This window comes from Hetaerina americana, unplaced genomic scaffold, assembly GCF_022747635.1.
Source record: "Hetaerina americana unplaced genomic scaffold, ioHetAmer1.1.p SCAF_6, whole genome shotgun sequence".
Lineage (NCBI taxonomy): Eukaryota > Metazoa > Arthropoda > Insecta > Odonata > Calopterygidae > Hetaerina > Hetaerina americana.
Window position 1 is genome coordinate 7,802,333 of NW_027287205.1, and position 144,179 is coordinate 7,946,511.

Consider the following 144,179-nt stretch of genomic DNA (forward strand, 5'->3'; position numbering starts at 1 on the left):
ACATCCCGCTTATTCTCTATAATTCCGCTTCACTATTCTCTCATTCTATTCCGATTATCTCTCCTTCTCGTCTCCTTCTTCTATTTGCAAATTGACATTTAAAGTGGGGGTCATGCAGAGAGATACAGAAGTAGAATTGAGTTAACTGGGAAACATCCATTCCTCACCCCAGCTTTTTCCCTTTCCACTCCACCCTCTAAGCAGTATATATGCCAGTGCAGAGCCGCATTAAGTTGTCAGCAGTCTGGGAACTAGTCCCAGGCCATCGACCCAACTGAATCACCGAGTTGGTCCTTAACAAGTGAATTCTGGAAGAATCTTCAGAGCCCCATACATCAATGGAATCTGCTGCAGGAAGGTATTTGTGGTCTGTAAAACTTAAGTTTTTTGGATTTGTTTATATTTTTTCTATAAGCTCTAGAAGCAAGCAAATATAAGGATGGGTCACTCTTGATACCCATCTTCAAATCCCAGCAAGATAACCGGACACCCTTTTCAGGGTATCCAAGGGTTTTCAGGGTATGGGTTTATCATTATCGTCGGGACACCCCCTATGTACCCCTAAGGGGGTTGAGCAGGGTAGGGGATATCTCAGTACTACCATACTGAGTATTTTCCCGAATTTTCAGACTGATTAGAACAGCGGTTTTGGCCCTATGACCAATATTCCTGAAATTTTCAGGGATTTTGCTCAAACACTTCTTTATTTGACGAGATAAAAATAAAGTTTAAATTTGAAAGTTTATCAGGGAATAATTAGTTATTGATTTTGCATGGCATTACCTGCAATAATATATGGGTATATCCTAGGGTAATAAGGGTATGGTAAAATCCCTAATTGAGGCACCCTTTTAAAAACTATATGATACCGGGATAAAGTGTATACTATTCCCAATTTCTAAAATTTTGATATACCAAATAGTTGGGCCAATACTTAATTTAATTTTAAGTTTTCCTAATAGGAAAGGATAAGAATTAGGAGGTGGTGTTATACAAAAAACCCTTATAACTCCGTTGTTTGAATAGATAAAAATATGGTTTAAATTTGAAATTTTATCAGGGAAAATTTAGTTATCGATTCTGCATGGAAATACTCGTAAAATTATAAGGGTTTACCCTATGAAAATAAGTGAATAGAAAAATCCCAAATTGAGGTACCCTTTTAAAAATTCTCTACGATACCAGACAAGTGTATACCATTCCCAATTTCTAAAATTTTGATATACCAAATAGGTGAGCCAATATAAAATGTTTATTAAAAGGAAATATATCTAAATAAGGATTAGGGATACAAAATTGTTGCAATTCATATATATTAAAACGAACATTGGTTTCAAGCAATTTTTATTTGGTTCTTCTCTTTAAATCAGAAAAACTTCTTTGGCATAATTATAAGCCATCACCTCCACCACTGTCATTGTAAACATTCGGGGGAGAAAAATTTTCTTCTCCCTCTCCCGAAAAAAAATTGTTGCCTCTACCTCCACCTCATATTGGGTGGTCATCCTCCCAACCTTCTCCACCTGGTAGCATTTTTCCTACTCCAAGTCCTTCAGAAATGACCCCTCCTGCAGCCGTAGGAATCTTTCCTGGATGCTAGCCTGCTAGAATAAATATATACCATCAGTAGATATTATTTACACATCAAACTTAATTAGAATTTGATATAACCAGTTAAAAAAAGCTACCACATAAGTTGAGGGAGAGGTCAACGCTTTGGGTGATGTTGAGGTGGGGTGGTGACACTGACTAGCTATTTAAATAAAGCTATCAAGGCGTCCTCTTAAACTCTGAAATTTTGGGGCTTTTAAAGGAACAAGATGTTGTGACAAAATACCGTACATACAATGTCACAGGCATTCATATTCATGCGCGACGTGCCACAGTCCACGAGGTTAAAGCCAACTTTTAAACACTCACGGTGTTTGTACCTTGACAAATTCCAAAGAAACTGCGGGAGATGCCGCAACAGTAACTTTTAACAGAGTCATCCGCTAATGTTGTATTGAAATGCACATTAGCGGATGACTCTGTTAAAAGTTACTGTTGCAGCATCTCCCTCAGTTTCTTTGGAATTCATCAAGAGGACTCTTGAGAACCTCCTTATAACTGGAGACCCTTCTGGCTCTGCTTCTGCTCTATGTGGAGGTAAAAATGCCAGGGCAGCAGCTTTTGCCTGAAGTATATGAGAGCATGGGATGACAAAGCATATTAACCCACTGGGAGCAATGGAGGAGAAACACAATTAGACCAAGGAGCCTAAGTATGGTACTTGGATGGTTCCAAGATTATTGATAGGGTTATAGCTGGGGTATATTGCAACAAACCCTGCAAGAAGCTCTGCATCATATTAGGAAGACAAGTGAATGATTACAATGCTGGCGTTAATGCCATCCAGTATGTGCACATGTCATTAAAGAGGCTGTTCAAGACCATAGACCAATACACATATTATCCAAATAACATTAAAAGGCCTTAAATCGCGGTGGTGTCAATCACATCTACTATTAAGAATGCAGAGAATGGCTCCATGATATAGGCACCTAAATGAAGGAAAGTATAACTTTTCTGGGTAACAGGTCATAAGGTATAACAGGAAATGAGAATTGACATTCCTTGGCGCTTTCCACAAAAAAACAGATGGGTGGTCAGACAAGCCAGGATCAAATACCATGGCATGAATATTGTGTTTATCAAAATCCATAAAAACATTATCTAGAAGTATTTGGCTGTTAGCAGTTACTCTGGTTGGTGTATTGACTAATGGTTTCAAATTATATGATAATAGATAAGGTTTGAAGGAGCTGTTTTTATTTATTCATCAACAAATTGCCATTAAGAACGCCAGTAAGAATGACTCTTGGCCTATTAGAATGGTTAGTCACGGAGCATAGCTAGTTATTCACTTTTTCTTGGAATCTTGAGGAACTTCCTAGCGGAAATCTGTATTCTACCAACACCAAAACATTTTTGTCTGAAAATGAGCACTTTATTGGTAGAGCATTCAAATTTTAGCTCTTCATTGAAAATCTGTGATGCCTGTGACATATTTCCAAGCACATGAGAACTTTTAACATAAACCATCACTCCACCATGATGGCGATTCTTCAGACAATTTTCATCATCCATAAAATAACCTGGAATTTTTATATTTTCTCATTTTTACATCTCATCATCATTAATCTTTCTCATCCATTGTTCACTAATGGAAATCAAATCTAGTTTTCCACTGAATGTAACTCTTTATAGTTCAGCAAGCTTATTATTTATACATACATTGAATATTTATCACTAATATTTTAAATGACAGTCATTGAACCCTCTATGTTTAAATAAAAAAAAGCAACCTCGGCAGTTGAATCAGCTACAGAATTTAACTCGGGAGCCAATTTTCGCTGAGCTAGCTGAAAAGAATACCAATCGAAAAGGACATTTTTGGGTCTAATAGCTGGGCTTCTCAAAGAATGTATTTGGCTGTAGAGGGTGGAGCACAATGGACTACCTAGTTTTGAAAAATCACTGAAGAGCGCACAGATAAGGTAGCAGAGTAGGAAGTAACTAGTGGTGTTAGCTGGGGGAAATGATGTCATTTTTAGTGGTAACTACGTAGTGGTCTGGTGAGCATCAAGGCTTTAGGAAGAGTAATAGTGTGGTAGGGACGCAGAGGGCCCTGTGGTCTAGCAATGAAGCACATTTTTACATCTCCGGCTCAGTAAATAAACAAAAGTTTCACCACTGGGCAACTGAGAACCCTCATTAACTTCACCCAGGACCTCTTAATAGCCCCAAAGTGAGTTTGGTGCGGAGTGTCCTCCATAGGCATTATTGGGCCTTAGTTTTTGAATATTCAACTGTTGCTGTGAACTCTGCATGCAATTGTGAGATGCTGGATAACTTTTTATTCCCCAAAATGGATAAGTATGGTAAGGAATATGACACAGAAGCCTTTTGGTTTCAACAGGATGGTGAAACGGCTCATACCGCCATCGTCCACACCAAATCCCGCAAGAATAATTTCCCGGCCGCCTGATCTCCTTACGAGGGGATGTTCCAAGGCTCCCTTGCTTCCTGGATTAGAGCCCATGTAATTTTATTCTTTGGGAATGTCTCAAAGCTGAAGTTTACAAAGTTCGACCACGGACCTTGTAATCTCTTAAGGAGGAAATTGCAGATGTCATCGCTGGAATAACGCAAGATATGCTGTGAAGAGTTTTCGAAAACTTTTTTTAACGACTCAGCATGTGCATCACTCACCAAACTCGTCAACTGGATGAATTAATTTTCAAAATTTAATGAAAATAAAATAGCATTGGATGCAGTTTTCAGAAATAAAAACCTTTTTTAATTATCTTCGTCAGTGTTTCTACAATTCAACCATCAAATCAGGGAGTCCATTCTGCTTTACCATGTAGATAAGATAAAGAAGAGAAAAAATCTTTACCTCTCATTCTATATGAGCCATGACCATCTTCTAAAAGCAAACTTTTCTCCTTTCAGCCATTTGGCTCCATTCATTACTGCTCTCTGCTATTCCTCATATGCTGTAACACCCATAATGCTTTCTGTGTCATCCTCTAATTACATTCTTGGCCTTCATCTTCCTTTCCATCCAGGGAGATTACCTTTTATATGCAAGTGTCCTGGTATAAAACATGACTTATTTTTTTCTGGGGCCATTAATTACCTCAAGATATCATGCCCATCCCACAATAGGGATTCCAATTTCAACTGGTCCATATGACACTGCTACGTGAACTCATCATTGTGGATAAGAAATGGACTGGCCAGAAAATGTGCCCAAGGAAAACCTTCTATGCACATTATGCCATAGCTCCAAAAACTTTCATTGCGTACCCAAGTTCATTTCTCTGAAAAAAAATCTCCCAGTGGTCACTTCATTTTTATTTCTGGGATAAAAAAATCACATTTCTTTAATTTCTCCCGGCAGATGATGGCAGTGAATTCTTCTCGGGATTTCATCCGGGTAATCTCCTCCATCTCCATCGCTGCCGACGTTTCGATGAAATCCTTTTCCATCGTCATCGGCCCTGATGACGATGGAAAAGGATTTCATCGAAACGTCGGCAGCGATGGAGATGGAGGAGATTACCCGGATGAAATCCCGAGAAGAATTCACTGTCACATTTCTTTGTTTTTCCTTGCCTTGAGAGAAACGTAGACTATGCATTAGTTTTTACAGTAACACATATCTTGAGCCATTCCAAAGGAAAACAGAGGAAGAGGGGTGTCAAACTGATTTCCTTTTATTTAAATTAATAGTTACTGAAATCCTCTCAAAATATTAATTTTTTGCCCAATTTTCTAGGCATTTTATATTTAGTATATGTAATATTAACAGCAAATCATTACGTGGTCAAATAATCCCAAATTCAAAATTATTCAGAACAATTTATTAAATAGAGATGTTACATTTCATTAAAAAAAACACTCAATGTGTAAAATGTGAGGTCAACAAAAAAAACAAATATAAATATATCCACAAGTGTTATTGCTGCATTTAAACAATGAGCTGTCATGGTCAGTCATTACAGCTGGTCATCCATCTCCTTAACTTCAATAAAAAAAGAAAATTCTTAGTTGATTTCTTAAAAAAATATTGTCGGCTTACTTAAAGGGACTTATACCCCAACAATCAAGATACATATCTAAATTGTCTGAAAATTTAATTCAACTCCTTACCATGCCCAATTTGATTGATTAAGATTCTTTCCCAGCAACCCAACTCGGTTGAAAAAAGAAAATGGAGAGAGGAAACAAAATATACTCCTTGGAAGTAAATATTCTTATTTGGAAATAAATATATCTTCATAAACATATCTAGATAAGTCAATATTCGAATATCAATGCTTTGAAAATCACAGATAATAAATACATAGAAAATGTATTTGGAAAGCATCCAAAACTGATCAATAACTTTGATGCAACAGAAATTGTTTAGTCCTTTTTTTTTGAAGCTTCACAGCAAAGCAAATAATTAATACTGCATAAACCCTAACTTGCTTCTTATCTTCCACGTTCTAGGCCAATCAAAATTAAATAAAAATCACAAAGTAATCATCATTAGAACCTACTTTGATAATATCTTTACAGGATTTGCTAAGTATCATACTTCCCATTGCATACTTCTCATTCCAATAAACTCTCTTCATAGCCTTAGTGCATTAAATACCATTAAGGAACATACAATTAGTAGGATGAGAGATGCAAAAAAGCCACAGAATATCAACGAGGTACAATTGAATCATTAGTCAATAGAAACTGTATCACAAAAAATAAACAAAAATTCATTCGTATATAAACATTGATGACCGATTCAATTATCTAACATAATGGCACAACTTTGGATGGACACTCATACCGGATGCCCTAATAAGGTCCTGGGCTTTTTAAAACAAAACTGAAATGTGTTCAGTGTTGCCGTCCAAAGGAATCAGCATTACGAGTCAAAATGCCCCCACCCCCAACCCATCCCGCACTGCCCATATGGCCCCTGATTGGCCGTCCATGGTGGACGGAGCGCTCTGGTGGCCTTGGTAGATATGACCCACCCATTCCGTGGGACGGCGGAGAAGAATGGGGGCCGGGAGAGGCACCGAGGCGATCAAAGAGGGTTGCTTTCGGCACAAAGGGTGGGACCTTGTCCCACAAGCTGCACAGCAGATTGCCAACACTGGGCTCTATTTCCTGTAAATATCAAGGAGAGACAGGCGGAGGAGATGGATCAGTCAGTTACAACGCCTGGTACAAGTCAAGAGAGTGACTTCATCCTACTTACATAAACCACTAGTTTAACATCATGAACAGGGAGCATCATTGGCTAGAGGTTAATAGGATCACATATTGGAAAGATTTGATCGTGAAATTTATTAGTTCAAACACTTTGAAAGATTTAACTTTTGTCCACTTTAACTGTAATTATTAACCTGTTCAAAGTTTCTCATGAGATGATGCATACTACTACCATTTGAAGTCATTTCAGGAGCAAAATTATCTGTATTTGCTAACGCTGTTGCACATCCATTTTCAGACGGAAGGAAAGCAAAAGTTGGAAAAGGAATTCAATGAAACCATACCAATCCTTCTTTTCCCCAGGTAATTTAATTTTTGATGATCCTCGAGAATAACTGATCCAAGTTTTGATGATACAAACACAAGGGAAGAGTTCCATAATGTTTACACTTACAAATCCTACAGTCTCACTTCTTGCTTTTTGATCCTAATGCAAGGCACTTAAATGCTTTTCAAATGAACAATACCAATTCAATTACAGCGTGTTGCTGTTATTATCATTACAGATTATCTGCTGATTATAAACTTGCACATTTTTTATGGTCCCTGACTATTAAACACCACTTTGGAATGAGCTTCTGCAATAAATGAACAATTAATTCATTACCAGATACCCTAATTTTTGTCCTCGATCCTTTCCGTGAAAATAAAATTACTAAAATAAGCATTCGCAACCCTATTTTCACCATTAACTTATATTGTGATGTGCTTTACACATACCTGCCCATCGCGACTACTCTGCACTTTGCGATTCTCGTTAAAGGGATTGAGAAGATGACGGCAGGCCTGGAATGGGATGTTTGCTCGCTTGAGCCACTCAACAGGTCTGGGTGCTCCAAGGTTTGGCGCCGTAAGCTCTGGACACCTCTCTCCTTCGACTGTTCCTTCCCCTCGCAAGCGGGCAAATCCTTGGAAGTGGCCACTGCCTTGCACACTGAAAATTAGCAGCACTATCTTCCCTTCCTGCAAGAGATAACATCAAATCAGTAGGGCAAATAATGTTCAATGCAGTGACCTGCAAATCTTCGAGATTCCATTCACTTGGCAAATTGTATCATTTGATATGAAATTTGAAAATTTGATTAATTGGATTTGAAAATCATCTGCTTCCATTACCATTTGGTATTTAATCAATTCTGCCCACATTTACTTACAAACATTTAAAGATTACATACAGAGCATTAATGCAGTAAGTGCATACTTACATACAATATACATGGCATGTATTATACTTGATTTCCACTTGCGAAAAGACTGTAATTGAATGCAAATTTTCCAATATTTTTTTCATATGGTACCAAAATATAGAACATTCAATACATTTTCAAATTCAAGTAATTTCAATTTGAGGGAAACCATTATCATTAGAATTATTTCGGTAATTTCTTCTTCCTTATCTAGGATATTTTACAATATGAGAAGTAAATCATAAAACCAACAGCAGCCAAGTGGAAAAGATAAGGTTTTACATCTTTCTCCAAGTTTAAGTAGAACAAAAAGATTACAGTTCATCTTGAATGATAGGTCTAACAGAAGATAGAATATTCAGTCAATTTGTATTTCAATAGGCACACATAACTAAAGAATTAAATACTAAGAAAAGCAAGTGGGAACTCTTAAACTGTTCTGAACATATTAGCCAACATTTCATTTGCATTACTCTACAACTTCTGTGCTCTGCTTTCATTTTTTGCCCGACAGCATGGCTGCATTGATACCGTTCCATTGATATCTATCGATATACAGTAAAACCCATTATTTGCACTCTTTTAGGGACCACAGGAAAAAGTGTAAAAAGCAGGAAAAGGAGAATTTTTACTTTTACATGCTTAACTACTGAAGTCGTTGCCTATAGCATCATCATTACCACAAATAACTTCAACAGGAATTTCTTTATCGCAATCAACATAAAATCCTACCCTCTCAAGCAGTTATATAATGTGGAATCCTTGACTTGCTTCCAAGCCCATTACGCGTGATGTATTGCATCCAGTACATTCAATATGATCGCCTTTATATCCCTACCACCCACAACCATGCAGGGTTATCAATTTCTGTACAAAAATTCTTCAATGATGCACCTTAAAATGAGTCAATTACACCTAAATCCAGTGGTTGGAGCTCACTAGTAGAGTTTGCAGGACAACATTGCATCTGTGCATTTCTCAAGCGTAAGTACATCGGGTGGACGGGCTGGACACAGATTGATGAAGAGCTGAGTTTTCCAGTTCTGAGGGCCCATTTCGGCATCCAGCGCATTTCGGCCATCCTCAAATATTTTGGAGGTCATTCATCCCTTGGAATTTGCTGTACATCTAGGGGGCAACGTTTTTACATACTTCACCTACGATGAACCCAGGACTTTTTGATTAATTAACCAACCACTAGTGGCCGAAGTTTCTCACTTCCATGCGCATCTTTGATTAATAAGATAGTACGTCTTTGTTTGCTCAGCACCCCTCCATGATATTGTTTCCCTCTGAAGCACAGTGCTTTTGCTGGAAAAACATTTAAAAAATAATCCTGTCTTATGCTTCAACAAATGCTTGCACATAAGATACTAACATGACCAATATTACAGTATGCCACGAATGCTTGGGATCCATATGATAAGGGTTAAATGAATTAGTTAAAGGGTGGGGAATGGCAGTTATGCATTACATGATGAACAGATGCGGAGGAAACGATTGTTTCTAAATTAATACACTTTTTGTGATGAGAATCTTCAAGCAAAAGAAAAGAAGTTAATAGATAGGTAGACATGAATTGGGTGTACGTGGGATACGACATGGAAATATCTTCGAGCAAGGTTAGAAAAAGACCCTTTATGAGAGAAAATGATAATTCATAATAAATTAAAAGGAGAAAGCCATGGACAAACATTAGAAAGTATGAAAGTATTCTTTCATGAAATAAGGTACACACTATATTCACTCACTGAATTTGAACAGTTTATGAACATGAACCTCCACATAGTTGAGTTTGAAACCATTGATTTCAAGTATTCCTTTGCTAATAAGGGTCAATTGGCACAGTTAAACCTGTCCAAATCAATTTAAAACTGTTTAAAAACAGAATCAAGTAGCACCATAATTAAAACGCTTAAATGAATTTCAAAATGCATTTCAACCTTGCCAGCTGGTGGTAAGTTTATCTGCAAATGGTTCAGGATATTTTTTTTTAATAGTCAAGGAAATATCTTTGAACCAATCAATGAGGAAATATATCTTTGAACCTCCATCAATGAGGACCTTGATACTGCAGTATTTAACTGACTATCCCAGGCAAGGGCAAAACTGATTCCTCTTTTGGGACTTATCTGGCAAGAGCAGGTGAGGTCAGAGGAACTTAATTTGTGGTAGGTTCTTTTTATAATTTACTGAGTGATGGCGCATTGAATGTGAATGAAGAGGCCTCTTGAGGGAGGGTGATGAGCAAGGGGTGTTTCACTGGGATATTTACCACAAAATCCCAGTTGGCTCTGAGACTTTATTGCCACTGGTAATTGGCAAATAAGAAAAATTCACAGCTTTAATTATGTGAGACAAATGCCTTGCCCTCATTTTAGTGGGAAAAATGCATGGATGACTCCTCCACTATTTGGGCAATGGTTAGCCATACTGGATGTGCACATGGGAGGCCAGAGTAGGAAAACTGTCCTTTTCGTCGAACAGGTGCACAACACACAAGGTGGAGTGAGTATTATTGAGGAATGTAATGTATGGAACAATGTAATATTCTTTCCCCTTAATTGTAAGAGTCAGTCTCAGCCTCTTACTTAGGGAGCTATTTCTGCAGTATGAAAGCATTACCACAGAATGTTGGCCAAGTTTTTGCTGGGCAAGATGGAGAGTTACAGCAAAGTGAAACATTCTCCAAACAATGCCGCAGCTGTCGTCTGATGTCTAGGAGAAAATTTTGGAACGAAGCATAGCCAACAGTTTCAGAAGGGCAAAATTTGCTCTAGATCGTGAAGGTGGGGCCCAGTCAGAGTGACTTTTGGTTAGGTTTGTCTGAAACTACAGGCATCAAATTCACTTTTGATGATCATGTTGAAGTTGATAACAATTTGATGTGTAACCACGAGGGCCACAATGGTACAATGGCCCACGAGGGAACAATTTGATGTGTAACCACGAACTGTAGGGCCAGGAATTTCCACGGCAGAAGTGGAGGAAGATGTGGAAGTAGTGTCCCCAAAATCTGCTGGTGTGAGCACAGCATTGGCATAATAGAGAAGTGCATAAGGTATTCCAAGGAGAGCTCTAAATTTACGGATTAATTTTGGGAAGCGGAAATGGCAACAGTAAAGAAGATGAGAAAAAAATGCCAAAGAAAAGAGTTTGTCTTATTACAAGAAATATCATCATTAGAAAAATAAAACCATTTAAAAAGTTATTGTTCACAATATTTGCTACCTCACCCTGCCAGGGCCACTACTTTTAACTCGGTGGTCATTAAGTATTTAACAACAATAAAGGACAAGTGAAGTATTGTTCACGCCAATTATCTTTGCACAAAACATTTTGACCATTCATTTGAGATGACAATGGAAGATAATGACTTTCCACTCACATTAATTCATTTTGACATTAATCATCATTAACTCAGTAGTTTCCTAGCAAGTTTTTTAACTTGATTATACTTGTATATAGTTTAACTGCAATCAGTTACTAATGGTAAGCTTGGCATTGAATGAGCTGTAACTTAACCATACTTACTCAACTCTTACAGAACATATTTTTCCCGTGGCATGGTCATTGGTGAGTTTCATAGCAGTATTTACTTAAATTGTACAGTAAATTTTTAGGTCTCTTTCTGACCGGCTTGGTATATAGTTTTCCATAACTTATGAATGACAGATCAGTCCTCAAGTCCTTATTTGTTCATGAGTTGGCATAATCAATGCATTTTATTGTACCCTTAGCTCGCATTGTGCGATACAATATTTTTACTCTCGTTTAGAAATACCTTTGTACCTTAATGTTATCAAAGATGACCAACCAGTAATTGCTTACCTGGATAAAATTTAATCACCATGCGCAACCTCTGGAGTTATGCAATGCCTACATCACCTCAAACCAAAGAATTGGCAAAAATTTGGTATCATGAATTTCATTGATGAGAGGTTTTACTGCATTTGACAATTATGATAAATAAATTTCAATTATGATAAATACAAGTTAAACACTGCATAAATTGTAAAGAAATCCAAAATTAAAAGCAATTACTTTTAGAGGCTTCAGCAGCTTCCGTTCAGTAGTTGGTGTGAATGCCCAAACACCTCGGCCAAGGGATGCCTCAATGGCCTTCTGACTGTTGGCTTTTATCACAAAGTACCTCACAGCTGTGGATATTGTATTTCCTGAGGCCATATCTTTTGAAAAAATAAATAGAACTAAATTAATTGAACCATATACCAAAAATATAAACACGACAAATGGAAGAAATAAGATAATTTTCATTCATGTGACATGAAAACACCGGGGAAACAAAAGCAAAAAACTGAGAAAATTAGGAGATAGCCCCATTGCCCTTGGATTTTTTAACAAAGTTATTTTAGGGTCATTTCAAGCAAATATGAGCATTGTTTGAAATTAATTATTGTTCCAAATTCATGGAAGATAATGACTTTACACTGACAATGATTCCTTCGGATATAAAGCCTTAAGTAGTTTCTTAAGAAGAATTTTAGCTTGATTATATATGTATAATTTAATCTTAATACACAGCAGGCATTTACAACCCAATAAGTTGTCATTATTCTGATAAATATTTTTAATTCATGAAATTGTACTTCTAGGAGGGGTGTAGATTTATTTTAAAAATCCAAAGAAAATATTAAGGAATTATTGTTAATAGATATTTGCATTTTTATAGATATTAAGTTCATAGATCATCATCAAAGATTAGCCTATGCACCTTTGCTAATACATTCCTGCAAAAATAGGTTCACTACAGTTCAGTTACACATGACAAAACATCAATCATTACCGAAAAAATTCCTGAGAGTAGGAGATAAGAAAACCTGAGGCAAAGGTAATTAATCAGAGTGGGTTCCAAGAACTGGAGAGCAACAAATTCAAAGTCTGCGGAAAAGTACAAAAATTCTTTTAATATGCTCTTCAAATATTTCCACCAAGTGAAGCCTAAAACCATCGTATAGAAGTATATCAAAGGACATACATTACTGAAATAATGCAAGAAAAAATTTGGGAACTAAAATTTAAATCTGGCAGTAGGAAACTCAGAAATTCAAATTCTGTTTTTGAATGTTAAAAAGCTATCTCCTACAGGATTCTGTCAAAATGAATCAAAAGCATATAACTCACCTTCCTTCTCTGAAGAGCCATCAAATGCACTGTTGGTCCTTATCCTAGATATCCGACCACGATCGCCATCTTCATTCTGGCCTCTTTCATCACTTCCATGATTGTCATCTGAGAGAACAGCACGAACTGGACCTTGAGAACAATATTCGCAAAGCTAGGACAATGTATGAGGGGCAGTCAAATGAAAAACTAACAGACAAACACACTAGACCAGTCCGCGCACCAACGAGGACACAACCCAATAACTGCATGCACCGGTGAGTTGCCACAATGGAGCTCACCTACCAGAGCGATGGAAGTATTGATACGTAACAACAGTGTTTCCACCTTTTGCACGGACTGCGTGTTATGGAAGGTGCTTGGTTTTCATTTGACAGCCCCTTATAATCTAGGGCTATATTCTGCATCATTCAATTATCCCTTGATGTTATCAAAAAAGGTTCACTGTTAGTTAAGTTTCATCTCTCACTAGACTGCTGTTAAAGTTTTAGCTCTATCTACTGCGTAGTTTCAATTTCATAGTCAATTTAAGCAATAAACTTTTGTTTATTTAGAAAACAACGAGTTATGAAAATCGAAGGAGTAAATATTTCTATTTAACATGTTTAACACTGAAAGAGATCAATGCCGAGTGAGATGAAGTTCATGATGCATCTGCTCCTGAGTTTGTGACTGTTTACAGTACGGCAAATTAGCTTAAACGTGCCCCTACATCCATAAATGATTAACATTGTTTGGGACGTCCAGTGGAAGTGACTTCCCCCAAAATAATTGACATGATTCAAGATATGGTTTTGAGTGATTGACGAATCTAAGTTGGTGAAATAGTTGAGGCCATCGGCAAATCACAAAGCACAGTGTTTTCAATTTTGCATGAAAAATTGGATCTGAAATAAATCTTGGCAAGATGGATACTGCATTTATTCTCAGTGGAGAATGAATTCAATAGTGTGGTTGATTTAAAGGTTGGTTGGGTGTTTTTCCTTTGCAATTCTGTTGAGTTTCTGTCTAGACATGTAACTGTGGACAAAACATGAATACACTACTACACACCACAGACAAAGGAACAGTCGAAACGGTGGATTTCTTAAGGCCACAAGACTCCAAGGGAGACTAAGATGGTGATATCCGCCACGAAGGTGATGGCTGCAGTTTTTTGGGATGCATAAAGTATATTCTACATCAATTGATTGCAAAAAGAACAAATGATAAACGAAGAATATTATCCATCATTATTACACCAATCAAGCGAAGAAATCAAGAAAAAACTTTCCCATTTGGCAAAGAAAAGAATTCTCTTCCACCAAGACAATGCATGGGTGCACACCTGCGCAGTTTCGACAGCAAAAACTATTGAAATAAAGTTTGAATTATTACAACATCCACCATATTCACCAGATTTGGCTCCCCAGTGACTTTTTTCTCCAATTTTGAAAAAAATTGCTAAGCAGAAAATAATTCATATTGAATGAGGAGGTCAACGCCCAGATACATGCATACTTGTGTATTTTGACGAATTCCTGAAATCCTTGGGCGGCTTCGTAAAATTTGAGAAATGCTGGGACAAATGTATTCAGCTAAAGGGAGATAGATTATGCCGAAAAATAAAAAAATTCTATCCCAAATAATTTGTCTTTATATTTTTCTAGGGACTTCTTGAATGATCCATACAGATAAATAGCATTCAAATTAACTCTTAAGAAGTCTTTATTTTATATTGGTCTGAGGACTTGTGTGGGTTTTTCCAATTAGCTTGCTGCTAGAGTTGAAAGCATGAGAAAGAGTTATGAGAAAGTTTACGGAGAAGTGAAAAAATTTAATGCCAGACATGGGGTGGGAGACCAAAATATGTCATCAGGAATTATGAAAACTTTGTTCAACCAAGTCAAATAACGGTTACAGATGAAAAAAACTTGAGTGTTAACTTTAACTGGAAAATTTTAATAAAAAGGTTTACTGAAACTGAAACTAAAATTTTGCATATCCTTTGATAAACAATGCATTCAGTGTTTTATCAAATAATAAGTGCAAAGGGAACCGAGCACACAGGCATCTAAGTAGTGCATGGAAAAGAATGAAGAACATACCAATACTAAATTGAGATTCCGGAGGCACAGGTTTTGGTCTCTGTCCAATTCCTGGAGGCTGCTGGATACCCAGCGCTTGCTCTTCTAAAACCAGGACGCCCACAAGAGATCTTAATACTGATTCATCCACCTTTCAAAGGAACAAATTAAAACAATCTAAAAATGATGGCAAGTATAAATTATAAATTTTTAAAATTTTAAATCTGAAATACTATCCCATTCGTTTGAAAGGCATTTCTCAGACTAAATATCATTTATGACCTAGGCTGGTCACCCCAAGAAACACCATAATTACAAACCTGACTTCATACAATAAACACAGTAATCAACCTGAAGGTCGGTTCAGTAGGTGATGGTAGAGATCACCCAGTACTAAGCCCTATTCGGCGTGTGAAATTCACACATCAGGGTAGGGGGGCCAGTTCCTTTCCCTGTGCCGGTTATGGTTTCCCAGGAAGACCTGGTACCCAAAAAATCACTTTAGCTTGGGTGGAGCTGCAGGTGCCCAGAGTGCCTTGCCCGGGAATCGAACCCGGGACCCTCCGGTCAGCAGTCCAACGCTCTACCCACTGGACTACCGCGACCCACTTCAATATGAAGAGCAAAATATACAAGGCCACTGTTTTCGAACCACAGACTACAATATTTCATGTACAACAGAGCTATTATACTTTCAACAGAAATGTTATATGAAGACAAAATAATATAGACAATAAAATTTTGATATTTCCTACCAGATACATCAATAAAATAACCTTTGTAAAGTTTTGACAGCCTTATTCTCAACACAATTCCTCACAACAATGGCCTTAATGATAATGCCTCATGCTATCTTGTACAATGATATTGCAAAACAAATAGCTTGCATTAGAAAGATCTATTAATTGTTTGCAGCATTGAAATTCATTATAGGAGTAGAGATTATGACTGCCATTCTATCATATTTAACTTAATGTCTGAAAAAAATCTCAATATCTTTGCCCTCTTTTTGGTGTCGGAGAATAGTAAGTCAAACATGATCTTTTATTAAACGCAACATATCAAAAAACATGTCCGGTCTCCCCGCCACTATTACATCATTGCTTTGAACGACCCTCAAGTGGGTAATTAGGGGTAAGTTAGACAAAGGAGAGGGGGTTGAAAACTCTGGTGTCAGCATTTAACTATTGAAATACAACAGAAGTTTTAAAGTTCGACATCCCTTTTGAAATAGCACCTGTTGAATTAGAAGTGCTCTCAAAACAGCGGCAAAATTGGAATCAGCATACCACACAAAAATATCACCACAGCCTGGATTTAGATTAAGTCCACTGTGTTTTCAACACATGGTGATGAACATCCAACCACCAACCAATCAAAGGTTATTTGGCAGCACCAAATGACACGAGGTCAGGCCAATAAATATGCGAACTTGTGCAATCTGTCGGCCATAACGTGGACTATCCCCGCCCACTAGCGGCGCTAGTCGCCCTAAACCCAATTGAGCCATCTGTGCTTGGCGGATCGTCGAGCTGTGCGTACGGTGCCAGTTATGTTAGTTTCTGTGGTCCTTGTTTTCTTTACTGTTTGTCGAAAATGGACATTGACGAAATCATGGAGCAACGAATCAAAATCAAGTTTTTTGGTGAAGTGCCGTAAAATGTATCAAGAAATTACTGAAATGTTGACGGCTCTTTGCGGTGATGATGCTCTGAAGAAAACATCCATTTTCAAGTGGATTAAGCATTTTAAAGATGGCAGACAAGGCACCACACCACGGATGATGCAAGGCCGGGACGACCTTCAACCACCTGCGTTGGCGACAACATTGATCGTGTGTGGTCCCTTGTCCTCAACTGTAAATGCCGAATTATACCTTACAGCTCTCAAGCATTTGAGAGATTGCGTGCATCTTGTGCGACCAAATTTGTCTCAAGGCGATGGACGGATCCTTCACCATGATCCAGCACTGATTGTTCGCCAGTTTCTAGCGAAAAATACAATTTCAATCCTTGATCATCCTCCTTCATTCGCCAGATCTCGCCCCTTGCGACTTTTTCATTTTCCCAAAATGCAAAAAAGTGAAATGGGGACATCACTGGGAAGATGTGGACACAATAAAGCAATATTGATAGAAATGAGCTCTTACGGCTAGTAATATATAATAAATGGGAAACTCCAATAGCCGTAAACAGTTTACCTTTCTAAACAAAGTAAAATTGAAATTAATTGGCTAGCGCCACAAGTCAAGAAGGGGTAAAAGGTAAAAAGGAGAGGAGAGGAACGTATTCACCTTTCTTATCCTCTCCTTTTTACCTTTTACCCCTTCTTGACTTGTGGCGCTAGCCAATTAATTTCAATTTTACTTTGTTTAGAAAGGTAAACTGTTTACGGCTATTGGAGTTTCCCATTTATTATATATTATACAATAAAGCAAGAAACGATGGGAAACTAGAAAAGCCTAACTGCCGAGGACTTACTTCCGAGGGTGCTTTTAACAGTGGAAAAGAAGAAGATGGAATGAGTGCTTGGCAACGAATGGAGAGCACTTTGAAGGGGACAAAATCGATGTATAGACTAAATTTTGAAAAATGAAGTTTTTATGGCATAATTTCGCATATTTATTGGACAGACCTCGTATTTTCCAAAAGCAACAACATCTTCAATGGAAATTAAAAGCTTGGAAGAGGGGGCTTTGAATTCATATCCACAAACCTGCGACCAAGGCCTCGTGGGGGCCCTGAGTCTCCTCAGCAGGAGGGAATGGAACTTTTGACGGAGTTGCAGGGCCAGATGTGCAGCCTCGGCATCAACGCGGAATACAACCCAATCATCTATTTTGAGGATTGTTGACGATCCATCACTCCGCTCCTCTGCTTCACTGTCACTCTCCATCTCCGCCACTCCATCGCCAGTATACACTGTGGGCGTTGATTTTCTCATTACTTCTGCATCATTTGAGAACCCTGCACAACTTGACTTCAAGAAGAGTTATTTATGACACTACATGGCAACTCTTTTCCGATCATTTTTGTGCTACCTACCCCCCCAACAGTTCACAAGATAATCATTATCTATACTGACTAAAACAAAGTTTGAAACGAAAAAGATTAAATTACAGATGGGTCTAATACTACGAAAAGTGAAGATTCAGGCGTGATATTGTGGAATCGAGACACAATAAAAACTTTGTTGCAATTTTCCACAGTTAAAACTTTATTTCCGACCATGGTTTTGATACACTGTAGACCTGATGATGATACAGTGTATCGAAACCATGGTCGGAAATAAAGTTTTAAATGTGGAAAATTGCAACAAAGTTTTTATTATTGGGTCTAATACTATTTTTATCCATTCAAGAATGCCTAGCTAAAATATCGAATCTTGCCTCAAATATGAAAAGCACATTATTATGTCCCGTGCATCAATCCTGTCATCCACCTTACCATCAGCCTCTGACAGAGCATCGGGTGGCAATCTCGATGAGCCGGCAAAGAGAGCAATGGTGATGGGGCTGACCAGGGTGCAGCCACGTGCCAGGCGAAGACGACCCATCTGACTCATCTCGTCATACAGCAGCCAATCCGATGGAAGTTCTGCCACGGCAGATTTATGAGATGCGGCCACAGTGGTCCGTGGAGATTTTGGGAGAGCTCGCAGTGTTGAGGACTGATGGAAAATCACTTTGCTTTCTTTCCTGCAAGTTGGAAATCAAGGCAGTAACGCATGGGGATTAACTAATTGACTGGATTTTAATTTTCATTTAAGGTTTTGATTCCAGATAATGAAAAACAAATAATAACAAGGTGACAATCCTAATTGTACATGAAAAGTCATCTCAAAAGCTAGAATAATGTGTTTAAGTGGAATAAAACCACCGTACAGCCTAGTGACAAAGTAAAGCAAGTGTGTATATACATGAGTAAAGTATGCATATGATTAGATGGTCTTTGGCAACTCAAAACACAAGGTTCAAACAATAAGGAATATGCATTTATTTAAAAAAATAAAAATATGCGACAGAATTATTACAAATTTAAACTAGCTGAACTATGTGCATATATTTACTGCAATGATATTATTATTAATAACTGGACATTTTTTATTGAAAGTTCAAAAATTCACATTTCATACTAAAATAGGTTTTTAACATGGCCTTTCTTAACTGTGACTGGGATTCATATTGATAAAAAAAAATAATTTATGAATATTCAGAACCTAAAATTACATTTCATGTAAAAAATATGTTTTTCTGGAAACTTACTGAGTCCTCAGTTGGCAGTGCTCACGATCCACACGTATGAGATTTGGATACAGGCCAGCACACAGTGCAGCCTTTACAACAGCCCACTGCTCAGAGTTAGTATTCAAGTCACGTATGTCACCTCCACCTCTGGCTCGGACAAAACCTGAAGCACGCAACTGTCCAAGAAGACGACTGCGCAAAGCAACCACCATTTCCATTGTAGATGAAGATATTGAGTTTTTCTCACAGAAAACTTGATCCCGGCCCAGACTCTTGGCTTGTTGCCAAACCTGATAAAAAGTTATTATTTACAAAATTGGAGGAAAAAGACTTTTTAACGCTATTTAAAAAAAAACCAGAATTCAGTTTTAAAATTCAATCACTGCAGAATAAAACAAGAATGCAAAAAATCCACACAATAACAGCATTTTTCATAAATTGGTTGCCATCACCATAGAACCAAGACATTGGAATAAAAATGAGATGGTCTTTCTGAATTATTCACCAAATAATAAAGCAATAAGAATACAATAACTTTTTATTATTTGCTTGGTGTCCAGGTATTTAGCAAAGTTGGGACTTATGGTTCCCACTCAGGAAACAGGCTTAATGCTCCTTCACCCTTTCCTTCAACATTCTCCCGGTTTCGTCCCTTCTGGACACCCAAGCACAAGAGAAACTTCATACCTGAAGTTTTACATGAGGGAAAGAAGGGGCCTCGGCTTGATGCCCTTGAGTAATTAGAAATAAGGATGGTTTCAACTCAAAATGCAAAATATTTGACGACACATTTTTCACCTCCGAGTCACTCCTACTCAGTCTCCCACGATACCACCATCCTCCTCCAACAGTCACAGCCAGGTGCCTGCAACCCAAGCACTACGGTTCCTCCTCCCCCCTTCTGAGACATTCCAACCAGGTGTATAAGCTTAAATTCGCTGTTTACTCACAGATGGCGATAGTAAGCTATCAAGTTACTATGGACGTGTAATTCTTTTGTTTTTTATGAAATTGACATCTGTTGACAAAATAACCAGTGCACATTATCAGCAATTTCATACAACAACCTAAATTTTTCGTACGGTAGTGATGTCAAGTTTCTTGCCCAAAAAAGAGGCAATTGCAGGCTCTTTCTGACAAAGATGACAAGCAATCGTAAAAAAATGCTTGCCGAGCAATTGAGACCGAATCACTTTGGATGAAAGATGCTGTGTGTTTGGTGGGACCAGCAGGGTGTCATCTACTGTGAGCTGTTGAAACCTGGTGAAACTGTCAATGCCCTTTGTTACCACCAACAATTGATTAAATTGCACCATGCTCTGCGTGAAAAGAGACAGAAATAAGAGCGAAGACATGAGAGGCTGATTTTCCTCCATGACAACTCACCATGCCATAAATCAATTATGGTCCATTACTATTTGGAAACACTCAGCACTTTGATACTTACGCAGACATCCGAAAACGGCTTGACAAATGGTTTGCATCGAAAAAGAAGGAACTTTTTAGGCATGGTATCCAAAATTGCCCTAAAGATGGGAAAAATGAGTAGCTGGTAAGGGAAATATTTTAAATAAATAATTTTTTCACTTTCTATGGGAACACATGTGTTTTTCTGGCTAAAAAACAGCAGATTTAAGCTTATACACCAGATATATCAACCTTTGCCCCCCCCCCTCCCCTCCCCCTTCCCAGCACGCACCAATGACCATCCCCATCCACAACCCCCCACCCCATCCACCTAGGATATACATTAAACATAATATATTCAACAGATTCAGGCAAGATGTAGTTGAAGTTCCTCATTATGAGAAAAACAAAATTAATTTACACATTTCCACAGATTTATTGGTAGAATCAACAATAAATCTGTGAAAAAGTGCAAATTTGTTTCTAATAATTAAATACAATGCCTGTATGAACACCTGATGATGACGCTGTACATTGAAACCTAGGTTGCTCAAATAAATATTTTATGAGGAAGTACAAAGTGTACTGCTGAATAAATTAACTCTGTATTTTTTCACAAAAAACTTAATAATACTGCCAGTTTTGATCTGATGTGATGTCCCCTACGCATCGAAATGGGTAGCGATATAATAAGTTTTTCTGTGGCATAATAACAAGTTTATTTACTCAGTGATCATGAAATTTCACGACGTAGTGCCTCAAACTGCCAAATACACAAAGAGTACTCTTGGAGTCAGAACTGCAAATGTTGAGGCTGGAATATGCCAAATTAACTGTGATGAAGGGATTATAAGCACTATCTCCTATGTGGAATATGAATTGCCCACAAAATACAATTTCCAGCATCAGCTCTAAATTGCTTGCCCTGCCTGACATGCTCACTTTCCCCTCTGTTCCTCTATTGTTCCTCTATGTTAAGGTAAGCATTGAATCCAACTAGTCCAAAAATGAGATTTCACAAGTAGTCCCAGTTTTATGAATTCATTAATATAAAGATTAAATTTCTAATACCTGAAATGCCCTCAACAAAACCATATGGTCACTAAAGGATCCAGCGGCAAGCTTCTTCCTGCTTGAATCACTTGCCCTTTTTTGAGATGGTTGGCTTGGAATCATGAATGGGTCCCTGTAACAAGAACAGATCACTTAAGTCTACAAGTGGATGAACAAAAAAAAAACAAGTTTAAAGATAAATAATACTTTGATTATTTCAACGTCACTAGTTTTGGAGAAGAAATGCTCTACTGAAGAATGATTCAGTGTAACCCAAGGGGCTGTTGTATTTAGTATAACATCAAGCGTTGATAAGAAATGCTATACTCTTTGAGGTCACCATGGTAGTCTCAGGATGCTTAACCCAGGTTGGATTGATAATTATTATTTTGGATTAACAATCAGTTTACATTAAATTTACACTTGGTTCAATTTATAAACCCAACTTAAAGTAATACTTGATTATCCAGGCTGTTTTCAAACTTTTAACATCGATAAGAGCACATCCAGACGGCTACCCAGCAATAACCTGAGCATTAAATAGTTTTCAAATCATCCTCCTCTACATCATTTCTCACTTTATCACTTTCCTTTGCTCCAGTTTGAATGTTAATGTTTTAACATGTATTTTAACATTCCTGTTTGATAGTTTAAAAGGTAATGCATGCGATGGTGTTAACTTTTGAAGGAACATCCACAACAACATGTTAACCGAACCTGTGAGCCATGCAGGTGACTATGGTGAGGACTGGGTCCAGGCACTTCAAGACGATTGAGTAGAGGAGCATTTTGCCGAGGTGAGGCTCCAAGGGGAGGTCTGGAAGGTGGTGCCCCAACTCTGTCAAATCCTCCCATGAATCCAGGGCATCCATCATCTACAAAAACAAGGCATCACTTCAGTTTGTCAGATAATTCATAACATAAAAACGATCAAGGATTATTTATTACATTCATAAGGACAACTATGAAAGTATTTTTTGCTTTGAATCGCTTTTCCGAGTTAATCCAACACACCCATTCTACTCTTGCACATTCTAAAATGGCCAATACTTAAAACTATTACTCAGTATTCCAACTGGAATTTACAGTAATTGAAAGCACTGAAACATCCACTCCAATTCCTACTGTGTGTATAAATAACATGTATCATAATTCATTTGCCAATGCAATTATAATTAGCGCCTTGTCAAAATGAATGAGTGGAATTACTTTGAGAAATGACCTCTTGCTCCACATATCGCAAAACAGTCACCAGAAGACAAGAGGGTCTATCAACACCTTGCAATTTTAAGCATAAAAACTAATGATTTATGGATAAGATTCAAAATTTGATCAAACAAGAATTTCAAAGTGAAATCCTTACCATCTTTGAATCTTAAATGATCCTTTTTTTCATTATATTTTCAATTTTGATTCTTTTTTCTGAATTTTACCTCTATTGAATTTCCAAAAAAGCTTTACATTATTATGACGCTATTAGTAGTTTTTACCTTTTCTCTAATAATGAAAACTACAATTTTTTCAAGAAATTAATAAAAATTAATTTGTTTTATTTAAACAAACTTAGTCATTCTTGTAATATTTATCACTACTATTACCCATTTTCACTTTTAGTCACAATGTAATGCTAGAATTTGTGTTTTCCCAGCAAATTCTACCGCCAAATCATGCTCCTGGCACAATTAATGCAGACTTAAACACATGGTTTATGATGCCAGATGTACAATCTGTATAATCATTTGAGTGAGCCCTTAGGTGACATTTTTTATGAAACTTCACTATTTAACAAACCCAAAGAACTACTCCAACGAACTTGTTCCAAGAGCATTCATAAAGGGAAATTTTACAACTTGGTGATGGAAACAAATGAAATTCCTCAAGACTTCCATAATTTTCACATCTGTTTAAATTCTAAACCTATTTTGGCAGTCTCAGCTCTACTGATGAATTAAGGTATTCCTAATCTGCAATTGTCATCAAGTTATTTTCAGCATACAGGTCATGTTCTTTGGATATAGAAAATACTTCCTAGGCATATACCAATTGCCAAACATGCCAAGAATCTTCATGGCCAATTGAACATGAGGACCTTAAAGTGAGATATTTAAGGAGGCAAAAATTTCATCCTTTTCTAATTCTACTTGTTTTCAAAATATATTATGTATGGTTGAATTGTCTACGTTCTAATGGTGGTCAGGCTACCTCCAAGGATATCCTAATTTAAAACCAATTTTGGAAATTTCCCACACCTTCATTAAATTTCTTATAATGTTTCTACCAGGAAGAAAAATCATTGGTGCAGTTTATGTAAAATAACGATACTGCTTTTATCCAGTGAAAACCATCACAACCTAAACATAGAAAAGTATCAACTTATGCCAAGGCTTGAGAAGTACAAGTAATATTATCTAAAATATTAAATATATTTCATAATTAATTGAAATGGTAAACATATTCCTTGAGTGATTACCTAACTGTTCTCTTTATTATGAAAATCAGCTATTGTCACATAGGATGGACACCATCAATTATATATTATGAGAGACAATAACATGGACATTTGAAACATTTTAAATGATCAATGTACTTAATGCATTTCTATTCCTAATACACCCATGTCAGATAACATACCTTCAACATCTGGACAGAATGCCTTGTTACAAGAAATGGAGGAGGTTCAATAGCTTTGGCCAGAAAATCTGCAATTGCAATATTTGAGGGAGCCAAAAATTTTGCATTTAGGCAGAGTTCCTGCAAAAGTAAGAAAATATAATAATAATACATTTTATTTGTCCAGCGATCAAGTTGTTACAACTGTTATACATAGGATATAGGACACGCCAGGGTAAAGTAACAAAATACATACAATGGATACAAGACACATACCAGGCATAATCACGAAATTCAGAAATTGAATAAAACATTTTTAACTTTAAGAACTTAAGCAGATTGACTTTAACTGCAGCAACACTTTTTTGGGCCTTAATCGCAGCTGGGAGTTAATCATAAAGCTGAAGGCCCATAAAATTTGGGCCAGCACCTGCATTTTTTTATATATTGAAACAGGATTTTATTGACCATTTTAATGGATGGGTAACTGTAACAGGGTAAATATTAAAGGCTTTCACCACGTGAGGAAAAATTACATTTGAAATAACATTTGAGGTTAATCAATTGCAAGACTCAAGTAATGTACGTGGTTGTTCAATAACTCCTCAGAAAATCCAAGAGATGGTACTTGGAGTATCACAAAAGATTTGCTTTCAGTCAGCCTCATCTCTCACTAGACTGCTGTTCAAGTTTCAGCTATATACATGAAATTGCAAAATGAAAAAAATGAGTTAGGTGTGATGATTAAACACTTCCATTTAAAAGGCTCAACAACTAAAGAGATCAAAGCACAGTTGGAAAAAGTTCATGGCACACCTGCTCCTCCTTCTGAAATCCTACTTCTTGGACAGTTTAAACCAGTCGGAGAACCGCTGGGAACGTAATATCATCTTTAAAAGTAAACAAAAATCCCAAAATAAGGACTTATTGAACAACCCACGTAGAACGAAATTATCAGCTGTCTGGGTTGAATTTGCAACTAATTTTTTTAATCAAATGGTAAACAAATACGAGCAGAAAGAAAAACCTGAGAAATCCACAATGGGTTTAAATGCCAGAAATATTCTTTTGAGAATAAAATCATTTGACAGATGTCACCACTATAAAACCTATGTAAAAAACTTCCATTTTGTATGCCATGCATGCACTCATTGTAAGTGAAATTTTTATGAGAGACTATCAAATTTATAACCTCAGTTTGCTCAGGTTGACAGAGTGGGGGAATTACAACCAACATTCATTACTCAACGTGACAGGGAGATATTCACCTTCATTTATTAATGAGTACATGTGCTTAAAAAATATTACGTATCAAGAATAATACCCACCTGAAGAGGCACTCTAAGGATTTCTGGCGTTTGATAAGCCTGCATTGCTTGATAGCGAATTCGAGAGAAGAGGTGATAGCAGTAGCCAGGCCGCGTTCTGCCTGCTCTCCCCCTCCGTTGCTGGCAACAGGCTTTCGAGGCCCATGAGGTATGAAGTGTGTTTACTCCACTCAGTGCATCAAATGATCTCTTGATTAGCGGGGGAAAATGGAGAAAAATATAACTCCAGTATTTTAGGCAGAGGAAATTGGATCTTTTTACTATAATGCCTTTGTTTATTCAGATGGTAAAAACACTTTCAGTTTGTTGAAAATATCCATGATATAAATTGAAATTCATGAGTAGAAATATTTGCAATTTTTTTTCCGTATCCAATCAACAACCGAATAAATTTAATTTTTATCAATTATTCTTTAACACATAAAAAAGTTACCTCTTTAACCTTTCCTGAATCAATGACATACATGACATCATCAATGGTAATACTGGTTTCTGCAATATTCGTTGAAAGAATTATCTTTCTGATAGAAGCAGGAGATGGATGAAAAACTCTCCTCTGATCAATGGTCTGAGAAAGGAAAATTTTAGTCTTCAACACTGTCTTGTAATGCCATGCTAAGTAAAACTATTTACAACTTTGCTTTAAAGTTCTAAATGCACAATAACAAGATTTCTAAGACCTCCAAGACGTAACTGACAAATCACCACACCAGTATATGCCTAACATATCAATCATTCATAATATACATGCCATACTAATCACTTAAGTTGATAAATACATTGGATTAAATAGTACATACCTGCATATTAGAATGCAAAATAAATAAGTTAAATTTCATTATTTCAGAAATTTTCTTATCTTCCTGATATATTTTATCTCTTAAAGAAACTATTTCATCATATCCTGGTAGAAAAATCAACACTGCCCCTGTAAAAAGAGATTACAAAGCACTATGATTGTAATTATTCTGGAAATAAAAAAGCTGACCCACATCACATCACTCTTGATATACACAAAAATTGCTATACACTTCATATTCAACTCTAAATGGCTTTCTACATTCATTGGGCACCTTTTGAACAGACCTGGTACACCAAATGATTTTGACAAACTGATCCATTTCCTCTAAACTCACAATTTAAAATATTCAATTACTAATTGATTGTTGATTTAGGTTAACAATCTGGTCAGATACTAATGTGGATGACAAACATGCAATAGATGTAAATCATTACAAACTATTGGGCATGTAATGATGATGGATAATTTACATTCAAGTATTTAATTACCTAAATTACTTCAAAGAAAACTGGAATACAGCGGAACCTCAGACAATGAGCATAATTCCTTCCATTGTAAAGCAAAATTTGCCTTCAGTGAAACAACTTTTTGCATATAGTTATTGTAAAATACAATAAGGCATTCCATGCCATAAAAAATAAATTATGTAGTATGCTTATTCAAAGAAAATTATACATACATTGCTGAGAATCATGTGCCACATTCATCTTTTCTTTGACCACAGCATGAAGCACCCGGAAATGCAAACTCAATTTGTAAAAGCAAAGAAGAATCAAAATACAGAGTGCAGCAACATAACTTCCTATTTTAAATGCAATAAAGGCAATTTTATGAAACAGAATCTTTTTATTATTTTTTTGATGCAGGTACATATTTGTAGCTTCATTTTGCACAGTTTTGAAAATCATATCAGGTAGGTGACGCCCCCAATCGTCCATACACTGAATAAGCCTATTTCTGGCATTTGCCATGGCCTTTACCAGCATAGCAGCAGGTATGCTGGAAATTTCTGCCCCGATGTTGCCCTACAGGTCTTGCACAAACCTTGGATGGTTGACATAAACATGGGATTTCAAAATCCCCACAAAAAATCGCAAGGGGCCAAATCGGGGGAGCGGGCTGGCCACTCTAAATCGCCCCTTATTAAGATGAGGTGCTCCAGAAAGTGTTCCCTCAATACAGCCATTGATGCCCTTCAAGTGTGAGCCGTTGCTTCGTCCTGCTGGAATCAAACGTCCCCTAAGTCCAGTTCAACAAGTCGTGGGAAAAAAAATTCCTCCAACATGTTTACATACCAGTCTGTATAAACTGTCAATGTGACCTCATTTTCTTCAAAAAACCAGGGACCAACAACACCGACTGAGGAAATTGAACACCACACCGTGACTTTAGGTGGAAGCAAAGGCATATGATGCAATTCTCTGGGATTGGTGCCAGCCCAGTAGTGCATGTTCTGTTTGTTGACATATCCCCTCACATGAAAATGTGCTTCATCCCTGAAAAACACAATTGCGTCATCAGGAACGTTTTCGAGAAGAGCCTGCATTCTTCTGCATGCACTTCACATGCATTCCTCCAAGAATTGAAGTCTCATTCAAGGAGTTCTTGCACAATCGCCAACTTGTAAGGATGGTAATGAGGGTCATAATAAAGTATTCGCCTCGCTGAACGATCAGAAAGTCCAAGGTCTGATGCATGTTTGCACACAGAATGTCGTGGGGATTGCAAGATGGTACCAGTCCCTGCCTCAATGTTCTTAGGTGATTTGATGGGCCGAGGGACTCCAGGTCTTCTTCTTATCTCACTCACGGTTTGTCTGAATGTAGTGACCCATGCAACAATTTCCAGTCTGGACCCGACCGGGCTACATTGACGTGATTTTGGAAGGCCTGCTGGGTTGAAGTCACAGAACATCCGTTCAAAAAGTAGGCCTTGATGGCGATCGCATGCTCCTTCTGGCGACTGATCGGGGAGGGGAAAAAGCTTTAGAACCCTGGCTGTCAAATGAGACCACTCTTACCTAGCTATGACCACTACAGCCTGATTGGCACACATTTAAAAAAAGGAAGGTATATTTCCGCACCCTGTAAATAGTTTATTATTTATGCTAGGTACCTAATTCCTTTTTACTAGAGAAATTTTTTTTTGCTGATGCTTCAAAATTTTGTAAAAATGCAAGAATTATCATTGAATAAATTTCTGGGGTACATAACCACTGCCTTATTACAGCGATGCCTTTTACGCATAGTACGATGTAACAGTTGACCTCCAAATTATATTTTGCCTGCTCTTCTGGACTTAACACTTCTTGAAGGCTTGTGGAAGTTTCTAAATGGTAAACAAGCAGGGGTTTAATTTTTAGATCTTACATTGGCACAAAATAGCAGCATGAGACAACCTTTCGTTGCTTGCAGCCAGGAAATGCACTCTCTACTACTGTTACATGCACAAATATAGGTTTACTTTGGCATCTTCTTCCAGAAGAACCCCATCTTGTCACAATTAAATCCCTATTGCGGCACGTAACTCCTTGAATCTACGAGCTTCTTGCAGTCACCTGTGAAGTTCTCCGCTGCCTTTGAGTCAAGAGCTCACCTCCTCACCATGACTCCCATTGGGGTGGATGCCAGCTCTTCTCACAAACTTCTTGAACCACGCACGGCTCCCCTTATTACTACTTCAGCCATTTATGATCCTGACATCATCTTAACAAGGTCAGCAAAAAATACTTTTCCCTTCTCATAAATGATATTCTGGTAAATATTTTCTCATTCCAGATGCTTTTCAATTATCCATATGAGATGCAACCTTTCAGCATCATTGAGAATATGTGCATGTTGCGTGGATATTCTTGTCACTCTCTTTGAAGTATATCTTCTTAATTTTGTCCTTGTTCTTGAAGTAAATGCGAATCGTTGATGTCGACGGACTGTTATATGTGCACTAGATCAGTCACACTCACACCTTGTTCCCAATTTTACTTCTCATTTCTACATTTATTTTTATTCCCCTATGGCTTTCTTCTTGTGGATTTTTATTCACGGGCATTTGTGCAAAAACTATGCACAAATAATAAGCCTTGAGCACAAGTTTGGAAAAATTTGTCATCACCAGTGACATTAAGATGCTTGTGGAACAAGTGCTCAACACAAACTGAAGTAGCAAGTGTGCAAACATTCCAGGAATTCCTGCCTCAATGTCATTAGTTGTGCAAGTAATTGTTTGGACCAATGTTTCTGCTCATTTGCTATGCGAGGTGCTCATCAAACGAGGTTCCACTGTGGTCGATGAAGTGGTCTACGAGTTAATAGTGCAAAGCAAATGATTTCGGGAAAAATTATTTTGGAAATAAAAAGAGACGTTTCAGGTGTGATATGGTGGAATATCATGATTAATTTTGAAAATTTATGAAAAATTGGCAATTTTCCACAAAATAAAATTTATTAATGCGACCAGTTTCAATGTAACTATATCATTGTCAGGTCTAATGATAACGTAGTTACATTGAAACCATTAAATTTTATTTTGTGGAAAATAGCCATTTTTTTAATTAATTTATTTTGGAATTGTTCTTTATATCTATTAATACGTTTATAAATATATTCCTGGAGTTTGAAATCATGCATATAAAACAACTTCGATACACATACATTATATAGAGTTATGCAATGTAATGCTATGCAAAAAGTACAAATAGACAGGTATTTTCTGGTATTCATCTGGATGTCATTGGGAAAATTATCATTGTATGTTCAGAGATTCACTTTCAATTTTTCTTCCAGAATATTTTAACAGGCCAGCAGTTTATGATAAACACTAAAAATCTTAAGTAAACCCTTAATTTTTGTCATTCTGACCTGATTTTGCATATCTGAACTCCGTGGCATTGGCTTGTACATTTCATTTATTAAAAAAAACTTTCTAATGAACCACAATAATTAATGCAGACTGATTTCCTCATGCACTTGGTTAGGATACATGCAGCCAACATAAATTATCAATATTGAAAGGGCATGAAAAAATATAATTTCATAATTTGATTTTGTTAAGAAAAATTTAACTCAGTTTTATAATACATGAGAAAAGATATGCAAACTTAAGCAAATTCTTTTGTTATTCTTTAGTATATGAGTGAAGTCATCCACTCATGAATCTTAACAAAAACATACTAAAAATATTCTTACGATTACATTAACAATATTAGAACAATGTTGAGGTCAGGAAAATTAGCAAATGTAAAGCAAGAGATATACAGAAGAAAGATCGAAGTTTTCGGTCTATGCGAGGTGAGATGGAAGGATAGCGGGGATTGCTGGAGTGATAATTATAGAATAATATACAGCTGCGGGGACCAGAGCCAACGAGGGGTTGCCATAGTATTAAATGAAGAGGTAGGAAGAAGCACAGTCAACATGGAGCAGGTAACGGATACATTCTTGATAGTACAGATAAAAGCAGAACCGACGAACTTGGTTATTATTCAGGTATACATTCCACCGAGCAACCATACGGAAGAAGAGATAGATAGGATATACGATCAATTAGAGGACAAAATCTCGTGTGTTCCTGCAGGGAAACATTTGATAGTGATGGGGGATTGGAATGCGACGGTAGGCGAAGGAAGAGATGGTGATGAGGTGGGGGACTACAGTTTAGGCACGAGGAATGACCGCGGGGAGAAAGCAGTTGAGTTCCGCGGGAGACAGGGGTTAGTCATCACCAACACTTGGTTTAGACACCACAAAAGGTGCAGATATACATGGAAAATGCCAGGTGACTCAGAAAGGTATCAGCTAGATTATATCCTGGTTAGACACAGGTTTAGGAACAGTGTGATAAATTCGCACAGCTTCCCGGGAGCGGATGTGGACTCTGATCATAATTTGGTACTCCTTAAGTGTAGTATCAGATTCAAAAATATAAGTTAGGTACAGTGAATTAGGAAATGGAATGTAGGAGCATTAACTGAAATGACAAGGAAGGAGTATCAGTAGGCTGCGGAGAAAATTATGGATGAGCGAAAGGAGCTGAGTACTCGAGGAAAAATTGGAATATATCAAAAAAGGGATGTGGAAAGTCATGAAAGAAACTACAGGAACTGTTAATGGGAAAAGGTCACGGAAACCATGGGTTATGGATGAGATAATTCGTCCGTAGGGACATTGGAAGAAATAAGGATAGGAATGAAAACTGATGGACAACACATAAAATCAGTCAGGTTTGCTGATGATCAAGCTTTAGTCTGTCAGTCAGCCAAGGGGTTGCAAGCATTGCCGAGTGAATTGGAAACTCAGTTCGATAGATATGGAATGAGAATAAATGTAAATAAAACAAAGGTAATTCGGTATTTCAGGACGAAAAAGGCTAAGATAAACACTAAAATAGAAAGACAAAAACTAGAGCAGGTGGAGCAGTTTGCCTATTTCCGAAGTGTTGTGGACCAAAATGGTCAAAGTCGTAGGGACATAAGAAGAAGAAGGTCGAAGGGAATGATTTTGGGACATTACGTAAGGATATTAAGAAAAGGCTCATTAAAACTTTGAAATGAAGTGTAGCTATGTACAGCACCAAAAAATGGTCATTGAAGCAGGATAACAGGCATAAATTGGAGGCCTTTGAAATGGGGGTGTCAAGAAGGATGGAAAGTTTTAAGTAGACAGAGAGGAAAAGAAATGAGGAGGTGCTGGGCATGGTGGGAGAGGAAATGGAATTGTGCGGAGAAATCCAAAGAAGGCAGGAAAGATGGATGCAGAGTGTTTTGATTGACAATTGGATGTTGTAAGACTGTGATAGAGGGGAGATTGTTAAGCAAACAGAGGAATGGGAAGGAATAGGAAATGGATGTTGGATGGAATGAAGGACGGTAATAACTATTCAGAGTAAAAGAGAGGCTTTAGGGTAGAATAGGATGTTGGGTTGTGATTGTTAGGAGAGACAAAAGGAGTGTCGTCGGAAGCTGTGTCCATCCAAAACCTATCTTAAATGGTAAATTACCTTATAATAATAAAAAAGGATTCATGAAAAACTACCATGCAATATTTTTTTTAAGTTTGAGTAACCTACATATATTCAAAATAACGGTGCAATATGTATTAAATGAAAATAAAATCTATTTTGGTACATTTGAACCATATCTATATAATGAATTAATGCATTTTCCTTAATTGAACACACATCAGAATAGATTATGCGCACAACTTGTCCTCACCATTATCATGATTAGAGTGAATTTTTAGCAGAAGAGTCAATATCAGGTCAATGTTAACTTTTTCATCATTAAATCCTTGGTGATAAACATCAAGTAAATCCTTATCCTCTTGGCTCATGTCCACAGAAGTACTATCAGGAGACTCCAAGGACATTATTTCAGGGGGATTCCTGTAATTATAATAAATGTACACTAGTAACATACATAATTGCATTCTTCACATCAATTATTGTATATCCCGGTCCATATGATGCACCCTGACCTTTCACGTCAGAATTTACAAAAAATACTTGGATCAGGCAGAAAAGATCACATTATTTTGATATTAACACCTAATACGAAGAAAATTGAATTGCTATCAACGAAAAATTGGCAGCTACACCCACATCAACATTTATTCATCCTAGAATCCCAAAAATTCATCATCACTGGGCCAAAATGCCTTTCAGCAGCCTCATTTCTGTGTTCTGAGGCGTAATCCACAAATTTGATGTGAAAATTTAATTCTACATGACAATCTTCTCTTTTAAGATTCCATGAGGTTATTATCATTCTAACTTTTATGTAATACTTAGTTTCTGCTAATATTTTGGTATTATCAAAATTTGCATTAAAAGCAACAGTTTTCTATGGCGTTGATGAGATAGCTGAGTCATCTTTTCTCTTTCGCACAATTAACCAACTGAGAATGTGAACTCAATTTAAAAAAAAAATTGCCAGAGCACAAGTTTGGAAAAAAGTGTGATGATAAGTGACACTAGGATGCTGATGGAACAAGAGCTAAACATACAGTTAAGCAGCAGAAGCATAATCATTCAGGGAATTCCCTTCTCTTCGTCACTCGGTATGCAAAAAGTCACTCACTAAGCGAATCATATTCGGGAAAAATATTTTTGCTCATTATGTAAATTACTCGCTATGCAAGGTGCTTGTTAAGCAAGGTTCCACCATATATCGTTGCCCAAATTCAAGACCTTTCTCGGATAGCTGTAATGAAGAAATTCCCAATAATTGTTTTATCCTGGTACTTAACAAGAATCCCTCCGTCCATAACACTTAATATTTTGTCCCAAAGAGGAGTATATATTCCAAAAAATATGGTAGGCATATTATTCAATAAATTACTGGTGATTTCTGACATTGCTGTAAATAATGTACATTCTTTGAATTGCATCACACAAGCTTTATGAGAAAATTAAAACTGTTACCTGGTAGTAATCAATAACTGACATGAATAATTAACAATTGATGTACATACATGCATGCATTATTGTCATATTAATAGAACGGAAAGAACTAATCAAGAGATCCCCCCTTCGGTACGAATGAAGAGGACCAAACAATCTATATTCTTTAAGAATACATTTTCCAACTTACATGCAAGCCTCAAGAAGTTCTATCACTTCTGTCTGTTTCATATGCCTTGCCCAATCCAAAGCGTCCCAACCATTTGGAGCTTTTATGTTCAAGTTAGCACCTAGGTTTAGCAGCTGTTCCACAGTGTTCAAATTTCCCCTACTGGCTGCCACCATTAGAGATGTGACAGAAGTCACAGAATGCTGTAATATAAAAGAGAGTTTAATATGAATATTTTTTATAAAATGATAGTTCATATAGTGTGTTCATAAAATGTTTTAGTGAGGCTGCGCATTTCCAATGAAATAATTGCACAAGAAAAACTCAAAATGGCTAAAATGAAAGAGGCATACATGATGGCATGAAAATTGTATCACAGAAACTGCATATTAGAATTAGGTAGCAATCTGAAACTGATTATTCTTGAGGCAATGAATGCATGGAATGCAACATCACTCCAAGGCTTGACATTGTTAAAATAAACCAAATGACAGTTTTTGTTGGTGGTCTAACACAGCAACAGAAGTACTGTACCTCAGTTGTTCCAGATTAAAATTGCTTAGCTTGATACATATTAGTAGACTAGTTAGCGTTAAACAAGAAATCAACTATTAACAAACCTGGTAGTCCACATATACATTTTCCGATAACACAAGATGTAGAAGCTTGGTAAATGCATCTTCGGATCCATTAATCCACGCATCACACATGCATCGATCCATCTCTTCCATCAGCCAAGGCTCCACCTCAACTTTATCAGGTGTACTCTCTGTAGAAGTGCACTGGGTGAAGAGACAGAAAATCACCTATTAAAAAATTTATTCACCTAATTATTCAACATTCAAATTCCCATTGACGAAATCCATTTTAATTGTTCTAAAAGTGTATCATTTCTTTTCCTTATGAACTTCTCAAGAACTTCATTGAATTCTTATGAAATTCAGAACATTTGCTTGGAAGGCTTCCATGGAGTGTAGAGATTGAAGATTTAAATCTTCTGGGATTTCTTTCACATGGATTCATTTTCTAAGATGACTGCAACACTGGCATTCCAGTCAGTGCATTAAGATCAGAAGTCAAGTCACTTCTCCCCTGAAAACACCAACTGCAATGCAGGTGAAACTGTCCTCCTTGAAAATGGATCCATGCCGAAGAAAGCCTGGAAGTACCCATATTAAAAGGACTTGGTAGTATAATCTGTAAATCTGTGGAAAAGTACCAAGTCCTTTTAATGTGTACATGACATACTTCCACGAAGTGAAGCCTGAAACAGTAGAAAAGCCTGGAAGAATTGAATATATATTATATATAATCACTAATCCTGTATGCAAATGGTAGGCTGCAGTGGCTACCACCATGAGGGGCCAAAAATAGAGAGAAATTTGAGTTTGCTGATTGCCAAACGGGACTTTAAAAAATGTTACTAAAAAGCAATAATATATTCAATCATAGTTATCCACTGTTTGATAATTACATTTTCATGGGTTTTCCCCAGAAGAATTTATGAATAAAATCAGAGTTAAAATTGATCCATTACAATACAGAAGGCAAAAGAAATGTTATGACCTTGTTTTTTCTACATAAACGTTTTTTAAATTGCTTAAAATAACCACAGCAGTTGAATCACCTCAGTGGCATGTTATTTTATTTAATTTTTATTACTATTGCTCTAATGATTTGAAAGAAAATAAAAATATTGAAAACCAAGCTTAATTTGGATATTCTGCCAGTAAATTACACAAATACAGGAAACCTATATGAGATGCTGCAATAAACATTTTTCAGCATTATGCCAATTTCAATTAATTTTTAGCACCTGAATGTGCAAATTTTTCTTGCTTATATTTTTATTTCATTATAACCCGTATATATTCCGCTTAAGAAACCTGAAAATAGACTTCTAAAATAATTTTCAACTCAACCAGAATTTTATGTAAACTTCATGTTTACATATTTATTCATTGGTCCATTCATGAACGTATAATAGAGGCTTCACCAAACATGAAGTCGAGTGAAATTTCAAGAAGTCTCATCTGGAGCCATTTCTTTACTTTTTAGAGAGCTGGCCTAGTGGTATTTATTGTGTCCTTTAATGATGAAGCGTTGGCAGGAAGGAAAACTTATTAAACTGCATTCACTTTTTAATAATAAAGGCTTTAAGATGAAGAGTTGACAGCTTGAGATGAGTTCAGATAGCTGATGTTGAATAACTAAATAGATCCAATGTATTCCAAAGAAACTGCGGGAGATGCTGCAACAGTAACTTTTAACAGAGTTATCCGCCAATATGCATTTCAATGCAATCATTTCAGGATTTAAAAATCATTCACCCTGACCGGGATTCGAACCTGGATCCCTCAGTGTCCGGTCGTGTGCTTTAGCCAGTTAAGCTATCGAGGCGTCCTCTTACACTCTGAAATTTTGGGAGCTTTTAAAGGAACAAGATGTCGTGACAAAATACCATAGATACAGTGTCACAGGCATACATAGCGGTGCCCCACACACCACAGTCCACGAGGTTAAAGCCAACTTTTAAACACTTAGGCTGTTTATACCTTAGACAAATCCCAAAGAAACTACGGGAGATGCCTGAACAGTAACTTTTAACAGAGTCATCCCCTAATATAAAGCACTCGACCGGACATTGAGGGATCCGGGTACGAATCCCGGTCAAGGCAAATGATTTTTACACTCTGAAAGTATTGCAGATCAGATGTAGTTTATTCTGCATTTACTGAAAACATTTCGTATGTTTGGCATCAAACCTGCATCAAGCCCAACAATTCCCGGTACTAGACTCAGGATTCACAGTTCACAGACTGTGAGAGAGTGCCTTATCAACAACTTAATTGTAGCTGTACTTTATACGTAGCATGGCAAATGAAAAAGTGACAGAAATGAGTCAACTGTATCTATTTCAGGACAAAAAGTGAGTTGTAGAGGAAAAGGTCGGGTAAACTGTGAGAATTACTCAGCAAAATTGAGAATTGTGAGCATTTGGGAAGCTTGTAATGGTATCACATTTTTATTTCACAGTACATTTAATAAGTTTCTTTCAAAGCTGAGAATCATAGGTAAAAGTCATACATAAGAAGAATTAATCAGAATGTCCAACGCTGAATTCATTTCTACCCTCCAGGAGGACATAATCGCAGATATTTTGCGGGCGACTTTGAGGTGAAATAATTCCAAGAAAAGGAGCCAACAGGAGATTCTGTCATCAAATATTGATGACAGAATCAAGGGTAATTCAAGAGAAATGCCAAATTTATGGATCCATGCCCACCAGGCCTCACGTCAACAATATCTAGTCCTCATTATTTTCCTCTGTTAAGTTGGTACAACCTTAGTCAGCACAAAAGCTAAATATTTCAACTCAAAAGTAAACATTTCTCAGATATTATTACTTTTATCCACCAAAGCACAAGGGAAAACATAAGCCCTCATGCCACAATGAGCAAGGTAGACATCTTCATACCCCTCTAAAATTCAAACTGAAATAATAAACCTTATAGTATCACGCTTCACTTCTTGCAAGTTTCAAACGAGAGAGTCAAATGAGTGAAATTTACGCTCTTACATGCTCTAGTACCAAAAAATGCCCCCATGAATGATTTAATTTATCATCTTAGGGATATAATTTTGAGTAATAAATAATAATATCAACATCCAAACCTTATTCCCTTGCCCCAGAATAGGAGTTGCATTGGACTTCTGTTCGTTACTTGAAATGCTGGTGTTCTTCAGGCCTTCTGAGATGGTTTCTGTCCATTTCTCCAGCTTCTCTCTCTGCTCTCGTCTCTTTTCCACCAAACTCTTGGTTGTGCCATTCAGGTATCCTGTGCTGTGATAAAAATACCATCGAGTGTACCCATTTAACCACTCTGCCTTTAAACATGTGTATTTGATGGAATTTGATTTTCAAAATCTGTCAAAAACTGTACCTGCAATACGATGCATGGCCAAGAATGAGACTTTCTAATTTTACAGTAAAATAAATTGTCATGAAGTATACACATTAGTTATGAGCCCATTCAGTCATTTAGGTCTCAGTTCATATGGCTTTTTGGACTAGAATTTGAACCAGAATAAAGAAAAACATTAGTTCTGGAATGAGTATTATTACTTGATTAAGATGTTTTTACCCACCAAAACTTAGCGAGAGTCCTAGTAATATCCATCAAAGAGTATCAAAAATGGCATCTAATATTTGCAGATGAGCACATTAATATACATGTACTATGAAGCTGTTAATGCATACAGTATACTCAAGATTAACCAAAATGCCATTAAAAAATTAACTCGGCAAAATAATATCATAATTTGAAATTGAAGGAGGATTTACACATAAAAATATCAACTTAAAACCGAAACACAAAAACCAGTCTCACACACATACTGAGTTTCATCTACTCAGTATTCCAATTCACTAATTTATTTGTCATATTAAACCAGGATACAACATCAAGTACATTACAAACTCACACAATAAGAATTAAGAGTTGGTTTGTAAGTTGAAAATTTTCTCAATTTAAACTCCTATGCCAAATAGTGAAAGGATTTTTAACAATTTCTCAGTGATGTGGGCAACCCAAGGTTATGGCTTATCATTACTAATTGTTTTAGATAAATGATAGCGTCTCCAAAATTTCTCCAGGTAGAATGAGCACAAGGTTGTGCTGGCAACTAATAACTTGTCTTGATTGATAGCAAAAATATTACATTCAATATACCACAAAATAAATCTCTCTAATGCAATGCTACATTTTTTGTGGGCAGAGGGGGATGAATAAAAACACTATTATATTGGGAAATATGTTATTAATGTTAACAATGTGTCATTGTTTCCCACTCCATGTATAGTAAATATTAATTTTGGAAGAAGTTGATGCAGTTCCTTCAATCTATTCGATCGATAGTACAAGTATTATTATTAGGTAATCTACCGGTTAACGTAGGTTTTGGATGGACACAACCATCAAATAAATATTTTGTTACTCCTAACAAAAATCAACCCAAACTCCTACTCTATATCAGGTCCCTCTTCATCTCCGTGTACTTTCTTCCTCCCTTCCTCCCGTCCAACATCCCTATCCTGTTCCTACCCTTTCCTGTTTGCCTAACATTCTCCCCTCTATTACAGTCTTCAACATCCCACAGCCGATCAGTTTGCCCTTCATCCATTCATCCTGTCTCCTTATGATTTCTCCCAACAATCCCCTCTCTTCGCCAACCATACCTAGCACTTCCTTATTTTTTTCTTTTCGTTACATTTCACCTTCTCAATCCATCTCCACACCCACATTTCAATAGCCCCCAATCTATGTCCATCCCCCTGCATCAGTGACCATGTTTCCATTCTGTTCATAACTACGCTCCATATCAAAGTTTTCACGAGTCTTTTCTTAATATCCTTACTCAAGATCCCCGTCATCAACTCCCTCCTCCTTGTGAAAGCCTCTTTGCCTAGCGCATTTCTTCTCCTTATGTCCCTACTACTTTGACCGGGTCGGTCCAAAACACTTCCGAGAAACGTAAACTGATCTACCTGCTCTAGTTTTTGCCCTCCTATTTTAATGTTTAGCTTTGCCTTTTTCTTTCTAGAAAATCGCATAACCTTTGTTTTATTAATATTGATTCTCATCCCATACCTGTCGCACTGAATTTCCAATTCACTCAGCAATGCTTGCAGCCCCTTGGCTGACTGACAAACTAAAGCTTGGTCATCAGCGAACCTAACTGATTTTACGAATTCCCCGCTCACTTTCATTCCTACCTCCAGTTCTTCCCATGCCTCTTTAATCATTTTTCTGCATGCAGGTTGAACAGCAACGGTGATAATGGGCAACACTGCCTTACACCTCTTCCTAACACTGCCCAACCGGACTCCCCGTTCCCCACTCGCACCTGAGCAGTCTGAGACATGTACAGGTTGCGGATTAGCCTTCTTTCCCTCCAATCTATTCCTATTTTCTGCAATATACTCATTAGTTTTCCCCAATTCACTCTATCAAATGGCTTCCTGAAATCCACAAAACAGGCAAACACGTCCTGATTGTACTCTATATTCCTCTAGATCAGTGATTTCATTACTCAATGGCATTGGGCGTGCCTCTCCCCTTCCTAGACCTAAAGTGATCATCGCTTAAGTAATCATTTGCCCTACTCTCCATCCTTTTGTTGATGATCCCGAGAACAACTTTAACTGTGAGAGAAATCAAAATTATTGTTCTGCAGTCTTCACATGATGTAGCTTTTACCTTTTTCGGAATAGCAACTAACACTGACCTCAAAAAGTCTTCAGGCCAGATTCCATCCTCATAGATGCTATGAATTAGTCCATAGAGACTCCTCCTCCCACATTTTCCTAAACCTTTCAGAAGTTCCGCAGGAATGTTGTCTACCCCCACGGCCTTATTTGATTTCATCTCCCTTAATTCCCTTTCTATTTCATCGCCGAGTATGCCTGGACCTAAGCTATCTTCATCTACATCACATTCACTTTATATGTCTAAGCTTGTAGACTAAGTTCTTTACCATACAGTTATTTTATATATTCCTTCCATCTATCTTGGATCTTTTGTTTCAACTATTATCTTACCCAACTTATCTCTAACTGTTACTGCAGATCTTTTCTTTTACTTCCCGATAGTGTTTCAGCCTTCTCATACAGTGCACCAATTCCACCCTTCTTCTGCAAACTGTCCATATCCTCGGCATGCATCTTCCACCATGCTTTATTTGTTACCGTCTCAATTTATTATTTAACTCTTCATACTTCCTTCTGCTTAACTTTGAGTTTACACTCTTCCATTTCCTTTTCTAATCTATCTTTGTAATCACCTAAACTGTGATCCATGGTTTCCTCGTCCCTTTCCCATTAACAGTTCCTGTAGTTTCTTTTATGACTTTCCACATCCCTTTTTTGATATATTCCAATTTTTCCTCGAGTACTCAGCTCCTTTCACTCATGCATAATTTTCTCCACAGCCTACTGATACTCTTTCCTTGTCATTTCAGTTAATGTCCTACATTCCATTTCCTAATTCACTGTACCTAACTTATATTTTTGAATCTGATACTACACTTAATGAGTACCAAATTATGATCAGAGTCCGCATCTGCTCCCGGGAAGCTGTGGGAATTTATCACACTGTTCCTAAACCTGTGTCTAACCAGGATATAATCTAGCTGATACCTTTCTGAGTCACCTGGCATTTTCCATGTATATCTGCACCTTTTGTGGTGTCTAAACCAAGTGTTGGTGATGACTAACCCCTGTCTCCTGCAGAACTCAACTGCTTTCTCCCCGCGGTCATTCCTCGTGCCTAAACCGTAGTCCCCCACCTCATCACCATCTCTTCCTTCGCCTACCGTCGCATTCCAATCCCCCATCACTATCAAATGTTTCCCTGCAGGAACACACGCGATCATGTCCTCTAACTGATTGTACATTCTATTGACTTTTTCCTCCATATGATTGCTTAGTAGCATGTATAGCTGAACAATGACCAAGTTCGTCGATTCTGCTTTTATCTCTACTGCAATATTCTATCCGTTGCTTGCTCTATGTTGACTTCGCTTCTTCCTATCATTTTAATCAATATTATGGCAACTCCTCGTCGGCCCTTGTCTCCTCGTATATTACTCAAGCAATCCCTGGTATCCTTCCATCTCACCTCACATTGACCTAAAATATCTATATTCCTTCATTCCATATCTCGCCATATATTTTCTAATTTTCTTGTGCTCAACATTGTGCTAGCATTCCAATTTCCTATTCTAACTAATTCGAACTTCTTCTTCTGCATCTTTGTTCTGCTGCTGTCGGTTTTGCTTTGCGAGGGTTTCGTGAGATGACAACCGTGGAAGCCTTGCCTCTGGGTACAACACATGGCTGATTGGGCCCAGTCCCACAGTTGCCAGGACTCTATTCTCTGCAGTATCCATCATTTAAATATTGGGAATGATAACTGAGGTGTTTCCCGTTGCCTTCCTCAATAGTGTTTTTAACATGACACCATCACTCTGTGGTCACTCAACTGGGGTCAGACGCCTTTGCAGCTGCCTCACTGAGGAACAGACACTGCATGGTCTACCTTTCGTCTGGCTCCTAACCTTCAGCCTATCTGGCATGGGTGACCCTACCAGGAGCAATTACTATAACTCCCGCCAGCACAGCTCTAGGGGTCATCGGAACGTACAAGCCCTTCCACCATGTCAAGATTGTAGTCCATAGGAGGGGAGTACAAGTATATCTCCCCAATTGAGCTACCTCTTTTAAATGTCGTATAAGTCAGTAATATTACGGCGAGATCTGCATTAACTAATGCAACGGATGAAAACGGAGAATATTTGTATTAAAACAGTAGTATATTAATTACCTTTCATAAATAAACTTGAATTATAAACTAAAACTAATATGCATTATTTTTTTCCAACTACAGACACATTAAGTGAGAACAGATGATTATCAGGCTTAAAAAATTAGTTTATCTTCATAATTTTTACACTTTAAAATAAATGAAATACATTTCTTCCTGTAAATATGAAAGGTTGCGACTCACATTCCTGAAAATGGCAATGGGGTTGCAACCTGCTAGCAAAGTATAAAATAGTTTTACATGGCTAAATGTCATTTCCGCATGATGGATCTGCCATCTATCATCAGGTAAGTGAAAGACTTGATATCAACTGTTTATATGTAAGATGCCAATGTGCGGTAAGAACCTAAGAGGGACAAATTTTAATAATTTTTTAAGGAAGGGAATAATAATAATAATAATGATTATGTTGTATATTAGTGGCCTTCTTATTCTGTGAAGAAATGCTACCCAAAATCATATACTCTAATGAATGGATTAAGGCTTTATGTACATAATGGCATATATTTTCTCCATAGCTATTGCACTGTCTTGAAATTCAAATATGAAATTTGGTGGAATTGATTAGTAAATTTCATTTATTTCAGAAAATTGAAGTAAAAAATTGATACGGAGAGGTTCTCTTCTAATAGCCTTTCTGCAAATGCAATACCTTGAAAAGCTATGCATCTAAAATGTACCAGAAATCACTTTTTGTCAAAATCATAGTTTGTATAAAAGGGTGATTAGGAAAAATAAAAGTTTTTGTTCACTTTTGCAAATTATGAGATCTCAATATGTATCTATTGGAACTAAAACCAAAACTGAAGCTAAGAACCAAAGTGGCACCCAAACCAAAATATACTGTAACCAACCAATCACGTACATATTAGTGATGGCAGTAGCACATGGCCAAGGTGCACAAAGAGGAACCTTCAATGCTACTCTCTCTCATCTCTACCAGGGGGAAAGAAACACTAGGATAGGACAACATCACTATGCAATGAAATGGGACTATGACTCAATCATCTTTAAAAATCAGCTTTTTTCCCATTGATCCATTAAAGTTGAATTAAATTGACACAGGATTATCTTTCAGAACATTATGACTAGATAATAAGACCAACAGCCAAAAGCCAGCCTAGTCAACGATATGCAAGTACAAAACTTACCTCTTTAGAATATCTTCCAGGAAGAACTCCTCGACAGGATATTGATTACCATTAACTGAAACAGTGAAAATTTTATGTCAATTAAATTTTAAAACGTAAAATTCAAACTAACAACAGCCACAAGACCACCAGTGGAAAATTACCTATAAAAATTACTCCGTAAAATATAATTCTTTGGTTAATTTTTACCATGCACAATACATCACTGGAGGCTACAATATTGTAGACAAAATGCAAAATTTAAATTTAAGAAAGTAATTTTGACAAAAACATGAATTTTAGTGAAAGCTATTTCACCACATTTAATAATATATATAACCACAAAAAATATATTTTTGGGTAACATACACTACAATAATATCAAACTAATCCAGATTTGATTTGCATCCATGATTATTGAAATGACCTGTTGGGAGAGTATGAATATAAGGGGTATTATGCAAGGGTGGGGCATAAAAAGGAAAAATTAGATTATGAGAAACAGCGGGGAGAATGTGTTTTACAGCCCTTTGACATTTTGATGATTGTGGCAGGAGAATGGAAAGTAAAATGAGGGAAAATTTACCATCCTGTCACATAACTAGACATTTAGAGTAGTTACACTCGTAGATTAAAATAAAAGAGCATTTGGCAGCGAAGCAGCTGTGGAGTTTTAGACTTCATTCTGCAGATACTTCAAATTATTTCCTAAATAAGTGTCCTTAACTGAGACATGTGTTGGAAAGGTATCCAAATGCATTGTATTTCATACATGTAGTATTTTAAAATTAGGGTTCCATGTGATCCCACTGACACCCCATTTGTAGAGTTCCAAGATTTGCTGGAAAATTTATTTTTGCAAAATCAACTACTATTTGAAATTTAAAAAATAGCTTTGTTTTAAATTTAAAGGAAATTGTAAATATTAAAGAAGATCAGGAGGAACTGTAGATATGAGAGAAAGTAAGTGAGAAATCCATAAAATCAGTTAGATTTGTTGATGATCAAGCTTTTTGCCAGTCAACCAAGAGGTTACAATCATTGTTCAGAGTATTAAAATATCATTGCAATTAAATGGGATGGAGATCAACATAAAAAATATAAAGGTTATGAGGTATTTGAGAAGGATGGGTAATATTTATTTTAAATCTTAAAATTGGAGGCTAAAACTAGGGTAAGTACAATAATTCACAAGTGCTTTGAACCAACATGGTCTAAGTATTATGGGCATTAGGGGGAGAATTGCATTAGGCAAAGAAGGTTTCACAAGGAAGAGGAAATTGAAGACAGGGGCGTTGAGGATGTTAAGAGAAGGCTCGCCAAAACTTATGCGGGCTTTGAGGATATGTTTCAGGGATATATCCTTAAAGACCTCTTCCCCATTCTGACTAACCACAAAACAATGTCAAATATATTATCTACATATCCCTTGGTCACTTTCAAAGCAACCATCAATTTATCTGACGCATTGAAAACCACAAATCCACACCAGTACCCAGCAAAAGACTCAAATGTAAAACATTTCCCATCTTCACAACTCCTTGCCTCTCTTTTCAACTTACTGATTCTCCCTCATCCAACGGTACATCCTCAAGCACATCCTGGAATTGAATTTACCCACTAATCTACCATATAGCTCTCCTTCTATTTGGAAAAATGCGGTACACCCCTCTACCCCCACACAAAAAATCACTGTGCCTCTTACAAACCTTCTACTGCATTAGCCTCAGTACCAGTTCCCAGACGTGCCTCCCTCTGCAATGCTTTCATTTATGACTGTTACAATGCATCAATAATTACCTCCCTTCCCCCTCAGATACCCTGCTAATGCCCAATACTTTCAAGGCATTTGGCTGATGAGAGTGTGCTCAAACCCAGGTCTGAACTATGCCCACTGCGGGATGTACCCTCACCCCTGACAATGCCGATTTGTGAACATTTTTCATGTATATCCATGTCTTTGCAAATTTTATATTATTCTTTATGTATTATAATATTGGTCAATATTTTATTGGCAAAACTCAAATTATGCTTTTATAATATTTTTTTTATTGGCATTAATTTTACATAAAACTTGATTTTACATACTTTTTCATTGGTCCCCTTAAAATATGTTGTTTCACTGTATAAAAATTTGCATTATTCTTTGGTTATAACCTGACATTGAACATTAGAAATTAGAGTATCCAGATAAGAAGGGCATGTGCACATTTATTGAATAGCTAAAAATGTGTGAAAGATTATGAAAACAATTATCAAGTTCACCACAACATAATGCACAAAGAGTGTGTATTGAACTATAAAGACATGAGCCAATATAGAAGAACAATTAACACTGACACACTCTGGTGAAAAATACATCACATGATGTAGCAAGACTTAATGGGAAAACTAACTATGGACCAAAATCCTTAAGAACAAATATTCTTATTTATTGCCAATATTCAGAAAAATGTTTCCCATGTTTTATGGCATAAATCATTGCTTATATTGTGGTGAGCAGTACTTAAATGTTACAACAGAACATTATCACTTAAATTAATACAGAATAAAGAAATTCAGATAAGAAGTAACAGACACCTACCTTTTAAGACAGGGCATCCTCCAAAATATTTGACGAACAATTGAGAATCAATGGTGGCTGACATGAGTATCAGTCTTAGATTTTGAAACCTTGAGAGAGATTCCCGCAAAACAATTAGGAGAAAGTCCGAGAATCTATCCCTCTCATGCACTTCATCCACTATTACATGTGTCACCGTGGCAAGGGCTGAATCACCACCCATTAACGTTCTCAGTAAAACTCCATTTGTGCAGTACGTCAGCACTGTCTTTGGAGACACTCTGCGAAGAATGATAAAAACAATGCCAGAATGTAATTCAAATCCAACAATTTAATGTACATACCAACACTGCCACAGTAATCAATTCTAAGACCCATGACGATGGGTGAAGACCGAGCTTATCTTGTACTGAGCCCGATTGTATGCAAAATTCACACAGAGTAGGAGACTCGGTTATTTACGTGTCATCTGTTGTTTACAACCCACTTCCAGCATCCTGAAATTCGCACAGCTATTAAGCTGAAGTTATTCAAAGTCATTACACAGGCTTGATCTTAAGGTTCTTTGAGAAATATCTGGTCAGTAACCAAATTCCCTATCCCCTAGCCATCCACATACACCTTTGCATGTACAGTTTACTTGCACATGCATAAAATGAGCATCTTAACTCTTTAGTAAAAGACTTTTAAAGACTTTGAAGCACAAGTTTTTAACCAAAATTGTTAAAGAATATCTTTTCTATTACCTGCTTTATTCCCTCATTCATTACAAAATGACCGTCAGAAGCACTCCAGGTGGCATGTGGAAGTAACATTACCCCTCAACATGCATGCACAGGTTTGAGGTCCTTATATTCATCCAGTGTATTTTGAGAAGCGGAAGTATGGAGAGGTGTTCTAGTGCTACAGGGTTCGTCCGGAAAATAAGTGTACTGACTCCTGGGCTGGGCGCGCCACTCCAGGCGCGCCCAGCACCGCTCTGACGGGCTGCGATTGGAGGGGGGTATGTTGGCAAGCGACGCTGAAAAAGGCAGTCGGCTCTGAGCTGTGGTGTAATAATAATAATAATAATCTTTATTTGCCCAGAAGACACTGACACAGTGTAATAGATACATCAGATAAGTGTATAGGACACGTCATATGTACATATAGATGTTAAACAATGATGAAATTCAGAAAAGCATGACACAATAATAATTTTTTGCATAAAATATATTCCATATTCAGTATGGTTATTTTTTCTCCATGAATTCCATTACAGAATAAAACTGTTCTTTCCTTAAAAATGATATTAATTTCTTTTTGAACAGGACTGGATCCTTTACGTACTTAAAATCGTAAGGGAGCCTGTTCAGTGCAAGGAGGCCCATTGATTTAGGCCCCAAGGATGTATTTAAAGTCCTGCAATAAGTTTGATGCAGGTCTCTGCAGGCTCTGGTTTGGTGACAATGAACGTTGTCATTTGTCATATAATTGGATATATTATGGTGTAGTGAGGAGCTCTGTTAACGCGAACCTCCACGCTTGACCCACGTCACGGAACGCGATGCCGAAGCAGCGTTATTCCATCAAATTTGCGATAAAGCTTGGGAAATCGTCTACCGAAACTGTCGGTATGATTAACCAGGCTTACGGGGAGTCAGCCATGTCCAGAAACATGATCTTTTGGTGGCACAAGATGTTCGTGGAGGGCAGAGAAGAGGTCGACGACGAGTCTTCGAGAGGTTCCCGATGATGCCTTCGCGGGAGCGTTCCAGGAATGGGAACGCCGCTGGAACAAGTGTATCGACTCACAAGGGTCCTATTTTGAGGAATATTAGATTAAGATATGTAAAAGTGTAATAAATTTTTTTTCCTGAGCTCAGTACACTTATTTTCCGGACGAACCCTGTATGTAAACACGACTTTTCTGAAATCCTGGACTTGACAGCTGCCTTCACCTCATCGTCCGAGGTGTAAGATGACCCTTGAGGTGTCTCTTGAGTTGAGGAAAACAAATAAAAATCGAAAGGCGCAAGATCGGGGGAATAAGGAGGGTTTTGTTTGTTCTCGTCTGTGAGATGGTGTGGTACCCATTGTGCTCCGATTTTACGGTATCCCAACTGTCCAATGATGAAGCCGGCAGCCGGATGAAGCGGTTCCTTCAATATTCCAATATGGTTTGCAATACACTTTCGTGTGATTCGCCAGTCATTTGGAATCAAATCTTTGACGAGTTTGCGATGTTTATCGTCTGTGGCAGTGATCGGACGTTTCGTGTTTCATTAACAATTATGGCTTTTCCAGGCTCGCAACCACGAAGTTTTACTACCCATCGATTAACAGTAGACCTATCAACAGCATCGTCACGATAAACAGCCTTTAAACGATGATGAATCTCAGTTGGAGTCACTTTTTCAGCAGTTTAAAATTTGATAGCAGCATGCTGTTTAACTTGCGTTGACATAGCACTAGAACACGTCTCTATACTTCCGCCTCTCAAAATACACTGGATGAATAAAACGACCTCAAACCTGCGCATGCGTGTTGAGGGAGAATGTTACTTCCACATGCCACAAGGAGTGCTTTTGAAGTTTATTTTGCATATGGTCTACAACCATGAGTGCATTAGTTTTCAGTCTACACTCGTAATACAGTAAAGGTAAATAAATATCGTAAACATAATATCATAAATCATTTAAATACTATCCTCCTGCACTCCAATATATGATTGTGTAAACACCTGTTTCTTGATTCCTTGAAGACATGACAACAAATGCAATCCAAAAAAACGAATCCAAAAACTTAAAAAAACTGATTAGAATGAAACTAACATGGATATGTTTTATTTCCCAAGGTGTCCCGTGAGTGCATGGTCTTCCAGTTGCTTGCAAGAGGTTGTGTAGGAGAAAGTCTTAAAGGAAGTACTTATACCACCCAAAAATTCCAAGTCATACGTTTCCATCAAAATGATCCCTCATGAGAAATGAAAACAAATTCTCTCATGGCTACATTCATTTGGCTGATTGACTCAATTAACTAGAATCAACCACGCATAAAAATCTGAAACTTTCAAAATACAATGAAGTAGAATTTAAGACCTGCAAACGAAATCATGTTGCTACAACTCAACAAGTCAGCTTTAACACTCCTCAGTGTTTTAGGAAGGGAAACAAATTGTATGTACAAATATATAGCAACTGTGGACAGTGATATTTAACTATGCCACAGAACTGCAACTATTTCACCCCTTAGAACAAAATACTATCACATTTTTTCTTTAGTTAATCTCTCTTTTATTTAAATGTAAATCTGACTGGTTACTTATCATATGTATGTACATCCAAATAAAATTGTTTAAAAATCTGTATAACCATATAAAAAATGAGATGAGAATTTCACTATTCAAGAGGAATCTATTTGCATATATGGTTGATGAGTGTTATTATAGTGTCTATGAATATTTATGTAAAGCTTAAAAGCATATCAGTTTCCTATTATAACTGCATTTTGTACTTCTATTTGGGAATAATATGATTTATGTCCCATCAAAGTGTCCTATAATCCTGTAATATTTTCTCAATACTGTACACTGTGTCTGCTGGACAAATAGATATATTATTATTACAATCACTTGGATATTCTAATGAATTGCATTAGGCCGTTAAAGTTGTTGGTGATCAAGAGCACACAAAAACAGTAGGTGAAAATACACATGTCAATTCACCAGGTGGGAATTCTAATCTGGACTAATTTGAGCCAAATCCAAATGGATCTTAGGTACAAATATTTTTAAATCCACAATGTTAGAGCAGAATGTACACAATCTTTTAGGGAAATAATAAAATTTAGATGGTTGGCCACACGCTTAGCCCTTGGACAGGATCAGGACTTCATTTTTCCCTTCATTTCCTCCCCTTCCCTCTTTCCTACGGTAAACACTGTTAATTCCCAGCCATATGATATTTACAGCACCCCGAGGGCCTCAAGAGAGTGGGGGACACTTCCCTGACCTGCTTTCTAGCCTGACTTGGTACCCAACAGATTGACCAATCCTCTCATCCCTTTCAGCTGCCACTCGGTCACTCAGCGTAATGGCTGACAGTCTTCTCGGCTGGGTGCATATAATTCGGCATGGTCTTCCAGTGCGGTTGTAATGCTCCATTATGAACTGAGGTACCTATAATTGAAATTTTATAAATAAGGACACCAAAAAGTGAAAGGAGACTACAGACTTTAAACACACCTATTGAAGGGATAGTAAAATGAATAAACAATAAAAGTAAAATACATATGAAATAAAAACTACTCCTTAATTCATTACATACTTCATCACACACATAAATATTTTGATATTCCCATAGATTACACCCATAGACTCTGTATGCAAATACCTATTGGAAATGTGTAGATTGGAGGCTTTTAAAATGTGGGCATGGAGAAGGATGGAGAAGATTAAATGGACAGAAAAGAAAACAACTGAGGGGGGAGAAGACCAAATGAGGCAAGAAAGATGGATGAAGAGCATTTTGGTGGGTAATGGGATGTTGAAGAATGTGATAAAGGGAAGAATGCTAGGTAAATGAGGAAGGGACATGAATAAGATAAGAATGTTGGACAGGATGAAAGGAGAAAGGAAGTATACAGAGATGAAGAGGGACTTGTTGTAGAATAGGATTCTGGGTTGTGTTTCTTCAGGAGAGACAAGTAATTTCATTAGGGGAGACAAGAGTTAATTCATTAGGAGAGACAAGAGTAATTTCATTAGGAGAGACAAGAGTAATTTCATTAGGTGAGACAAGTAATCAGGGTCTGATAATGGTACCTGGCTCATTTCAGGAACCAAGGAGACAGATATATTCCTGTTCTATTGTTTTGAGTTTGAGTGTTATGTCCAGAGGTGTATTTGCTGGATTGGGAGCATCAGGGAGGAATTCTGGCATTAGGCACTGTGGTTATTGATTCTAATATTGAGGGGTGTGGTGCACTGTCCAATATAGAAGTCAGGGCATAGTTGGCACATCAGAAGGTAAACTACATTACTGGAGTTCCATACCAGGACACAGAATCTGCAATCATCCTGACTCCCTGGATATATTTCCCTCAAACCTACACCATTCCCTCCAACGAGGTTATCCTGAATCCCTCCTAAACAAAAGAATCCAAAGATAAGCTTAATTTTACAAACCATCCTCCACCACAGTAACCCACCCTCTTTCATTTTGTACCACATACTTCCCTGGTATAGAGTCTCTGAGAACCATCCTAAAAAACATCCACCCTATCCTCAAGAACCACAACGTCACCAACAACCTTTTTCCCAAATGTCCCTCTGTTACCTTCAAACACCCTGCCAACTTATCAGATCTCCTCAAATAAACCAACCCACTAATTAAATCCCCACCCCATCCCAAAGCCACTCCCTTGCTCAGCATAATACTGATATGCAAAACATGTCCTATTTTCAGAACCTGAATCCTATCCTTCTCCCATCCGCTTCTAAACTCTCTCCGACAACTTCCCTCCTCCTCGTGCACCTCCAGTATGTCTATATAGCCATAAACGCAGTAATCAACCCGCAGGTCGGTTGGGTTGGTGATGATAGATTAGAGTTCACCCACTACTAAGCCCGACGGTGTATGGAATTCACACATCAGGGTAGCAGGGCCAGTTCCTTTCCCTGTGCCGGTTATGGTTTCCCAGGAAGATATAGTGCCCAAAAAATCACATAGCTTGGGTGGAGCTGAGGGTTCCCGGAGAGGTTTGCCCAGGAATCAAACCCTGGCCCTCCGGTCAGTAGACACACACAAACCCTTAAGAAAATTCATCCAAAGTTGACAATACTGTACAGGGACTCTGCAGCTTCAATGTCTTTAAAAAGTGGACAGCTGAATCAATGTGGTGGCACATCCCTCGAAGATGACCCAGGTGAAGGACGGCCAAAAACCACAACCACACCAGAACCTATTGAAAAGGTGCATGATACCATTTTCGGCGATTGGCGAGTGAAGATGTATCAGATAGCTAAGCCCATGCGGATATTGGAAGAAAGTGTGCAAAACATCTTGCACAAAGAATTATTAGGGATGTGAAATCTCTGTGCAAGGTGGGTGCCGCATTTGCAGAATTCTGATCAAAAGCAATTGCGCCAACAATTTTTGCAGCCATGTTTGGACTGATTCAAAAGTGAAGCAACTGATTTCGTGCAGTGATTTGTCACCATGGATGAGACATGGGTCCACCACTGGGTCGTTAATTTTTCAACTGAAAATGGCAGTCTTTCATTTTCAGGTCAAGAACTTTTCACCTTACCCTCATATAAGTTCCATGACCTTGATTGAAATATTATTATTATTATTAAAAATACACATGTGCTGATAGACATTGTCGGGTGGCACACAAGTCCCAAAATAATCGCAAAAGATGTTTCATAAAACCAGGCTTCAAAACACAAATCTCTTTAACAAAACAAGTGAATCCCCATCCCATTTACAACCATTAATCAGCAGGAAAAAAAAGATAAATTAAAAAAAAAATTAAGCTACTACATATAATACAATACCACACACATCAAACAGATTATTACATATATACCTTACATCTATTCTTAAAAGTATACACTCTGTTAGGAAAGGGCTCGAATATTTTTGCAGGTAAGGTGTTCCACTCAACAATTGTTCTATTTAGAAAAGAAAATTTTTTTTTATTTGTTCTCTGTGCCCTCCATTTTACCTTAAATTTGTGATCATTTCTGCCTATAAAATTTGGGTTCCCCGCCTCTTTCCTAAGATCTGCCCAAGCTTTCTCTCCCGCTTCAAAATTCGGAACATTCCACAAAGTCTGCTTACTTTCCTTCTAGTTTCTAGAGGTTCCCAGCCCAGCGTTTCTAGCATGTCAGACACACTCTCCATCCTCCTATACTTCCCCAGTACGTATCGGGCAGCCTTCCTTTGCACCTTTTCCAGTTTTTGAATATGACCTTCTTCATGAGGGTCCCATACGAGAGAAGCGGACTCTAAAATTGGTCTTACTAGGGTCTGATAAGCCTTCTCCTTGGTTGCTCTAACGCTCCCTTTGAGGTTTCTCATCACTCAATGAAGAGATGGGAGGGAAATAGTTCTGAAATCCCTCAGTTCCTCCTTGTCTCCATTTTGAAATACTGGACTCATTTGAGCTGTTTTCCAATCACTGGGAACCTTGTGATCTACTAGCAATTTTCTAAATGTGATTTTTAGATATGGTGCAATTCACAATACTAGTTCCTTAAATATATGAGAGGGTATTGATCAGGCCCAGAGGATTAATCAGGTTTAATATTTTGAGCACAAATTTTATCCCATTATCTTAGATGTCAATTTTGGGCATCAGGTCCGATTTGGTAAGCTATCGGAGACATTCGGTGAGACATTGGTGAAGACGTTTCGAAAGAGGGAATTGAATAAGTTAGCCTTTCCCAAACTACTGGTTACTCCTTTGCCTTTATCATTTGTGAGTGAATTAACTGTCGACTTATTTCCCTTAACCTCTCTGACATACTACCAATATGCTTCCTGATTCTCTTTCAAATTTTCTGCTAACCTTTTCCTTTTGAATTTCCCAACAGTTTCTGAAATTACTTCATGGCATTCGCCCGAGATATCTTTTAATCATAAGTACCTAATCTCATTCCATACATTACTAGAGCTATCATCCCAAATATTTTTCATCTTGGCATTGAAATTACCATTGATATGGCAATGCTTTTCTAACATCCGCATTTTACCATCTAGGTTTGTGTTATCTTTCATAAATTTATTGGAAATGAACTTGTTAACGACTGAGCGGGTAATCTTGAGGAAGTAATTCCATGTATCTTAAGTATTTTGATTATTACTATCTTTCTTAAAATTTGCATAAATTTCCACACCTTGTAATGATGACAATGATACAAATAAGATGTACTATCAATAAGTTTTTTAATTCATAAACCCTTACATGAATCAGCCCAATTTGTGGGGATCGAGATGGTGCGGGGGCTAACGTACTGGCTTCCCACCCTGAGGGCGCGGGTTCAAATCCCGGCGGTGTTGAATCTTTTTCTGAGGTATCTCGATCCCTACTTGAGGTGCTTTGTGGAGGGCACTTTGAGTGAGTACGCTGTCCGTCGGATGGGACGTTAAAACTGCGGACCCCTTGGCGCCTTTCGTAAAGAGTAGGCTAATGCCGACGCCGGGTTTCTCTCCACCCTTCATCCTTTCCTGTCCATCTCCTATGGCGCAAATGACCTTAGCTGTCGGTCGCCTCCCCTAAAAACTACTACTACTACTACTACCCAATTTGTTAAAGTCATTATTTCAGTGTTAAATGGCTCAAGAGAAATCTTCAAGTACCATAGCTTTGAAGACAACACGCTATTCAAACTTTGAACAGTGGTTACCTCTATCTCCATAATAGCTTTTACCAATACAAAAATTGGACAACTGTAAATCCAGGGATATTCCATTGTACAGCTCTGCCTCGATTAAAAAATTCAAAAGCCAGTAACACTGCTCAAAGAGGAGGCAAGGATCTCTAATTAATCCTTGTGGTGGAAATAGCCATTTAAGAGTGTGTTCAAATATACTAGGGTGGTGACTATTAACTCTCGTAACTCCCCTTCCAGCATGATATAATGCCTCTTCGTTTGGAAACTTGCCTTATCCTATCTATAAAATTTCATTTTTGCAAGTTATTATAAGAAGCATTGACTATAAATAGAAACCCAAGATGTGTAAATAACTATTTAAAAGTATTACTGTACCATTACTTATATAATTTATATATTTTGGGCTATTGCTCAATCGGTAATTACATGTATCTACAATTTATAATGAAAATAAGGAATCCTCAGTAATTTACAACATTGATCTTAGCTTCCTATCATTTAAAAAGTAGCTTAAATATATTTAATAAGCACAATATAATATAGCCCTTCACATATATGAAGAATTGTAGAGACTAACCTGTGTGGTCTTTCCTGAGCCTGTTTCTCCAGAAATAATAATTACTTGATTGTTGTTGATGCTGTGCATGATTTCTCCCTTAAGATTCCAAATAGGAAGAGACTTTCTAAAATTAAGTAACTCCAGGGAAACTGACAAACAGGGAACTTGAGGAACACCATTCGTTAGGCGACCAGTCGTTTTGTTGAAATCTCTCGCTAGAAATGAGTTGCAGGATAATTACACAATGCAGTACACTAATGGTGACAGAGACTATTACTTATACTTCATACCTTGAATAATTTCACCAACATGCATTGATTATATAAAATTATATGTTCAGTAAGTCTCTACAAATGTTTACTTAAATGGAAACAGCTTGAATTTGCCCATAGTTTAAGTAAAGAAAGAAAAATAAAAGTTTCAGGCAACACTTGGTGGAAATTCTTCACATTGAACTTTAATTAAACCATTTGGAAAAGCCAAGGGGTTGAATTTAAAGTGTGTTATCATAGCCTTCATTAAGTAAATTAAATGAAACCCTTAATTACCTGCTGATAAAATTATTAATTTAATAAACTAAGTCCATTAGACATTGCCAAATAATTTTTGACATGATTTTAATAAAAGGCATTGATATTATTCCAATTTGCCTGATGGAGAGTCATTTTGCCAAGCAAAGAAAAGGTAAACTTTATTATGAAACTGTTTTTCCTTACTCAAGAAATTGAAATATTGATACTAATCATTCTTAATACCTACCTTCTGTATTAATTAGCCTATCTCTCTCAGTGAGAGGTAATAGTTCTTGCCGTTCTTTATTGGTAAGAGGATATTTGTGGAGCAGCAAATATATATTTTGGCGCGAGGTATGCAGTAATTGAAAAACTGCATCAGCTTGAACAATTGTTGAACCCTCTCTTTTATAAACAGTGAGATACCGGTTTGCACCTTTCCTAAGTTGCAAGTAGTAAACAAGTGAATGTCCCTTCTATAGAATATCTTCCATCAACTAGTTTCTTAAATAACCATTTCGTAAACAACTTACCCCCTACTCTTAGATTTCAATCCCAAATGAAGAGCCACTTGATGTATATATGCCCGTTCTTCAGAAGTCAGGGAGGAAGGAAACTCCAACTCTAAAATTGGAATGGGTCAGACATTCACATGCACGTCCAACTAAAATATCAAAATTATGCTTAAGAGTTCAAAGCACACAATTAAGTCCTTACCTTTTTGGTCGTCAGTCATATTGAATTTTTTTAAGGAGAGGTCTACCGCTATCTTCACATCTTCTCCTACAATTAGTACTTTATTGCCCCTCGGCATGATTTTTAAGTTGTATTTATCTAATATTGGAAGCAATTACATCCCTCCTGAAGAAAGTGAAACTACACTCCAATGCAGGGCCAAGTTAAACTTACTAGATGGATGTATTCTAAAATACTAATATGCTCTCAGTTTATTTGATACTGCTATACTTTATACAACAATGAGGACAAGAGAATTTCCATTAAACTGTTGGCAATTCACAACAATTATCAACAAGACAAACCTTTATACTAACTTTTCGTAGTTTCATGAAACGCGCACCATTAATTTCCAAGCGGCTCTTCAACTCAAGTTGCACTATAAGGCTAAGCCATACCGTTCTTTCCTATAAAAAAATTTGAACTTCACTGCAATAACAGACATGTCTCTTTCCATTCCGATCACTTCCGTACTACAGCTGTCTGAAAACCAGTGCTACCAACCGAACGTAACATATTGAGGGGGCGGGATTTAGGATTAAGAGTCGCCCACCCCTGTGTTAAGACCTTTGTTTTCTTTAGCAAACCCGCTCGAAAAGAACGATTACCGATGAAATTACGTCATAGTAACATCCTTAGTTGATAGATAATACTGGCCTTGCATTACTGTGCCGTGGCATACATACTACTATTCATTATCATTATATTCTACGCAGCTTCGTAAGTCAAAGCCTCGTCATAAGGCAATTACTTAGGTGATCTTCGCAGGAAAGACACACATCTGCATTGGTCTTTATATATTTTAAGGTTAAGTCTGTCGGCTTCTTTTACTTTGGAAACTTTCTCGCAGATGATCGGAAGAAGATCTAAAAAAGGGCCTACTAGTGACACCCAAATGTTGTACGAGTGGCTTAAGTTGTGACAGCTAGCGAGCTACCGACAAATATCCACTTGGCCGTGGTTCCATACAGTATTTAATAGCGGCATCAAGTTGGCTAGTGTGTTGCATTTGGTGGATCGCGGTAATTCTTAGGTATCATCCTTTCACGAAAAGTTGATTAAAAAATCGTTGTCTACCTATGACTCTTATTAATGGAAAGCTAGCCTATCCTTTTCCTTAATGAATAACGGAGAAATAGGACTAGCATTTATCGGTTGATTGATCGTGCAAGGTTATATGCATATTTCATTTTCTCGTCTATTGAACAGTTTTGACTGATGAAAATGGCATTGCCATCTATACAGCATTGCACTTCTTCACTCTGCCTTCCCTTCCTTAAATAGTTTTCGTCCATCACTACCTGCATTATTTTGAATAATTATTTTTAGTTTATGTTTCTCATTACTCTTCATGTGTAATTAATTTCTTCATTTCAATAACTTAATAATATGCATACTATGTGAAATAATTGTTACATGTATATTTCCCCTAATTCATTGGGTTTTTTTTCAGGTTTTCACACCCCCCTTCTCCTCGTGGGTGTTTTCCTGCATGGGTTTCTACTAGGTAGACTGCCTCTTACTGATGTACATTCAGAAATGCTTCACTCACATTATTAAGATTTTGGACAACTTTTTCTGTGAGCTCAATGAATTTATGTCAATCAAATGGTAAAATGAGAAGGCAATCTCGTGATGTAATTGGCCAATAATGAATGAATTATCTAATTGCATCTCTTTGAAAGACCTTTGTGGTTACCTTACTCACAGAGACATGGTGAACAACAACAAACAACATCACTTTCCTCTACTTTAAGCCTCTTCACAAAAGCACAAACTTGAACTGATTTAGGGAATCAAAGGGAAGTTTTTTCAGGTAAAATAAATTTCTAAAAGTATGATTACCAGTTAAACTCAGCGTTTAAATCATTACATTAGAAGAATGCATACATTTTTAATTGAGGATATTAGAGCAGGCAGACGGCTGCCTGTTCTGATGTGGCCATGCAGGGAGAATGTCAACGGTGGGGATATTGCAGCATACTGAGCTGAAGGTTGATGGATGGTAGCACTGCCAATGAAAGATGAACTGTACCAGTGAATGTGGTTGGGCGTGAGATGGCATGGGATCCTTTCCACTGCCCACTATACAGGGGAGCCACATGAACAGTATTTTTGCTCGAAGTAGTGGCGGAGGATGCAATGTATTATGTTTTTGGTCATGATTTTGGCAAGGGCAGTGAAATTCACTATGTACCTCAAGGGTGGGTAAGGTCACCCAGAAGGGAATTCAGAGCAGAGGGATGGGTGGGGGTAATTATGGTGCAACTGCACTGCTGAAATATTGAATAGCCATTAACCATAAATAGAGAATTGCAGCATTGAAATATACAATCACTTTCAAAATGGACACATTTATTACAATATTTTTGGTTTTATATATTAATTTGTCATAAGTTTAAGACACTTTCAAAAGATAAAAAACAAAGAAAAGAAAAAATCACGGCAGTGTCATTCATCAAAATCATGATCATTGCCAAAGTGTGCATATATACTTATCACATCATTGTAAATTCCCTCAAGGGAAGGGGAAAGAAACCATCAATCAACCATTAGGCCAGGATTCTTTTTCTAATAATTGCTGTGCCCGAGAATTAGATTTTACTCAGTTATTCTCAACTTCATCATAATACAAAGACCCGCTATTGTTTCCCCTTGAAATGGCCCATAGGACTCTCTTACCCGTCTTTGAAAAAAACTATAAATGCACTTCCAACACAATACGTTCCAATAATAAAACAATAACAATGAAACAATCATTTGACAATTCACTTAGAATTGACCATCTTTTCCCAGCGTTCTTCAGGAAGTAGCAGTGCAACTAAAAACATCCTACATAAAAAATTCAACAGGAGGATATCAAAGCATTAAGTTCACATTTAAAGCAAAAATAAAATATGTAATGTATTACATGAAAAAAATAATTTCCGTACAGAAAAAATAACACTGTATTGTGTACTAACAGAAAATAGGTATGATTAATAGCACACACTTAGTTGTAGTTACTAAGGGGAGGCAACTGACAGTGAAGGTCTTTTGGTCCATTAGCAATAAGATGGATAATTTGAAAGGGGTAAAAATTGCAGGGAATTGGGTAAGGGTTGAGAGAAATCTGTCACTGGCACTATCCTAATTTTAAGGATAGGTGCCAAGGGGTTGACAATTAAATGTCCCATCCATCAGATAGCATACTCAGCTCGAAGAGCTCCCCAAGTGGATATCAAGATACCACTGAAAATAACAACAAACTCCAGGATTCGAACCCAGGCCCTTGGAGAGGGAAGCCAGTACATTAGCCACTGCACCATCTTGATCCTCCATTAAAAATATGCAATTCCTCCTTTGAAACATTTTTACAACCAGCATTGTCTTTATGTTTGGGACAGTGAGTATCCTGGTGGTATTTAAATAAAGAGTTGATTCATTTTTTTCAAAAATATAACACAATGTTCAAAAACTTTACATTTCTGCACCTTCAAGTCTCTCAGTCAACACACACATTACACATTCCTTCAAACGAAATTACTTTTATTTGGTCGGGAGAGGTCCATCAAGGGAAACTGCAGCGTCAGCTGGAGAAGGTGAAGGAAATCCTTGAGTAATGGCTTGTTCACCATCTTCTTGGAACTCTCCACCTTTAGAGTTAATCTGTGAATCACTCAAAGACCAATACCTAGATGAATGTAAATTCTCAACTAAAGATGAGACAAATAAAACAGCACTGCTCAACATACCTGAAAAGAGAAGGTAATAAGAAATTGAACAACCCATGTTAAAGAAGAATACAATGTCATAGTATTTTCACCCACAATATTAATTGAGAGAAAATTTGTGATCCACTTGTATCTGGCAATGATGTGAAATCACCTGGACTGTGATCCAAAGCATGGAAAGCTAGCTATTTGCATGAGTCAAAAGAACCATGAGACAAGTTTGAACTAATATTGAGTGATTACAATTCAACAATTTCAGAGTAAAAAAATCATTTGACTTGACTCAGATGGTTAAGGTAGAAGGGAGTTCTTAATTTTGAAGGATATAACGTAGAAATTATAGAAAAGAAGATTCCTCCAAACACACTAATTCATGGATAATAGAGGGAGTGGCCAAGTTGTGCAACCCTTTTATTGACAAACAAAATTATCAACGGGTGGAGGCCCGATGACATTTTGCAGGTATTTTATTTACTTTTCCACAGACAATGAGTTGCAATGTTAACATAATTATTGCAGTTTTTTGTTGTGAGTATGAACCTTCAGTGACATTTCCAGTGTTCTAGTAGCTCAAAAGAATCTAGTTTTAGGGAATTTTAAAATAATGTGTAGTGATAGGTTAGTATATTCTAAATTTAGTGAAAGGTTCTCAATGACTTCAAACACAATACTTTTGGCTAATTATATGAGGTCACAGAGCAGATAAATGAATACAAACACATTTATTGCACTCAAAACTAGCCAATTTTATATCATTTGGAGCACAAATAATTATGCAAAAATAATTTGCCATTCCAAAGTCCAAAATATACAAAATATTCATACAAAATTTACACCAATATCTGAAAATAATTACTACCCTAAGGATAAACAAAACTTGACAGAGTGCCAGTGATAACAATCAAACATGGTCATAAGAACAAAGAATATATTACCACATTTATACATAAACACACTCATATTTGCAAACACAGGCTAACAATTTATATACCAGTAAAATAAGGTGAAATTTAGTTCATTTAATAACTTCCCTTATAGGGAAAAATAGTTGATTGTATCATTTTTAAAAGTGCCAGTGTCTCTTGCAATTATAATTTCTGCTGGAAATATATTCAAGCTTACTGCTACCACAAAAGATGCACCTTCAATGCCATTGTTTAGAAGTACGTCACACAAAACACTCCTCAAGGTAAAACAAATTGACTCATAATTCAACAAGCAGATGTTTTCATTCTTTGTAAAAAAACAGGATAGTACTGTTCTTCCTGGGAAACCATAACTGGTACAGGGATAGGAACTGGCCTCCCTACCCTCATGTGTGAATTTTACATGCCAAATAGGGCTTAGTACTGGGTGAGCTCTACCATCACTGAAAAAACCAACCCTCGGGTTGATTACTGTGTTTATGTTTTATATTATATTTCAATATTTGACGTGTATGTAATCATAGACATTTAAAAGTTGAATATTATTTGCTTAATTTTCAATTTTATCTTACTATAATATATTCACAATACTATTATTTATACATATTCAATGCAATCTTAGCTTATGTTCATATCAATTTATTAAATTTTTATCTTAATATTATGATCACTGTAGTAATATCTTTCAAATTTTATTTTATCTATATTCATACAATTTAATATTCTTATTATTTATTTATTTACTTATTTTCTTTAACTATGATTTTGTCCATAATTTAACCTGCAATTTATTTGAAATATAACGTATAATTTGTCTTTTTGTACCCATGAGATGTATCACCTTTTCATAGCTATTTAGTACTGACACATTAGTCATTTCTCAGTAGGTTTCGCAGGTTTTTCACACATTCCTTCCTGTGTAAGTTTTTTTCCTGTAGTGGGCAAAATCGATAAGGATATCAGTTCACAATCCTTATGATTTTCCCACAAATGTATACATCTTTCCACACAATACCTAATATTATTTTTCCCAAATATAGAATAAATTTTAAATATTTTTAAAAAAATAATTTTATTTTGTATTTTCCTATGATAACTGTGAAAATTGTCTACACTCTGTTTTAATGATTGTTTACATGCATAGAATGTTTGCATAAAAAGTATTGCAGCAAATTTTTCTTGACGCGTGTGTGTGAAGTGCTGTATTCAGAGTGTGTGCATGATTGCAGATCATGTTGGCACTGATAAGATGACAGTGCACACCATTATCACTGAAAATTTGGCTGCGCGAAATATCTGCGCTACACTCGCCATGAAAGTCTTGACGGAGGCTTCACAAGCAGAGATCAGTGTCTGCTTGTGAAGACCTTCTGGAACAGCATCGTGATGATTCCCCAACCCCCTTACAGTCCCAACTTGGCTCCAGCAGACTATTTCCCATTCCCAAAAGTGAAATCCTCCCTTACAGGACACCAGAATGGGACCACTTAAGTGCCATCAAAGACGCTTGCACTCGTACCCTTCTGGAATCCACCTGCCAGAGAACCTTGGTGGAAAAGCTGCTGGCAAAAGTATGTCAACACTCAAGGGATGTACTTAGGAAAAATTTTGAGGTATTGTAGTAATCTGAAATAAATCTATTTTTCCCGATATTATACAAAACATGTATATATGCATGTAAATGACAAGGGGTTAGGTGGAAAAAGAGACTATCTTTCCTCAATCTTACATCAAAAGAGGTGTTTTACTACTTTTATATTCCAGAGGTTTGTGGAGGTGATCACAAAGGATTTATGGAAATTTGCAATATTGCGGTAAAATAAACTGAATGAGGCACTTCTAGTTTGTAGGGTTCTAGAAGATGGATGTAAATCACATAAATTTAGCACATATTATAAGTTCTTTCTGGGAGAACAGGAAATAGAGATAAGTACGTTGTTGTCCTAGTTTTTATATTTTAAGCACTAAAAATATACCTCAATAAGGAAAATTATGGCCATCACGATGAAGTATTTGCAGCTGCAAATGGTCACAGGTTGTGCACCATTGGACCATTTCACCACATTTTATTTATTTATTTATTTATTTATTCAGTATAAGTCCGAAAACAGCACATTTTGGCCTTTACATCGAACTATTAACAACGATAACAATGTCACATTTACAAACACCCAAGCCCTAGATGGAGGGAAACTCACCCAGGCGGGAATCGAACCCGCGACCCTTGGAATGGCAGACGAGGACGTTACCCCGCCGCCACCGGGGCCGGCAACATCATCACAATGAAGGGTAGCAATAGGCGATAAATGTTATCTAGGAAATTTAATGTAATTTCTTCTGCTCAAAATAGCTAAGCATGCAGGTAAAAGTATCCGAGTGTAATATACTACTCACCAACACAAACATAAACCCCACCAACAATGGCACAAAGACGAGCCAGGAAAGTGCACAGGGAGGATTCTCTCTCCTGGGTTATTTTGACGCGCAGTGCTCCCATGTCATACTTGAAGTATATGCCAGGGATCCCATGCGAACCCTTGGCATGGTCCACTGGCCTCTCATGGGCTCGAGCTGAGTATTGATAGGTTGACATCCGTGGCACCATCATAGTACTCACCTCAGTGCCAACAACTTCTAAAAAATACTGATATAGCATTGCACCTGTGAAAAGAATCAATCATTTACTAATGGCCGAAGAGCAGTCAACCAAATAAACTCACCTTTTAATATCAAACTGAGCACACGCTTGATATGATGACGCTAATGGATGCATGATGGAACAAAGCATGATCAAAAACACACGAATAACTGAAATATACATGGCTAATATGGTCATGATATAAACAGATATCACAGGGTCCAAAGCTTAAATCTGGACATATTTCAATTTGAATTTCTCACCATCGTAGTACCACTGGAAGTCACGATCTGCATTCTTGTAATCTATAGGCATCTAGTAAACAGTCATAACCTTGCTTCAGAGAAGTCTGGGGAAGGTTTTGCTAACCCGGCAAGGCAATCTCATTCAAGAAAACGCGTGCTTGTCCAGATTTAAGCGCCGCACCCTGTATGAGGTCTGTTCAAAAAGTATCGCGAATTTTGAATTTCCGCAGGTTATGTATCTTCGATTTTTGATTTTTTTGTGGCGTAGTGATGATTAAAGATGAAATGATACTCATTTAGGATCTCTCACTGATGAGGCCCCCTAGGGAATGAGGTTTGATTGACATTCTTGCTAAAACATTTCAGATACATTGATCAGCAAAAATATCATCATTCAGTCAAAACTTGAAATCCATCTTAACATTACAAAGTAATTATTATTACGTAATCTACCAGTTAAGGTAGGTTTTTGGATGGACATAATTACTAATTAAAAATAATTTGTGACCCCTAGCAAAACACAATATCCTACTCTACATCAGGTCCCTTTTCAGCTCTGAGTACTTTCTTCCTCCCTTCATCCCGTCCAACATCCCTATCCTGTTCTTTCCCTTTCCTCGTTTGCCTAACATTCTCCCCTCCATTACAGTCTTCAACATCCCGCTGCTGGTCAATACCCCCTTCATCCACTTTTCCTGCCTCCATAGGATTTCTCCCAACAAACCCCTCTCTTTGCCCACCTTACCAAGTACTTCCTCATTTGTTTTCTTCTCTGTCCATTTCACCTTCTCCATTCTTCTCCAAACCCACATTTCAAAAGCCTCCAGTCTACGTCTATCCACCTGCTTGAATGCCCACGTTTCCGCGCCGTACATAGATATGCTCCATATAAAAGTTTTTACGAGTCTTTTCTTAACATCCTTACACAAAGTCCCCGTCATCAACTCCCTCCTCCTTGTAAAAGCCTCTTTCCCTAGCGCAATTCTTCTCCTTACGTCCTTACTACTTTGACCGTGTTGGTCCAAAACACTACCGAGATACGTAAACTGTTCTACCTGCTCTAGTTTTTGCCCTCCTATTTTAATGTTAAGCTTGGCCTTTTTCTTTCTAGAAAATCGCATAACCTTTGTTTTATTAATATTGATTCTCATCCCATACCTGTCGCACTGAATTTCCAATTCACTCAGCAATGCTTGCAGCCCCTTGGCTGACTGACAAACTAAAGCTTGGTCATCAGCAAACCTAACTGATTTTACGAATTCCCCGCCCACTTTCATTCCTATCTCGAGTTCTTCCCATGCCTCTTTGATCATTTCCTCTGCATACAGGTTGAACAGCAACGGTGATAATGGGCAACCCTGCCCTACACCCCTTCCTAACACTGCCCATCCTGACTTCCCGTTTCCCACCCGCACCTGAGCAGTCTGAGACATGTACAGGTTGCGGATTAGCCTCCTTTCCCTCCAATCTATTCCTATTTTCTGCAATATACTCATTAGTTTTTCCCAATTCACTCAATCAAACGCTTTTTCGAAATCTACGAAACAGGCAAATACCTCCTGGTTGTGTTCTATATTCCTCTCGATTAATAATTTCATTACTGCAATGGCATCACGCATACCTCCCCGCTTCCTAAACCCAAACTGATCATCCCTTAAGTAATCATTTGCCCTACACTCTCGTTTTGTTTATGATCCTATTACAGAGTAAATTACTGCAAAAATCTAAAAGCAATGTTTCCTAGATTTTGATGAAAGAATAGAGATACATAATAGTTTAAATAATTTCAAGTAAACCACCATACGAATGTCCCCCTCATGAAGTCCTATAGTTTTATGGCCAATCTAATGTAATCTATTCTATTTCTACATGGTACAAAAACAAAATTGTTCTTACTGCTAGAAGTGACTTTCTCATCTCCTTCCAGGGGATGAATGATCCCTGGGCTTGGGTCTCCAAAGGAGAACCTCTCAATGCGGTGAGAGAAGTTATTCACATTGTGACCAAGTGATATTGCAGAGAGGTGAAAGTGGCCCTGTGGAAGTGAAAGTGTCTTCCCAGCTGTCACATGAAGATTTCCAGCCACCTTGTTAAGCATTAGGGTCCCATGGAATCGGCAAGCATCTGGAGGGTAGTCTGGTATGTCCTCTCTAAGGAGAAATGGAAGGATTGAAATTAAAGTTAAACTCGGACTGAAACAAATTGGTTCACTGATATTCCGTACACAACCAGCATATGGGCAAACAAATAAACCTGACAGCTTATTTGTTTGCCTATTGATGTTTCGACGGCAAGGTTGTAGTAGTAGTTTTTTTTATCGACACCTAATGGAAGGGAAGGCTTTCAATCACTGAAAGAGAAAAGCAGTCATCAAAAGATTGGTGGTGGGAAGCAGTGTGGGTAGGGATGGGATAATTAAGGAAGAGAGAGATTTGGTGGAATAGCGGTGGTTATTCATGCAGAGGGAAAGGTTGGCGGGGCATTCACCCACGTAGAAGGCAGGGCAGAAGTTACAGGAGAGGCGGTATATGTTTTTCGATGTCCAGGTGGCATCGGGTTAGGAATTGGTAGTAAGGGAGGTGGCGGGTCTTAGAAGATGGCAGTATTTACAGCATGGATGGTTGCATGCTGCAGAAAGGGGGGGAGAAGAGACAGGGGGGACTGCAGGTGGACTTGTCGACTTGAAGTTGTCTCGCAAGTTTGACGTGAGTTAAAACGAAATGGAGGGACAATGTGGGAATATAAGTGATGTGGACTGACTGTCGTTGATAATTGGGAGGAGTTCACCCATTATGTTTAATTTTGTGGGCTCTGGGGAAGAAAGTGGTGATAAGGTTAGGGCATTTTGGGAAGTATGGTTTGGGGATAGGAGAGTATTGGGTTGACGGTTTGAGGATTTTACTGTTCAGTAGTTTTTCAGGGTACTCATGTTTTCTGAGCGAGTCATGTAGCTGGTCCATGTATTTCTATTGGGAAGCGGTGTTGTTGCAGAGATGGAAGCCATGGGCTGCGAGTGAGAAAATGATGGAGTGTTTTGTATGTGGCGGGTGGCAGCTCTTGGAATAAAGGTATTGTTGATTATTGGTCGGTTTAATGTGGACTCAGGTGTTAAATTTATTTTCTGAAGGTGAATGTTGATATCTATGAAAGTAATATTCAAATCAGATATATATGAAGTGAAAGATACAGAGGAGTAGGAGTTGAGAGAGGAAATGAAGGAGGCTAAAGTTTCGTATCCGTGGGACCAAAGGAGGAAAATGTCATCAATGTAGAGGGCCTAGAAGAGTGGTTCGCTGGATGAGAAAGGTATGTTCGAGCTTTCCCATGAAAAGATTGGTGTATGCAGGAGCCATAAGCCAATTTCCTTCGATATGAAGGGATAGGATGTTGGGGCAGGGGGGCATAGCAAGAAAGGTCTTTTAATTGGCGTAATGCCTCAGCATCATATTCTTTTCTGTTTAGCATAGAGGTGAGAATCCACGAGAGGGTGCATATCTGGGTGCTCCAATCATTTAAACCTCCTGGGATGAATCAAGCCTATTGAATCCATCCAATGGCTGCCTACATATCCCCTCCCTCCCCTTGTATGCTTCCTATTCATCCCTTACCTCTCCTTACCTCACCGTTCCTACAAACATACCTTCTTCGTTCTTCCCCCGAGAACAGCATTCTGATGATGTCAGTGCTGCCGATACATCAAAACGTGCTGTCGTATGTGAGTGTCCTCTCTTTGTGTTTCTGTGCTTTAAAAATCTATATCTATGTTTTTATATATTTGTGCGTTGCCAAAGGGCATTCAATTTTGAAGATATTTATACATATCAACAACACAGTATTCAACCGAAAGGTCGGTTTAGTAGGTGATGGTAGAGTTCACCCAGTACTAAGCCAAACGGCATGTGAAATTCACACATCAGGGTAGGGGGGCCAGTTCTTTTCCCTGCGTCGGTTATGGTTTCCCAGGAAGATCTGGTACCCAAAAAATCACTTAGCTTGGGTGGAGCTGTGGATGCCTAGAGAGGCTTGCCCAGGAATCGAACCTGGGCCATACGCTCAGCAGCCCAACGCTCTACTCCTGATGAATAACTGATCGTAGCATTTTTCCACTTGATAAAATTTTTAAAAAATTATCAAGGGGAAAAGTGCCACGATCAGTTATTTATTATGTTTGACTTCTACCACATCACGCCTGAAGCTACTCAATTTGCTCTACCCCTGGTTTACTGCGACCCTTTTATATAAATGTATAAAATTATAATAACATAGACTAATCAAAAGAATTGTTGAACATAAAAATTGTGAAAGCTTGAATCTCATTTCACCCAAAATGTTAAAAGTCAACGAAGGACATAAGGGAGAGGGAAGAATACATAAAATGAATTTCTTGTGATCAAGCATGCATGGTTGCCTGTCAAGTCATACAGTGACATAGGAGGAACAAACAGCTCTGTCTGGTCCCTTTAATTCAAGCATCTTCATCGATTGATGTCACCATATTATAATTAATTCAATCAAAATCCATTTGATTAAACTGAGCGCCATCTTTTTCTGAGCACAACAGGGTCACCCATATCATGAATAATCCTCAATACCATTTTATTTAATCGAAACTACCCAATGAAATATCACTAAATTATATCAAATGGAGAGCTAACCATGGAAAATCAAGTCCTTACCTTGGAGGCATATCTCCAAAGAGTGAGAGATAAGTAGATCGCCAGAGGACGTCCTGCAAAGCGTGGGACTCCTCTCGAAGGTTTGTGTTCACTTTTTTGATGGCATCAAAATGCAACCTCTGCTGTTCGGACAGGGCAAACCATGTGTCTTCCTCCTCCAGATGACCAAACTGAAGAATATTTTGGTTAGTCGAATCAAGTATGTCGGCCCCCAGGTCTGAAACAGAGATATAGCCAATGAGAAAATACATCTCATGTCATTGGAAACGTACTACTGATATGGCAATAAATGATCTTCCAGCTTTTTTATCACTTTCTTTATGCATTTACTTCTGGATACCACAGGAAACGTAACTACATATGTAATACATAAATTTTGAAAAAAAAACTTTTACATGGATTTTATATTAAAGTCATGAAGTAAATCGCATTTGGACTAAACTGCTTATTCAGGGCTTAAAATATGTAAAAGAGAAAAAAATTTATAAGACATCCTCTGAGCATTCTTTGGTTTTGGGGTTTACACATGCAATGGAAGGACAACAATTTTAACATCACTCCTTCAGAAACAGCTTAGGTACAAAGTGAAGGTTGCAGTTACGCAAGGAAACAGAAGCTAATATAATTATATATACATCCTATACTTACTCGCACATGGCATAGCTACTGTTATATCAACATTAACTTTGAGTTTAGCATCAAACTCAGTGTCAGGGAGGAATCTAAATTTGAAACGAGCATCAAGGTAGAATGTCACCTCCCAGTAGATAATCCATGTGATTGCTATCCAAGCCAGTAGAGTCACTGGAAAAGAATTATAACCAACGCTATAAGTAAAAATGCTTGCTCATAAATATTAGAGATCAAATAATGAGTAACTGAGTCATTTACAAGTTCCTCCTATTGGTGATGCTTCAATATAAGTATCCGAAACTTTAGGAAAAGCATCTAAATCCTTAATTGTCTTCCATGAAACTACTTTCCCTCTACTTCTTAACATGATTACAAAACTATTGATGTATTAAGTATATTTTAAGTTATAAATATATTCCATAAGTTTAATAGTTCTAAAATGTCTTCTGGTATTCGGAGAATACTTCATCCATAAGCCTGGAATGAAAAAGACGATTAAAATATACAATGAAGTATGTGAAATGCTAAAACATTGCGAAGTAAATTTCCATCATAATAATATATTCATTGGTATAAGGAATTGAAATAGTAAGTACTCTCTGTAACTTGATGAAAATCTCAACTGGTGTATCAACTCCAATTGTGGGATCATTAGCAATATATTAAAGGCCCTACTGAGGCCTTGCAATCAAAATTACCACGGTGGGTTTTGTTCGGCAGAAACTATCTCCTACTGCCATATCACCACCGGAAAGCAAAACTGTCCCGACAATTTAATTATGACAGAATAAAATACTTTCCATCAACTGTGATGAACACGAATTTTCTAGAACTTCTTCTTTCTGGGGTGAAATTTTGATGAACGTTTCCTGAAACCTTAGCAAAATTTTCACCTATGGAAGTAATTCGTCAAAACAGGAAAGGGAAAATTAATATAAAATGAAACAAATTACTAAAACTAAGGTTAATAAGTTTTTGGTGTAACATTGGCTGAGCCGCGGGTAATAAATCGACATTCATAGCAAAACAAATCACACATCGTGGCACAAGATTAAGCAACAGAAAGTAAATTTCGTTTACATGCAATACAAACACTATGTGACGATGGTTTATGGCACTTCGGCGGTGTATTTCGAACGAAAATTATGAACTCCGTTTGGAACACCGAAGCAAGATTAGAATATTCCTTTTATTCCGTCTACCGGCACATATTAACAGTCAGCAATAGCTGTTAACGGCATAAGTAGAAACGTTAAATTTATATCATTGAATCATAGATCTGTAGATGTAGGCTATACCATAAAGAACGTGATTCTGCGTTCGAATACATTCGAATTCGGCAAATGAATAATAATTATTTTAAAATCTATGAGAAATGAACGGACTCACCAGTTAGACATATTCACGGACATTAAGTATTAACCAGCAAAACATCATTGCATTTTATTTCAGAATTTCATAAATGGATTTTTCAATGTAATGGTGAAATTGCTTACATAACAAAAGTCGAGGTATATTTATTTCATCAACTAATTACAAAATAAGTAATAGGTATGGAAGAATAAGTTCCGCAGAAGCACCGTTGACTGTTTTCAACTCTGTGGTAGCCGTGGTGCTACCACTGCACCCTCTCTTAGCTGATGCATCAACTAAATGGTGCGAAGAAGTAAGAAATGGACCATAAAAGTTATTAAAATTCATTGTCAAAAAAGCAGAAAACATGCATTATAGCATCTTATTTCGGTAAATAATGAACAACAATACTAATTACTGAATGAAGAAACTGTTTAGCAATTCACGAAACGTCTACTAATCCGCTTGGTGCTGCTGCCTGACGGGAGAAAATGTCATACGTCCTAATTTGGACAAGTTAAGAATTAAGTTTGAAGAATTTTGTTAAATTGTGAAGTTATTACTATCTGAAGTTATGAAATTTCTTGGTCTCTACGTACTCTGTGTGACTGTGAAAATTAGCCCTGCGTCCAACGTTATAACCCGAACCGGATTGGGAATTCTGGGAAGTTAATAGTCTGTGATGGATGGCAGCTGAAAACTATCAAATATCAATCGTCATTCTCTGAGTTTGTCGGTTAGTTGCTCTTTGGTCTATTCTATTATTTGATACACTATGCTTTTAAAGTCCTTACCCGTTCTGTCATTTGTCCTTTAGATGGGGTCACACCAACTCATTCATGTGTATGTCGTAACGTCTCACTGCTATTTGTCATGTTTCATTTTTGGTTTTATTTCGCCCAAAATTTGTTTTTATCCACCTCCAACTGAAGAATTTGTTGACATTGAAAATTGAGCATGCTATCTGCTGAAAAGCTTTGATCGCAGTGTTTATTTTGCGAAGTCGTTCTCTATAGGATCTATGTAAATTTATGAGGAGTTAACCTAGTCAGGAGAAAACTTACTCATTAATCTAAAATGCCACACATTTTGGGGTTCTTTGTTATGATTGAATAAGTTAATGTTTCAAAAGGGGTGAATCTCATGTGATTTTTTTCCTTTTTAGGATATCGCTCCTTGTTTGGCGGAACGTTCCCTTTGGTGTGTATTAGTTCATTTCAAGTAGTTAAATGTTGCTATTTAAAGTGCTAATATGATTAAATTTCACTGGACGGTGATGTTTTCAATTAGAGGCAGGAAAATTGTGTTTTCAGCTTACTGCTGTTTGACTTATTTGCACAATTAACCAATACGTTTTCACTTTTCATTAGTTGTGAATTGTTACACTTGAATTATGACATTTCGTTCTGGAATAGCTCCACTACCGTAAAAATGTTGTTTGAAATGAGAAATATTCAGTTATATCGACAAAAAGATTCAACATTATATAGACATTCAACCTTGATACCATTCAAATCCAGTGAATGATAAGCTTTTTTTAATGAGCCGGAATATCAAAGTAAATAAATGTAATTTGGCGGTGATAATGATTGAGAAAATTTACCTTTAATATAAGAAAGAAATTTGAGGTAAATTCAATGGACCATCATTGTTGCAATACTTTATTGTCGGTGACAGTTATACAAGACTTATATTGAAAGATAATACCATGTTAGTGAAGTAATAAGAGTGTCTTGCTGCAGTTTGCAGCTGTATTTTCCAGGTCGCGCCATTGGGTACCGATGGGCAGAGGGAAAATATGTGTCTTTTCCATGGGCAGCTGCAATGCATTTTTACCTTAATGGTTTACAATGGGCCAGAAGCTAAGTGGACTTCGAGGCCTCTTTCGTTTCATGGAAGGAAGGAGAATTGAGGGACTGACCGAAGGTGATGTCACCGCTAGTTCCCGAAATCGGGTGACACGGAGCGACTCCTCAGACACTTTCGACACCCAAGAATCGCTCTCCATGGATTGCCAGAGTTCCACGGACGATACCGAGAGCAACGTATCATCATCGGAGGGTGCTTGCAGGAAGTTGAGCCGTCCCATCACCTCTTGCCCTTGCCCCAACTTATCCGTCTCCTCAGAAGTGGAGGCCAGTGGGTACGGTGCCATTGGCGCAATGAGGCCAAGGAAGGAAGGGGGCAACGGCGAGACCCGGACTGGCAAGCGGAACGCCCCGAGGGTGAAGACGAAACCATCCAAGGACGCACCCGGCACAAGTGGCGGATCGAGCACGCGGAAGAAGAGGGCCACCCACTGGGCCTATCGCCTAAATGGTAAGCTGAAAGGAGGCGTGATCAAAACCCACGGGGAGGTGGAGATCCCGGAGCCAAACATGGGTGCCGAGGCGTGCATCTGCACGGGATATAGGAGGACGGAAGAGCACCTCCTAGGCCCAGGCATCGTCTTCGAGGCGGAGGACGCGACGGGTCGTCGAGAATTGGCCCAGAGGCATGCCGGACCATCCAGAGTGAGGGAGCCAGACATCACCGGTGGTGCCCCCGAAGTCGTGCAGCGCAGTGGTTCGGAGATCTTGCAGTCGGCAGCTGGTGCTATGATAGACTTCCTCCCCATTGAAGACTGTGATGAGTTGGCAAGGTTGGAACGTGCCAGGGAAATAGCGGAGGGGGTTGACCCGCCCCCAGGATTCAGGCCGAGGAGTAAAACCCCGGGCACCACTCAGGTAGCGACGAAACCCCTCTTGCCCCCTCCCAACATTTTCCCCCTCAACGCCAGCAACCTCGTGAACCAGAGGACTGCAGATTCAGGCCCAGAGGTCGTGGACATACACACACTGACTGCGTTGTTTCAAACGAGGCTAGGAGTGCCTGGAGGGAGCCTGAATTCCGTTGCGAGTTCAATCGTGGATGACTCACCCGCAGGAGTTGGAAACGTTGTTCACACGCAGGTAAGTCTAGTTGTCATTGCACACAAAGGTGTGATTGGTATTGATTTTTCTTTGGCAATTCTAATTTTTTTATTTTCAATGTTTTCATCGGCCACTAGGTGAAGGGATTTTTCATATCATGGTAATGCAGGGTAATTTTTTATGTTGAATTTCGTGAAAATCTGCGGGAAAGTGCAAATTTGTCTCAGAATGACGAACTTCCATTACATCTCGCCGGAATCTGTTGAATAGATTGAATTTCGTCTCTTAATGTTATTGAATGCTTCATTGCATAAGAAAATAAATTTTCATACAATACGAGGGTCATCCGGAAAGTAGTACCCGTTCGTGAAATAAAGACACAAAAGTAAATATTAACAAACATAAAAAAATTTATTTGAAAGAGGATACTTTAAACTACTTCTCAACATAATCTCCAAGCAAATTAAGGCATTTGTCATAACGTGTGACAAGTTTCTGTATTCCTGCTGCATAGTCCTTCGCCGCCAGCTCATTGAGATACGCGAGGGACCCATCTTGCACAAATTTTTGCATAATGCAGATGGTGTTTAACAATTTCATGAACAATTGTTCGAGAAACATTGGGAAAATGCTCACAGATGTCATCAATTGTGACGCGCCGATCGTTCCTCACGAATTCGTCAACTGAGCTCACCAGTTGGTCTGTAATGACAGACGGTCTCTCCGAACGCTCATCGTCGTGTGTGTTCCCCCTCCCCATGTTGAAGTTGCGACACCACCGCCGAACAGACGACTCGTCCATTACATTGTCTCCATACACCTCCTTTAATTGGCGATGAATATCACATGGGCGAACGTTTCTTGCATTGAGGAATTTAATCACTGCCCTCACTTCACAACTGGCGGCGTTCTCAATTTTTTTAAACATTGTAAACAATCACAGAAACAACACAGGCAATGCTAGCGTCACGCAACTTGGCTCAGAGAAGGCAGACAAGCCACTGAAGCTATCTGACCTCGTCCAGCGGCTACTTGCGTCGTCAGCACTTCATGCGGCACGAACGGGTACTACTTTCCGGATGACCCTCGTAGATACTTATATTCAAAGTCATTGCAAACAAGGTTTTCACAAAGTAATGATTCTTGAAGAGGGGCTTCACTACCCAAATTAAACCAGTATTTGTGATCACAACTTTCATATCATAAGCATGTTTTTAAAGCCATCAGTTGAAGTGAGCAAACTCCCAATTAGATTTGTTTTACTTTGTAAGGACATAAAATTAATTGCTTTCTGTAATGATTCTGGTGTGGCCATCATGATTTAAGATACTCTGGTCATGCTCGCATTACACATCCAATGGGTTTGATAGAAACTTAAAATTAACTAAGTAGAGGACACTCCTATTAACATGTCAAGTGCACTGCTTCTAATGAGAATGAAACAAGTGATCCAAAAGAACAAAGTGAACAAATTTGAGATAAAATATGCAAATATAGCAATAGTCAATGAATACTTACAATGTAAGCAAATACCTGCAAGTCTATTCAATGAGATCATGCGTTAAACTTTTTGTCGCCTAACCAGAGTTTTCAGGTTGACAGCACAAGAAGTGGCGTTGCATGTGTGCTTAATATAATACATTGACAAGGTTCAAAGCAATGGAAACCACAAGAGACAAAGGAAACTGCATGTGGAAGTGAATGTCATAAGCTGTGAAAGGGTATTTAATGTGCATTTAAATCTCTAGCCGTAAAATTTAAATGATCAATTGCTATCCCCCAAAGCAATTCCCTCTTGTCTTTGTGTGTTTGCACCAATGCCACCAATCAGTGGACAGTACAGGAATGACCTTAGGGTTAGAATAAGTTACTTATTCCCACTCGGAAGGTATGACTCTCTGACATTTGGATGTGTAATGCATGAATGGAGTCATTTAATAGTGAGAGGGATGATATTATTTTGCTTTGTTTGCTCTTTCTGGTTACGATTGTTAATTTCATTTATTCTAATACTATTTGATATGCAAAAGTGACCCGTGGCTGGTCATAAGGCTCATTTTCTTTACTTAGTGGAATTTGAAATGATGTGTTAGCTAGAATTAAAGGTGATCAGGCTGGTATATGTCACTGTGGGACTTGGCCCAATGAAGGGTGTGCCATGCCTGGTGATGGGAGAGGCAAGGCTTCCATGTTCATCTCGCGAAATCCTAGCAAAAATGGAAGAGACAGCAGCATCGTAGAAGGGAAGAAATCAGTTATGATGGAGACATGTAATGTGGGATGATGATGACGATGAGGACAGAGAGATTTGCAAATATAAAGAAATAAATGGGGAGAGGAAATATAGATGTTTTAGGGCTCTGCGAAGTAAAATGGAATAATATCAGGGATTGCTGGAATCAGAGTTGTAGAGTAATATTGCACAGTAGGGAGGGTAAGGGAGCCAAGTGAGGGATTGCAGTATGTGGAATAAAGAGGTAGAAAGAAGCATAGAGCAAGCAGGTGATAAAATATTATTTATAGAAATAAAAGCTGAACCAACTTCAATGTTCAGATCTATGTACCACCTAGCAATCATTGGGAGAAAGAAGTTGAGAGGGTATGAGATTGAGTAGAGGAAATAATTGCTGGTGTTTCTGGAAGGAAATATTTGATAGTGAGTGTGGATTGGAACGTGATAGTAGGCAAAGGAAGAGATGGTAGTGAGATGGGGGACATTGGTTCAGGGGCAACGAATGAACACGAGGCGAAAGGAATATAGTTCTATTATTATTTTTGGTATTTCGCTGGTTAAGGTAGATTTTGGATTGACGTATTCTATGCAGTGGAATAATGTTACATTTCATTTTCTCTCCTAACAAGCTCACCCAAACATCCTACTCTACAACAAGGCCCTCTTCAATTCTTCATACTTCCTTCCTTCATTCCATCGAACATCCTACTTCTGCCCCTTCCTTATTTGCCTATCATACTCCCCTCTATCACTGTCCTCAACATCCCTCTGCCAATCAGTATGCTTTGCTTCTATTTTTTCCTGTCTCCTCTGGATTTCTCCTAACGAACCCATCTCCTCCCCACTATACCCTGCACTTCCCCGTTTGTTTTTATTTCTGTCCATATAGGAACAATTACACTAATTCAGTTACAGTTTAAGATGTGGAAATTTTACAAAGGAAGGGTGAAATGATTTTGGATGCGACTAAAGTGGCACTTAGTATCATCTCTTAAGAGGATTGATGTGAGGGCAAGTTATTACTTGATGGGATTGATTAGTTTGGGTCCTGGAAGGGAGGAGGTATGCATGATGGAATCACAGTAATGAGGTCACTAATAGGAATGAACACAAGTACAATCAAGATGTACTTAGCTGTTCTGTAGATTTCAAAAAGGCATTTGATAGCATTAATTGGGTAAAATTCATGAAGGACTTGTAGAAAATAGGAGTAGATTAGAGACTTATCTGCAGCTTGTGCATGTCTCAGACTGCTCAGGTGTACGGAACCATTTTAAATTGCAGACTTAAATTGCAGACTTTAAATTGCCAAACAATATAAATAATCCAAAACATCCTGAATTGGGTTAATGGGTTGTTCTACAGTTCTATGGAGATTCTTTTTTGTTGTTTATAATTTTCTCTTGAATTGATAAGCTAAAGAAGATTAGAAAAAGAATTGGTGTGGTGTAATATGGTGTGCCTCAGAAAATATTATCTCCGATTGATTTCAATTCCCAATCGACTGAATCTCTCACCAGGTGGATTACATCCATTGCTTGGTGCCTGACCTGCTTAGAATCACAGCCTGTTCATTTTACTGGGGCAAGATGGACAGGTATGAGGCTGAGAGATTATTGGAGAGTCGTCCCGAGGGAACATTTCTTCTGCGAGATTCAGCCCAAGAGGAGCATCTCTTTTCAGTGAGCTTTCGCAAGTATGGACGATCACTTCATGCTCGCGTTGAGCAATGGAATCACAGGTTCAGCTTTGATTCCCATGACCCCGGTGTCTTCGCCTCTCCCACTGTCACCGGCCTCGTGGAACACTACAAGGACCCCGCGTGTTGCATGTTCTTTGAGCCCATGCTAACGCTTCCCCTGCACCGCTCTTTTCCTTTTCCCCTTCAACATCTCTGCCGTGCTGTTGTCTGCTCGAGGACTTCTTACGATGCAATTGCATCTTTACGACTGCCCAAAGCGTTGAAGGCATATCTTAAAGAGTATCATTATAAGCAGCGTGTTCGTGTGAGAAGGTTTGACTCGGAGCACTGACGATTTCTTTTCTCTTCTTTGTGAGATTGAATGCCATCCTACCTTGTGCAGTTTGACTTTGGCACAACTTAACCCCGAGGGTAAGATCCGAGGCTCTATGGATGTAATGGTATGTGCTATTTGCAGAGGGTGAGGTATTAGGTCATTCACTCTAGTGTGATGCTGTTAAAAAATAGGTTTAACGTTAACATCTTAGTTCTGTTTTGTTGCTCTTCAATTTCATAATCTTTTAATGCAGTTGCTATTTCTGAACATTTGATCCGATGAATGGATGAGCGAATGATCTTGGACGATGCAGTTTTCCTGAATTACTGTTGTGTATTGACTTACATTTTCTTTGAGTTGATTTAAATTAATGTGGATATTTATATATTCTCAGTTGAATAGTTCTTACTATGTTTCATAAATGGTTCTTGGTGGTCAAATTTTGGACTTGTATAGCTTTGAATGGCCGTTCAATCAAAGAATCTCTTGTGTATACATGGATTGAAAGGAAATTATTTTTGTAAAATGTAACTTTAGTACTCCAAACTGCCTTATTTTGTGTCTTGACATTATTGAAAATTTTTTAAATTGAGGCATTGCGTTTCCCAATGACTAACTAACGTGAAATTTCTTGTTGCCTATGTCTTCTCTTTGTAATTATTTTAGTGATTTCACTTCAGTTAAAATTATACAGCATAATAGTCGATTAAAAGTATTTTTATTGCTCCAGACTATAGTAATTGCCGTATCACAACCAAAGGGCCCTTCTCACTCTGTTAATTTTCAACAAGAGTCTCTCAAGGACACTATCTAATGGCATTAGGCAATTTAACGTCCAAAATTCTAATTGTTTCACTAGAATTTCAGTTATTCTTGATAATCAATTGCTCGGCCACATTAAATGTTTGGTATAAAAATTATACATATCGGTACTACCACAGATGATGAATGTTACAACCCAATTTTTAAATCTTGTGTGGTAGTCGCTTTGTCGAGGCACAAGGTTTTGGTGTTACTTAGGTAATAATGGAAGATGTTAGTAACAATTATAATTAATATAATGTACAAAATTGCACCATATTTTAATTTTCAAATGTACCTTTGCCTGAATAACCTAACATTTTGCATATTTATGATTAAATATGCTGCATGTTTGGTTCAGGGTTTGTAAATGAATAGTACGCTGTTAATTACACTACTGCATTACCTTTTCATGTGACTTCAATTACTTATTTTTATAATTTGAAAACAATGGCCATCATGTAACTCCCCAAAGTTTGTCCACTGATGCTCAAACATGCCCCTGAAGTTAAAATTTGGGTTTGCGTGTGTGTACATATATATATAAATATTCATATACACACACACACACGTATGTACGTGTATATAGATGCTGCCTCAAGCACTCACTATGCGTACAATGTGTGCACATATATTTTGCACAGCTGGCTGAATTAGTGCAACCGACAAATTGACACCATTAATGCCATGAAATACTGCCAGTGCGATAGATACGTACAAAAATTGGCTTTTTAATATTCATAGTAAGGTATCTGATGCAGCAAAAATGAAATATGGAGTAAATCTATTATTGAGGCATTGGATTAATGCCTATGCTTTCACCGAATACAGCTGCTGTCTTTTAATCTATCATGAGCAGTGAGTTGGTCGTTACACTCATCTGTATTAATTTTCATATCTCACGTGTCAATTTTTTTGAACTTCTATAATATCTAATAACAAATGGATAAAGGTAAATAAGGCAGTGCCAATCTATTGCATCCTCTGTTTTCACTAAATGTTTTAAAAATTTGTTTTTCTTTTTGATAGGAAAGTTTCACCACTGTGACTTTTGATGGATTTGGTGGATTTTTTATGGTTATAATTTCTTCCAATAATAACTCGTTATTTTTTCCTATTTTTCAATACTCAAATATGAAGAGTTCCCTTAACAGAGTTCAGATTTTGCCAGTAAAACGTATGATATTTCATTTCACTCATGAGACTAACTTCATATCCAGCAGGATGTTATTGTGAGCACGATTGATAGCATTTGGTATTCATAAATTTAAGTGTTGAAGTTAAAACAAAAATATGCTTTCATAAGCTTGTTCTAAATTCTAGTAGCAAATTAAAAATTTTCTATAGACTTAAGGATGTTAAATTATTAAAGATTGGGCTCAATTCTAAATTAATTTTCTATTAATTCATGTTTCTATTAAGCTTTCAAAATTAAGAAGATGAATATTGTGAGGAAAATGTTACGGAATAGGCGTTGGGTTGATGGGTCGTGTTTGAGTTGAGAGAGAGAGTTAAGTTGATTTGCATAATGATATTGTGACCTTGCGGAAACATTTGTGGACCATGGTGTGTAGTCATGTGTTTGTCATAAAATTAGGCATTGAAATGCAAAGAGAAATACAGTAGATCTCTCAAATGTTTCGATTTTTTCATTCCTATTACTTCTGATCATGAACATTTTTCATCATCACCTATCAAGTTAAAGAAACACATTTCTGACAAAAGTCTTTAAACCTACATGAATTCATTTGAATTTTTCGCGTTGATGCTATAACTGCACAGATAGGCATTACTCTCTTTGTGGAGTATAAACTATTATCTATTTGAAAGAGTAGGTCACGTATCAAAAACTTGATTCTGTTTTAATGAACCTGTTCTTAAACCTATTTTAATGCACCAAAACCCAATAGTATGAAGTGATGACAGAGGTAGTAAAAGTTTTTTTTAATATCCTCACAAAGACAAGAGGTACAATTTGTAGAAATTGATCCACCGGTTATTTCATGAAGAAAAGTGGTATTAAACTAAATATTGTTAAATGCTGTGACACTTTTGACCAGATCATAGTTTAATATAACATCTTTTATTGTATTAAACTATGGTATCCCAGAATTGGGAAAATGATAGTAAGGTTTAGAGAGTTCAATTTGCCTTAGGATTGAAGAAATGTGTGTCACAAAAAGTCTTAAGTTTTCAAGACCAGGAGGCGAATATTCGTCACTCAACAAAATTATTCTTTGCTCTGGCGTGCTAGAAAGCCTCTTCATATCACTCGCCTAACTTTTTTCTGTGATACATCTTTGGTCTCATTTCATTAAATGAAAAATTATTGGCTTTCTGTGAAGAATGACCTAATCAAATTTGCGAGATCTACTGCAAATCAAAGAATGCTCCAGTGCGGATGAATGTTGTTAGGGTTAGGATGACCATTGTTAAAATAGGCTAAATCCATTTATGGCACTTTTTCTCAAAATTTGGTTAATTTATGAGCACATAAAAAAACTTCAAATATTATGGTTGAACTTGCTCAAACATTTTGCCATCCTATCGATAGATTTCACCAATAGTGATTGAAGAAATGGTTAATAAATGAATAACTAGGAATCAATACTCTTCCGTACTCTCTCAACTCTCCTTTTAAATTTGACTCTTTGATTTCAATACATGAGGACATTTTGAAATTGAGTTCATTTTTTTAAGTCAAGTACATGGGCTAGGGAGTATTTTAAAATTGCCTAATTGTTCCATTTACTTAATATGGTCAGGGCATGTTTTTCAACTATTATGAAGCATCATGAAGAGGTACACATTCTGTAAATTCTTATCTTCTGTGTGAATTTTAGAGCAAACACTCACGACAATTGTTTGTAAAAATGTTCTGCCAGTCATCTAATATTTGAATCATGAAGCCTAAATTGTTTCAATAAGACTTCCATGTGGCTTGGTCACATTTTATGTGGCCAGCAAGTATGATTTCTAACTGATGATCTAGCAAGAAGGTGAATTTTTGATTGGTGTTGTGACTCATTCTAACCCTGTTTCAATTTGAGAGAGTCAAGGAATTTGTTGTAAGAACATAGTGAACTATTCTTCAGTTGTATTTTGGTGGAGTCAATTCATTGGACTCTTTTAAGAGTCTCTGTATAGTCATTGTATTTAGAGTTTCCATTATCATAATTTATTCCATGGCTTCAAAACTGTTTTCATTGGATTGCTAATATGAGCAACTAATATTCCTTTTTTTTTGTTCTTTGATACAATGAAAATGCTATTTTCCATACGTTACTGCGTCATGCTAAAGAACTGCCTGCATGTTGAATTTGTCTGTTGCTAGAGTAAAAGAGATGGAAATAATTCTTCCTCATTTTTGGTGCTGTTGTGATAACTTTAGGCTTATTGATTATGCTCATTTTTGTGAGGGCTTCCAAAGTCAGACGTATAATATTGCTAAAAGTGAGTGGGTTGTACGCATATGCAATAAATATTCGATGCAGAAGAGTCATTGGGATTCCCAAATCACCACATTACTCTGAATGTCGGATTGGTTTTTTTCCACCAGGGAGCATAACAGTAACAGTAGAAAATTTTCTGTGAAAGAAAGCCAAGCATAAAATATACGAGTCTATATAAATATTTCTACAATTAATCCAATTGTTTGGATGCCATGCTTAGTGTAAGATAACCTTGATTATGATTGCACAAACATTCAGGCCTGCTCATAAAGTATGCTTAAATCGCAAAATTCAGAGTTACGTAACTTGCAGTTTATGCCTCAATCATTTGCAAAGCTCAAAAGTTATTTGTAAATTATATGGTTCAAGATATCACCATATATTTAAGCAATGAAATTTAACAAATGCATTTTTCTGTAAAAAAAACTTATTTTGAGTGTAAAAATATACGTGCAAAATTCACTATTTACTGCTTCAGATTCTTCACTGTCAAATTTTTGCGGGTCTTTCTTAGACCATTTGTATGACGCACCGTGGCAGTTTTCAGTCTAATTGCTATGTCATTCTAGTGCTTTCAAAAGTATTGGTCGGCCAACTTAAGGCTTTAGCATTGCATTCGCTAAGGTTTGATTTTTTTGTTAGTTATGAAGTATAAAATGCAAATTTTTATTACTATCTTTTTGCGTTCATTTAGGTGTGAATCTTAACTATGAATGGCTTATTAGCTCTTGACTATTAAATTGCAATATCGCATGTCTTTCAACCTTTCATGGGCAGGTTCAAGAGTTTGGCTCAATCCAGACCACTGGCCCCAAGTTCAGACACCACCGTTGCTATTATAAGACTTGGCCCATAAGAAACAGCCCTCAAACCCATACCATCTTATATGCATTGCTGTGTTCGATTTAGAGAAAAACTAGGTATATTCACAAGTCGTAATGTTTTCACAAAGATGGAAGAGGCGCTTAAGATCTATTCGGTGCAGTTAAATTAGCTTTGAATGGCACTGTAATTATTTATGATGTTGTTATAGAGTTCATAACTGAGGCCTTTTTATGTTCATTGTGTAGGTTGAATTAAGGTAACTATTTAAAAAGGTAGCTTTAAAAGTAAAACGCACTTTGTGACTAGATTGGCTCCAAATGAGAGAGTAGGGAGAAATAATGAGTGAGCAGAGAACCAGTGAAAGTAGATGCCCACGTGCTAACATTATTTGCAATTTTACGCTCCTGGGTTCCTGCTGTCAGATCACTCCCATCCCTGAATATTGTTTGGATTGGTGCTTGAAACATCTTTTTCTTATGAATGCTCGGAATTGTTGAATGGTGTTGTTTCCCTCTGTATGATACTCTGGGCCAAAATCTGTAGTGTTGTGGACAACCAGAATCAAAAGTGAAAAGGTATTGTGTTCATTGTGCATGGGATGAAACTTCAGAAGAGCCATGCATAAAATATCAGCATAAGGACAAATGTCTGCCGTGGTTGATGTCAGTATTTCACTAACTTTGTTAACTTTTCTATGTAAAGCCGTATAATATTGTTTTATTTTTCATTGTCTTTTTTGAATTCATTAAAAATTCTTGTTGTGTGTGTAAACCTTTATGAGTATCAATGGTCATAAAGTACTGTTATCAAATGTTATTCATACCGATGTGAAATGGTTATCCCTTCAGCGTGAAGACAAAATTCGTACACAAAATTGAATAATGAGATTTATATGCTTGTACTTATGTTAAATATGCAATGCAAAAGTGATCGTATGAATTTTTGTAAGTGGTATTACATTGCTGAGGGCATTTATCACGTAGGATGATTTTGCTGTGATAAAGCATATTTTGCCATATCTGCATTTCTTAAAAAATGTTTACTGCTTCATTTTTGAGGCACTAAGTGCATCATTCAAATGCATATTATTGGGAAAAATAAAGAAAATATTTAGCCATGTTAAAGGTTTTGTTGAAAATTTGAAACATTGGTAGCAACTTTCTGATGGTTATCCATTTATTTGACTGTTCTCTTTGACCTTGAAGAGTAATGAAGGTAAGACTATTAGTAAAGATTACTAGAGCCTTCAGTGCATAAATATTAAGCCTAATTGTGTGTCTATTCAAAATACAATACAGATATCTGTGATAAAATTATTAATGTTATCAACATTGTAAGAGGCCATCAGGCATATTGTGATGTGATCATGTTTTGGCCTTAGATGTAGTTCTTCCAGGTGATTCTTTTTGATTCTCCTGGATCATTATAATGAGCAAAGTAAACGTATCAGGTGTGAAATGATTGTTGGCTATAGACGTATATATGACCAAAGCACATTTAAAAGTGTACATATAAATAGAAAGTGTTCTGGATTGGAGTAAAAGAAAAACTCCAAATATTTTTGTATAACCCTTTTTCTTGTTTTCCCTTCTGTAATAATTGGAATCACTGTAGCAGAAGTCAGCATTTCATAGCTAGCCGCCCCCAAACAGTGTAATTTATACTCTGCCATTCCACGGTATATGGGCTGAGTTCATGTATTGTTTGTAGGCTGGTGGCATTTTGTTAGATTTAATGTCCAGTATATTGGTGGGGTGAAAGATATGACATTGTTCTTATTTTCCTAATAAAGCACAAATTCATCTGAACTTGGGCAAAGTTCATGCTATAAAATACACATTCAGGCATTTTAGCATTTTTTTCACTCTGCTAGCTTAAAGTGAAAATAGACAGAAATATTGGCGAAATCTTAAAAGGTCCATATTATTCATGGCAGCCACAGTGATGTTGAATTATTATTTTTTTTTTGAAATGTATGAATGGATATTTAGATAATATCTAATTTGAAATTTAAGTAGGTATTTTGGTTTAATTTGCCATCTAATTCAGAAAGATGTAACTTCATGTAAAATCTTTGGGTAGTACTAGACAATGTTTGTTTATAGAGTCTTAAAATTTAATTGGTTACCTACTGGTATTCTCATTTGATGTTGATATCCTCATTCTGTTCGTAAAGCATCTCTTAACTTTTATTAACATATGAATTTATAACGCATTCTCATTTACAATTATAAGCTGTGACTTACTCATGTTATAGCTTGCAACCAAAGTAAAGAAATGCTGACACATGCTATATTGTATGTTATATACTGCTGTAAAATTTAAACTAGCTTGGTAATGTACATTTTATTTCTTAAATTATATATAATTGAATAAAAGTGTCAAGAAATGTATTTGAAAATTCCAAATATATGTTGACAAGTGAAGTATTTTTTAATTTGGAAAATCAGCTGACCTGCTGTTAAATAAAAGAACTACACGGAAAACTTATTTCTTGTCATTTTAATAATAGTTTTGATTGGATGTATCTTGGCTATTTAATTTGGAGCGTGAATCGCAATATACCCTGTGCACTAATATACAAGTGGCTACTGACCCTACATTGGATTTCAAGACTTATGATCATGTGTTTCGCAGTAGGCTGAATGGTGTTGCCCAGCTTGGCAATTCTAGAATGATGTGCCGTTTCCCAGATGTGGTTTCGACTACTTTCGTTCCCATGTGTCTAAATTGGTTGGAACTTGAGTGAAAGAAGTGATAAAGCAATATTAAATTATCGCTCAACATCCAAATTGCCGTTGACTAATTATTTGGAATAGAATGTGGTTGTTATTCAATGACTTTTGCAAATTATATTTCCTGTAATAGTGTTGAGCTGATGATAAATTTTCATCCCATTAATTACTGTAAGGCTAAGAGTGATAACTTCTGTGCATGTTAGACATCATTTTGTAGTGATTGAAATTTAAATACCGTATTTTCCCATCGATAACGCCTGCGTTATCTTTAAGAAAATGTTCAAATTCATTTTATACATATGCGCATGTATGTACAGATGCGCGGTATCTATACACCTTCAAGATAACTATGAAACCCTGGGAACGCGGTATCTATGCCAATTCATGATAATCACAGTTCTGTGTGCGCGTTATCGATGGGAAAATGCGGTATATTTTAGTAGACTCTATTAACATTTAAAGAGAAAAGATGTCATAGAACCCAAAACAATTACTACTCTAGCAATGTACTTAATTCACCTCATTTTTTCGGGCTATCTTGATAGGCAGTGTTAGATAATAAGCTTGACCTTGGTTGGCATTTAAAGGAAGCCAGAGCTGAGTAAGAATTCGTTAAAAAGACAAATAAAAATTATGGACTACAATGAGAACCATTCCATTTTTACAATTATTGCCCTGAAAGCTCATGTTAACTATGCCTCCCATTTTGTAGGCAATAGTAATAATTGGTATTTTAAATGCCATGTTAGTATTTTTTATTAGATGCGGGGAACCTAAATTGTTACAAATCGCAAAGCCATCCACATATTAAGATGACTACTCTCCTTCTCCACCATGTCTAGGACTTCATTGTCCATCTTACTTTTTCTGTACTTACCCACACCCACGTTAATACAAAAAGCTTATTATACGAGGGTGGTCCCAGAAGTACCGGACCCAACAAAGAAAACAAAAATTTTGGAAAAAAATGTATTTATTTTTCAACCTAATCTCCTTTCAGCTCTGTACACTTTTCCCAGTGATGTTCAATAAGTTCAATACCCTTTTTATAATAAGAACTGTCTTGTTTCCTCAAAATAGCCATTAACTGCCGACATCACATCTTCACGGTTGGAAAATCTTTGACCAGAGAGCCATTTTTTCAAGTTTGCGAACAGATAGTAATCCGAGTAGTTTTGTTGTTAGTTTTTCCTTTTTCAAGATAGTCAATGAAAATTATCCCACGTGCATTCCAAAAAACCGATGCCATGACCTAGCCTGCAGATGAAACTGTCTTTGCCTTCTTTTGAGGCGGTTCTTCTTTTTGAATCCATTGTTTAGATTGTTCTTTTGTCTCGGACGTGAAGTAATGGAGCCATGTTTCATCCATGCTTATGAAATGGCGCAAAAATTCTGCTTTGTTGCTGTGAAACTTTGCTAAACACTCCATTGAAACATTTTCATAACACTGGTTTTGCTCAACCGATGCGATGCTCCTCTTGATAGCTCGTATGGCCTCGTTTAACCTCTGCTACCTAATATTTTACTGTTGTAAATGAAGGAGCTGACTCAGCCACAGTAGAATCCAATTCAGCTTTTAAATTGGTTGGGCTGAGGGCTTTCAAATAAAAGTATTGTATCACATAACGATGACCAATTATCTCCATTTTCATAAATTCACGGAAAATCTTCACAATTGATGGCTGCCAAACAAATACTAAACAACATAGCATCTTCAAACTTGAAACATGACCTTACAGATTGCGTACTTTCTAATACAATGATATTTTTCAAACAACTACCACCATCTATAGATCAGGCCAGGTATTATGGGGCCACCCTCGTATTATCTGAATGAATGTTTCTACCGTACAAAACTCTGCTTAAAATAAGTTTCCACTAATCTATCCTAAGCATAATTATTCAACATCCCTGACCTTCAACTCCATCGTTGTAAAAGCATGAATGCAATTCTTCTTATGTCCCCACTACCTAGACCATTTTGGTCTAAAGAACTTCCTAGATAAGTTATTGGTTCCACTTGCTGTTGTTTTTGCCTTCATATTATTAAGTTTGGCTTCGCCTTCCTCTTTCCTGGAAGCCTTATAAAATTTGTCTTTTTTACATTGATTCTCACCCCATAGATGTCTCGCTGATTTTTTAATACATTCAGCAATGGCGGTACGTAACCCTTTGGCTGAAGAGCTAACCAGAGCTTGATCATCAGCAAACCTGGTTTTATGAATTCCCAACTGGCTTTCACTTCTATCTCGAGTTCTCCCCATGCCTCTTTTATTATTTACTCTGTGTTTACATTGAAAATCAGAACGCATGAAAATCTTACTTGCCACTCTTCCATAGGCACTGCTAATCCAATCTGGTCCCAGCCTAGTCCAGTCATGCTGATATCTTCATTGACCATCCTCCAGAAAGGACACCCACTAATGTCTTCTCCATTGGTCCTGTCATTTAGATTAGGCTGACACATCTTTGTATGGAATATCCTCTAGACCTAATAATGTAATTCAGACTAATATGGTAAAATTATCACGGTAAATGTTTGACAAGAATGAATTTATTAACCCTCTAACAGTACATTCCACTTTCAGCTAGTTTATGAAAAATGCCGTCTAGCCAAAAAGCACAAATTTCTACACAATACTGGATCAAACAGAGTTGAGAACATCACTTATATTTGATCCAGTATCTCTCTCTCGTCATGAAGCATCACTGAATGTAAACCTAATTTAAAATGGGAAACAGCAGGAGACTCGAGTGGATCTTGTCAGGGAAAATGACAAAATACATTGTGAAATTTTGAAAACTAAATTTCAAAGAAGACCAAGTCAGTAGCCAAAACATTTTCATGCACATGGCTCAAATGTAAGCATGGGCATTTTCTCTCATACCCTTAAATAGAATCTTAATTATCATCATTAATATACTATCTAAAGGAGTTCTGAAAGTAATTGAAATTTCTTCCAGATAACTGTTGGATGTATGATTTTATTTACTTAAAATCCAATGCAAAAACAATCAACTGGTCATCACAATAGCATCCCAGAAACATTGCATCTATATCCCTGTGATTGTAAAGAGGTATGAAAATTTCTAAAAATAATTCTCCATGGATGGATGGCATAATTGGAAAATTGAAATGCAAGGATTATAAAACAGCCCCTAATTTATTTAATTTAAGGGGTGGACTTTTTTCTGATCAATTGAAAATTAGTAATATTATATCAGTATTAAAAATTGAAGGTATAAAAACTAATATAGTTTAGTACAGACCAATATTTCTTTCATCTCAATTCGCATAACTATTTGAGTTATTTTTTATTTTAGATTACTAGGGTTTCTAGATTATTTGAATATATTTTCTTACTCACAATGGTATTACTGGAAAGGCAGATCCACTGAGTCAGCACTGATAAATGCTTTCAATTCCATAACCCATTCCCAGGAAAACCAGCATTTAGTTCTGTTTTCTTAATTTTACTCATGCCGTTGACCTCATTGGCAATTCTCTCTTTTTTAGTAAAGCTTATAGAAAGGGTGTCCAATGCATAGTTGTAATGGCTAAGATCTTATTTACTTGGAAATCACAGGTAGTCCAACTAACATTGAAACAGGAAAACTATATAAATGAGATTCCCATCCTATTAACAAATTCCTTTGAAGAAAAGCTCTCAATTTTCTTTTAAATAGATAAATGTTTGTGCTGGATTTCAGGTCCTCGTTTAGCTTATTAAACATAAGGAGACCCATAGATTTAGGGCCTAGTGCGGTGGTTCTAGTTCTTACGTAAGTTCGGTGCAGATCATTTTTAGACCTGGTCCCATAGTGGTGAATACCACAATTTGTGTCATACATTGAAAGGTTTACAAAGGTGTACACCAGTAATACATAGATATAAATACATGGCAAAGGTAGAATGTTCCATAAATTGAACATTCTACCTTTGCCATGTATTTATATCTATGTATTACTGGTGTACACCTTTGTAAACCTTTCAATGTATGACACAAATTGTGGTATTCACCACTATGGGACCAGGTCTAAAAATGATCTGCACCGAACTTACGTAAGAACTAGAACCACCGCACTAGGCCCTAAATCTATGGATCTCCTTATGTTTAATAAGCTAAACGAGGACCTGAAATCCAGCACAAACATTTATCTATTTAAAAGAAAATTGAGAGCTTTTCTTCAAAGGAATTTGTTCTATTCTATTAGGAATTTCATGGAACATGAAACTTAGAATAGGCATATGTATTTACATTGTGTATTATTGTATATATTGACGTGTCCTATACTATGTGTACAATTTTTTTTGTATGATGGTCTCTGGACAAATAAAAATTATTATTATTATTATTATTAGCATGAGAGTTCCACAGGGTGATATATTGGGAACTATTTTATTGTTGTTATTCAAAAATGACCTACCATTAGCAAACATAACAGTTTTAGGTGTAACTTTGTGGGATTGCTTCATAATAAGGGTTAAAAAAAGAGACTTTGCACTTCCACATAAAGATTTAATACTTCACGACTAAGGTCACCTTATGATGATGCGTGTGGCGTAGCTGGAAATTGTATTAGTGCGGCCGCTGCTAGGAATACTAATAAATCACACAGAACGTTTGAATAAACAGGGGATTTATTCCATGTGCTATACATAACAGACCAAGGTCAACGTGGTTAGATATATACTATGGGCATGTTGTGCACCAGAGGGATGAACGCTCGGCTGGAGTTGTGATGTGACTAGCCTTCCGCATGGCTCATGGTGCCTGCCACGTGGGTCGTACCTAGGGTGGCATCTCGTGGCACACCCCTGAATTCCACAAACAAATGACGAGTGAAATCCACTACATCATTGAGAGAAGAAGGCATGAACCGCCACATCACCCCCCCCTTGGCAGATGCTGAGCATACTCTTGCAAAGAGATAGAAATTGCAATTGGCACTTCACAAAGTAATTTGAAAACACACAAAAAAAGGAAACAAAAGTTACTTAACAAATGCCAGGTATATAATACCACACTCAAAAAAAAAGAAATACTGCTATACCATAACACAGTTGCAACTACAAAGGAAAATCAGATGACATACAGGAGAAGAAAAAAATCAAATGTCCCTAAGCCACAGAGTCTGCTGAATGCTTGGGAAAATGCACTCTTCTCTGTGATCGTCTAGGTTGAGGTAATATGGGAGGCTGCTGAGGAATGGTAGGATTGATTGCCCTAGGTATGGGAGCGGTAGGGCAATGTGGCCCTAACCATGGAGTTTCATCAAACTGGGCACAAGAAACGTCATCACTAACAACATATGCTGGTTTGACGCAGTCAATTACCACAGATACCTCTCTACCCTGGATTTTCAGCTTAAATGTCTTGGGACCACACTGGATTACTGGAAATGGCCCATCGTAAGGAGGATTCAATGATGGATGGAGCCTATCATTTCTCAAAAATACATGGGAAACAATTTCCAGATCTTTAAACATGAAAATGTTGCGGGTTCCGTGTCGAGAGACTGGCTGTGGCTGGAGTTGGCAAAGGCCCTGCTGCAAGGTGGAGACATAATATGCAGTAGCAGTAATGGCACTAATGGGAGGGGAAAAGAATTCTCCAGGAAGCCACAGTGTTTGGCCATAAATGACCTCTGCAGGCTTTGCCGGAATACCTTCTTTAAATGTGGCCCTCATACCCATGAGAACCATGGGCAGGACATCGGTCCATTGGTTTCCACCATGGCAACGGATAGCTGCCTTCAACTGGTGGTGAAGGCATTCCACCATGCCATTGGCTGCAGGGTGATAGGCTGATGTCTACAGGTGCTTTGCCCTCGTCAACTGCATTAGCTGCCGGAACAAGTCACTATGAAATTGCCGCCCCTGGTCAGTGGTGATGCAAACCACCAAATAGTTTGAGTTCCCAAATGTGAAATCCACTCCTGGAAAAGGGTCCTTGCGGCAGTTTCTGCAGTGCTCACCGTTTTTCTCAATTTTTAGGGCTTAGTTAATCACGCGGACCTAACGGGAATATGGCCAAAAATACAGATGCCGTCAACCACGTGGCCATACTGGTGCCACCATTTTGTTAGGAGAAGCCACAGCTCTGGTTCGCCCAACTCAAGGGGAATTTTTGCCTCGTGGGCATAACTGAGGATACTGACAAGTTTTGGGTGGTTGTGGTGATCTTCAACACCCGTTACGCGCAAGAGGTCGAGGACATAATCGTCAACCCTCCCTTAACGGACAGGTACAAGGGGTTGCGGGAAGAATCGGTCCGGCGGGTTTCAACGTCCAAGGATCAAGCAACTCCTCAGGAATGAAGACATTGGTGAGTGAAAGTGTAGTTTCTTTTTTACCCTCTACCAACAGTATATAAAAATGACGAGAGCATTAAATCCATAATATTTGCTGATGATTCAAACTTATAAATTCTGATTCAAGTAGTCCAAGGCTTCTTGCTAAAATGTAAAAGGTTTCAGACAGTATCTGGAACTAATGTTGAGACAAAAACTTAAATAACAAAAGGACATAAATCCTTGCATTTAATCATGTTATGCTGCACCAGGCTATTCACTTAAATCTTAACTATGAAAGAATCATTTTTGCATCCAATACTGTTTTAGGTCAATATGTTCAACAACCCAATGTGTGGAATATTCACATTAATAATTTGTTCTGAACTTCACACAGTGATGTACACTATTCGGCTCTCATATTACTCTCTCAAGATATATTTAACTATAATATTAATCTAATTTACTATCCAGTTCATCAAATGGAAGTGTTTTGGGGTTTACCTATATGCATTCTGCACAAAGTTTTCTTGGTTTAAAAAAGTTATCAAATGGTGCTTCTTAAAGGCCACCATGCCAGCCCTCAATGAAAAACTGAAACGTTCTTACCATTCCACCTATGCATCTATTAGCCATGTCTATCATCATCAAAAGTAATATCCATCTCTTTCATCTTAGTAATGGTGTTTTGTTTATATTCAACAAGAAATTATCACCATATCCACTAATGTTACCACAATTCAGCAATTTCATATAAAAGCCCAATTAAATGGGAGGCAGAATTAATGGCACATTACCACACTCGCTGAAAACAAGCGATCAATTACGATCAAGCAATCTAGTTTCCATTTGAAATTCAAGAACCTCCATATTTTGAAGTTCTATTTTTAACTTTATTTGAATTTTTGAATGACAAACGGGGATCGAGATGGTGCAGTGGCAATTGTACTGGCTTCCTACCCAGAGGGCCCGGGTTCAAATCCCGGCGGTGTTGAATATTTTTCAGAGTTCTCTCGATCCCTACTTGAGGTGCTTTGAGGAGGGCACTTTGAGTGAGTACTCCGTCCGTCGGATGGGACGTTAAGCTGCGGAACCCTTGGTGCATCTCGCAGAGGGTATGCTAATGCCGGGTTTTCTCTCCACCCTTCATCCTTTCCTGTCCATCCCCTATGGCACAAATGACCTCAGCTGTCGGTCGCCTCCCTTGAATACTACTTGAATGACAAACAAATGTATTGCATTGTTTTTATTACATACTGTCATGTAAATTTTCTTTTTTAAGCATTAATTGTAGTGTTGCGATGAATTTTGTACTTTTCTTTGTTTGACAACTTATACGCTTACATGGTATGAATGTCTAGTGAACAATAAATATATTACCATCATTTGTGGTCCTGCACATGAGAATATTTCGGCTACAAATTGAAAGTTAAGAAATTCATTTTCTACTTGTAGTGCAGTGCATTTTGAAATGAAAGCACATTTTTTAAAATATTTTTTTTTGGGTATTTGGGAAAAAGTAAAGATTCTCTGACTAGTGGCTCCTGCCAAATTCTACTTTCCAATTGCACTTAAGAAGTTAAGAATAGTGAAGTGGTGTTCGACAGGTTAGGCTGATAACTTTGGACAAGATTATGGCTGGGAGCATTTATATAGTTCTCATAGCAACATTCTACAATCATATAGTCATTAAACGGTTAAAAGATGAGTAGAATGTTGGTCAATATGATATATATAGCAATTATTTCTTACAATTTTTCACTTTGTTCAATATTCTTGCCAACTGGAGTCTACTTTTTGCCAACTACTTTTTTTGGATTTTCACATTGTAAAATAAATAGAATGGTTGGTGGAGTCACTTCGTGGAAGCGACTCATACGAGAAAAGAAAATACTTTGTCCTTCCACTTCCATTTTATTAAACACGACTCAGGTTTCGACTTACAAAGTCATTGGATGATGAATTTGTAAGTCGAAATTTGGATCGTGTATAATAAAATATGCGCTGACGAGCGAAGTATTTTCTTGTCCAATGGGAAAATACGTTAACATTAGTGTTATATTGTGAAGAATGGCATGCGAAATGAATTTACCTCATCCAACCCATTATTTAAGTTTCATGCATAAATACTCCAAATCATTGGATGTGCAGTATGATACATGTAATTCATAGCCAAGAGTTTTGTAACTGAAAATTTTACAGTTTAAGAGTTAAGAAGGGTTTGAATTAAATATGAATAAGATTATGCATAACTTCTTAATGATGGATGGATTAGCCTGCCGTTAAATCAAATTTAGCAAGGAGAATTCTTTTCCCTAGACTAATTTCACAACATAAAAACGTCAATAAAAATCGTTTTCACAGCCAAACAATACAATTTTATTCATTTGATCTGTACTGTAGAATTACAAAATTTACCTTCATAACAAATAATTAAATTAAGTTTAAATAACACTCAATATGTTGATCATCTTACATAGTTAAAAAAATTATTTCTCATGATCTACTATGGTAAAAAATTTACAAATGTTTTTATCAAATTGTGAGATTCATCAACATTGCGTGTTCAACAAAATAGCGGTTCCCTATAGGTACTACACGGTATTGCAGTAAGTAAACATTTACTAGGAAAGATTATTTCGAAAAATGTCACAATACCATACAGAAATGAAATTATTCCCAATTCTATCAATACAGGTACTTATATAAATGCTTCCAAAGTACGTCTCTTCCAATTCTTAAAATAGAAGTCTATTTCTATCTACACTTTTCAACTAAACGGAACAAAATATATATATAGATATTCTAAAAATTATGTTATTTTATACCAAAAATACATTTCTTATCATGAAGCACATATGTAACCAAATGAAGTAAATATGATTACAAACAACGAGATGTTACGATCATTTACACAACTTTGGTAAATTCAATTCATAGCAACAGGAACTTATGCTGATTCCACAAACACAGATCTTGATAGCCATGTGAACGCCAACATATATAACGACACCAACATGTACTGCCAGCTACGAAATTGACTGGCGGACATATGAGACTGCATTCAAAAAAACTGCATGATTGAAGTAAAGAAGTAGGAAAAATAGTACCATCATTCCCGAATCTGCATAACGTTTAAGGCAAACACCCGTAACTGATCTCCATTCGAAACAACCATGGACAAAAGTTCAGGTTATACATAAGATGGCAAATATTATCAATAAGCAAAAATATTGCAAAGGATACTAATCACAATCTGTTCCCATCTCTCCACCATGTAGAGTTCCGTGACCATCAAATATCTAAAGTACCAATACCATATAAAATTCCACGTTTTCTTTATCATTTTGCAGTGCAATCTTTTAACCAACCGGCAATGGCGTCAAAATTCCTCACTATAAGTAAAACTCGAGGCATATATTTTTACACAAGGCACTAGTTTAGGTTTAGAGCAATCTATGCCCCGTAGCTTGATACTTACGTCGCGGATTAATCAATTTTGTTACCTGGAAAACCCAATTATCTGCTTTCACGCTTTGATACCATCATGCGTGAAATACTTTAAGCCTATAAAGCTTGTTCTTAATCACAGTGTGAAGTATTATTTACTCGAAGCCGGCAAATCCACGTTAACACAAAGTATCTAATCTAAGGATATTCGCTGCTTGCGTTACTGAGTTCCTAGCACCGTGATTACCGTTATTAAAAAATTTCCAGCTTTACTGCTCGACCGCTTGTGCCGCTTTTAAGCGGTTGTCATATTCACCAGGACCAATACTTCGGTTGTGAACCAGCCAGTGTTTCATAATAGGATTCTGCGGAGGTACCAGTGATCAGTTGTTTCTTCGCATTGTGGTATATTAGGCATACCTATTAAACTGAGGTATGTATTCTTCGTGTTTTGTGTCATGTTTATAAATGTCCAATAAGGTTACATCTTTTAAATATACAGTGGGAGAGAACATGTTGAAAATGCCCGAATTACTAGTGGGTAATCTCTCCCGGTCTCAGGAAGTTTAATTTTAGAAACAATTTCATAAGCATTCTGTTTAACAGTTGACTTCAGGGAAAAACTGCATTACGATTTGATACTCTTTGCATTCTTCAATAACAATCTCTGTGCTTGGAACTTGTTGTTGGTATCCTCTATTCAGTATTTCCAAACGTTTTGGAAATATTTTTTTCATGGGTTATTATGTAAAAGGGAGGGCGAAGCTTGGAAGCCTGATGCGGTAACATTTTCATATTTCGACATAACTATACTTCACTGCGCAGGTATTACTGAGATCTACTCAGATTGTCTTTGTTGGGAGTGACTTCGTACCTGGACGTTTAGCCGAGTTGCCAGCTTTAATGCTTGCCTTGTTTCCGTTTTTCTCTTGTTTATGAGGAAAACAAAACGAAACTGTATTATTACGTAGATTCAACTAATTGATCATGTCGTTTATCAGTACAGGTAATATTTTCGTAAATAAGATTTCTTTAGTACGACTTGCTCGGCAGATGTTGTCGTCAATTAGAAAATTTGAAACTGGAGGCTTCACTATGTCGCACTGATTACTTGGAAAAGTACAGGTATATACGGCAATGCATTACCAGTGGTTGATTTAGGATTAGTGAGACATTGGTTTTTTATATGTATCGTCGTAATTTGGATGTTGAAATTGAGTTTCAGCGGTCGTTGATGCGAAAGCGTATGCACTTGTATTTTGACCTCTAGACTATATCCTCGAAATTTCACTGATGACGCCAGCTCATTTAATTTCAAGTAGATAATAGGCTTAATTCATACCATTCCTGTTGTCGACGTATTGAATACACTGACGAAGTAATATACCCCGTATGAATTTTCAACCCATGACATCATGAAGTCTATATTTATAATTCTGAATATTTAATGAAGCAAGTGCAACATTTGTAACTCATCTTTCTGGTATACTAAAATGAAGGTGTGGTAAATATTGTCTAGCAATTTCAATTGGGGTGTTTGAAATTAAAATGCGGGTAACATTTAGAAACCCATGGTACTGAATGAAATTGAAAGCTAAGCGATTTTCCAGAAACTGCAGAGGTACTGATAATTAAACCTATTACTGTAATGTGTGCCCACGTTCAGTTTTTTAGTATTGGTCTGGGTACTTCCCCTTTTGGTGATTATTAAAAATCTATTTCACTTGCTTAACACGATACGAAGTATCTCTGTGTGAAAAATGTTGCATAGCACCATCACTTCAAATAGAATAAGAATACCCATGTAACACTGTTGAACACTATTGTGATTATTTGACAGTAATATATATATATATATATATATATATATATATATATATATATATATATATATATATATATATATATATATATATATATATATATATATATATATATATATATATATATATATATATATGGTAGTACATTGTGCTATAACCTGCTGACGAATATAGTTTGAAATATCTCTGGTTATTCTTAATTTCTGTTTAGGCCCCAATTGCCCTTCAATAACCTGACCGTTAATTAACCACCCCTAGGTTGACCTTATTTTGTTGGATTAACTTCTCATTTACACCCTCTTTCCTTTACCATTCGCAGTCGTCTGTGGCAGCGCTTATAGAATTTATTTATTAATAATACTCCATTTAAAAATTACATATGCTTAAATATTTTATTAAGAATCGTCCATGCGATTTTATCGTCTCTGGTGCATAGCGATAATTTTACTCACGTTCATAAATATGAATATGGAGTCACAAGTACGGTACCAAAGGAGTAGCCATGTGGAACGAATGGTGTTAGATTTTTTCGACGGCTGTAAGGTTGATAAAAAATTATTGGCATCTTTCTTCCAGGAATAGTTTCGGATGAAAATGGTCTGATACCAAAAACCCGAAATTCAACGAAATGACGGGCTGTATATGGGTACTTATATGCCGAGATTTATCTTAAAGGAATGTTATTTACTAAATTTTATGTAGCAATATGAGATAAATTGCACCGCGCGACGATAAAGTTGAATGGCATAGAAACACGTCTTGTGGTATAGTTTTCAAATAGGTACGGAATAGTTGACTAATGGCAAAGAAACTACATGTAGACGAGAGGAAAGATCAGCACACATATTTAAGTGAACCATTCTTTAGTGAGTGCAATGATGACCATCGGGCACTTTTCATATTAGAATCAAAGAGCAAAAGGCAAATACAGTTTCATATTCTTTAACACCGTACACCTTTGGTTAAATTATCCTCTCATCCAAACCCTGCAGGCTTTTTAAATGTGATTAAATTGGAATACGTGCATTTACTGTGTAATTATTTAACTAAGTACCGTACCTATTGACAGAAATGGTACTTCTACTTCATTATCATGATAATCGGATTGGATAAGTTAACCATAAATCACTGAATTACGCCAGGGGAATAAGCGTTAGTGCCATAATAGCGCCGTGAATTTCATATATCTGTGCGGACCCAATGTAAAGATAAACCAAATCATTGCAATAGTATAGTAATTAGTGATGAAGTTTCTGTGTAAGTTTATAGAGATAATTTATTTACTAATCTTGTTTGTTTACGAAATTATCTTCTTGAATTCACCGGGCTCAAAATGCGCTCACTAGAGAGTCATTTGTGAATAATAGTTTGGCAACTGTGCTAGATTTTCGCACTCTACCATTGGCGGAGAGCGTGTATGAAAGGTTGAATCGCTGACATCACTCTTAACCAAAGATATATGAGGATAAGGTCTAGAAACATAGGGGCGCGCCGGTCGGGTAGGTACACCGTTTGTGTTTTGTTTCGTTCATAGTGAAGTTACTTTGCGTCGCAAACGGCATAAGTTCGTGTGAAATTAGTGTTTGTGTTTTCTCCTGTGTAATACAATTTACCGTAGTCGTAGCTTCGGCAACTGATGAAATCAGTGTGGTTGCGATGTAATTAGTCCGTATTTTACATTTAGCGCACCTGTATCAGAAGCCTAGATTGACACAGCCGCAATTAAACCGGAAACAGCCACTAGAGCCATGTCGGAAGAAAGTTTAGTGAACACTATGCCCATTATATGTAATAATCGGCTCCCCCGTCGTGTTAAACTCACCGATCAACAGTTGGAGAAATTAACTTTGGAAGAGCTGATTCAAAATTGGCAAGAACAGGAGTCCTACATCGATATTTTGGAATCTCAAGCATCAAGTCAAGAAAGCGAAATAGCAAGCCTGCGCGAGTCCGAGGAACGAATGCGTCAGCAACACCTTGAGTCTACACACAGGGAAAAAGTCCTCGTTAGACGTCTGGCTACAAAGGAACAGGAAATGCAAGAGTATGCCAGCCAAATAGCAGAATTCAAAGCTGGGCAGACGGCTGGCGCTTCTGCCCTTCGATCTGCGTTGCTGGATCCAGCGGTCAACATACTCATGCAATCGCTGCGTGGAGAACTGCATTCCACGAGAACAAGACTGGAAGAAACTCAAAATGAATTGAGTGCTTGGAAGTTTACTCCTGATAGTAATACTGGAAAGCGATTGATGGCAAAGTGCAGATTGCTGTATCAGGAAAATGAGGAGCTTGGCCGAATGATTTCAAGTGGTCGACTTGCTAAACTAGAGGGCGAACTAGCTCTACAAAAGAGATTCAGTGATGAAGTTAAAAAGTCCCAATCGGAGCTTGATGAATTTTTGCAAGAACTGGATGAAGATGTGGATGGTATGCAGAGCACAATTTGTTACCTGCAGCAGGAGTTAAAGAAATCAAAAGAAGCGTTTTTGAATTTGCAGCAGCAGAAAAATAGTCAGACCTCAGAAACATGCAATGGATGCATGATTACTAATAAAACTCCAAACTTAAAAGACGTAGCAATTTCTACACCTGATGAAATTAAATCTGAGCCCGAGTACTCATCTAAACCACCTTCACCCCTCCCGAAAGATGAACCGGTTGCAGAGACTATAGAAGATGACAAAGGTAGTGACATGGGGAATGAAACAAAGGAGGAGGATGTCCCGGAAACACGAGATGTTAAAGGTACACCTTCCGATCAGGTTGAAGACATCGCAACATTAAATCTTGAATTTTCGTCTGGTGGTAAAATTGACCCAGAAGAGAAAGTGGCCAATTTAGAGGAAATGATTACTGATTCTGAGACAACCGAGGCCGACGAAGTCATTGAAAATGACAACAATGGAGGAGAGGAGATTAAAGAAGATACAGATGACCAGGACTCACAAGGTGAATTAATGATTGAAGTTGGCTCGGAGCCGAGAGACACTGAGGACGATGAGGAAGTTTATGAAAAGGCAAAGGATGAACAGACAGTAGATCCTAATATTGACAAAACTGCTCGTCAGCATGAAGAGGACGGAGAAGATGAAGATAATCATCCTCTGCGAAGGAAGAGAGCTGCCCCCCAAGAGTTCGCAAATTCAAGTGACGAAGACAGTGACGACACACCCCTAATAAAAAAAGTGAGACGTAATCATGATCATGTTACAAGATCAAAAGTTTGAATTTCGCCATGCTTTAAAATGGCGAATAAAAGGCCAAGTGTATTTGTTGTTCTTCAGTTGGGCGATTTCAGTTTTTGTTTAGGAGTATAAACAGTTGTCGTGATATTTTTGAAAATACTTTTTTTAGTAAGTTAATGTCAGTTTTTAATGTGTTATTTAGCTAGGTATGCGTTTAATTAATGCAACTAACTGTGGGAGATGCTGCGATAGTTACTTCAATGGAGCCAGCCGCTGATAAGCATAGATATGGATCAATTTCTCAATGTATAAATCATTCCTCTTGGCCAAGACTCGAACTGAGGGTTTAGTTAAATGTGGCCGTACCTTAATTTTAATCATATTAGGATTTTTATAAAATGAATGACATTTCCTGGGCAATTGGAATCCAGGAGTCTTAACCAATTGTTGTGGCATTTAGGGAAATTATCTTATTTCGTTTATGTTATAATTTAGTTGGCTATACAGTTTTGGATGTTGGTGGAAATGTGAAATTGGATTATGTAAACATGGATTGAAATGGCATTTGCAAACTGGAAGGAATTGATGCATTGAACTCTTCTTAGAAACTTAAAGAGAAGACAGTTGATATTTACATACATCATACACAAATAGACTCTAGATCATCATTTCTATTGTGCTGATCAGCTTATCTTGATGAATACAAGTTGTTACAGGATTTTCAGTTACCATAACATTGTTTGTGCAGCTGATAAGTGAAAACAGGTATGTATCAGCCATGAATTAAGCTTTTGAATAGCTTTTCAAGTGAGGGTTGAATAAGCCTGCCATCAAAGCAAAATTAACAACAGATAGAGCAGCGAATTCTTTTTCCTTGGTAAATTTCACCTTAAAAAAATCAAAATAATTGCCACAGCCAAACTATGCAATTATTTTATTCATTTAATTTTTACTGTAGAAGTACAAAATTCCAATTCCTAAGAAATAATTAACTGAAGGGACTTTAACTAACTAATCCCAACATCCGATATGTTGATCACCTAATAAAGCAGTAATCAACCCTAAGATCAGTTTGGCCAGTGATGGCAGAGTTCAACCAGTACTAAACCTGCAGGCATGTGAAATTCACGCAAAACCTCTACAAAAAAGTGTATTCAAAACCATTACTCTGTGTTTTTTTGAGTAATTTGAAAGTAATAACGAATCTTCTCCATAGGTTTGATCATGGGCGACCATGTAGGCTTAACAGATGCTGAAGCAAAGGCTTGTTGCAGTGACCCAGATCCGGTGACCAAGGTTAGAGTGAAATTATATGCTAAGCATTTTTATTTGTGCTTTTTATGTTTTGCAATTTTGAAATAGATGCTTATTTCATTTCCCTCCATTGTACTCTTGATCAGATGGCATATGAAGACAAAGTAGTTCCCTGGCCCTATTATTGATGTAACTTTTAAACCAGTTTAATAGTTGTTAAGCGGTTGATGTATTTCGAATGAGTTAACTTAGTGAATTTACCCTGCATTCATGACCATTGTGTAACTCAAACAGTTGACGTGATGGGCATGTTTTTCCTCTAGACTTATTCAACTGGCGTAAAATGAAAACTATTTGTGGCCAATACATATCTTTTTGGTTCCCTGCCAGTATAATTGAAGGTACTACGCTTCATTGTCTATGTAACAACTACATTGAAAAGTATAAGATACTCTCTCAGTGTTACTTGGTGGAAATCTTTCACTCTAGGCATTAATAAAGGAAGACTTACTTGGCAGATTCCATAGCAATTTTTATTTTTTGCAAGCATGGATAAATCCTGGCTGGATAAGTAAATGGCCAGTTAGTTAAAAAACTTGGAAAATAACATTTCAGGCCTATCAAAAAATTAAAAGTATTCATTTAGTTTGCTAATATTTTTTAGTATAATAGGAAGGGCAATTTACTATTGGCTGTTAATTGAAAACTATTTTTGTATCTTTACTTTCTTAATTATGCTCTTATAAAAGTTTAAAAATTCACCTTTGAAGAAAGTGAGACTGGATTGAGTTCGTTGAGTTAATGTGAGACGCATTAAGGGGAATTCTTCTGTAGGTGTTGTATTTGACTGCAAAGTTTTAAATATTAATTTGAAAGATAAAGGCAATGCATCTAAATAAGTCTTTCATGTCTTGTTTTCAGGATTTTTTGTTTCAACAAACTATGTACCGCATCAAAGATCCTAAAAAATCCCTGGATTTTTACACTAGAGTTCTGGGAATGACACTTCTTCAGAAACTAGATTTTCCATCCATGAAATTTTCACTATATTTCATGGGTTATGAGAAAAAATCTGATATTCCCATGGATCCCAAGCAACAGATAGAATGGGCTCTCTCGAGGAAGGCTACGGTTGAATTAACACAGTAAGGAAATTTTGTTTCTATGTCATGCCACCCATTTCTCTTTTGCTATTGTTTTGTGAATGCTCTCACATTTTCAAATGTTGTAATAAACTTGGAATAGTACCAGTGGTAGTTATTTTGAAATAATAATTTTAAATAACTGCCCTTTTACTCAACTGAATATAGGGGTTAAAGTCAGTTCTCGTGATGAGGGTAAAAAAAGAAACATTGCACTTCCACTTGCAAGTTTAAATATTTCATGTCCATGGTTTCGATGCTGTGCGTCATCAGCAGGTGCAGCATCGAAACCATGGCCTTGAAATATTAAGTCTTTATATTGGAAGTATAATGTTAATTTCTTTACCCTCGTCATGGGGGAATTCCATTAAGTTAAACCTGAAACTGTTATCTTTGTCAGTTCTTGTAGGTAAGAAATTTGGATTGAAAGTTATTGTAAGCTCATATATTGATGGTTAAATCTACAAATTTTAACTTTTTGCAATGTACAGATGGTCTTTAAAATTTACTTCAAACTGAATGAACTATGGCAAATAAGTCACTTTCCTAAATTCTCTACGTTGACCAAAATGATTAAACTGCATACTTTTAATGGGGAGTTTGAAATGGAATTGTTGTGACAGAATCGACTAGCATTGAATTTTTTTGATTCACGTCATGTTCAAGGATAATTGTTTTTGTGTCACAATGCCTCCTCACTTTATGTCATTTGTTGTTTTTACTTATTCTTTTTCCATTTCATCCTCTGAATTAGCCACTGTGGTTTTTTTGTTGAAAGTGAGATTAGTGACAAACACTAACAGAAATATGACTTTAAGTGTTTTTTCTCTTTTTCCTTCCTAATCAATCAGCAACTGGGGAACTGAAAGTGATCCCGATGCACGTTACCACAATGGAAACTCAGATCCACGAGGATTTGGTATGTCCATAGAATTAATAGCATTTCAGTTAATGACTTAAATTATTTCTCCATGTTGTAGGGTTGCTAATAGTATTATCAATAATACCTAATTTTCAAGTCTGACTGCGGTGTTCTTTCTCTAAAAAAATATGCTTTTAGACTAGTTGGTGTTTATTTAAATCAACAAAGTATGTCCATCAATAAATACCTGAGAAAATTTATGGTCGCCATACATGCTAGAGTATATAGTATGTCATTTTTAGACAGCCTTGGGCCATTGCCATTGTAAAAGCTGGAGTGCTTGCCTTGAGTGTCAGCTAAAGATAAGATAATACAAGGGTAGGTGACATACAAAATACAAATACAAAAGCCACCACCACCACCAATACAAAAGTATCGGTGACAATTATTTCCTGACGTGTGTGCCAAGTGCTGATGGCAGACCGTTGGTTAAGTGCACACCATTATCCCTGAAAATCTGGTAATGCAAAAGATCAAGATGCATAGAATGCATCCAGTATGCATACTGGATGCATAAGGAATGCATTTGATAGCGTTGTAATTCAATTTTCTTAATGGAAATTACTCGAGATAATTTAATGCATGTACTGAAAAATCATCCCAGCGTAGTCTACAAAGAAGGGTAGTAGTTGGGAAAGAGGGGTAATGCCTAATAGCATTTCTGTAGTATCCAGGTATATAGATGAATATTAATTAAGAATGCTAAGGTTTTACCTGAATAGTATCCTTAAGTCTAATGCCACAAAGAATTGTAGAGATATCAATTTAAATGCAGTTACATTGTTGTACCTCGCAATCTAGAAAAAAACAAACACATTGTTTTCTTCATTAAATGTAAAACACAATGTTTGTTTTTTTCCACCGCTATTTCTAAGAACGGTGGAGTGTTACATTGTGTTTTTCATTTAATGATCACTTAATTAATTTAAGCTTTCACAAATTTTAGCCAGTAACCTTCCAATACATAGCCTCCCCCTCCCCTAGACCACTAATAGGCTACTGCACCTAAACTCAACTTACCCCTCTTCCTTACTCCCCCTACCTTACCCCCCCTCTCCTCTCCCTTACACCCCTCTTGGAGCCAGACTACATAAGTTGAAAAATGTTGATGCATCTTACCTGATGATGATGTGCAGCATCGAAACCATGGTCGTGAAATATTAAGTCCTTTTGGTGGAAATATTAAGTTTCTTTTTTCCCTCGTAATGAAGGAATTCCACCGAGTTTAACCTGAAACTGTTGTTTGTGTACATCGTTGGAAAGGTTGAGCATTTAGCTTTTTTTCTGCATAGTCGCCTTGGCAATCAGTCACTTGTTACGTCCTCGTAATCAGCTTTTTAATACCAGCATCGTACCTTTCTCCTGCTGCATCGCAAAGCCAACTGAGAACTGCTTCTCTGATATTAATTCATCACCATTTAGTGGAAGTGTACAGTGAGAAGTGTATGGACATGAAATACATGTGGAAGTGGTGCAGGGAGTTTTGTGATGGCCAGGAAAATGGCCTCGATGAGTAGCGGTTGGGGTGGCCGAGTTGGCTGGAATCAACGGTGGATCCAATTGACGAGATGGTGCGCAATAACCGGAGAATTACCCTTCATGAGATGGAGGAAGGCCTTAATGAAGAGAGTGGCTACTTCTCCGTGCAGAATATTGTTGGAGGTCCTCGGTTACAACAAGGTGTCTCACCAAAGGAGTGTGTTTGCATCATGACAATGCACGTCAACACCAACATGCACGTGTCACATCAAACGACCACCCTACTCCATGAATGCGGCTAAGATATCATCGACCACCCTTCTTACAGCCTGGACGTAGCCTTCAGCGACTACCACTTGTATCCCGCTCTCAAAAACACCTTGGAGGGCAGAAAATCAGGTCAGACGAGGAAGTGCAAGAAGTAATCGTCAGTTGGCTTCGTGACGCGGCGGGAGAAAGGCATGACGCTGGTATTAAAAAGCTGGTTACAAGGATGCAAAAAGTGATTGGCCATCAAGGAGACTATGTAGAAAATAGCTAAATGCTCAGCCTTTCCTACGATGTACACAATGTGAAAAATAAATTTGAGTTTTCATTAAAAAAAAGAGACCTTACTTTTCGAAATGCCCTCGTACATGAGGATCAATTGATGTGCAGAAAATATTTATGCGGATATCTCTGTTATTTCTTATTTATAATTACTGATAAACGACATCCCCACATACTGGTTGTGTAGATCTGGAGTGCCAGAGGAAGAAAGTATCAATTAGGGGAAACAAGTCATGCAATTTGAGGTTTGCCACTGTGACACTGGAAGTAGAAGTGGAATGAACTGTGCCGATGACAGCTGAATGCACATGAAGGAAACATATCTATTCATTCAATTGACATTGTCGGTGTCAAGTGAAATTTGTGCGGTGTGTAACCCTGAAGTTATTACATCTTTACATTCCAGGGAAAGAAAAAGTTCTCGAGTCTGCTAGTTCTGGCATTTATTTCTTGGGTTTTATATTGAAAATCTTAACAGCTAATGTATGTTGTTGGAATAGGGAAAATTGTCAATACATCAAATGAAACAAACGGCTCTGAATTTATTTATTAAGTTCAGTTATAAATCATCTTCGTTCTAATGATCAACAACCTGGCTCTAGAAGCATTTCCGTTGCGCTTTTAGATTTGCTGTAACAGATTTGAATGGATCGGACCACTCTGATCTTCTTAATTTTTCTAATGAGACCTTTTACCACCAAATCCAAAGTATTTGCATATTCTAAATGTGGTCTCATGAGAGAATGTTAACAACGTTCCTTGACCTTAGATTCTCACATGCTAACATGCGTATAATGAATCCAAATTTTTTACTTGCGTTCCTGCGGATTTTTTTGTGTGCGTGGACCCCATAAAAGTATTCCATAAACGTACAATCGGCCAACATCCCAATCTTATTTTTCAATTTGTGATTATAATTGTTTTACAAAAATCAAGGAAAGAAGGGGTCCGATTACATAGTTGTAGTATTTATGGGAGGTGGCCGACAGCTGAGGTCATTTGTGCCGTAGGGGATGGACAGGAAAAGATGAAGGGTGGAGAGAAACCCGGCGTCGGCATTAGCCTACTCTTTACGAAAGGTGCCAAGGTGTCGGTAGCTTAACGTCCCATCCGACGGACGGCGTACTCACTCAAAGTGCCCTCCACAAAACACCTCAAGTAGGGATCAGGATACCTCTGAAAAATATTCAACACCGCCGGGATTTGAACCCAAACCTTCCGGGTGGGAAGCCAGTACGTTAGCCCCCGCACCAATCCCGATCCCCTCTGATCACATTTCCGTTAGGAATAAAATTCATTGGATTTACTGATATTTGAAAATCTTATAATATTTTCCTTTTATTTATATCTATAAAAAATTTACTGCTTTTAATAATTTATTTGTTTTAGAAATTGTTTTTAACTGGGTTAACTCTGCCGTCTACAGTATCTATGACTTTTTAATTTCATACATTGCTTATGCTTGATGAAATGTCAACTTAATAATATTTTATGAACCCTGTGCATTTGTTTTTTGTTACTAATAATTAGGACAAAATATTATTGTTTTGAAAGAGTACTGTTAATATTTGTTTTAGTCATGCTATGCAATTTGTTTCATTAAGAAAATATTTTCATGTCATGCGATATTTTTAATTCCTTTATTTGGCCAAAGATTTATTCAACCCCCAATGAGTAATTAAGTTTTCTTCATTGTGGTTACAGGTCACATTGGTATCATGGTGCCTGATGTGGAGAAGGCATGTGAAAGGTTTGAGAGTCTTGGAGTGGAGTTTGTTAAGAAACCAAATGATGGTACGTAATTATTGTAGTTGTTCACTTTTTGTTTTATCCAGTTAAAATTAAATGTAAGACATTTTTAAAATTTGGATAATACAGGTATGAATAAAATCTTTATTATGTAATACAATAAGTGATGAAGATAATAACTAATACTATTAGCATAGTTCTACCATGCCATTACTCGATGTTACAATAACTCATTCTTTAGCTCTGTGTAATATCTACCTTTTTCAGTTTATGTCCATCAACCTAAATGTTAACATGGTTTTTTTTTGTAACACCTTAGTTATATTGTGATTTATTCTCACTCCTACACCCATACCATTGATTCTGCAAGATACCTTGTAATGATGGTAGTCCTTAGGCTGAGTGACTAACCAGCAGCTGATGTTCCATAAATCTAAATGATTTGAAGAGGTCCCCCACTACTTTCACTGTGATATATCCTATTACTACGAGGGTCATCCGGAAAGTAGTACCCGTTCGTGAAATAAAGAGACAAAAGTAAATATTAACAAACATAAAAAATTTTATTTGAAAGAGGATACTTTAAACTACTTCTCAACATAATCTCCAAGCAAATTAAGGCATTTGTCAGAACGTGTGACAAGTTTCTGTATTCCTGCTGCATAGTCCTTCGCCGCCAGCTCATTAAGATACGCGAGGGACCCATCTTGCACAAATTTTTGCATAATGCAGATGGTGTTTAACAATTTCATGAACAATTGTTCGAGAAACATTGGGAAAATGCTCACAGATGTCATCAATTGTGACGCGCCGATCGTTCCTCACGAATTCGTCAACTGAGCTCACCAGTTGGTCTGTAATGACAGACGGTCTCCCCGAACGCTCATCGTCGTGTGTGTTCCCCCTCCCCATGTTGAAGTTGCGACACCACCGCCGAACAGACGACTCGTCCATTACATTGTCTCCATACACCTCCTTTAATTGGCGATGAATATCACATGGGCGAACGTTTCTTGCATTGAGGAATTTAATCACTGCCCTCACTTCACAACTGGCGGCGTTCTCAATTTTTTTAAACATTGTAAACAATCACAGAAACAACACAGGCAATGCTAGCGTCACGCAACTTGGCTCAGAGAAGGCAGACAAGCCACTGAAGCTATCTGACCTCGTCCAGCGGCTACTCGCGTCGTCAGCACTTCATGCGGCACGAACGGGTACTACTTTCCGGATGACCCTCGTATTTCCCTTCTCAATTCCTTAGCAAATAAAGCTCCCAAAGAACTATAATCTTGATGAGGTGGAAGGCCCAGTGCATTTTGATGACTCCTAGAGCTGAGCTGGTGTAAGCAGTGATAATTGCTCCTGCTAGAGTCGCCCATGTCAGATAGGTCGAATGGTTGGAGCCAGACGAAAGGTAGTCCGGGCAGTGTCTGTTCCTCAGTGAGGTGGTTGCAAAGGCATCTGACCACACTGGGCCATCCAATGAGTTCTGGTATTACTTTGAAAACACTATTGAGGAAGGCAATGGGAAACCACCTCAATTATTATCCCATGAACCGATGATGGATAGAATAATGGAATGAGTACTGGCAGCTATGGGACTTGTCCCCTTGCGCTGTCACTCCTGCCGAACAGCAGGAAAGGCAAAGCTTCAGGGCCTGCCATCTCATGAAACCTTGTGGAGCCGTATTGACAGCAGCAGTACAAACAGACATGTAAGAGGACTGAACCAGTTGCAGGGACTTAGAACATTAGGATGATACTGAGAACAGGGAATCAGAAACTATAAAGTGAGAGATGCAGGGAAGAAATACAGATATTTTATGGCTAGGCGAGATGGAAGGGTAGCAGGGATTACAGGAGTGGTAGTTATTGAGTAAAATATAGGAGAATGGAAAAGAGCCAGCTAGGGTTGGCGAGCATATTGAGCACAAAGCTAGGAAGAAGGGCAGTAAACGTAGAGGAAGGAAGGGATGATATTAATAATAAACAATTAAAAGCTGAACCAATGACCTTAGTCAATGTTCAGGTCCACTTACCACCTAGCAATCGTAGGGAGAAAGAAGTTGAGAGGGTATACAATTGAGTAAAGGAAATAATTGGATGTGTTTCTGTAAGGAAACATTTAATAGTGATGGGAATTTGAACGAGATGGTAGGCAACGGAAGAGACGGCATTGGAATATAGGATGAAATGGTTTAGGGGCGTGGAATGACTGCGAGGAGAAAGGAATAGAATTCTGTAGGAGACTAATTAAATTATTTAATTATTACAAATGGTTGGCTTAAACAACACAACAGGCATAGGTATGCATAAAAGATTCTGGGGTATTTTCAATCGGAATGATAAAAAGGATGAATGACAGGATCTATAGAAAATTGAGTGAGGAATGAGAGTGGTTCAATAGAAGAAAAATTCTATCATAAAAAAAGGAATATCAAAAGCCACAAAATGCAAAGGAAAAGGACAAGGAAACCATGGATTGCATGCCATGATAATGAGAAAGACGGATGACAGAAAGAAATGGGAAAATGCAGACACAGGCAGAAGATATTACCCAGATTTGAATAATAAACTGAGGTAGGTTCCTAATAGGGTGAAAAGTAGTTTCAAACATTTCGTATCCTCGTTTTGAATCTCTCACCTTAGGGAGGAAGATGCAGTACGAAGATATAGAATGTTTACCAAAGAAAGGTGAAATTGGTTCCTCTACAGGAAGGTGTGAAAGTGCAAGAAAGAAGGGGACATACGAGCAATCAATCAAAAATGCCAGGAAAATTATTAATTTATCAGATAAGATTGAAAAGAGATGTAAAGCCAATGTAAATATCAAAGACATCTTAAAGAGGGAAAGAGTCTTTTATAATTGTGATGCCACTCATGTTCATTGACTAATGTGTATGCTTGTACGTGTTGTCCTATATATCTAGCGTCACAATTTCAAGCATCAACTCTGTATTCCAGAATTCATTTTTTACTTCATTTGTAGTAAAACCGATGGTTATATTCATGCTTGAAACTTCACCCATTTTGATTAATTGTGAATCATGATAGTTAATTGAATAGTATTTCCTTTGACCAGTGAGGTAGTTTGTTGTTTGGATGGGTTTTACATTGTTTTATTTGAAGTACTCATCATAATTTTCTCTCTCTGTCTCTAGGAAAAATGAAAGGAATTGCATTCATCAAGGACCCAGATGGCTACTGGATAGAAATATTCAATGCAGCCCTCATGAGCAAAATACTGTGATACAATTGTGCTATTTCATTCACATGGAAAGAAAAATAATCCTGGAACTGGACATTTGTGTGTTCTTCGATACCCTGAAAGTTATTCTATTTTTATAATGTAATGTTGATAGAATATTTTTGAAGTGATGATTTTGTTGGTAATATTTTGCAACAAGCCATATGCAAAGCCATAATTTCAGTGGAAAGTTGTGAAAGTGTTATTTTGTCCTTGAAGTGTTTTATCTTGCCCAGTGGTTTTTATTTATTGTTAATGTCTTAAAAGTTAGATCAAAGGTTTCTCCCACAGTAAGAAGTTTTCTATGATTGTTATAAAAAGTGTTAAAATTACAATTGTAAGAGTAACTTCTGCCCAAGTACTCCAATATATTTGTAGTTCTTTCACATTAAAATGCATTTTATCGGTATCATATGAAAAAAATTAATTGACCATCCATTCCTTCAGCAGAGCAATTAAGGTGATCCTTTGGGCATTTGGATTTTGATTTTTATGAAAGATGGAGATATTATCTTGACAAGGCTTCTAAACCAATTGGCTTTTTGAATCTGTTGTTTGGATACGTATTGTATGAATAAATAGTATTGACAAGTTCAGGGTTTCTCAGATTTGAGAATTGTCCAAATAAAGCAGATCTGCTGATAGTTGTTGTACATGTATTGCATCTATTACAAATATTTCTTCCCCCCCCCTCTTGTTTTAACTAAGAGGTCGTAGAGCTCATTATTTCTTGCTGGTCAAACTTCCTTCTCTGTTTTGTGATTAAATGGAGAATGAACTATTGAGTTGAGAAAATAGTTTGAAAAGAAGTGTTCATATTGCAGTACCAAGACTAATATGCATTGAACCAATCTCCATCGCTGATATAGAGCACAGCTCTTATTAATGCTGCTGGGGCTTTGGTGATTTATAGCATGCATTATCGTCTTGTGAAAACAATTTCCTTGGCAAATATGTCCCATGATACTGGAACAAAGCTGTCACCTCTAGGAGACAGATGAGGTCCTGGAAGCAGTAAGCAATATAAATCCTATGCCAGTATGACGTTCTAAATCCATATACATTCGAAAATCATGAAAGCTGAAGAGAAATTTTTGCATTATTTCCTAATACTTTTTGAGTCTTACCCTGAACTCCCTACCATGCGCAATGTGGCAACTTGGAGGCTTATATGTAATGGTCCTATGTGGTAAGAAGCATTGTACGAATAATAGCTCATATCTTATTTGATTTTGTAGCAAGGAGCCACTGGGTGGAAGAGATATTTCAGGAGTTGCTTTTAAAGGGGATAGGAGGGAGTCTGGATGACTATGTCAGAGTAGAGAGGCATGAAGTCTTGGAAGGAATTTGTTTGGAGAATTGGTTTTAGTGCAGATGTGGTTCCTGCATGTGCAAAGAGAATTAGGATAGATTGTTTTGTGTGCTGAGGATGACAATTATTAAAGTGAAGATGCAGTTGTTTGATATGGATTGCGATGTGAATATTGTTGAGGAGAGAGAATGGGGCATCTAGAAAGTGGAGGTAAAGGAAACGGAGGATGTTTTATTGTTGGAAGAAATAAGAGCTTTAAGTGAGTCCATATCATGTCACCAAATATAAGAAATGTAACTCACAGGGTGGGGCAGAATGGACTCCTTAGTTCTAAAAAAATCACTGAAGAGCACGCCGTTGAATTAGCGGATTGGAAGTAGTGGCGTTAGCTGTGAGAAATAACGCCATTTTAGAAGTCGCCAAGCAGTTGTCTGGTCTGCATTGAGGCGTTGTCAAAGAAACATTCTTTAAGGACAATGATAGTATGGTGGTGATGCAGAAAGCACTGTGGTCTAGCGATGAACTGCATTTTTGCCTCTCTGGCTCAGTAAATAAGCAAAAGTTTTGCTACTGGACGACTAACAACCCTCGTGAACTTCACCGAAGACCTCTTGGTAGCCCTTAAGTGACAGTTTGGTGTGCTGTGTCCTCCATAGGCATTATTGGGCCTTATGTTTTTGAATCTTTAGGTTCAACTGTTACTGTGAACTCTGTTCGCTGAGATGCTGGGGAACTTTTTACTTCCCAAAATGGAAGAGTATGGTGAGGACCATGACACAAGCGTTTTGGTTTCAAGAGGATGATGCCACGGCTCATACCGCCCATTGTTCATGCCAAATCCTGAAAGAACAATTTCCCGGCTGCCCAATCTCCTTATGAGGGGATGTTCCATGGCTCCCTCGCTCCCCAGATGTGAGCCCATGTGATTTTTTTCTTGGGGATATCTCAAAGCTGAGGTTTACTAAGTTCGACCAAGGACATTGGAAACCATAAGGAGGCCATTACGGAGGTCATCACTGGAATAATGCAAGATATGCTGAGAAGGGCAGCGGGATGTTGAAGACTGTAATTGAGGGGAGAATGTTAGGCAAACAAGGAAAGGGAAGGAACAGGATACGGATGTTGGATGGGATGAAGGGAGGAAGAAAGTACTCAGAGCTGAAGAGGGACCTGATGTAGAGTAGGATGTTGTGTTTTGCTAGGGGCCGCAAATTATTTAATTAATAATTACGTCCATCCAAAAATTTACCTTAACCGGTAGATTACCTAATAATAATAATAATGCTGAGAAGAGTTTTTGAAAACTTTTTGAACAATTTAACATGTGCATCGCTCACCAAGGTCGTCACCTGGATGAAATAATTTTCAAAACTTGATAAAAAAATAACTATCTCATTAGTTTCAGCCTCAACTTTGTGGAAGTTCATTGTAATAAATGAAAAAGAAAAACTTTGTTCCAATCCTGAGGATGACGCCGAAGTGTCGAAACTAGTCGTACCTGAAATAAAGTGGTGGATTGGAACAAAGTTTTTCTTTTTCATTTATTAAAAAAAATAACATTGGATGTGGTTTCCAGAAATAACCTTCTTTAGCTATCTTGGTCGATTTTGTTACAATTCACGCGTCAAATCAGGGAGTCCATTCTCCCCACCGTATATACGACGTCTAGCCAATAAATACAAATTCCCCAGGGAAGTGTTATCGGACCTCTTTTACTCCTACTTTACGAGGTCTGTCCAATAAATACGCGAACTGAGTCCATAAAAACTATTTCACAAAATTTAGTCTACATCGATTTTGTCCCCTTCAAAGTGCTCTCCATTCGTTACTGTACACTAGTTCCCTCTTCTTATCCACTGTTTAAAGCACCCTTGAAAGTCCTCGGCAGTTAGGCTTTTTAGTTATCTCGTCGTTTCTAGCTTTGTGTCCACATCTTCCCAATGATGTCCCCTCATCACATTTTTGCATTTTGGGAATATGAAAAAGTCGCAGGGGGCGAGATCTGGCGAATAAGGAGGATGATCAAGGTGATTGAATTTAATACCCGAAACTGGCGAACAATCAATGCCGAATGTGCAGGTGCATTGTCATGGTGAAGGATGATCCATCCATCATGTTCGGTTAAAATAGTGTGCACTGTTGATTTTCGTGAATTCAGTTCATCAGCTATCATTCGGACAGTTTTTCGACCAGTAGTAGGACAAAAACTTGTTCAAGGAGGCTGAGCTGGATTGTAAAAACGTAGTGACTGTTGTTAAATGTGAAGAATTTTGTCTTTGAATAAAATTTGTTAGTTTTGAAAGGAAATCTGTGCTAGGGAATTGAGGAGTGATGCGTTTGGAAAGAAAATGTTGGAGATACCATGAAGGATCGCTGTCTGGAAGGAGTTTACATCAAAATTAGTCATAATCATGTCTGTATTTGGGGAAAGGAAAGTGAATTCATTTTCTCAAGAAAAGGGTGTTTTATGCCTGACGACATAAGTAGACTAGATATGCTGTTGGAATTGGTAGTTTAGGAGAGTGGAAATCCATTCTTTTGGGGTGTCATGGAAGCTACGCATATATATATATATATATATATATATATATATATATATATATATATATATATATATATATATATATATATATATATATATATATATATATATATATATATAATATTTTTTCACTCTATGCTGCCCCTAAAATTGAACCCCCACGTTTCACACCCAGTTGGAAGTTTCTGCTTATGACCAAATATATGCTTCACATGATATTAATGTTAATTTGATGGGAATTAGAACCAGTATTCAAAACATTTTTCACTATGCAGTATTCGGATAACCTATGATAACCGCGTTATTAGATATTTACTCTAACATAGGTACTTGGTGTTATTTTACAATCGATAAAAGTTGTTGATTGCCTATTTAATTTAGCTGAAGGAATTAATTCAGGAAGCAATGACTGCACTAATGTAATAATTTATTATGACGATCAAGGGAATCAACTAAATAATTATCAACGATTGAAAGCGGGTATATTTTTGTTCTCCAAGGGACGACGGCAAAAATATCAATTTCGTATCGACCGCCAACGTAAGTAGGAAAAGGCGAGTGTGGTTCAAACGAAGTCCGAGCAGGCGGCGTTCCTATCGCAACTTATTATCTGCCTTCGCGGAACCGGCGGCCGGGGCGCCATAGTTCGGTTCTCCTTCCCTCCAGTTGAAAGAGGAGAGTGCGGTGGGGCTGGTCGAAGTGAGTCGAAGGCTCATGTTCCGTCCTTAAGAAAGCGGGGATGTGCCCCGGTCAGCTGGTCAACATAAGTACCCATGTCATTGGGATCCCGGCTCCTGAGGTGCTGTCGAATATATTGAGTCCGGTCACCCCTTGCCCATTTGTGAGTAAACAAATTGACCTCCTTTGCTAGTTTACAATCTTATGCGGGGCATTTCACTTTGTTTACGCTGCCCGTTGTTAGGTACTGTTTTTCCTTCGTGGAGTTGAATTGTAGAAGGCCATATTATTCTCATATAGGCTGGGAAGGGAAGAGGATTTGTCTTAGTTTTACGATGAATGCTCTTAGGCAAGTGGCTGGGAGACGGTTTCTGGCCGGCCCATGGTGCGTCAGATATTTTGAATTGATTTTAGTCCTTGTTAGTAGTCTCTGCTATGGCATAACTTAGTGTTTGTAATAATTGTGTAATAATTGTTTCTGTTGTTCCGTTCCCAATTATGTTGCGAGGACCTTGGCTGTTCAAGAAGTCGTTTTCCGACTGATTTGAAACCTTAGCCGGCTTGCCCATGTGCTCTCGCAGGATGTCTCAAATGTCGCGGTTTCGGTTGTTATCGCCTCTGGGCATCAAACGGGTTGCTGTGATGCGCTGGTTTACATCCAATTAATTACATGTTGCTGGCAACTCTGTGCTCATTACATTTTCGATCAGCCTTTGCTTACCGTCAAATAATCATGTTGTTCTGTTAAAAAAAAACATTTCCCATTTAAGAAACGACTTAGTCTTTTCGGGATCAAGAGGCGAATTCGTGCCCACCAGCTGGAACCAGCCGGCAAAATATGGTTTAAAATTTAATCGTCGGGTCACCTAAAATCTAGATTGTCATCCATTACAAGAAACTAATTCTGTATGTTCAATCTCATTGAAGGCGTCAGCATTATTTAATCTTGAATTTTCAGTTCTGACAAACTAAGTCTTTCTTTCTGGTTGGCACTACAAATAATGAGTGTGGATATCTTCCTGGAATATTAAAATGTACGAGAATGATTAATGAAAGGCTTGTATATTCTGGTGACAAATCCTAGAAATTTGACGTTTTTGAGGTGATTTGTTGCAGCGTTGCCATTTCTTCTTTTGCTTCTGGATAATCTTTTATTTTGTTTTAACTTTCTTAAGAATAGGGTTGTTTCAAATTGACAAGTTTCCTCCCATCGGCCTTTGTTCGAGCGAAATGTTTTCTTACTCTTAACATTAAATGTTGCATAGGACAGAATGCAACATTCTTGACACAGAGTGTAAATGTTTTGCGATTGTTTCTTGATAAGTGAACTGCACGAGAATATTTACTAGTTTATATCCGTATTTGATTAAGGCTCCAAGATTTCTTAGAAAAATATTTTGTTGATGCCAAGTTGCAGTGAGTATTTGGTTGCCTTAGTAACAAAATTGTTGTCATTATAGATCATAGGCGTAAAATATGTTTATATCGTGAGTGATTCGAAAAGAGTTTGATCTTCTTGAAAGTATAAGAAGTTTGCTGTACCATTAAGACAATGCTGCTGCAAATAATTACAGCCTTCCTTATTCGATAAATTGTAAACTTAGTTTTCAACTAAGGCCCATATTGATTCAGGGACTATTAGATGAGATTATTCTTCCATTGATTTACTGTGTTATTTCATCCCGTGAAATGTGTTGTTGAAAACTTAAATTGTATATCTAAAGAAGAATGATCAAAGGCAACTTATAAATATGTTCACTTTTTTATAAATAATTAAACTGTAAATAGTACCCTTGCGTCTGTTCAACTTAAATTGTGTAATTTGAACTACATGTCATTTGTAAATCAATCCAAAACCAGCTCTAAATTATCATATCTAATATATGATATGATATATAGATGGCATATCTAATGATAAAGCGTATGCAATGCTTTTATGGCTTGTTGGTTGCCTTGATGTGATCACTTATCCTTTTTCGAATGCGTTAAATGGTGACTTCGAGCAAACTTATGCATATATCGTTATCTCATCGTAAAATATAAAAAAATCTCTATGTACGAGATTTGGTGCTGCTGCTTACGCTGTCCCGTTTTTTCTAATCTCTTTTTATGTGGATATTTACTTGATTTCTCGTACTAACACTGCCAGCTTATCATACATACTTAGCGGAACGGTAATCATCTTGCGCATCTATTGTGATTCGATACCGTCCGCTGTTTCTTTTTCATTCTGTGACTGTCCTTAGCACATTTTATCTAAAATATATATATCGTGATTATCCCCCATTTTTTCCAGGATATTCTCCCGTTTATTCCTTTACTCCTAGCTAACTTTTGGGCTACTTGTTCAGACATTTATTTAATTATTCATTCCCTCAGATGGAACTTAATCCTTCTCGCATAGTCACATTTCGTCGTTTCCCACATTTTTATTTCTTTCCCATTTCCACCAACATCCCTACGTCTGGCATCCGCTAAACGGTGTGATGGGTGATTCCATAAGCTAAACACCCGTCGCCCATGAATGAAACGATAATTACATCACTCCTGCCGACCACTCGACGCCGATTAACGGATCATCCATTTTTTTAGACTAATTTTTAAGCCGTAATTCGGAACACGAGGTTTCAAAGACGGTCGGGTTACCGTGTTTGCCAAAGGTCGCACAGGTTTGTTCCTTGGGAAGTGTCTGAAGGGTGCTCCAAGGGCAGTGTACCCTCAGGTGAGAAGGGCGCTCCGAATAACCGCAACCACCCCTTGGTAGATACAGTTGCCACTGTGGGAGGTCGGCGCCTTCAGAGTTCGTTTGCTTCAGTTACGGGAAGGAAGTCAATGCGGAAGAGGTGTGTGCATTTTTCTCGAATGAAACGAAGGACTACAAAGGTACATGATCCCGGGATCGAACCAATTATGAACCAGGGAAACTAATATTAGCTTGGCGCTTCCATCCAGATTATGGTGAATACAATTTCCATTCGGTTATTTAGGTTTTGCGGCCGGTTCTGATTTATTCCATAGAGCGTTGCTCGTTGTTTGGTATAGGATAGACTTGGAGGCGGACCACGTGGCGTTTCGAACTTATATTCGCCATTTAAACTCTTAGAATTCCTAAGCAACAACCGTCGCTTGGTTCTCTGCAGCCATCGAAGGGTTTCGGTCGCAGCCGCTAGGTGCTCTATAGTACTTCTGTGGATTTGTCGTTTTTCCTTCCCAGAAGTTCTTTTGGTCCACTGCCCTCGTTTAATTTTGAGTATAACACTTGACCTTCTCGCTTTTGTGATACGTACCCAAGGCACACCGAGGGTGAAAGAAATACGGACAAGTTCCCCTTGCGCCGGGGGGTGGAACCCGAGTCCTAGAAGCGGTGACCCACCGAACCAATTTGATCTCCCCGGGGGGTGTAAGGCTCTAAACGAAGTAATTTCATTTCAAGTACATGGCGTGGCAGCATACGTAGCTTGCTGATTTGCATAGCGTTTTTCATTCATCAGAAAATTTTACTGCTTCACCGTGTAGTTTATTACTGAACACTTTCGGTACAGTTAAAAGAAAGAAATACCAGAGTTCTGAATGAAATAGTATTTGACACGTTATTTTCTTGTTCGTTTATTCTGTTGTTCCAATAAATATAACGTGCCAAATACCTACGACCCACATTCTCAATCCACAATCAAAAAATATGGAAACTTTTATTTTTATAGCATGGAAAGAAAATAATTTTTTAGTCGAGGCAATGTAAATTTGAAGACTTTCATCATAGATATTTTGATAAATGGAATCAAAAGTAATCTAATAAGCCTTAGTTGTGAATTTTAATTGAAATACAGCACACAAACAGGAATAATTATTATTTTCTTTCTATGAATGATGCTATCTTTTAAAATAAAATGTGTTTTGAATGTTCCTCTCGAATTCCGAAGGATAACACTTGACGAAGATGAAAACTATGAATAAAGGAAGAAATTAATTATTTTCCCGTCCTTTGTCTTAAGTACACTTCTGTGAGTACATGAGATGCAGATATACACAATCCTGCAGAAAAAAAAGCTTCTTTCTTTAAGCGGATAAGGTTCTACGACAATAGAATGCTCTTTTTAAGGATGCGAGTGATATACGTATCTCAAGAGAGATACATCTCTATATCAATCTGATATCGGAATTATCAACATTTTATTTTATGAGGAAAAAACCTACCTGAGTGCGTCATTTTTCGATTTACGCCGTCCGTCAGATAGACCGTCGATTTCTATGCCCCACGCTCGATATACGTAGGTACTAGCACCTTAAGTTTAAACGAATGATAAATAAAGTTTGACTCCTGGCCCTCTGCTTAGGAACACTGGTAAATTAGTCAGAATATCAATCTGATCGTCATAATCCGCTATTGAAGTTGGTTAGTCACGATTTTGTGTTTCCTCTGAGAAGGATTTAGCAATAACAATGCATAATCCATCGATTTCTTTATGATAAAGTTATCATATTTTGTCTTATTGTCTACTTTTCAAAACTAAACATACGAATTTGCATTCGTATGTGCCTTAGATTTCTAGTCGTCGATGCAGCGAACTTCAAGAGATGGCGTGGAGACGGGGACAAATCCAGAACTGGATCCTGGAGTATTTCTCGTATCTATGTCATTTACTCTTTTTTTTCAAGGTGTAGCGATCGTTTATACAGTACAAAGATTTCTCCGCTACATTTTGCATGCATTTTGTCCAGCCAAAATCAACAAGAGGTAGGGCAGAGTATATCAGTAGCGATCCTTAGATCGATTTACTAAATGTATCGAAACGAAATGTATTTATTCGCATCAAGTGAATGGTCTGAAACTTGACGAGTGTAATTCATATTATCATATGCTTCCCACGAAAATTCCAGTTAAACATTTGAATGATGGCTCCCCTGAGTACAGATATGGATTCTTAATGGGTACAGGTTGTTAGTTTCGATTAACTACGAAATCATACTGAGGTCATTTACGCCAGTAGGGATGGAGGGGAGTGGGTAGAGAGAAACCCGGCGTCTGCATTAGGTGACATATTGACGCGTGTGCGGTCACGATTCTAACTTTTATCGAAAGGTTCCAAGGGGTCCGCAGTTTAACGTCCCATCCGACGGACGGCGTACTCACTCAAAGTGCTCTCCACAAAGCACCTTAAGTAGGGATTGGGATACCACTGAAAAATATGTCGCCGCCGGGATTCGAACCTCGGCCCTCGGGGCCCTGTGCGGCGAGCTCAGAGTGGGAAGCCAGCACGTTAGCCACCACACCATCCCGATCCCCCTTTTTAGGTAGTGTACTGCTTTATAGATATTTTGGAAACCACCTCAAACATTTTGTCCCCAATATTTCCGTTGTTACACGAGTTTCTAGAGCCATGACGGGCAATGTTCAATTTGAACTTCCGCGAAATGCTCAACCTAGTAATGTTGTCCGTCAAACTACGCAAACTATTCTTTTTCGCTCATGCTTTTCTTGTTTTCTTCTTCTGTAGTTTGCGCTAAATGAAGGTTTCTCTCATCGCATGAGAAGCATTACCGTTATCTCAATAGTTTCAGCCTCAACTTTGTGGAAGTTCATTTTAATAAATGAAAAAGAAACACTTTGTTCTAATCCACCACTTTATTACAGGTACGACTAGTTTCGACGCTACGGCGTCATCCTCAGGTACCTGAGGATGACGCCGTAGCGTCGAAACTAGTCGTACCTGAAATAAAGTGGTGGATTGGAACAAAGTGTTTCTTTTTCATGTATTAGCATTACCGTTTAAAATTTGTGATTAAATTAGAGAGGTCATCTCGAGTGGCCCACCAATATCCCGTGCAGCGAGTGATGTGACCACATCCGCTAGATGAAGTTTTTTAATATATTCTATATTCCCCGCGGCCAAGTTTTTATGAAAAAATATGACTTTGAAACATCTCTCTTTTTAACAAAATTTTAATCGTAAATATCTTATCACGCTTTTTCTCATTTTAATGTAATTTTTTGGAATCATAACTACACGCTAAGTTACATTTCTCTATGAATATTAAAATATTCAAATGTGATCCGCTTATCAGCGGTGGATGCGGACTCAAGACTACTGCCTATCTTGAATTCCTTTGCAATGGAAACCGCCGGGGAAAAAATTCCAAGAGTCGACCCAAAATACATTTTCGATTCAACCCTTTAACTCGTTAAGTGGTTTCTCGGAATTTGCTTGATGGCGTGGCTTTGAATGATAACGAGACCGAAAGAAACGGCCAGCGACGCCTTAGCTCTGATTCTACCATTTTGCGTTTCTTTTTTGTGTGGTGACGCATAGCCAGAGGTGGACAGAGAGAGAGAGAGGCAAAATAGCCCCGGGGGCCGCAAGGGAGGACGCGAAGAGGGTGTTGGGGCTACGGCGCATCGCAGTGCTTAATGTTTCAGACGGCAAATGGGCCACCGATAAAAAAGAAGAATTGCTAATTGCATGTCCAAAATGTCGAGATTATGTATTTACGTGTATTTTTTATCTTACGTAAGCAATGCCTCACATTGCCCAATTGAGTCGCCATAACGCATTTCGCCACATTGTACATTTGTCTTACGCGCTAGAAGCCTATTTAGGTCTCAATTGTTAAGGGAATCCCTTAATTTAAAATCTTTTGCAATTTAATCATTGTAACCTACTTGATTTGCGTATAAGAATTCCTGATAGTAGTAGTAGTGTTAGATAGGTTGGTGTCATTACGATGAATTCTAATAATTTCTAATCGGGTTATCCATACGTGCATTGCGTTTGCATGCGGTTTTGTTCCCTTTTACGGATGTTGACCTAAGACCCCCGCAAACTAACCCAACCCAACCCTAAAATCCCCTTTCGGCGGATTGCGGGGCATTATGTAGATGTATTTTTGTTGGAATCAATTTTAGCGAACTGTATTCGAAGGGAGGAGAAGCTGTTTTAGCTTCGCAAGGGTCGGTGTCTTTGAATTTGATCTTGGGGCATTTCATTTGTGCTTCATCAGTGTGGAGGCAGGTATGCGTTGCACATCATGTTGGGTCCAAGGTGTCCAACTCGCGCTTTGAGTGTAGTATCGAGCATTCAGGAGACCTCGAACTGATGAATTAACTTGAGTAAATCATTGAATTTCAACGGCAAACAGTACTTCTTCAGATCGCTTGTAAGACCTATTATCGCTTTGGAAGAGCCAGTCCCAAATTAGTTTTACAAGTGTTTCGAAATTGATTAGAATCTCTTGGGGTACTTAAAAACTGTACGTGCATTTCATATTTGTCTAAGAAACACGCATGGACGGGGCATGTATGGGTGTGACATTTCTTCACATCATTAATCATTAGTACATGACCTAAGGTGACACATTGACGCGTGTGCGGTCACGATTCTAACTTTTTAAAGGTACTTGCAACTTTTCTACCGTCTAAAACGTTTTCATGAAAATCGCAGGAGATTAATTTTTAAAGCATATTTTCGAAATTCAATGGGAAGAATGGCGAATTACAATCATTTAGTATAAAATGTTGCAGTCCATGCCTTTGACCGCAGGCCCTTCAACGTCAATGGGCCTGACGCTGGGTTGGACTCGCAAACCGCGGCTCGAGGTCGATTGTTCCTCCCCCAGGGAGCTGGCTGGCTCTGCCCATGGCGCGGATGCTTCCAGGCTTTCTTCTTCCGTAGGGAGTGCTGCGTCTTCACGGAAGTTCCTGAAATCCGTGAATCAGTGAGGGATCTCGCGATAAGGACCAATGTCAGCACAAGAGGGTGGGCGGGATGGGCGACTTTCCTGGCATGAAGAGATTATATCTCTCACCAAGCGCTCACTGTTATTTCGCCTCTCCTCCCTTCTAAATTCACTCCCTCACACTGTCGACCCCTTTAACCTATCATGCAAAAACTTCACCACCCAAGCTTTATCCCACCTTTCAGTAAATTAAAATTTTCCTCGGTCCATGCTTGGTTCTCGTTGTTATTGTTATGCTGTTATTGTCTTTTGTCCTCTTTTATGTTTGTTATATTTTTCACTGTAAATTGGCGCCACTGCTGTATGTGAACAATGTTTTAAAATAAATAAAATTACATCTAAACAATGCCCCGCAAGCCACCGCTTGGGTGTGTGGCGGGGGGTGTTAGGATAAAGCACACACCCGTAAAAGAGGATGAAACCACATGCAAACCGAACACATTGATGCAAGCCTACACCCGCTGAGGCGTATATATATTCATGTAAAAACCATTTTAATTTACACGAATGCAAATACATGTACTATCATGAGAGAAAAACAAAATGTGTACTTGTCCACCGATTCAAATCTGTGTAAAAGTGCAAATTTTGTTTTTCTCATAATGACGAACTTCTTCTACATCTCGCCTGAATCTGCTGAACATATACTGTCAACTAATACACACATGCGCCTACATATGTAAGTAGCAAACAATCTATCCAATAGCGTGGCAAATTAGAGTTGAAAAGTAAGAAGGGGAAATTCTACTGCCACGTGGTCTACCCCCACACACAGAGAGAGAGAGACGAGGGATGGAAGGAGAAACTTGAAAACAAACAAACGAACAAAAGTGCATGCTTTGGAGTAGAACTAATTATTCCCTTGACTCTGTGGCTGTCAAGTGGGATTTTTGCTATCTACAACGCTACAGTTGCTATCCCACATTGTCCGTGGGTTTATGACACGAAGGCCGTGATTCCGATATGGAAATTAAAACTGTTGTTGAAATCGCCGGGGTTATCTTGATGGTTGACATACGTCTCTGGGCGCCGGCGCCTGATCGATCAGAAAAATGAACAGTGTTTGGTATAGATAGAGTATCCGCGCTGATATTATTTCTTGGCAGCATGCATTTTCAGAGCAGCTTCGACCCGGTGACAGGGGTGGGCAATGAGGCGAAGTCTATGAATCACTGTTAATTTATGACCTTTAAATGAATAAGTAGATGCTCGTTTTATTTATCTGTCTTTCGCTAGAGATGGATATGTTTGATTACAATTAATACTCACATATACGTGTGCTCAGGTTTCGGGTATACGGTTTCAGGTTTCACTTTGTGGAGGTATTTAATGTCCAAAATAAAAATAAAATGTACGTTTCTACAGACTCAAGTCTGTGGTCAAGTTCTAAGTTTTTTCAATGAGATGAAAATTGTAGTAATCAAAATGGCCAGTCGGTAAGTAAGTTGTGTCGTGTGTTGCTGTATTAAATCATTGACTGCTTTAATTGATTACATAAGAGCCGGCTCGCTCTACACTCACTCTAAGAGCACTCACTCTATTTAAATTGTTGTCATTCGTCAATTGAGGGAAATAAGGTGCCAACTAGATCGCGAGCTACTCTCTAGAGACTTAGACAATATCTCGGCATTGTGCAATAAATGGGGATTAACTCTTAATATAGATAAATGCGCAGTTTTGAAATTTTGGAATAAAGGAAGCGAGGAACAGGATATAAACTACAAAATAGAGGGTTCAGTATTGACTGCGGCAAATCAAGTTAAATATTTGGGGGTTGTTCTAACACCACGCCTTTCATGGGAAGCACATATCAGGACAATATGCGGATCAGCTTTAAAGAAACTTGGCTTCATTAAACGGGTGGTGGGGAAATGTGATGAAAAAGTTAAAGAGAGGTGTTATTTTGCTCTAGTTAGACCTCATTTGGAATATGCCGCAAGTATTTGGGATCCGTGGGAGAAAATTTGGCAAAAATAATTAGATAAAGTCCAGAGAAAATCCGCTAGATTCGTTAAAAATTGTTATGATAAGAACACAAGTGTGACAGGTCTCTTAGGGGATTTAGGCTGGGAACCACTTGAAGTGCGGAGAGAACGAGCTAGGCTTAGACTTTTAGAAAGGTTCAGAACAAACGAGTTTAACTATGACACTGAAGGAATTATAATGTCCCCACACTACTTAGGTAGATCAGACCACAAAGATAAACTAAGGGAGATAGATTCCAGGACAGATAGGTACAAATACTCATTCTTTCCCCGAACAATCAGAAATCATAGTAGTAAGAAACCGAAGTCACTTTAGAAATATTAAAAACGTTGAATTTACAAGTCGGAACAAAATTAAACACTATAGAGATGTTAGGTATACTTTCAGGTGCATGTGTATGTTAGTTGGTAGTTTGAGTGTTTGCATGTGTGTGGGGTGTAAGTGTTCATGCATGAATGTATGCCATGTTTTTTTTATATATGATTTTGTGGTTATTGCATGCGGTTTTTTTTTCTCTTTCTTTTCTAAATTACGGGTGGTGTCCTAACACCCCCCGCCACACGCCCTTGCGGCGGCTTGCGGGGTATTAAGTAGATGTAGATGTGTGTCGTCACTATTCTCTCATAGGCGGAGTGCTGCAAATCTGAAGGAATGGAATTGAGAGCACTTTATTGAGGTTGTATTTTATCTCCCCTGAAAATGCGGTGAGTTAATTTCCTCATGCTAACCGGAAGTAAAAACGCGCAGACCTTATTCAATGAATGAGACATTACTTTTTTGTCGGTTGGCATAATCCTATAAATGTAGGAAAGTTCTCTTATGACAGAAAAATCTCAGTTCAAATTAAAGAAGGCTGGTTTGCCCTTCAACCGACTACGTTCCTTAGCCAGTTTAACCGTCAACTGACTAAGAACGACCCTGTCCAATAAATACGCGAACTAAGGCCATAAAAAACTTTATCTTGCAAAATTTAGTCTACATCGATTTTATCCCCTTTAAAGTAACCTTCATTCGTTGCTATGCACTAATTCCATCTTATTTTCTACTGTTTAAAGCACCCTTGAAAGTCTTCGGCAGTTAAACTTTTTAGTTCTCTCGTCGTTTCTAACTTTATTGCCATCATATCATGCCAGTGATGTCCCCTCATCACGCATATTCGGTCGACGATTATTCAGTGTCAGTTTGAGGATTTTCTGCACCGTTTCTGGAGTCTTCACCTTATTTGGTGGAACACTGCGATGCTCGCCTTGGCAGCTCGTAGAGCCTCGTTTACACTCTGCTACCCAATATGCTACTGTTTAAACGAAGGAGCAAACTGGTTCGCTGATGACCAGGCTTTGGTTTGTCAGTCAGCCAAGGGGTTGCGAGAATTGCTGAGTGAATTGGAAATTCAATGCGACAGGTATGGGATGAGAATCAATATTAATAAAACAAAGGCTATGCGATTTTCTAGAAAGAAAAAGGCTAAGCTTAACATTAAAGTAGGAGGGCAAAAACTAGAGCAGGCAAAACAGTTTACGTATCTCGGTAGTGTTTTGGACCAACACGGTCAAAGTAGTAAGGACGTAAGGAGAAGAATTGCGCTGGGCAAAGAGGCTTTCACAAGGAGGAGGGAGTTGATGACAGGGACATTGAGTAAGGATATTAAGAAAAGACTCGTAAAAACTTTTATATGGAGCGTAGCTATGTACGGTGCGGAAACGTGGTCATTGAAGCAGGAGGATAGACGTAGACTGGAGGCTTTTGAAATGTGGATTTGGAGAAGAATGGAGAAGGTGAAATGGACAGAGAAGAAAACAAATGAGGAAGTACTGGGTATGGTGGGTGAAGAGAGGGGTTTGTTGAGAGAAATCCAATGGAGGCAGAAAAAGTGGCTGAAGGGGGTATTGACCGGCAGCGGGATGTTGAGACTGTAATAGAGGGGAGAATGTTAGGCAAACGAGGAAAGGGAAGGAACAGGGTAGGGATGTTGGATGGGATGAAGAGAGAAAGGAAGTACTCAGAGATGAAGAGGGGTCTGATGTAGAGTAGGATGATGTGTTTTGCTAGGAGTCACAGAATATTTATATAGGAGCTATATCCATCCAAAAACCTACCTTAACCGTTAGATTACCTAATAATAATATTAATATGTATGTATATAATAAGTTCAATAATATACTTTGATCGCAAAAAATGTGTAAATACCAATAAGTAAAGTAATTTGCATTTAAGGGAAACGAGGACCAAGGAAAAGGTTTGCTTTTTGTCTATAATTGTGCCATTTAGATGAATATTCCTAAGAAACGTTTCGCACTGATTTACATGCCGCTATTGGTAATTAAAGTGCATGAACCTTGAAGTTAAACGGAATGTTAAGAAATTCAATCAACACAATTATTAATAAAATAATTGATAACATTTTTCTTTTACTGTGATGTGGGCGAATGAAATTTCTGTTAAGTCCGTCTAAACTTTGTGAGTAGGGGATTTTTGTCCAAACACAAAAAATGCGCAGCTGAAGAGAAATGTGGATATATTCCTTGAGTGACGAGAGGGGGGGGGGAATTAAGCTGCTCTTGTTACGAAGTGACTGGAAGGAAATGGAAAAAGTTTCTTTGAAACATAATCTTGCTCATTTATTTCGTCCTCCTGGAAAATTTTATTTCATAAATAAATATGGTCATTGAAGCAGGAGGACAGACGTAGACTGGAGGCTTTTGAAATGTGGGGGTGGAGATGGATGGAGAAAGTGAAATGGACCGAGATTAAAACAAATGAGGAAGTACTATGTATGGTGGGCGAATAGAGGGGTTTGTTGAGAGAAATCCAATGGAGGCAGGAAAAGTGGATGAAGGGGGTATTGACCGGCAGTGGAATGTTGAAGACTGTAATAGAGGGGAGAATGTTAGACAAACGAGGAAAGGGCGGGAACAGGATAGTGATGTTGGACGGGATGAAGAGAGGAAGAAGGTACTCAGAGATGAGGAGGGACCTGATGTAGAGTAGGATACTGGATTGTATTTTATTAGGAGTCACAAAATATTTATTTGGTAGTTGTGTCCATCCAACACCTACGTTAACCGGTAGATTACCTAATAATAATAATTCTGCAATACTCACGTATTATTCCATATTTGCAGCCACGCATGTAATAAAAATGTTCCTAAGTAGTCATTTTTTGGGTCTCCAAAGTTTCGTTGATGGATCTCAATAATTCCTTTGTGTCTTGCGACATCATGCAAATGGACCTCGAGTCTTCACACTACTCTTCGCCCTTCTCTTCGGAACTGACATAATGATGTCTTTTGGCCAGAATCCTCTTCGTCAATGCTGCGGAAAACTCCATAAGTGCTACTCTTCGCCCAATTTCTTCGCTAAATTCTTAAATGGTTCTGAGGAAGCATTTATCTATTTCAAATTCCTTCTTCTCTTTTGATTTCTGTGGAACTCTTACTCTCCTTACTGTCTGAAATTGAAATTGTTAGACCTAAATCATGCTCAAAGCTGAATTCGTGATTGCTATCGGTTTTTCTCTTTATTCTCCGCCATTTATTCTTCCGCCTCCTTTCGTATCGACTCTTTCAGCTTATCTCTTCACCATCACACTTGTGTCATCCCACTATTTGTCCGTCTCCTCTCCTTCGCCCCGTATCCGCCCCTACGAGCATCAGATTAGGATCGCTGACCTGGAGGTGCTTTGAGACCTTGGGAATAGTCTTTTTGATCATCCGCTGGGACTTCGCTTTATTTTTCTTAACTTTACTTCATAATCAGGCTACCCGCAATACGGGGTTGCGATGCGGGACTATCTTGAGTGAGGCTTTCTGCTCTTGACCAACTTCTTCGTGTTAAAATCTTTTTTGATTAATGGAACTGTTAGCGCTCTCCTAAAATATATTTTTTCACTTAATTCTAAAGTTTTCTCAAAAGTGAATGGGAAAAATTATTGGAAACAGTTTAGGTTACATAATATGGTCACTCCCGGGCAAACTTCGATTCCCGGGCAAACCTCAGATTTTCCTGGAAAACCGGCATAGGAAAAGACACTGGCCCTGATGCCCTCATTGCCCTGATGTGTGAGATTCACGCGCAGTCGGTCCGAGTAGTGGGTGTGAACTCTACCATCCCCTACCAAACTGACCTTGGGGTTAATAACTGCGTTTTATGATTTTTTAAATATGACCGCTATATGTGAAATATTAAGAAGAAGAAAGCGCAGATTGGAAATTTCTGGTGTGAAATATCGATTGGGACGGATGGAATAAGCGGGGGAGGGAGAAAGCATACAGCGTTTCCAAATAATTTACAAAGATGTGATAATGAGTGATGTAAAGATACACTTTGGGTCTGCTCTGTGAAAAAATATGGCTACTCCTTTGCAAATAAATAGACTCTTATTTAGCCGTCAATGTATTTCATTCGAACCCACAGTCAATACGAATAAACAATTTATTTTTGGCCAATGATGTATTTCATGAGCTCTTTTTTTTTGAAGGTGTAAATAGGTAGAATGAAAAAACTATTCATATAAACTCTTATTGAAACAACCATTCTTGATGTGGAGGTTTTTTAATGCACTGTGTAAATATTTTTATATGAAATGCTATGCTCCAAAACAGGAAGTAGCCCGAACTCCAAATAGCATGGTACTTGACAGGCGATGGGAAAGCTTGAAGAGCTGCCACAAACCAATCTCGGCATTGATACGTAACCAATGGTGATAATAAAGATATGGATTCCGTCAGAAAAAGGAGAATTAGAATAGAGTTATATATTGGAGACGGGGACTCAAGTGGAAAATAATTGTCATTGCTTAAATGTATCCTTTATTTTTGTATGGTTTCCAAATGTGGTGTTTGAGACAGGAGAGAGTGGAGGTAGGAAGCTTTTGATGTAGAATTAAGTATAAATAAAGGAGGAAAGGATCAGTTGGGTGGATGGAAAAATTGATGCAAACAAGTGTTTGGCATTGCCAGTCGTGGTTGGATACAGTTTAGTGAAGGCAGAAATAGTGAGAGGAAAAAACATTATTAGACAGAGTTGAATACTCTTGACACAAGAGAGTTATTGATGTCACTTGGGAAATGAGAGTAAAACGAAGCACTATATGAATCGAAGGTGGATTAAGGGTTTAAGTATACAGGAGGGGGGGGGAGGGTATACTATAGAGTGGAAAAGGTTCTTCTTAATGTGTGCGTGAATAATTAAGAAATACAAGTGTACGTGAATTTCAGAGAACATTAAAGCATTAAAAAACAGGTATGAATGAGCAAAAATCACAGCGAAAGCAAGCAACGTACAAATTTGGGATTCGGTGTTTACTCTCTCCATATTAGTTGTTTGTGGTCGAGAATTTTAGGTTTGAAAATCCTGCATTCTTTTCCTTAATCTGACCACCATGGCTGATCTCTAGTCAGAATAGAGGTGTCTTAATTTTTAGATGAAAAATAGGCATTCTAATTTAAGCTTGTTTTATATACTAATACCAAATTACCTTCAGAAGCACTCTTGGTGGCATGTGGAAGTAACATGCCCTCTCAAAACGCATGCGCAGGTTTGAGGTCGTTACATTCGTCCAGTGTATTTTGAGAAGCGGACGTATGGAGACGTGTTCTAGTGCTATGCCAACGCGAGTCAAACAGCGTGACTTAAAAAGTGACTCCTACTGAGATTCAACGTTGTTTAAAGGCTATTTATGGTGACGATGCTGTTGATAGGTCTACTGTAAATCAATGGGTGGTAAAATTTCGTGGTTGCGAGCCTGGAAAAGCCAAAATTTTTGGTGAAACACGCAGCGAACGTCCAATACCTGCCACAGACAATAAACATCGCAAACTCGTCGAAGATTTGATTCAAAATGACCGGCGAATCACTCAAAAGCGTATCGCAAAAGCGTATCGCAAACCATATTGGAATATCAAAGGAACGTGTCGGATTCATTATTGAACAAATGGGATCGCGCGCAACTGGAGAGGCTCTGCGAAACCTGAAATTCGAACTGATTCCAGACCCTCCTTATTCCCCCCGATCTTGCGCCTTGCGATTGTTATTTTTTCCTCAACTCAAGAGACACCTCACGGGTAATCATTACACCTTGGACGATGAGGTGAAGGCAGCTGTCAAGTCCTGGATTCGAGAAAAGTCGGGAGAGTTTTTCAGTGACGGAAAGAAAAAAACTTGTTACATGTTGGGAGAAATGTGTAAACCTTAACGGTGACTATGTTGAAAAATAAATGTATGATTATGAAACTTAAGGATTGTAAATGAAACAGTTTCTGGCGTTACTTGGTGGAAATTCTTCATATTGAAATTAAATTTAAAATACTTCGCCTTTCCACATAAACCACTTTTATTACGACCTAGGTTTCGTTATGGTATAGACCTGATGATGTTATACCATAGCGAAACCTAGGTCGTAATAAAAGTGGTTTATGTGGAAAGGCGAAGTATTTTAAATTTAATTTCCATTTAGAATTGTACTTAAACGTACGTTTTGCCCAATCTTGCTAATTATTTTTGTTCGCGCTGTACAAGCATGTGTGCATTACTTTTCAGCCTACCCTCATATTATATCGTTTTAACAATAGAATTTGCGACGTTGTAATTGCTTGGCATCAAATCCTTTAGCCGGCCATCAATTTGTTGGTGGAATATCAAATGAATTTTCGCCTTGGAGGAAATAAATAACTAGCAGTATTATCTTACGGCGTCCATCCTCTCCCACTCTTAGCTTTGAAAAGGGGAAGAACTCATCCCATTAGCGTTTGAAGTATTCATGGACCTGGTGTGGCTTGTTTATTTTCCAGTCGGACATGAAACGTCAATGAGGGAACGTCATGGAGAAAGGTCAGAGGGGGAAAGCATCGCAGCGGTGCTTTTCGAGCGTGCGTGATCTCTGTGAAATCACCAATGCTTTCCCATGGTGCGGAGTTGGGGGAGGAGGGGAAGGTGAGGGGAGTGGGGGAGGTGGGTGGGTTGGGTGGGGGTGGTGCTAATTACCTCCCGGCGTATTGGAAAGGAATTGCAGGCACGCCACCGCCAAACGGAAGCGTACATTCTAGGAGAAATAATTGACGAGATTAGAGAAGGCGAAAAATCCTTACATTAATAATTGGGGAAGCAAAAAAAAAGCACGCAATGGAATTCCGATGGAGGCAGCCTCAAGAAATGTGGCAGTTATTAATATAATATCTTAAGCATGAAAATCGAAAAATGAAAATTATAAGTGAAGGGAAAAATTATTTCCTGGATTATCCAATATTATTTTTACTGGTAGGAGCACCGCGTAAGTTATAATTATTATCACTTTTCACAATTAGTAAAAAGGTAGAATATAGGGAGATTCGTTGATTACCTTCAGACTCGAAGAATTCGTGGGCCATTTGAATAATGTATATTGACCAAAAATATGACTTTACAGATCCCCCAACCAATCAATATGAACAATTAGTTTTAGGATCATATTTCAGTTAGGTGGAATAATAAAATGAATTTGCAATACCCATTTGCCGATGATTCCATTCGTATAGTTTTCTCTTTTCGGAGACTACGTACTTTGGCTTCGGTTGTCGAATATTTTCTTTCCTTTCTAACTCCATAGCTATTTACTCAAATCCGCGGCCATAAATCTGTGGTGTGAAGCCCACTACATTTCCGGCATTAAAAGTAAATTAATTGATGGAAATGCCAGAATAAAGAACATTTTGACTCGCTTTGTGAAGCTCCCCTGCGCGCCATCGTATTCATTTATTCGTAATGTATCCTAATTATTAATTTTATGTATTGTTTTCTTTTTTTTCTACAGGTTATTTTCTTCTACAGGTTATTAAGTCAGATATTTCTCCCTGCAATGCGTTCTATTAATTTTCTCCGTTGTTTTTGACATGCTTCATCCCAGATCCTACTACGTGTACAAGGTGTGATCAAAAAAAGGCCGGACTGATTTTATAGCTTGTTTATTTCGACGGCTACAGCTTAATCGAACTTGTCGCCCTCAAAGTACATGCCTTGGCTGACGACACACCTTTGCCAACGTTTCTTCCAGCTCTCGAACCCTGGCTGGTAAGCCGCCTTAGGGATCCTATTCAGGTCCGCCGTACAATTAGTTTTAATGTCCGCCGTAGAGTCGAATGGGCGCCCTTTCAAGGTTGAATTTATTGAAGATGGTTTTAAGAAACTCTGGTTTGGCATGGCTCGATCTAGGAGTTCCTGGCAAATGTAAACACGTTTTTGTCTCTGTTCATCAGTCAGCACCCGCGGGACGAATTTTCATGCCCAAAATATCTGTCAAAATTATCTGACAGGATCAAAAACAAATGTTCACTTCCTCGGCTATCTCCTTACAGTTAAACGGCGATTTTCCGGCGCCAAATTGACATGGTTGGGGTCTGTCGAAATGGAAGGCCGCCCCGTTCGCGAATCTTCATCTGTCGAGGTTCTGCCCGATTTAAGACGACTGTACCACTTAAAACACTGGCCTCGACTCAGAGCTTCATTTAAAAAGCCTTGGTGAATCATTCCAAATGTCTCCGTAGCACTTTTGCCAAGTTTGAAACAAAATTTCACGCACACACGCTGTTCCTCTGGCTCCGTCATTGCTGCCGTTGCAAGCGGCGACGAACAGGTAAAGACATGTACCGCTGCTGTTGCGTAAAGACTCGACGTAAACAAATGCAACACCTCTCGTTTTAGTCGTCAGATGTGTCGCTAGATGGCGCACTGCGTCTCGTTTCGATCCGTTGAACGGTTTGCGCAGAATAAAATCGGTCCTGTCTTTTTTTTATAACACCTTGTACATCACCAAGTCCTGGAGCTCTAATTGATAGGAACTTCTTTATTTCTTTGAACTGTAAGCATGGGTTGAGCTTATTTCGGTTTTCCTTTGTCACCCGTTGGGTTACGGCTCAACGTGCTGGGTTTAAGCTCATGTTTTTAAACATGTTTTATCTTATTTGCATGAGGTTCATTTGGATAAACATGCAGCGTCATTAACGCGTGACCAAGTGCGAGTTTGATTCCTTCGCTGCAGTGTTCACTTCCGTCCGTCGTCAAAATTAGCCATAGTCTCTCTCGAGTCTGACTGGGAAGTGAGCCAATTTCAACTATCATATGTAGAATATGCTTTCGATGTATATTGTAGTAATTGGGAGTACAAATTCGTTAAGTATTTACATGGCATCAACGCACTAAAATTTGTGTGTCATAGCCCTCCCTATACGTTCGATCTTTGGTTCGAGTTTCTTTAAGTCATGCTTCGTATACAAATCGTATTTTAACCTTATGAAAATAGTCGCAACAAAATTTTCTCCCCATCATTGGTGCTTTCAAGTTCCTTTCTGACGTGTGAGTGTGTCTCCTTTGAAATTCCACTCGAATAAATTATGATCTTGATACACTTTTGCAATTTCTATCTTGCACTTTAATGATACTGGTATAATTTTTAAAAATTCCATATGTATTTAATTCCCTATCCTTCTCTTCAGGAACCCACGTTTTAAGTACCACGTACTCACACAAGCTGTAGCAATACAGTCAAATACTGTGACAGTGTCATCTATGTCTTAAAATACGAGAATGGTACGAAACTATAATACTTTATATTATAAGTATTACTGTTCTTTTAAAATACTGTATGTCCTCGGGAGTTTATTCAGTTTAGAAATTTTTCGATCCTGTTGTGAAATTTCGCGCCCTCAGTTGTGTGTCTGTTCCGGAAGTGTTGCATTATTGTCCTCGTTCTTTGGCTAACAACCAATTGTGATTGCGTAACGGCTCTGCTACTAACATCCACGCTATTACACGAAAACATGAGTACGACACTCCCCAATGACGTGACAAGCATAGGGTGCAAGCTCTGGAAACAATAGAGTAACTCAGATAAGCCGAAAAACATTCTCTAATGCCAAGCAATTATAATACCTTCAAATAAACAATGAGTGACAAAATGAGGCGTACGATTGTGTAAAATTGCCTTAATTGAAGCTCTGATTGTATATTTTTCAATTTGATAGCTGAAGCATTTTACTGAGTTAAATTTTATGAGTTAAATGCCCTTCAAAAATTTATTCTAGGGCCTTAGTTGCGAAAAAATGAAGTGTATGAAAAAATTCAGTGTATGAAAAAATTCAGTGAAGAAATTAAATCGAATCCTACGAGGGTCTCTGGCGGGCCAACCTTCGTCGATAAGAAACTTGAATGAACATCGTCGCAAAATTACACATGTATGCGCGAGAGGGGAAGAGGGACCATTTCCATCCGGGATTGATTCGCCTCCGGTCGCCCCGTCTCCTCCCAAGAGATTGAACTTGGCAGAAAATGCGAAGTGGGATATCTTGGATGACGTTGCCCCCGAGGAGGGCGAGCCGAGAAAGACGGAAGCGGGCATCTCCCTGCAGATGAGGGTTTTCCGTCGGATTTTCTCTTGTTGCGACTACTACATATTGTGCCAAAATATTTCCTTGACCGAGACTTGAGCCACGGATCTTTCGCCTAGTCGGGCCGATTGTCTAACCATTGAGTTATCGAGGAAACGTAAATTACTCAGATGTCCTTGGGGAGCTATTTCACCCATCAAAGGAGAAATGGACCAGGACAAAAGGGGAAAGAATAGTAGGGAAAACAATCTTTATGACACTGTGTGTCATGTATATGTGTGTGTGTGTGTATAACCACAAACACAGTTATCAACCCGGAGGTCGGTTCAGTAGGTGATCGTAGAGTTCACCCAGTACTAAGCGGCGTGTGAAATGCACAAATCAGGGTAGGGGAGCCAGTTCCTTTCCCAGTGCCGGTTATGGTTTATCAGGAAGATCTGGTACCCGAAAAATCACTTTAGCTTGGGTGGAGCTGCAGGTGCCCAGAGTGCCTCGCCGGGGAATCGAACCCGGAACCCTCCGGTCAGCAGTCCAACGCTCTACCCCCTGGACTACCGCGACCCATATATATATATATATATATATATATATATATATATATATATATATATATATATATATATTTATATCCATGTATATTTTTATATTTAAACAATAAACACTGCAATCAACCCAAAGGTCGATTCGACATCGGCATTCCCTTCTCATCCCTCTGATGGCGCCCCCACAGCGGCATCGGTCCGTGGGTGGATGGCGTAGAGTGTTTCCGTTCACTTGTTTCTCCGAAACTCCCCCCCTGGAGGCAAAATGAGGAGGGAGTAGAGAGGCAGGCACCGAGGAATCACTTCCACGCGCGCATAAATGCAAACAGGGCGCTGCGTGGAACAAAAGGCTTCCTCCCGTTCGTGTTCACTCACAGCCGTGGCGCAGGTAAAGGTCAGAAGGCGATCTCAAGCTATATATATATATATATATATATATATATATATATATATATATATGTATATATATATATAATTGTATATATATATGTATATATATATAATTGTATATATATATATATATATATATATATATAGATGATTTGGTCGAAGTAACACGGTAGTGTTGAATAACAAACTTGGACAACAACAAGCAATCAAAGAACAAATAAAAAAACACACGTTATTTCATGATCATTTGGACGGAATTTAGCTCCGTCTTCTTCGGAAGAAATAGAAGTAATGACCTATATATATATATATATATATATATATATATATATATATATATATATATATATATATATATATATATACCATAAACACAGTAATCAACCCGAAGGTCGGTTTGGTAGGTGATGGTAGAGTTCACCCAGTACTATGCCCGACGGCGTGTGAAATTCACACATCAGGGTAGGGGGGGCAGTTCCTTTCCCTGTGCCGGTTATGGTTTCCCAGGAAGATCTGGTATCCGAAAAAACACACAGCTTGGTTGGAGCTGCAGGTGCCCAGAGTGCCTTGCCCGCGACTAAAATCCGGGCCCCTCCGGTCAGTAGTCCTATATATATATATATATATATATATATATATATATATATATATATATATATATATATATTTATTAATTTATTTATTTATATTTATGTATTTATTTACGCACGCACACGTGCATGCATAGATACGAGTATACAGGTGTGACTATGGCGTAGAAAACAGAAAAACAAAAAAGGCCATATCACCCTATATTCCTACATTCCATTTTTTAACCCGCCGCCCCTGCCTTATCTTTTTGAAACGGAGGCTACATTTCATAACAACTAAATTGTGGTCAGAGTCCGCATCCGCTCGCGGGAAGCTGTGCGAATTTATCACATTGTTCCTAAACCTTTGTTTAACCAGGATATAATATAGCTCATTCACCTGGCATTTTCGATGTTTACCTGCGTCTTTTGTTGTGTCTAAACCAAGTGTTGGTGATGACTAACCCCTGTCTCCTGCAGAACTCAACTGCTTTCTCCTCGCGGTCATTCCTCGTGCCTAAACCGTAGTCTCCCACCTCATCACCTTCTCTTCCTTCGCCTACCGTCGCATCCCAATCCCCCATCACTATCAAATGTTTCCCTGCGGGAATACACGCGATTATGTCCTCTAATTGATCGTATCCCATCGACCTATTCCTCCGTATGGTTGCTCGGTGGCATGTATGCCTCAATAATAACCAAGTTCGTCGGTTCTGCTTTTATCCCTATTAGTAATAATCTATCTGTTACCTGTTGTATGTTGACTACGCTTCTTCCTACCTCTTTATTTAATACTATGGCAACCCCTCGTTGGCTCTCGTCCCCACCGCTGTATATTATTCTATAATTATCACTCCAATAATCCCCGCTATCCTTCCATCTCACCTCGCATAGACCTAAAATATCTATTTTTCCCCTTTCCATCTCTCGCTTAACATTCTCCAATTTCGCTGTCCTCATCATTGTCCTAACATTCCACGTTCCTATTCTAACTAAGTTGGTCTTCTTCCCCTGCGTCTTCTGTCCAGCTGCTGCTGGTTTTCCCTTGCAAGGGTTTCGTGGGATGACGACCGCGGAAGCCTTGCCTCCCCCGCTGCCGGGCACAACAAACGGCCGATTGGGCCGAACCCCGTAGTTGCCAGGACTCAAAATCTCTGAATTGTCCATCATTTTCATCTTGGGAATGACAATTCAGTTGGTTTCCCGTTGCCTTCGTCAATAGTGTTTTTAACGTGACACCATCACTTACTGGCCGCCCCACTGGGGTCAGACGCCATTGCAGCCGCCTCACTGAGGAACAGACGCTGCGTGGACTACCTTTCGTCTGGCTCCTAACCTTCGACCTATCTACCATGGGTGACCCTACCATGAGCAATTAATATTACTCCCGCCAGCACAGCTCTAGGGGTCATTGGAACGCACAAGCCCTTCCACCACGTCAAGGTTGCAGTCCGGGGAGGGATATATATTATTATTTGGTAATCTACCGGTTAAGGTAGGTTTTTGGATGGACGTCATTACTAATTAAATAAATTTGTGGTTCCTAACAAAATACAAAATCCAGTATCCTACCCTACATCAGGTCCCTCTTCATCTCTGAGTACTTTCTTCCTCCCTTAATCCCGTCCAACATCCCTATCCTGTTCCTTCCCTTTCCTCGTTTGCCTAACATTCTCCCCGCAATTACAGCCTTTAGCGTCGCACTGCCGGTCAATACGCCCTTCATCCATTTTTCCTACCTCCATAGGATTTCTCCCAACAAACCCCTCTTTTCACCCACTATACCAAGTACTTCCTCATTTCTTTTTTTCTAGGTCCATTTCACCCTCTCCATTCTTCTCCGCACCCACATTTCAAAAGCCTCCAATCTACGTCTATCCTCCTGCTTCAGTGACCACGTTTCCGCACCGTACATAGCTACGCTCCATATCAAAGTTTTAACGAGTCTTTTCTTAATATCCTTACTCAACGTCCCTGTCATCAACTCCCTTATCCTTGTGAAAGCCTCTTTGCCTAGCGCAATTCTTCTCCTTACGTCCTTACTACTTTGACCGTGTTGGTCCAAAACACTACCGAGATACGTAAACTGTTCTACCTGCTCTAGTTTTTGCCGTCCTATTTTAATGTTAAGCTTAGCCTTTTTCTTTCTAGAAAATCGCATGATCTTAGTTTTATTAATATTGATTCTCATCCCATACCTGTCGCACTGAACTTCCAATTCACTAAGCAATGCTTGCAGCCCCTTGGCTGACTGACAAACTAAAGCTTGGTCATCAGCAAACGTAACTGATTTTACGAACTACCCGCCCACTTTCATTCCTACCTCCAGTTCTTCCCATGCCTCTTTAATCATTTCCTCTGCATACAGGTTGAACAGCAACGGGGATAATGGGCCACCCTGCCTTACACCTCTTCCTAACACTGCCCAACCGGACTCCCCGTTCCCCACTCGCACCTGAGCAGTCTGAGACATGTACAGGTTGCGGATTAGCCTCCTTTCCCTCCAATCTATTCCTATTTTCTGCAGAATACTCATTAGTTTTTCCCAATTCACTCTATCAAACGCTTTTTCGAAATCTACGAAACAGGAAATACCTCCTGATTGTGTTCTATATTCCTCTCGATTAATAATCTCATTACTGCAATGGCATCACGCGTACCTCTCCCCTTCCTAAACCCAAACTGGTCATCCCCTAAGTAATCATTTGCCCTACTCTCTATCCTTTTGTTTATGATCCTAAGAACAACTTTAGCTGCGTGGTATATATATATATATATATATATATATATATATATATATATATATATATATATATATATATATATATATATAATTATATATATATATTTATATTTATATTGCCGCAGCCTGTATGTATATGTGTTCATTCACATGGTTTCCCAGGCATATTTGGTTCACGAAAGTGCATACTTTTTGGGTGGATTTGACCCAAATTATTTTGACTTGTGGCTTGCCCGCCAATCGAACTTGGGCCCTCTTGTCAGTTGTCCAACGCTCTATCCCTGAGCTACCGCGACTTCGTATACAATATGTTTATTATATATATATTTATATTTATAATACACATTTTTATGTGTATTATATACTACCTTGATCAAAAATGTCCCGGAATTTATTCAGAAAATTAAAAATACAAGTTTATTCATCTAAATCTATATTGTCCCCTTCAAAGTAATCCCCATCGACTGCAACACACTTATGCCAGCGCTTGATCCAATCCTCGAAACATTTTTTATATTCGGTTTTCGGTATGTCCATCAGTGCTTCCTGCGATTTTTCCATTACTTCCTCTCGGCTGCTAAAACGCGTTCCCCGTAATGGTTTTTTAACTCGATTGAACAGAAAGAAGTCACAGGGAGCCAAATCAGGTGAATTCGGTGGCTGTTGGATGGTATTTGTTGCATTTTTCGTCAAAAAATTACGAATAATGATAGCACTGTGCGACGGTGCGTTATCATGGTGAAAAATCCACGAGTTTTCTGCCCACATTTCTGGTCTCTTTCGGCGAATTGCTTCACGCAAACGTCTCATAACGCCCAAATAATACTCTTTGTTTACTGTCTGGCAAAAATTCATGATGCACTACACCGTTGTAATCCATGAAAACCGTCAGCATTGCCTTCTTTTTTGACTGAAAACGACGTGGTTTTTTTGGTCTCGGCTCATTTGGTGAACGCCATTCACTTGCCTGATGTCTGGATTGCGTGTCGTACTCATAAACCCACGTCTCGTCTCCAGTAATGATCCTTTTGATGAATGTGGGATCGGATTCAGCCTCGCAAATCATGTCTTTTGCGACGTCAACACGGTCTCTTTTTTGCATGAAATTGAGGTCTTTTGGCACCAACTTTGCTGCTACACGACGGAAACCCAAATCATTAACCACAATGTCTTGGGCGGATCCATAGGCAATGTTCAAGTCCTCCTATTTCTCTGATGGTTAATTTGCGGTTATTGACCAACATTTCTTTTACTTTATCAATTTTTTCACCGACTTTCGATGTCGATGGTCTGCCACTGCGTTCATCATCTTCGATTGACTCACGACCACTTCTGAACCGCTCGTGCCACTGGTAAACGACCGTTTTTTTTAGAGAATCGTTGCCGAAACACTTTTCCAACATTTCCAACGTCCGTGCGCCACTAAATCCGTTTTTTACGCAAAATTTAATACAAGTTCGTTGTTGCAAATTTAAATCCATTTCTGAAATTGTAAAAAATCGCCAACACACACAGAGATAGATGTACTCTTGGCTACGTAACTTTTGCAAATGTCAAGTTATGACACTAAGATTTAAAGGGAATATCAACAACAGATGTACCAATTTAACAAAAAAAACAGAACTCAAATCGGAACGATGGGAGCGCCACACGGTGGTTATTCCGGGAACTTTTTGATCAAGGTAGTATATTGTTTTAGTTTAGAGTTTATTCGGACTTGGAATGAGTCGAAGAACTTTCTCGTCTGCACTGTTTTGACTCACGCGTATTTCTCCCTGAGTTGCTGTGTCTAGATTCATTATCGCCGGCAAATATTATATCTTATTATCTTTAATCGACGCGATGTGACAGAAAATTGTCTTCATTGTGCAGAGCCGCTTTAATCTGGGCTGTCCTCATTCCTTATCGCTCTAATGCGCCGGTGTGACTCGATTAAAATCTGAAATAGTGGATTTGAAACTTTGGAAGAATCAATAAAGATTCATTTTCAGTCAAAAACGATCAGCGTGGGGTCTTCGGTTATTGTTTAAAATTTTCTTTCCTCATCTTCCGTAGTTTTCAGTCGTTTCCAGATATTTTACTCTTCCAAAACGAGTTTTTTTACATTGCGCCGTGACTTCTTACGACCATGTACGAATGTTAAGCCTTCGGAGGAAGGCAGGAATTTCATGTAAAAAATAACCTAACCCCGTTAAACCCCAAACACAAACCCTCAACCTTTATTATCCTACCTTATGGACCTATTCTTGATTTATTTATTTTATTCACATGGTAACCTGACGATGGGTTTTGTTTTTTAAATATTTACTTACCAATTAGATGTAGTGCATCGGAGGTTTCTGAAGAGTACTATATCATGGATTACTGAAATACCTTCGATGAAAACCAACTTGATCCGAGTGCTTAAATGGGCTTATTTAGCAGAACCTCGTGAGTACTTACTCCCTTAATATCGTCCATAATGTATTTTCCTTTCTTATACTTCCACGCTTACCTAAGTATTAAAATAATTGCCTAAAAAATTACCCTGCTACTAAAAACGTATTCACTAACTTTCCCTCCTATTGTTCTGCATTCTCCGGATTTCCCCCGGGCACTTCCTCTCTTCCCCTTGCCGCACCTTCTGCTTCCCCTCTCTGTCCAAATACATTTTCTTTCTCCATAGATACGTTTCAAAATCCAAAGAATGTTTATATCTTCCCTTGGAGAGCTTGTGTCTACATAAGCTGCATGTATCCAGCAATATTTGCCTTACCTGTTTACTTAAGTGTTCCTGCATTATCAATATGGAAAGGTGTTGAATAAATCTTTAAAGTTTAAAAATTCAAATCGGAGTACTCCATTTGGGAAGGTGCATCACCGAGAAAATTCTCAACCACCCCCCAGCAGTCAACTTCGATTTTTACAATGCTTACTCGGCGAAATTTCCGGATAAGCCGAATGATTAGATTTCTCTGATACTATCACAATCATAAGTGAATGGCAGTGACGGAAAAATATGGGTTGCTTCTTTCTAATACGTTAAATGCATCGGGAAAAGGGTACGTCAGACTTCCAAAATACGCAGAATATAGTAATTCGAAATTTGTTGTTTTATCTTTATCCCGACGCATGTGTCCTTACATGTGTCAATTTTCGTTAAAGCCTAGAATATAAGAATAGAATAAGTTAAGTCGCCTCTCACAGTCAAAACTTAAGAGATGGGGCATGAATATATAATCGGTTTTGATACCCGGGAACTGGAAACATTTCTCGAGTGGATTTGGTAGACGATGAAGCAAATTGACATGCACCTGCACTGTTTTATCCACTCCAATACTGTTGCTATCTCTTTTTCTTATGACACAGAGGAAATAGTGAGGTCTTTTATATAGTTTGTGGTTTTGCCTCCCAGTGAAACCACATAATTCATCGACTCAAACGAAATCTCTAGAAATACTCCCCGACCGGCTGGAGGAGGCGTTTCGATATTATTTGTGTTCTCTCGGTGGGAATCCGCCGGCTAGCTCTCAGTTTTGACGTTAGAACGAGCGTAATAACTACAAGTTGTCCGAGTTAAATGTTGACGCCGCCGTGAATATTACCAAAACCTCCCTCCTCGTAGGCTAGGGTGGTGTACGTAAGCAGTCGGCGGAGGGTTACTCTCGAGAAACAAGCCATCGAGAGATTGATTGAATTGTGCTCTTACGGCTAGCAGTATTAAATAAATGAAGTGATTCCAATAGCCGGAAACAGTCTACCTTTCAATACAAAGTACAAATGAGGTAACGCTACAAGTCAAAGACAAAGTAGCCTTCTTCAGCGTACTGAAGGTGAATCGTCACGACAACCCAAGTTGAAGTGAGAAAGGGTTGAAGACATCCGAAGAATATATAGGGAGGAATAAGGGTATGAAGGGAGTAAGTCTTCGTGGCTGAAATACGCGTATTCGTATGTTTTGTTTTCCCTTTACCCCATCCTTTGACTTGTTGCGTTAGCCAACTAACCTCATTTGTAGTTTGTTTTGAAAGGTAAACTGTCTATGGCTATTGGAGTCATTTCATTTATTTAAGCCATCGAGAGCCTTTATTGATATACAAAATTAACAAAGAGCAGGGAAAAAATAGATTTAAACGCGAAATTTCAATCATTTTTATTTTTTGCGGTCCTAGTACCGTCAGTCGTCGACGGTTTGCAGAATGGTGCAGATGTCAGAGCAGTAATGTGGAGAAGAGAGGAGCCTGAATGTATGGTCACCTCATTGACCACTCGCATAAAGTATTTAAGATTCATCTCGATGGATACATTTCAAAGCTTTAGTTTGCCGAATCCTTCCGCATCAAACGTTGATTTCTTTCAAGGTTTTTTTAAAATTTCATGTGACGTATTTCAAGACGCGAAACTCAAATCTACAATTGTAATGTAAGTGCGTTATGTTGTAGTTATACGTGTTTAGTCCTTATCTCTCGTTTCATGAACGGCTGGTAAAGGGATAATGGCTGCTGAAGCAATGAACTCCGTAAGAGGCGTCGTTTTCCCTTACTCAGCTTATTGTGGAGTTAATCCATTTCGCGAGAATATCATTTCTCGGAGATAAGATACTCGCTT

The 144,179-nt window shown here is 37.9% G+C and overlaps 5 protein-coding genes, 1 long non-coding RNA gene and 1 pseudogene across 13 annotated transcripts; 3 read left to right on the top strand and 4 right to left on the bottom strand.

The window, feature by feature from the left end:
* Positions 1 to 5,396: 5,396 nt before the first annotated feature.
* On the bottom strand, positions 5,397 to 57,179 carry LOC139695410 (3'-5' RNA helicase YTHDC2-like). 7 transcript variants are annotated; one of them, XM_071594155.1, is made up of 26 exons: positions 56,828 to 57,179; positions 56,467 to 56,714; positions 56,283 to 56,373; positions 55,997 to 56,190; positions 55,256 to 55,452; positions 50,288 to 50,454; positions 46,317 to 46,576; positions 43,754 to 43,808; positions 37,894 to 38,062; positions 34,839 to 35,000; positions 34,240 to 34,421; positions 32,863 to 33,032; positions 26,653 to 26,780; positions 26,286 to 26,420; positions 25,853 to 26,041; positions 24,546 to 24,665; positions 22,632 to 22,789; positions 21,933 to 22,047; positions 19,473 to 19,744; positions 18,655 to 18,905; positions 17,924 to 18,129; positions 15,230 to 15,359; positions 13,143 to 13,274; positions 12,042 to 12,187; positions 7,531 to 7,773; positions 5,397 to 6,705 (listed from the first exon to the last, which is right to left on the bottom strand). In XM_071594155.1, the coding sequence occupies exons 2-26, from the start codon at positions 56,561 to 56,563 to the stop codon at positions 6,430 to 6,432; spliced, it is 4,245 nt and encodes a 1,414-aa protein (XP_071450256.1). In that variant the 5' UTR covers positions 56,564 to 56,714; positions 56,828 to 57,179; the 3' UTR covers positions 5,397 to 6,429. The 7 variants fall into 7 exon arrangements, with proteins under 7 accessions (XP_071450256.1, XP_071450258.1, XP_071450252.1 ...); XM_071594157.1 differs by having other exon boundaries at positions 56,467 to 56,610; positions 56,802 to 57,179; XM_071594151.1 differs by having other exon boundaries at positions 56,467 to 56,680; positions 56,802 to 57,179.
* A 1,643-nt stretch (positions 57,180 to 58,822) lies between these two features.
* LOC139695411 (endoplasmic reticulum-Golgi intermediate compartment protein 2) lies at positions 58,823 to 70,902 on the bottom strand. The gene is made up of 7 exons (XM_071594158.1): positions 70,705 to 70,902; positions 69,574 to 69,792; positions 69,331 to 69,486; positions 68,683 to 68,899; positions 65,903 to 66,156; positions 63,518 to 63,784; positions 58,823 to 60,218 (listed from the first exon to the last, which is right to left on the bottom strand). The coding sequence occupies exons 2-7, from the start codon at positions 69,680 to 69,682 to the stop codon at positions 60,013 to 60,015; spliced, it is 1,209 nt and encodes a 402-aa protein (XP_071450259.1). The 5' UTR covers positions 69,683 to 69,792; positions 70,705 to 70,902; the 3' UTR covers positions 58,823 to 60,012.
* Positions 70,903 to 71,225: 323 nt separating this feature from the next.
* Positions 71,226 to 79,138, top strand: Socs36E (Suppressor of cytokine signaling at 36E). The gene is made up of 4 exons (XM_071593745.1): positions 71,226 to 71,404; positions 71,834 to 71,868; positions 72,411 to 73,619; positions 77,334 to 79,138. Exons 3-4 carry the CDS (start codon positions 72,519 to 72,521, stop codon positions 77,844 to 77,846), a joined length of 1,614 nt encoding a protein of 537 aa, XP_071449846.1. The 5' UTR covers positions 71,226 to 71,404; positions 71,834 to 71,868; positions 72,411 to 72,518; the 3' UTR covers positions 77,847 to 79,138.
* Positions 79,139 to 90,769: 11,631 nt separating this feature from the next.
* LOC139695234 (uncharacterized) lies at positions 90,770 to 91,432 on the bottom strand. The gene has a single exon (XM_071593919.1). The coding sequence runs from the start codon at positions 91,430 to 91,432 to the stop codon at positions 90,770 to 90,772; it is 663 nt and encodes a 220-aa protein (XP_071450020.1).
* Positions 91,433 to 94,310: 2,878 nt separating this feature from the next.
* Positions 94,311 to 95,617, bottom strand: LOC139695510 (uncharacterized). Its single transcript, XR_011702321.1, has 3 exons — positions 95,423 to 95,617; positions 95,188 to 95,336; positions 94,311 to 95,065 (listed from the first exon to the last, which is right to left on the bottom strand). It is a non-coding gene; the product is annotated as an uncharacterized lncRNA (long non-coding RNA).
* Positions 95,618 to 95,706: 89 nt separating this feature from the next.
* On the top strand, positions 95,707 to 111,153 carry Glo1 (Glyoxalase 1). Of its 2 annotated transcripts, none has more exons than XM_071594308.1 (6): positions 95,707 to 95,824; positions 101,616 to 101,695; positions 102,575 to 102,798; positions 103,647 to 103,714; positions 107,450 to 107,539; positions 110,659 to 111,153. In XM_071594308.1, the coding sequence occupies exons 2-6, from the start codon at positions 101,624 to 101,626 to the stop codon at positions 110,745 to 110,747; spliced, it is 543 nt and encodes a 180-aa protein (XP_071450409.1). In that variant the 5' UTR covers positions 95,707 to 95,824; positions 101,616 to 101,623; the 3' UTR covers positions 110,748 to 111,153. The 2 variants fall into 2 exon arrangements, with proteins under 2 accessions (XP_071450409.1, XP_071450410.1); XM_071594309.1 differs by lacking the exon at positions 95,707 to 95,824 and adding an exon at positions 101,035 to 101,164.
* Positions 98,737 to 100,865, top strand: LOC139695507 (pre-mRNA-splicing regulator WTAP pseudogene; annotated as a pseudogene).
* Positions 111,154 to 144,179: the final 33,026 nt, after the last annotated feature.

Excerpts from the sequence above, each read along its gene's own strand:
- LOC139695410 (XM_071594155.1), bottom strand. The coding sequence starts at position 56,563 with ATGCCGAGGGGCAATAAAGTACTAATTGTAGGAGAAGATGTGAAGATA. Across the intron at positions 34,422-34,838 it reads ATGTATATGTGGACTACCAG|CATTCTGTGACTTCTGTCAC; the intron begins GTTTGTTAATAG and ends TTTATATTACAG. Across the intron at positions 6,706-7,530 it reads AGAGTAGTCGCGATGGGCAG|GAAATAGAGCCCAGTGTTGG; the intron begins GTATGTGTAAAG and ends TGATATTTACAG.
- LOC139695411 (XM_071594158.1), bottom strand. The coding sequence starts at position 69,682 with ATGTTAAGAAGTAGAGGGAAAGTAGTTTCATGGAAGACAATTAAGGAT. Across the intron at positions 66,157-68,682 it reads TTTGGAGATATGCCTCCAAG|AGAGGACATACCAGACTACC; the intron begins GTAAGGACTTGA and ends ATTTCTCCTTAG. Across the intron at positions 60,219-63,517 it reads TGGGGTTTATGTTTGTGTTG|GTATGTTGAGCAGTGCTGTT; the intron begins GTGAGTAGTATA and ends TTCTCTTTTCAG.
- Socs36E (XM_071593745.1), top strand. The coding sequence starts at position 72,519 with ATGGGCCAGAAGCTAAGTGGACTTCGAGGCCTCTTTCGTTTCATGGAA. Across the intron at positions 73,620-77,333 it reads GAAACGTTGTTCACACGCAG|GTGGATTACATCCATTGCTT; the intron begins GTAAGTCTAGTT and ends ATCTCTCACCAG.
- LOC139695234 (XM_071593919.1), bottom strand. The coding sequence starts at position 91,432 with ATGGTGGAATGCCTTCACCACCAGTTGAAGGCAGCTATCCGTTGCCAT.
- Glo1 (XM_071594308.1), top strand. The coding sequence starts at position 101,624 with ATGGGCGACCATGTAGGCTTAACAGATGCTGAAGCAAAGGCTTGTTGC. Across the intron at positions 102,799-103,646 it reads GCTACGGTTGAATTAACACA|CAACTGGGGAACTGAAAGTG; the intron begins GTAAGGAAATTT and ends CTAATCAATCAG. Across the intron at positions 103,715-107,449 it reads CTCAGATCCACGAGGATTTG|GTCACATTGGTATCATGGTG; the intron begins GTATGTCCATAG and ends TTGTGGTTACAG.